The sequence below is a fragment of the Aptenodytes patagonicus genome, chromosome 5, assembly GCF_965638725.1.
Source record: "Aptenodytes patagonicus chromosome 5, bAptPat1.pri.cur, whole genome shotgun sequence".
NCBI lineage: Eukaryota > Metazoa > Chordata > Aves > Sphenisciformes > Spheniscidae > Aptenodytes > Aptenodytes patagonicus.
Window position 1 is genome coordinate 66864532 of NC_134953.1, and position 139939 is coordinate 67004470.

At 46.3% G+C, this 139939-nt stretch overlaps 5 protein-coding genes across 11 annotated transcripts; 4 read left to right on the plus strand and 1 right to left on the minus strand.

Moving 5' to 3' along the window:
* Positions 1-3818: 3818 nt before the first annotated feature.
* LOC143161338 (cytochrome P450 4B1-like) lies at positions 3819-16393 on the minus strand. Its single transcript, XM_076340259.1, has 12 exons — positions 15803-16393; positions 11817-11961; positions 11123-11167; positions 10491-10618; positions 8816-8940; positions 8547-8698; positions 7862-7968; positions 7350-7540; positions 6640-6773; positions 5946-6010; positions 5330-5412; positions 3819-4567 (listed from the first exon to the last, which is right to left on the minus strand). Exons 1-12 carry the CDS (start codon positions 15980-15982, stop codon positions 4399-4401), a joined length of 1524 nt encoding a protein of 507 aa, XP_076196374.1. The 5' UTR covers positions 15983-16393; the 3' UTR covers positions 3819-4398.
* Positions 16394-17527: 1134 nt separating this feature from the next.
* On the plus strand, positions 17528-35719 carry EFCAB14 (EF-hand calcium binding domain 14). The gene is made up of 11 exons (XM_076340260.1): positions 17528-17775; positions 18743-18891; positions 21022-21167; positions 23107-23205; positions 26631-26741; positions 27623-27703; positions 28568-28759; positions 29434-29514; positions 30707-30818; positions 31680-31811; positions 32658-35719. Exons 1-11 carry the CDS (start codon positions 17594-17596, stop codon positions 32831-32833), a joined length of 1461 nt encoding a protein of 486 aa, XP_076196375.1. The 5' UTR covers positions 17528-17593; the 3' UTR covers positions 32834-35719.
* A 100-nt stretch (positions 35720-35819) lies between these two features.
* Positions 35820-45520, plus strand: ATPAF1 (ATP synthase mitochondrial F1 complex assembly factor 1). The gene is made up of 9 exons (XM_076340261.1): positions 35820-36004; positions 36370-36478; positions 37038-37088; positions 37818-37880; positions 39048-39098; positions 40910-40957; positions 42986-43081; positions 43674-43781; positions 44743-45520. Exons 1-9 carry the CDS (start codon positions 35820-35822, stop codon positions 44935-44937), a joined length of 906 nt encoding a protein of 301 aa, XP_076196376.1. The 3' UTR covers positions 44938-45520.
* A 6777-nt stretch (positions 45521-52297) lies between these two features.
* Positions 52298-76314, plus strand: MOB3C (MOB kinase activator 3C). The gene is made up of 6 exons (XM_076338232.1): positions 52298-52321; positions 52621-52681; positions 53182-53352; positions 59793-60292; positions 70243-70445; positions 74734-76314. The coding sequence occupies exons 4-6, from the start codon at positions 59872-59874 to the stop codon at positions 74761-74763; spliced, it is 654 nt and encodes a 217-aa protein (XP_076194347.1). The 5' UTR covers positions 52298-52321; positions 52621-52681; positions 53182-53352; positions 59793-59871; the 3' UTR covers positions 74764-76314.
* Positions 76315-87630: 11316 nt separating this feature from the next.
* Positions 87631-114348, plus strand: MKNK1 (MAPK interacting serine/threonine kinase 1). 7 transcript variants are annotated; one of them, XM_076340262.1, is made up of 13 exons: positions 87631-87713; positions 91264-91370; positions 94634-94890; positions 96299-96396; positions 97867-97946; positions 100596-100669; positions 103999-104103; positions 108236-108291; positions 108876-108971; positions 109938-110132; positions 110775-110939; positions 111534-111577; positions 112515-114348. In XM_076340262.1, the coding sequence occupies exons 3-13, from the start codon at positions 94776-94778 to the stop codon at positions 112741-112743; spliced, it is 1257 nt and encodes a 418-aa protein (XP_076196377.1). In that variant the 5' UTR covers positions 87631-87713; positions 91264-91370; positions 94634-94775; the 3' UTR covers positions 112744-114348. The 7 variants fall into 7 exon arrangements, with proteins under 7 accessions (XP_076196377.1, XP_076196381.1, XP_076196382.1 ...); XM_076340266.1 differs by having other exon boundaries at positions 94792-94890; XM_076340267.1 differs by having other exon boundaries at positions 94792-94890; positions 111537-111577.
* The last annotated feature ends 25591 nt before the right edge of the window (positions 114349-139939 follow it).

A 139939-nucleotide genomic window follows, 5' to 3' on the forward strand; every position in this document is an offset into this window, starting at 1 on the left:
AATCCTAATACCGCCCTCCAAAGTGCTTCTTCATAGTTTTATAACATTTTACATTTTAATAAGCATTATCTGTCTTTCTCCATTGCCAGGATATCTCTGATTTCAACTCAAGAGCTGCACCTCATGTCCGAAGAGGGGGCAGGCAGCTGGAGAGTGCGGGCGTTCACCCGGGCTGCCCCGGAGCAGCGGCTGCAGCTGCAGTGAGCATCCCCTGCAAAGTGGGTGCCGTACCATCATGCCGATGTTCCCGCTTTTTTGAGAGGAGCTGGCTCAGGACAAAATAAATTGGATTAACTTGGAAGTGAAAATAAGTTTAACTGGGATTCAGTTTTCCTGGCATAGGTGGAAAGCCAACATTGCCAAAGGGCAGGAAATAGAGATGAAAAAGCACATGGAAAAGCACATTTACTGAGAAATCTTATTTTCATTTTACTCTCTAGAGTCCTGATCCTTATGTATATAAGTGAGAGCAACTGCTAAGACTGAATGCTGATTGAGCTGCCATTTGACAAGGACTGCCTTTATGCACAAGCTTAAACATAGTTTCAAAATATATCTTTCTCATTATAAGTTCAGATTTGTTCTTTTGGTGGAATTCATTACAAAGGAAGGGAGTAGCATCGTCATTCAGATTATAATGTTGGGTTCAACAAGTTTCTGATTTTTAATTTAGTAAATATTTTTCTTCCTGGGAGACTTTACCTCTGAAAAGTGCTGGTTTTCAAAGGAATGAGAAGTTTGAAATGGCATTTTGAATCTCTTCTGCTTTTGAGTCCAGAAAATAACAATTGGGTTAGACTGAAGTCTGGCCTGATGCTTGTTTCTTTCATGTGCTTTTTTGGCGTAAGTATGGCATATAAAATAATTTGCCATACTCTGAAATCCCTGCTAACCCACCTAGACCAGCTAAGGGAACTGGGGTAACCCCGATGGCTCAGGCTGGCCCCTGAGCTCCCCACTTTCCTAAGCTCCATTCATGGTCTTCCATGAGAAGTTGCTGTAAGCTTTATTTTTTTTTTTTTTTTTTTTAATTATCAATTCAAAATCACAGATTTTCAAGTCTTTTGCCTAAAAAATAGTAGGTCTTCCTGCAAACGCTTTCCAGGCACACGTAGTGCTCTCAATAAGCAGGACGGACTCGTGAAGGTGCTTGCAGGAGGGATGAGGCTGGGGGATGCTTCCAGCACTGCCGACGGGTCCTGGCACTGAGGATGCACGAACTGCCTGGTCCAGCAGATGCTCTCCCGGCTGCTTTCACAAGGTGATGATAACAGTGAAGGTTGTCCTTTCACCTAGTTGGCTTACGCTCTGCACGGTCCTGCACATCAAACTTAGGCGCTGAATCCAGATATCTGGTGCCACTAAGCCTTTCTTTAGCTTTAAATCTTTTGTCCTTTGCAAACTCTAACTGTGAATTTTAAATTGCATTTGTAATTTGTCCCTGTTCCCACTGGTGAGATGTCTGTGCATTTCCATGGCCCTGCAAAATAGCTCCCATGGGTACATTTTCCATGGGCATAAGGAGCAAAGGAGTTTCTGGTGGGTCACAGTCCAGGATCGGCTCCATTTGTGGCCAGTTTTGTTCATTCAGTCTCTGGCTGTGGTGGTCTGATCACAAACTGTTTCAGGTCTCAGCACAGGAGAAGACAGGAAAGGGGCTTGACTGGCATCTTGTCTTTCCTGGAGGGTCTGTACTGTCTCAGCTCACCAGGTGGCAATCTCTGGCTCAGTTCTCACTTGAAATGGTAAATTAAGGGGTTACAATCCCTTAAAGTCCAGGAGAGGAATAGCAGGTAGAAGGTGGTGCAACCTTGCTCCATCCTCCTACCATCAGAGCACAGGTCTTCTGCTGGTGAGTCATCTGCACGGTGGCCTTCTTGGCATGGGGGCCACCTGCCTTGATGTAAACAATGCTTTCCTCAGCATTCACCAGTTTTACTGCTGTCACTTGTGTCCTTGGTCATTGACACAGGCCATTTCTGCAATCTTTGCTTTATATTATTCCTTCTAGTGCTTTCATGCACAGCCATTTCCATTCGTGCTTCATGCACAGCACTCCTGCTGTCGCTGTGACGGGTCTCTGCATGCCTCTGCTGTGCTGAGCTCCACCACACTGGGTCTGTTCAACGTACAACGGCGACTGTGGGTTTGCATGGGAATATTGGCATCACCCCAGATACGTAGCTCCTCAGCTGCTGTAGCTGGAACAGCCCTAGTTTAGTAACTGAGGTGAGGTGAGGTGAGTTTGCAGCTTTTACCCAATGAGCTTTTACCCAGTGACCTTGAAATATGATTGAACATAACTGAAGAAACTGGCTTTTATCAGCTTATTACTTGCCGTATCACTAGAGGCTGTGACTGAGCAGCTTTGAGCCAGGTGCATTTAATGCTTTCCTCCTGGACCAGAGCCTCATCAGGAGGAGATAAATCATTGCTTTCATTTAACTTATTCCAGGATATGGAGTGACCGAAGATTTTCTCCTCGCAAGCTATGGATGCAAATCCACGGCAGGGTGGGAATCTTTTGGTATTTTTTTGTGTACTCAGGCTTAACAAAGTTGTAACTGAATTCAGGGTGAAGCTGGATGATGCAGTTGTGTCCTTAATGTTACCCATGCACGCAGGTGATTTCTTTATTTTACTATTTCTTCTGAAATGGGATATTATTGAATCATAGCGGTGGCTTCAGGGCAACCTGGAGGTTTTGCTCACAGGAGGGATTCATTTGTGGCTTGGGTGCCTGGAGCACCATGAGGTATGGAGATCGGAGGTGAAGCTGGCTGATGAATGTGTCTTCTCGAGGCTGCTTGGCTAAGCAAGTACCCCACGGCAGGCAGGTTTTATCGATGGTGGCTGGATGTGCTGGCACAGAGGTAAGTGGAGAGGACACAGGAGGAGTTTGTGGGGGGCTTGGCGGTAGCTGTGGATAGAGCTGTGGTTAGAGGAGATACGGGTGATGTGGCAGAGGAGGTGCATGGGCAACCCTATTTGCACAATATACTGGCCTGGTTTTTGCAGCTTCTCAATTACAGCTGTTCTGAGGTGTGACATTTGCAGTGGGTTGATAATATGCTTAGAGTGAGAGATGACACAAGTTATTTGTATTATCTCTATTATTTATTATGGGCACCCTTCATGTATTTAAAATTAAAATTGGACAAAACCTTATGTTTGATATAGCCTTCTGTTAATGGGGCTCACCAGTGATTGGGCTCATGGTGTTGGTAGTGTAGCACAGCGTATCCCACAAAAAGGTCCTCCTGTTTCCCCTGCTGCTTTCCATCTGCCTTATCCCTGCAGATAAGAGCTGTATGAAGTCAGACGCTGTCCTACTGCACAGTAGCCTGCTCACAATGCTGGAACTGCAGTTGACATCACCGTGACGCTAATTGCAACAGCAGCATTTGGGATTTCCCAATTTGACACTTTCTACCCTGATAATGATTCCTGCAGAGGCAGAGGAGAGCTCGCTAGTGTCCTCTGGTGTACCTCAAGCATACAACTCTCATAACTTTATCAGCTTAGGAAAATAAAAAAAAAAAAAAAGAGAAAAAAAACCCTTTCTAACTCTCAGAACTCCTCCCTTGCACCTTTAAATGAAGATTGCACATTGGACCCCTGTTAAGGGGTTGCGCATGGAAGGAGATGCTGCATTGGCTGCGGCAGAAGACCCGCGGGCAGGGGCCCGGCTGGACACCCCCAGGGCTGTCTCTTGCTGCTCATGGGTTTTCTCTCCATCTCCCATTTCTAAAGGGGTTTTACACCTTATTTGTGACGAAGTGGGCAAGAATCAGCAATAAAAACTGACGCAGCTGCTGTTACAGGAATAATTATTGGTTTATTAACACAAAAATTACAGAATATTTTGCAGTTCAGGCAGAATTTCAGAACCCAAACTGGAATCAGTGCTTTCAACAAAACAGAGACTTATTGAGTGTGAGAAGAAAGACAGAGGTCTGCCACGGGCTGTCCCTGCTGCAGGAGAGGAGGGCTGACCTCTAGGCACTGAGGAAGGTGTTGACGAAGGAGCAGGGCTGGGAACGGTCATGGATTTGGCCAGAACATGAGGGCGAAGGCAGGATTTGGTAAGGAGGAAGCTGGTGGGACCTACAGATGTTCTCAGGCCCCTTGCAGTGGGAAGACAGCCCTCACAGCAGCTTCGGTTGGACTCCACAGTGGGACGAGGGGAAAGCCAGCAAAGAGGCATGGCCATGCCTGGCTGCTCCGAGATCCAGGCTACCTGGGCCCAGGACAAAACAGGCTTTCAGTTGGTGGGAGAAGCACATAAATCAGGAATCCTCATCCCCAAATCCTGCCCTGCACCTTTTGCCCCAGGGAAACATTGTCCCCTCATCTGCTTGGTCCCTCCCTCCAGCGGAGGCAGGATGTTTTCCAGCATCAGCGGATTTTCTTTACATGCAGGTGAATCCCGTTCTTGGAGCGAAGGATGATCTGAGGTATTTTGCAGGGAGGCTTGGTGGGATCGGGCGAGAGCTCGAAGCGGAGCAAGGTCAGGGCCAGTGCCACCTTCATCTCATTCATGGCAAACTGCTGCCCGATGCAGTTCCTGGGGTAAAACAGAGCAGCTCAGCCACCCAGTCTCAGTGCTGGGCACAGATAATCCCCCGCGGATGGATCACAGCCCTCTCACATCAGCACACAACCCTTCCCCTCTGCAGCTCTGGGGGCCCCAGGCAGCATTTCGGGTGGCAAAAGCAGGGGCATGGGCTGAGCAGGGGAAATCCGGGGCAGCATCGGGGGAGAGGAGCTCCTGGATGTGTGTTCAATGAGCACAGAGAGGGAGGGGAAATGGGGAAGCCAAAGGGGAGGCCAGCAGAGCAGAGGTGGCAGGTCTCCAAGCATGAGGGTTTGCAACGTGTTTGCCTTGTTGGGGTGAGCACAGGGTGAAGGGAAGGATTGGGGGGAGTGGACAAGGGGGAAATCAAAGGATGAGGGGGTGGGATGGGGTCTCTGCATCAAGGAGAGGAGAGCAGGTGAGCCCAGGTTGCTGCAGGCTCCCCGCATGATGCCAGCAGGATACTCAGCAGCTTTGGGACCCCATTCCCTGTCCCCAAGAGGAGCCCGGTGATGTTTCCTTCATGTTTCGCCTGCTGGTATCAGAACCCCTCTGCGGCACAAATGCTTGTTATATGCTCGTGAACTATTTAACGCTGCAGGGCCAGGACTTCAGGTGACAGTCTCTGAAAGCATTCTGAGAGTGCTTCCCCGATAGCAATTATAACAGCAGCACACGCTTCTTGGGCTGAGCAGTTTCCAGGGATGGATGTTTTCTCTCCCCACTACTCCTTCAGCATTCAATACACTTTACCTTGTTCCAGCAGAAAAAGGCAGAAAGGCGTGAGAGTGTCTGCCAGAAATGTTCTCCGGGGAAAAACGCAAAGGGTCAAAGACCTGGAAATGAAGAATATGCAGCAAGAAAAAGCAATTATTTAAGGAACAGAGTACTGACCGGTATCTTCAGAAACGCGACACCCCATAATTTCTGAACACCCCATGGGAGAGAGAATTCATTTTGAGATGGACTGCAACTCATACACCAGACTCCCTTGCCTTCCACTGAGCCTTGCAATGGTGTTGCCAAGACAAACCAGACATAGATATGATGAAAACTGGGGAGCCGGGACTCAATTCTCCACCTGTAGGCTGAGCAAAAAATCATCTTTTTGCCTGTTAATACAACACATTCTTTGGAGCACTTTGTCTTACTGTTTGGGCAGCACCCAGCCCTAACACTGCTGTCTGACCGCCCTGTGCCACAGCTGGCTGAGACTAACACAAGGCGGTCATGTCTCACCGTGATTCCCATGGCCAAAGATGCTCAGCAGCAAGGGGGGGCTCTGCTCTCCTGCTAACAGGTGAAGAGGGCATTTGAAGAGGCACAGCATAAAGGGGAAAAATTATTAGAAGGGCAAAAGAAAACTTACCAAAGGGTCTTTCCATACCGCAGGGTTTCTGTGAATGAGATAAACGCTTATCGCAGCGATGCTGCCTGTAAAGCAATTAAGGAGGAGAAAAGGGCTCAGTGACAAAGAAACTAAAGGAGAAGTTGCAGCCCGCTCACACGAAGGTCTGTCTAAATCATCACGGTCTTATCTGTCAACTGGAAACCAATGAGGGTTTTGTCATTGGCTTCAGAGCAAACAAAACATTTTCCATTTGTTTAGTTGTAAGCAGCCAAACAGTGGAAATGAGGAAGGTGCAGGCACCACAGGCACATTGTCCCCCCACTGACACTGCCCGCTTGTGTGCTAAATCAGAGAAGGAAAGCAGGGGCAATTCCCGCTCTGCAAGTCAGGATGGGACCAGTCCCCATCCCCCTGCACCTGCAGTTTGCCAAAATGGGTGAACCATGGGCTCATGCTTGGCCAGGAAGAGAAGGGGCTTTGGGCACAGGCACATCTGCCCTATAGCAGTGGTGGCAGGAAAGATGTCACGGGGATGCCGCTGTACAGCCCAGGCCTCAGTCTATCAACGGGATGCCAACATCTGCACAGTCCTATCTGAACGTCTGTGCCGACGAGGACAAGGTCACAGAGGCAGGGCTGTTGCCTTTGCTCTGTGGCAGGCAGTGAGATGTCCAAGAGCACAATTTTGTGAAGGGGAATGGGATTTACAGACCTTCTGGCAAGGTGCGTCCATCAGGGAAGGTGATGGGTTTGTTGAGTTGCCGGGACACGCCGGGCACCGGTGGGTAAAGGCGAAGGCTCTCCCTGATGCACATGGTGCTGTAAGTCATCTTACCCAGGTCCTCCCTACCGGGACAAAGGCAGGCTGAGCCACACACTCCCTCCGTTGCCCTGTGCCAGGAGGCCCCTTGCCCCACAGCCATCAGCCCCCTGGGCAGACCCCCTTGCAACAGATGGGGTGTACGGAGGGACCTACAACATCCAACCACGGGCTGCTGCAAGCTGGGGACCCCAAGACACCTCTGAACAACCTTAACAACCTCTGAACAAGCTCAAGTGCAAAGTGACAGTGAAAGGCGAAAAGCCGCAACTACAATGTCCTGTGGCAAGAAAACAGGAGAGAGCAACAGGCAATGTTGGTGGCCCAGGTCTTGGCACGGCATCCAGCATGTCCTCCTGGTCTCGGATGTTTTTTTCTCATGTCCGCCCTGGCAATAGGAGCCCTGAAGCCCTGAAGGGCAGGGAGGCAGATTTAGTTGAAGGATGCAGTATCTGCTCCATCCTATGAAGTCCCCATGCACGCAGCAACCTTACAAATCAGTCCTTTAGCACTCCAGCTTTCGAGCCTTGAAAACATTGCTCTCTTAGAAATACCGGTGATGGGGAAAAAAAGTTACCAGCTGAGGAAACGTGCAACCTTACCACTGAAGCTTCTCCCGGTCCCCCAGGATCCCTCGGATCTCCTCCCGGCACCGTGCCTGGTGCTCGGGGTGAGATGCCAGGCAGTACAATAGCCAGGAGATCCCGCTGGCTGTCGTATCGTGGCCTTCAAACATGAACGTGTCCACCTCGGCACGCAGGTCCTCATCGGACAGTCCAGCTCCGTTCTCATCCTAACAGCCCAGAGACACTTTCGGTGGCCCATATATATATATATAAAAAATATATGTATTTATTACAGTGGCCCATATATATAAAAAATATAATAACCCAGGAGGGGACATTATATTCTTTCAGCTATTGCAAAGGGGGGTGGTGATGCCCCTGGAATACGTATAAACAAAATCAATCTCTGTTTAGACTGAATTCAGGGCCTCTTTTCCTTTGCTTATAAATCCCTTTATCCCCCCCATATTAAACCAGCAAGACTATGAAATCCTTCTGCGTGTTGTATTCCCCAACAGAGGCTACCAACGTCACTCCTTGCCACTCACTTTGGCACACAGCAGAATATCCAAGAAGTCCAAATGTCTCTTCTTCTGGATCTTTTCAAATTCCCGTTCATCTTTAAGGGATTCCTTTCGCTCGTGGATCACCTTGTCTGGGGAAGAAATAGTTAAAGGTTTAGCAGGTGCAGGAGATGCTGAGCTGCAGAATTGTCCTGCCAATGCAAAGCTCACCCAAGGGGGTGACCACCCCTCAGTTCATGATGCATTTGACGGGTGCTTCTGCATCCCAGGCAGTTTGGCTTCTTCAGCAGCAAATGCTGTGCACATTACCATCCTTTTCTGCAAACTTCTTTGTCCACCACAGACTCCTCAGCCTATTTTACCCACCCCTCCTGCATTAAAACCACGCCTGGCCTGGAAAGGACAGTCATTCCTTGCTTTGGTGTTGCCTGCAGTGCCCATTCCTTGTCTCACCAGTCTCTGGTCATTTAACAGGAGCGTTCCCAGAGGGGAATTCCTCCGTTAGTCCAGTTTAATAACCCAGGAGCTGTGAGACCCCCTTGCTTCATGCCTAGATCAGACCACTGCTGCAAGCCAATGCCCTGCTTGGATCCTGGCTCTGAGCCTCTGGACAGAATCACTGCATGGGCAAGGAGGTAACTCGACTGCCTCTGGTCAGCCATCACCCACCCTGCTTGAAAGCTTTGGAGAGGATGAAGGCAGGGAATACCTGTGTGGTCGTGAGCGAGCTGGCAGACCTTTCTGAACCGATATCCGTGGGGGCTGAGCCAGTAAATGATGTCGTTGTGGTAGGGGAAGATGCGGAGGCGCTGGTGCACCATGTGGCATAGGTCATAGACAGCCTGGATGTAGGTGTTTTTCCTGGGGAGAGGAGAATGGTGGAAGTTTGTAAATTTGGGACCATCACGACAAGCAATTTGCCCACTTCCTTTCAGAGTTGCAAACTTTCTGCCAGGGTTTGGGGCAGCCAGCACTGACCTGTTGGTCTGGCAGTTGCTGTGACAACTGAAGGCACATTTCATGATGCTATCGAGAGTCATCAAGCTGACGTGCTCAAAGAGCTCCACCGGTTTCCCGTCTGTGATCAGCTTTTCCCATTTATTCTAGGGTGCAAAGGAGACAGAAATGAGAAGGCAAGGGACAGTTCTGCATGATCTGCAGTCACCCTCTGGTTAAATGAGTGCTCAGCTAGGGATACATCCCAGAGAAACAGAAGAGGATCTCTTAGTTGCCATCAAAATCCCAGAAGCCAAAAGCAGGATGGTTAATAAAAGATTTGCCTCAGGCAGCTGCTACTCTCAGATCCTGGCAGCAGTGAGCCCTGGTACACCCTACCCTGGGGCAAAGGCACCCCAGAGAAGCCCAGGATGGGTGCATTGCTGGGTGAGGGGGCACGTTACCAAAGTCTTAGGGTACAGTGTGTTTCCCACACAAGAGCAGCAGCGTATGTTGGCATTGAGCTTCACTGAGTCTGTGTTTTCTGTCTCTCTCTTACAAGCACGTATGACTTTGGTGTCTTTAACGTCTAAGATGCAAGCTTCCATCTCACGATCTCTCTTCCACTGTGTTTTTCCAGCATATAATATAGGAGCTCTTGCTCAACTCTTCCCATAAGGGATCCCTAGAGAGACTATAAATAGTTTCTCTCTTGCCTGGCAGACATGAAATGATGTTGAATCCTCTGTCCCTTCGTGGCTGTAAGGAACCAGTGGACTCAAAAGCTGAGAAAGGGAGAAGATGGAGGAGCACAGTCACATCTGAGCTCCCACAGCATGAAACCAGGCTAGGGAACAGGGCTTATATGGACATAATTATGTCCTTAGCACATACAAAGATTGCCACCTGGTGGCACGGGCTCCCACAATAGGCACTTTGCAATGTCTGCAAGGAATTATAAACTGCCAGGCACTTGTCTGCATTGCAAAAGCTCTCCTGGCTCTCCAGCCGCCAGCTCCTGGCTGTTCTCTGGGCCAGTGGGATGGAGGACAGCCAGGATCCCTGTGGAGCTGCTGGGGAGGTTGGATGGAGGGAGGTAAAAGATAAGGAATAGATCTGGCACCCAGACTCCTGACGGTCCACGTGCACAAAGCCTGGTGCCCCTCACCTGTAATTCATACTGGTTTCCATCGTGCCCAGCACCGATGGATGGAAGAACAGTGCAATTTCACCATGTATTAGGCAAGGCAAGGATTGCAATCCAGTCATGGGTATGTTGACATCAAATGATACCCTTTAACCTTAGGTCACAGTGTAGCTCTGCTCCAACCTTTGTATTTTTGGGATTTATTATGAACCTTTATTTACTTCAGTTTTTCATTTACAAAAATGCCTTATAAGAAGTTGCGTTGGGATTGAGATTATGCACAGTTTGGGGACGGCAGTAACATTAATCCTCAAATCTTAGCCACAGAGCCCGAAGCAGTACCAGAGATATAGTCCCCGCAGGCAGGCTCAACCTGCTCGTTCCTTCCAGCCCACGGGCAGGGATTTGTGGTGGCTCAGAAACCTCAACCGCCACAGCCTGTCCTTACACTTACCAGGTTGTGAGTAAAGACACTGCAAGAAAACCCTGCTCCAGCATTTACGTCCTAACCAGTCAGGATCCAGGAAAAGAAAACAGGGCAGAGAGAGGCACATCAGATAAGAATCCTACCAGCATCACGTTAGTAGACTCTGCCATCAGGGCCACGTACGGTTTCAAGACGTCGTAATGAAACCCCGGTGTCAGGAGTTTTCGATGTTGGTGCCATTTTGGCCCATGTAGGATCAGCAACCCATTCCCTGGGGAAACACAGGCAAGGCATGTTTTGCTGGGCACAAGCAGGCTGCTTTCACCTGCCTGCGGACACAGCCTCCGTCTGCAAGGAGCATGATTAAATCTGCTGTCTGAGCTGCTACGAGAGCCTGCTCAATGAGCTCTGCTCACTGAAACCACACAGTGCTGCCTCCGAAAAGAAACACCAGCACTGCTGGAGCTGAGAAGTTCAGATCAGCAGATGCATTTTTCACTGGCCCTCCACTGAATCGGAGCTTCTCCCATCACCGCCCTTTGCTAACTATGAATGTGTAAGTGGTTCTCATTTGTACGTATGACTACATCCGAACTTCCTTTCCTCGAATCACAAAAAATAGCATTATTTAGTACCTTTTTCAATAAACGTAATAATTTCAGGAAGCTTTTAGCTATATCTGCATCAAGGAACAAGCACAATGCTGTTTATTTATAGCATGTTCTTGACTAACTTCAGAATCATTAATGGTAGGCAAAGCCCTGGGAATACATACCGATCCATGGGACAAGGTGTTTATAGCTGATGTTATCCTTGGGATCTGTAAAAAAAATCATCAAGAAAGAGAAAAGAAAATGGTAAATGTTTCACTAGCACCAATCTACTGGTTTGCACCTTAAAGCTCCCTCTGGGCTCTCACTTTTGGTTGGGTATGAAGCAGAATTGGTGGCATCCCTGCAGAATTCAACAGTATTTCACAACAAAACAACACTGTTTGGCCCAGCTGCGAGAAACAGGTATAAAAGCAGATGCCCAGACTGGAATAAACAAGAATATTGGTAGTCCAAAGTCTGTGCGATAAATGATTAACCCTCCCAGCACTGTTTAGCACCTTTCTCTCTTGATGCACTAAAGATACGACTCTGCAGTAAGAGCCAGGGGTCTAAGCTGAGAAAAAAGCTTCCAGCTGTCTTCTCCTTGCTGGGGTCAGGCACCGAGAAGATAACTTTTCAAGGAGCACTTGAGGAAGTTTGTTTTGCCAGATTTGGAGGGGCCCCTGTCACCCCCGCAGCCCTGTGCCTGAAGCACCGAGGGCATGGAATGAAGGAGGGGTAGCTCTCCATGCCTTTAGATGATTTCTGCAAGACAACCTCTCTGCGAAACCCTGCCTTGCTGTGAATTTTTAGGTTGGCATGGGAAATCTGCAGGCTATGGTTGTTGCTCCACAGCTGAAGGCATCATTTTCTCACCTCCCCTGGCCAACACAGCCTTGGCATAGTCGGGATCGGTGACAACCAGGAATGCTGAGAAGCTTCCGAACCAGATAGGGTGAGCGTATAGGTACTTCTGTGCCCAGATCTCCACCTTGTCCAGCACCTCTTCTTCCTTGAGAAACTGTAGTTGTGGGGAAGTAAAAAGACAAAGAATACTTAGATTCAGAGGAAAAAAAAAAATAATCTCCCAAACCACTGTCTTAAAAAGCTCAAGGTCTTTCTGTATCACAAAACCAGGTAATGGCAAACAAGGTGTTGTCCCTCTGGGTTTGCAGAGCATCAGAAGTAGAGATGCTTGTTACTTTTAAACCTCATATAAAATAATTCTTCCTTATCAATTGATCCTAATCATGGAGAACATCCTTAGGGACAGCGGTGGTGCCTATCAGTGCATGTATGTTATCTGCTCTTTTTCCACGGCCACCCCAAAGAAGACTCAGATTTGCTCCAGACAGCATCTGCATTTTATGGAGTGCAAATATGTTCTCATTTGCACATCGCTGAGCAATTAGCACCCTGCAGTCATGAGAAAATACAGCAGCACTTTTACAGCAGCCAACGGCATTGCTGCTGTGTCTGCCCTGGTGCAACGATGCCTCCTGACTGGGAAACCTGGGCCACAGCTTCCTCCAGCCATTTAGGTGGAGAAGGCCAGTGTCCAGGAAAAATTCAACAGAATGAGTCCACAGTCACCGACAGAGTGTACAGAGGAGGGGATGCTGGTTAATAACATCAGATTAAGATTTCATTGATTTCCAGGAATTGAATTTAATAGGTGATGAAGAGCTGGTGCTCCCAGAAAGGTGCACCTCTGGTCCTTGGAAGCTGCACGCTGAGGAGTAACGTGAGCACCGGCATTCGTATCAGCGACACTGGTGGGTTCACTCTTCAAAAGTGATCACCGTTTTATTGCTTTCATAGCCAGTGTTGTTGCATATTAAACAGGCAATAGCAAAAGAACAAGTGGAAAGATTGGTGGAAGGATCCAAAGTCACAGGCAGAGAAAAAAAGATCACAGAGACAAAACGTGTAAGAATTCCCTTTTCTTTGAACAGAAACTACTCTGCCACAATATGCAGGGGAAAGGGTTTTGGTGAGCTAGGGCTGACATAGCTTCAAGCTTGAAGTTCAATTACATCTGCATACCTGTGTAGAAATCAGCCACAAAGTCATCTTATTGACTGAGTCAAGTGAATATTTGCTCTCGCTTTGGTGCTGAGTTAGCTCAGCTCAGCTTTTAGTTTGGCTAGTGTTTCTCAACGTGGCAGATGGCTTGTACTCAAATAATCACCCATGTCAGGCCTGTCTTGGAGAGAATGCTCAGGAGCCACGGGGCGTCTGCCAGGGGACTGCACAGGCTGTGTAGGGGCACAGCCAGGCTCTCTGCACCAAGGCTGAGCCCCCTTCCCCGCCAGCTGGGGGGGTCCCTGCAGCACGTCCCGTGTGTCTCCCGCAGTTGGCAGAATGACAAACTACATCCAGTTATCATTTATGATAGAAAGTTATCATTCAACTTCTCTTGCTCAAGTTCAAGATTTTGGACTTATTAAAGAGAACCATCAATTTCTCTGGTTTCAGGGATCAAGTTTTGGGGTAAAAGGGGCAGCCTTCCCCAGTGCCCACCCCTTCGGCAATGCCAGCAGAAGCAGGGCTTGGAACGGTGCCTTTTGCCGAGTGATACTTGAACACGTGAAAGTCCCTTTGATATGTTTGTGCTATCCTCCCTCGGCTTGTGCTATCAAGAACCACCCCTGTGCTGGCAGGGGGTGGGATGGGTTTATTTGAGAAAAGAGATTACCCCCAAGGTGAGCAACCTCCACCAGCTGTGCTGAGCACTCCTGGGGGCAGAGGGTGTAAAGTCCTGCGGGCTGTGGAGGAACAGGAATGGAAAGCTCCTGCTTCTTAACCAGGGCTCCAGCTACCAGGCTCTGGATGAAAGACCGTCATTTCTACTTCTTCCTCTCTTGGGGGCTTGAAAAGAAAAGTATAATCCCCTCTCGGGTCTAAGGAAGAAAGGTAAAAGCCTAATCACGCAGAAATGCAAGTTTTGAAACAGATCCAACATTAAAAGCATCTGGGAAGAGGCGCTTTTAATGACTACACACAGATAGCAAATGAAAAGGAAAACACAGGAGCTGAAATCTGAGCACGAAGCTGCTTTGTGCTCAATCAAAACCAGGCTGGTTCCCCTCCACCAGCCACCCGCACTGGGCAGATGCAGGCAAAGGGCTGCCGAGGGACTGACAGCCCCCCTGCGCCCGTGGGGCAGCTCCCTGCTCTCCTCTGCTTCCCACCAACTGTGGCCTCAGGAAGTCGGTTTGGCCAGCTCGGGGCTGGCACTCCGGCTTTTAACTAAGTCGTGCTGCTGCAGTGAGACTGAACAGCTCTACACAACCTCTCCTGATATTTTAATGTAATTTCTACCGAGTGATTTGGATAAGCAGAGATTAATACCTAAAAATGCTTCAAAACAAAATGATGTATTCCCAGGAGACCCACCCAAAGCATGACAAATATATTTGAGATACTAAACTGACCTGAATCGAAACTGGCAGCTAATCACTTTAAATCAACAGAATAGGAAATGTCAGTGCTCTCCCTGAATACCGCTCTCAGGTCCTTCTCTGAGGTGCGTGTAAACTTTGCATTCAGCATGTGTAGAGAGCATTGCCAGTTTCCTCACTGGCTCAATGAACTGCTGGACTATGGGGAATTCAGCAGCATTTAATTAGCAAATGATTAAATTTGCAAAACAGGAATTCTTAAAAAAAATACTTTCTGAGGTGAAAGTCGAGCTGTGAACAACCTAGCCACGATGGGAGCGAGTGATTGGCACAAATGGTTAAATCCCATTCCAGGATAAATAGTCACAACTGACAAACAGGAGAACATACTTTATTTAATTGCGGTTTTAAAGTCTAACTGGCAGCGCAACAAAGCCCTGAACTGGCCCATCTTCATGCTTACATTGCCAAAAGACTGCCTGTCCCATCCAGTGCAGCAAACTGGGGCTGCCACGGCACAGAGACAAACCCTAGGAGGTCCCCTCCAGATTTCCCAGCTATTTTTCAGGGTGCCAGTTCTTTAATGTGCCACAGATTTGGCCACAGCAGGGCATCAGCAGAGCCCAGGAGAGGCCAGGGCGATTTGAAGCAGCCTTTAGCATGTACGGAAAAACCTTTCACATCACGCAGCTCAGTTACTCCTCACGAAGCTGCCGACGAGTGGTGCAAATCTGTTTGCCAAGGCAGCCACGCTGATCTGTGTAGGCAAGCCCATATCTCGGGGAATAGTCATCCACGCCACGATGTATTGCGGTTTAGTTAGTCATGGCTTTAATGCAACCTTAAAAAGGTCCGTGGACCCTGTGCTGGATGCTGTACCTGGGATGTGTTTTGTGGCTTAAACGTGACTCAACATGATCAATGCCCTGTCTGGCTCACCTGGCCGGGAAGCCGATGCAAGCTGGCGAGGGAGAGAAGGTGCCTCCGGACGCTGAGAGCAGCCTGCATCTGCTCAGCATCGCAGGGGCAGCTGCAGCGGCCGTGCCCTGACTTTCACAGGAGCAGAGAGGTGACAGCGGAGCCTGCCCCGGGACGGAGCAGCGCGGCTCTGCTGCCTCCAGCACCAATGCCGCGTTACACTCCGGGACGACCTTGCCCACGCCACGTTGTATTACCGCTTTCTTTACTTGCGAGCCAGCTACCACCTCTTTCCTCCGTGCATTTTGCAGCAGCCTGAGTTTGCTGTTCTCTAGGCATCACAAGCAGAGGAAGCAGTTTGTATGGCTGAGAAAAAGGATGCCCATCTTTCCCTTACCCTTGGGGCTGGGAGAAGCAATTCTCCTCGACCGCGGGTATGACTCCCACGAGCATCATTCCCCCCACGTGGGGAAACGGCTCCCCGCACTCCCTCCTCCCCCCCCCCCCCCCTCGGCAGCGCAGACCCGGCTCTCGCCCTACCTCGTGGACGTGGCCGAAGAGCCAGTGGGTCGGGTGGCCGGGGAAGTCGGCCAGCGCCCTGAGCAGCTCCCGCCGCCGGTGGTACAGCTGGATGGCCTTCAGCAGCACGCAGGTCAGGCAGAAGACGGCAGCCAAGTGCAGCACCCGGGAGACATCCACGACCGGCCAGGAGAGCTTCATCCCCCCTGGCGAAGGCAGCCACTGGCCGCCTGCCGCTGCCGCCTGGCTCAGGCAGAGGCCGGTGTCGCCGCCCGGGCGCCCCGGCGGGCACCAGCCGCGTTCAGCCAATGCAGGGCGGAGAGGCAGGTCCGGAGTCTGAGCGGCTGCCAAATCACGACGGCGCTTGTTGGGAGGGAAGCATCCCGCGGGGGCCTCGGGAAATGCACCGCTTGCCCGCAAAATGGGCTCAAAGCTGCTGCCTGCTCTGCTTCCCCGCTGCCGGCACCGGCTCGCACCCCGCCGGAGGCCGCGGGCGCCAGCAGGGATGTGGACCGAGAAGGGAGGAAGAGAGCTGTCAGCCTGTGCCGGCGGCAGAGCTGCAGCCTGCGGAGGGAGGGCAGCATGCCAGGCACCGCCGGCTGAGCGGGACCTGGCCGGCTACCTGCCCCGCGTTCCCCCGCCTGTACCCAGCCAGCCGGTGGGCTGCGCCGAACGGCCCCGGCACAGCTCGGGTGTGTTCACCGCCCCCCCCCCGCCCCCCCCAACCCCGGCTGCTGGCCTGTGCACTGCCACCCGGGAAAACTGCACAGACCGAGCGCGATCGGGGCTTTTAGGGAAGAAAAAAAGAAGAGCCTGGCTGAGCGAGAGTGTGTAACAACCATCCCACCGGGCGTGGGAAGCCGGCCTTTGGGAATATCGCTCCTTTACATGCAGTTCCTTAGGCTTTTAGTGCACACAAGCTTGAAGGAGAAAATAGGCATACCCCGGGCTTCCTCCCCGCGAGGTCTTCATCACATATTCCTGCCTCCCAAGGTTTCACCCTCATCTCCATCCATTCCCACCCCGGCACCCCGGTTGACAGCTCCCCCACCCCTTCCCTCCCTCCCTCCCCGCTGCCGGCACCCCGAGCGACCTATCATTTTAGGCCGCATCTTAAAAACGCCCGGGACAACATCTCCTCCACAGTGAGCGCGGTGAATCCTGCAGCGGGCTGGTTTTGCCGTGCTGTGTAAGCCGAGAGGCTGGGTAACGTGGCAGCTTTGGCACGGCTTTGCGGCAGGTAGAGGGCAGGCAGCCGCCAGGCAACGCTGCTTCCCTGCCACCGCTGCCTCTGGGAGCAAGGGCCCCCGCCGAGCCTGGTGGGCGAGGGGGCGGAAGGTAACCGCCGAGGGAGGCACCAGCCGGGCCGCGCTCCTCCGCTCGGCCGCTTCTAGCCCCTTCCAGCCGCCTCCTTCGCCACTCGTCCCACTCGCCGGGGGCGGGACTCGAACACGCGGGCCTCCGAGTGTTTCCCGGCCCCCGCGGAGGGCGCGCCTGGGCCTTTAAGCCCCGAGCGGGGCGGTCCAGCGCCGCCCAACGGGAGAGCGGCTTGCTGGCAGGTGGAGGGGGCGGGACGCGGCGGGGCCGGGAGCTGCCATGGCGCGGGCGGGGCGGGTGGCGGTAGCGGGGCCGGGCGTGCCGCCGCGGGGCCGGCGGGGGAGCAGCGGCCGCGGCCCCGCGGAGCGCCTGTAGCCGCGGCCGGGCCGCAGGCTGGCGAGCCGGGGCGCGCTGGCGGCGGCCGCCGCGGCGGCGGCGGAAGAGGGAGGCGGGAGCCAGCCGCCGGCCGCGCCGCCGCCGACGCCCCACAAGAGGATGAAGAAGCGGAAGGAGCTGAACGCCCTCATCGGCCTGGCCGCCGACGGCCGCAGGAAGAAGCCCGCCAAGAAGGGCTCGGGCCACCGGCTGCTGCGCACCGAGCCGCCCGCCTCCGACTCCGAGTCCAGCTCCGAGGAGGACGAGTTCGCGGCGGCGGGGGCGCGGGGCCGCTGCGGCAAGTGAGTCCCCGGGCCGCCGCTGAGTCCCCGGCCCGGTCCAGCCCGGCCCGCTTGGGGGTTCTGCCTCCGGGCCCCGGCCCCGCTCCGGGTCGCGGTAGGAGGGAGGCCACCCCGCCGCGGCGGGAGCCGCTCGCCTCAGCGCCGGTCTCCGGGACGGTGCTGGAGGCGGCTGCGTTGCTTTCCGCGGGTCAGCTTCGCAGTTGTCGGGGCTTCTGGGGCGCTGGGGACTGCCAGGAAAGACCTGGAGCTGCGCTGAGTGTGTCTGGCTCAACAGGTCGCTTGGCTGGGTGTAGAAGTAGATCTGAACCATCCTCTGGCTTTTTCCTTCTTGTTTTTTTCTGTTTTATGCTCACTGCAACTGAAGTCTTTAGAGCAGCTCGGGGTCAGTTGCATGAAATGTTGAGCACAGTTATCCCCGTGTGTTCAGCACGGCACAGTCCTGGATCTGCGAGCTGACGCAGTGCTGGTTTTGTCATGGACACGACGTGCTTTTGCCAGTAGATAATCTTTTCAGTTAAGTAACAGTGTTATTAATGAGCTTCTAAGAATAACTAGAAGTAGGCATGTCACAAAGAAACTTAGGCTTTTGCGGTTTAGGATAATCTAGAAGTACTTGTCATAACATTATGGTAATACCCTTTCTTGAAGCCTGCTTTCCAAGCTATCAAACAGATGTTCCTAACATAAGTTTACATGAGCAGAGTAGGAAATTTTAGTAAGAGAAACGTGACAGCTGCTCTTAAATATGCTAGATGTGCCTCCTGAGGATAAACTGAACAGAAAGCAATAGCCCTGATCTCACTGTGTAGCCTTATTTATTCTTGGGAAAAGCTCTTCGTTAGCTCTTGTCAGCCAAAACACGTGGGCTGTTCCAGCGCTGTCCCTTACTTTGATAGATCAGCATTTAAAATAAAGTTTTTCTAGGTGCTGTTGAATGTTCACAGTCTGTTCTTTTTGTTTTGCCCAGGGGAGACTATCTACGATGCTGCAAATTCTGTTACCCGTTATGTGCGTTTGTCATTCTCGCCGCTTGTGTGGTAGCGTGCGTGGGCTTAGTCTGGATGCAGGTGGCTCTCAAGGAGGATCTGGATGCAATAAAGGAGAAGTTTCGAACTAGTAAGTATAAATGTAACTACACTACTTCGCATTTGCTTTGGGCAGTATGAAGAGCTTTAGGTGCCTACCTGCTCATTCGAAGTCTGAAAGTACTGAGTAGACAAACTGCCCCTGAATTGAGGAGTCCTCTGAGCCAAAAACACTCGGAGGCTGGGCGAATGTAAGGCAAGTGTTGTATATTCTTGCCTGCTCTGTATCTCCTGAGAAGCAGGGATGCTGGACTAGGTGGGCCTGTAGTTGCTTGTACATAGATTTCTAAAATTCCTGACTTTGGGCTTGGGAGTGCTCTCTTCCAAAAGAAGCTACTCGTTAAATAAAGTTCTGATCAGCCCCATAAAAGCAGTCTAGGGGATTCTGATGCTTCTCTCCAAAAAATTAATGGAAAACAATGTTCTTGTCTTGAGCTCTTCTAAAAACCTCTAATACTTGCTATGGCATTACTGCAATTTAAATGTTGCTTCAGTATTATGTTTTTTCTTCATATCTTCTGAATGTTTATCTTGCATTGACCTGTTCTTGTTCAAATTTTGTCATTTGCATATGGGTGGGTGGATGGAGAGACAGAGGCACGGGATCAGTCTGTCCTGCAGCAGGTTTGGAAAAAGAATCTTCTTCCTTTGAATCTTCATCCAGACTTTTTCCCAATAAGAGCAGGTTCCTTTGGCAGTATTTGTTAATGTTCTGCCATCCTTTGAACAAACTGAGTATGGCATGGGAGCTTTTTAAAAATAAGACATCTTTGCATCTCTAGTACGTTTGGGGTAGGGGGAAGTCATTGTGGTGTTTCCCTTCAGTTGTTAGTAATGGTGCTAGGAATGCATATAGTACTTAACCTTCCCAGCACTGCAAAAAAACTCTTAAATGCAGCCTTACTGTACCTAGCGAGAGTGGCAAAACAGAAGATAATTTGTCTACAAGAGCCTCAGATTCAGCGTGAACTGCTTGTGTCAAATGCACAATTAGCTCTCAGTCTGTTCTGGCTAAAAGAAACCTTTCAAGGTCTTGCTTAACCGAAAGTGTTATTTGGATCTTGAGTGATCAGTGCCGATTACTCTGTACCTAAAATGACTTTTAGGACTTGCTTCAAGAAAAGTGAAGTGGGTTTCTGAAGATGCGTGGCTTTCCAGTTGTGTGTATTTGGGCATCCGCTCCACGGGCATGAAGCATTCCTGAAGGCTTCCCCTTTTGACTGGGTGGGTCACACATGGAAATTTGTTCTGGGAGCTGCCAGCTACGTGCCACATAGGTCCCACTGCTCTTGGCGGTCTGTGGTCTGAACAATGGCGGTTTGTTGTGGAGCATTTCAGCGCTGTGTTGCAGGGTGGAGGTGCAGGTTTTGGAGAACTGTCATCTCCATCTCGAAACCTTTGCTTATTTGTTTCTCAGACCTAGGGATTTAGGATTGCCTAATAGCTCTTGCAGCTAAACATCTTAGTCACTGCAGACCTGGAAGAGCTGCATTTCTGAGGCTCACTTGAATTGGTTTGAGCTGCATGTTTCTCCCTTCCTGTAGTATTAATTGCAGTAATAACTGACTTTATTCCCAAGGGCCTTGTTTACTGATTTGTTTACCAACAGACGTTAGTGTGTAAGCTTACACATTTTTTTTTTTTCCAGTTGTCTTTCTGTCACACAAAACAACTGTAATCACGTTAATCTCTCTGGAATTCACATCATTGTCAGCAGCCCCTTTGCAGGCTTGAAAAGGGCACTGAGGTTCATTTCACGTGCCTCCTTTGCCCTGGCACTGTTGGCAGTTCTTATTCACAGTCCCATTACTATTTCATGTCCCTCTGTGAAAGTAATGCAAAATAACTGCACTAAATAAAGACCTGCTGAGGCTTGCCTGAATGACAGTACTGTTGCAAAGTGTTAAATTTAGTAATGGTCTCTCTGGGTTCTCTCTGCAGACGTTAATACTCTTAAAACAAAAAAGAGCTGTCATTCTGAACAAACACTTAATTCTGAATTGGCAATAAACCCATATGTAGAAACTGTTATTGCTGCCTTTCGCTGCTGTAGATGTTGGTGCTTGTAATTTCTCTTTTGCCTTTAAATGTTGTTTACCTGGACTTTCTGGTTTGTTTTTTTTTAAACAAATTTAATTATTTTTTCTTTTTTTTTTTGTAGTGGAATCTAATCAAAAGACATCATTCCAAGAAATTCCTAAACTGAATGAAGATTTGGTGCAGAAGCAAAAGCAACTAGAACAAATTGAGACTGGAGAACTGGGGCTAAATAAAATTTGGATAAATATCACAGAGATCAATAAACAGGTGAGAGGGATCAGTGCTTGGTTTTGAAAAATAATAAAATATTCCATTGAAATTTATTTTTACAAAAATCAATTTCAGCTGCAGTGCTGAGCTTTTCTCTAAGGAATTCTGTGACCATATGCTTAAACTTTTGTTTTTAAAGTTAAAATGGAGTATAAGCCGCATTATTAAACAAGCAAAAAAAGGTTGAGCATCCAGGTGGACTGGAGACTGATTGCAAAAAGGAGAAATTATGCAACTGGTGGAAAGACTTCAGGCAGAATTTAGAAGGACCTGAGAACTGTGGAGTTCTTAATTTTCCTGCCAAATAATCGTGATGTTTATGATGAGAGATCTGACATTTCAAATTTTTGAGAGTGTCTGCAGACACATCATGAGCACGGAAAGAAGTTACCCGAATCAGTGCCAGTTCATGTTGCTACAAATGAAGTACTGGTGTCTTGTGAATATAAAATCTGCTAATACACACTTGGAATCTGAGCCGGTGTAAATCTTAGCTCTGTTTACGCAGCTAGAACTAAGCCACTTAACAGAAAGCTGTTTCCTCAGCTGATGTATTAACTCATGCTTCAAACAAAGCATCCAGCAAGGCTCTTATTGAAATTCTTGCCTTGGAGGCTAAAAGTTCAGAGCTGTTCACAGTTAGTGGTATCAAGAGGTGTGTGTGGGGAACCCTCCCTGAAACTGGTGCTTTACGTTTAATTTTTAAGAGTATTGAGGTGCCTGCTCATACTGTTTTTTCTTCAGTCCTGTGCAGTGGTTAAGTGCTTAATGGGGCACATAAATATATTTGAAAAATTCACTTGCTTTCTTCAGCGTCTGGCAGTATGCATTATCCACAGATACTTAGGTGCTTCATTGGACTTTTAAAACGCTCTTATCTGCACCTGGATGTTAAAGATACTTGCACATGGTTCTTGCAGGCTCTCAAGTTACTTCAGGGTCTGGTTACAGTCTGAGCCAGCTCTTCTGGGGATCAAAATTTAGTTACTGTCTTTGTTTGGGTTTTTTTTTCCCATAAATTGTTAGGATGCGCTGCTGGGAATTATTTCAGCCAATATTCACAGCTGTGGAACCAGAGACTGCACACCAACTGATCAACATTGGCCTAATGTTAAATTAGGATCTTGTCCATTTCCTCAGCTTGTGAAAGAACTCTTTTTTTTTTTAACCAGAAGAAAGTGTGTTTTATCTGCTCTACTTTTGTGTTGTCAAATGTGAGAAGAAATTATTTTTCTTTGTTTTGACTACTGATGGCTACCAATTGATCTTAAAGTGATAGTGTTAGAAATTAATGACCAGCATGTGGTTGTTTTTAATTTATTTGACAGCCTCTCAATTGGAATGAATAAACAATCCTGAAGACCCATTGAATAACTTGCCTTCTGGGTCCAACAGTTGACAGAAATTGAGCTAACCCACTGTACCTAGGTTGTCACTGTTCCACTTCTGTAGCAGAAGGTTTGGGTGATACGTGCAACTTTGCCTGTCACTCAGCTAGAGAAGTTGCATGGCTTCGCTGGGTTTTGCCAGGCAGGTTTGACTGTTAAATACAGAAGTAGATGACTGTGTTTCCTCCACGTAAAGGCTTCTTGCACAATTTTTAAAATCTTTCTTGGGCAACAGCCTCTCTCTAAGGGGAATTAATGTAAAATGGGCAGAGGGTACATTATTGAAAAGAAGGGGCTTCTATGGCTTTCATTCAGTTTAAAAAAAAAAAAAAAAAAAACCCAAAACAAAAACAACTTGCCTCTGTTGCAAGAGGCAGAATATTTTTAATGTAGCCTAGGCAGGACTTAGAACCTAGAGCCAGGGGTGTTTTGTGTGTGTATATTTTTGTCTTGCCTTGTGTTTTAATGTTACTAATTGTCATTAGTATTGGGGAAGGTCAGAATCAGGATTATGTTGACTAATTCTAAATATTCCTTTTTGGTTTTAGATATCACTGTTGACTGCAACAGTAAATCATCTCAAAAACAACATAAAGTCTGCTTCCGATCTGATTTCTCTTCCTGTCACAGTAGAGAAACTTCAGAAGGCAAGTACTGTAAATGTGGCTATTGCTAAACGCGTTCTGTGCTGCTAAGCTGCAGCTGGGCTCTTGGGGACAGCAGTGACAACAGGAGCTACCTGACTTGCATGTGAGGAATATTTGCTTCTCCATCTTGTTTTTAAATTGGACTTCATATACTTGATATTGTATGGTCCTACAATAATGTATGGCAGATAAAAAATTTGAAGGCCTTGGTTGTCCCTTTCTGGAGATGCATTTGTTTCTGGTTGTATTACGTTATCACTTCTTTACCTTGGAGCTGATCTTTCTGGTTGTGTCCCTTCAGGTTGCTAATCTTAATATCATTTAAGACACTTGCAAAAAGTCTGTCTGCAGTTTTACAACTCTGCTTGCAAATAGGTGGTTTGTTTAGCTTTTTTAATCGGAAGAGAAAATGGATTGCTTTCTGGAAAACTTCCTGATCTTGAGCAGTATATAGTTTTACATCTGGCTCTGCATTTACAGTCTTAAGGCAGGTAGGGGTCTAACTTGGGAGCGGTGGGCATGGAAGGTGGGAGCTTTCCTGGTGTTCAGTACATGCACAGCAAAACACGAATTGTGCTGGGATGGTTTTCTGACAACCTCTTGAAAGATGGGCCCTACTGGGTGACAGAGGCTTACTCCTAAAGTGACTTCTGTTAATACGGTGTCTTACCATGTGCCTTAGCTGAGCATTCTTTACCAAAGAACTGTCCTGTTTATTTTGGTAGAAAGAAGGGCTTGTTGAAACATCCCTGCCTCTTACATGGCAGTTCTGTTTATTTAGCAATAAACATTTATATTGAGCTAACACCTCATGTCAGTCCAGTTGTCTTTGTAGCTTTTATGGGCTTCCACTTCTCATTTCCTATCCCTACAAAATTAATGTATAATCAACAAGCTAGTCATATGCAAAGCAATTAGTGTGGTTTGGCTGATCAGGCTGCTAGGATTTCTTTTTCTGGGAGGAGTACAAAGCTATTTCCTAAGCTTCTAATTTGCTGTTATGAGCACGCTGGATTTTCACTGTGTCATATCAGAGGTAGGTCTTAAGGCAGTACCTAGAGTCTTGAACCTGCACCTACTTTATTTATATAATATAGAAAAACCTTGTTGTCATCTTGCTGCCTTCAGTAGCGTCAGGACAAAGTGTTAGGGCCAACAGGTTTCAGCTTGCAGCGATCTGTTGAACAGCAAGGGTTTTTCATGTTGAAATAAGTCCATCCTTGGTCACATTTCGTGAAAATCAAAGATCTTGGGAACTTCTGAATTCTTTCCAGTCTCTGCTGTTGAGTCTAAGTAAGGTGTTAGATGTGGCATCTGTTTCTACTGCTCTCTTGATGCCATCTTGCTTGCATTTATGTTTTGGAAGGTAGATATAATAAAAATAGAGCTGGAATCCTTCCAGGAGGCATATTGCGAGGTGTTGAGTGTAGAAAAACTATTTGGAGGTTTAAATACAATAGTTTTAATGGTTTGTAAGTGTCATGTTAATGAAAAGCGATAGGTTTCAAGACTTGGACTTCTTTTTGACCTCTGTGTGCATGCTGCACTACCTCCTGTCACACAGGAGGACTTCAGTGGGTGTAGATTGGTAGCCTGGCTTTTGATAACCCTGGTGAAAAACCTCCTGCTCAACTGTGCATTGCATCCATCTGTCTTTGGAATTACCTGCCTTTCTTGGAAGAAAAGGCTGCTATTCTTAGAATAGGATTTTGGTTTTCTTAAGCCTTTTTCCCTCTAGGTACTTGTTGTGGTTTAACTCTGCAGGCAGCTAAACACCACACAGCCGTTCGCTCACTCCCCCTCAGTGGGATGGGGGAGAGAATCGGGGGAAAAAATAGTAAAACTCGTGGGTTGAGATAATGACAGTTTAATAGGACAGAAAAGGAAGGGAAAATAATAATAATGATGATAAAAGAATATACAAAACAAGCAATGCACAATGCAGTTGCTCACCACCCGCCAACCGATGCCCACCCAGTTCCCAAGCAGCGGTTGCCACCCCTCCCCGGGTAACTCCCCCCAGTTTATGTGCTGAGCATGACGTCACACGGTATGGAATGTCCCTTTGGCCAGTTTGGGTCAGCTGTCCTGGCTGTGCCCCCTCCCAGCTTCTCGCTGGCAGGGCATGAGAAGCTGAAAAGTCCTTGACCAGTGTAAGCACTACTTAGCAACAACTAAAACATCGGTGCATTATCAATGTTATTCTGGTACTAAATCCAAAACACAGCACTGTACCAGCTACTAGGAAGAACATTAACTCTATCCCAGCCGAAACCAGGATAGTACTGTTCCTGAAAATGGGGAGCTGCCTGCTGGTGGTAGCGTCCTGAAGGATTACTGAGGGAATTCCTCTTTGACGGGCTTTTGTTCAGACTGATGAAAGGTGCTAAAGGTGTCCTGAGGTCCTCCAGGGCAGAGAGGTTGCTTACTGAACGTATGTTCAGACTTGCAAAATGAAGAGCTGGAGGAAGATTTGTGTGGATATCGTTTGAATATAGTCTGGGTAGCTAGAGGGTCACTTCAGTGCCTTAAGAGCTTATGAGCATAACAGGTTCATAGGAAAAGGAGATTTTTAGATGGGTTCCGTTTGTTTTAATGATTGAAGAAAGTATTAAAAATGGAGTGAGAAGCATGGGGGCATGCTCTGTCCCATTACTGTAACTTCCACTAGTGTTTGTGGATGTCCTAGCTGACAGTCTGACTCTGATAGGTGCTATGCTGTCAGCTGCTAAAACACCAGTGCAGCTTTACAGAATAGTTGCTCTTTAAAGTTAGAGCTGGGGGTAGGGGGAGTTCACATAGGTGAAGGCAAGAGAAGGATGGGACGGGAGTAGTCAGAAGCGAAAGTAGCTGTCACAGCACATTGACTGTACCTGCAGAATTCATGGGGGCTTTCCTGAGGCTTCAGAGCTATTCTTTCATTTAAAAAAAAAAAGTAATACTTGCTTGAAAATCTATCGGTGACCTTTGGCAGACTAGTTTTGCAGTGTATGATGTGTCTGATGGGTAGCCCTGAAAGACAATTAAGGCAGGGTAACGGGTGATGCCAGCATCCTTGTATTCAATACAACTACTCCATGCAGAGAGGAGGTAAGATGTCTTCATCTCAAGATTATTTTTTTTGTAAAGTAATGGTGGAACATTTGTGTTGTTTTGGGAGTGAGAGTAGCAAACCCGTAATTTTGGTTATCTAGCTTAAGCTCTCATGGTGTAAAGCGTGTGTTCATTTATTGGCCTGGAGATGCGATGGGTATAACTTGCAGTTTTGTCTGCAAAGGAAGTTCTGAATACTCCCAAACTCACTTGCATATTTTTGTGGCGATCTGCCTGCAGTTTCACTAGCAAAACATCGTGTTTAGCAGATCGAAACTTTGGAACAGTACAGTTGAGGAAGGCTGAGATTTTTGTCTACTTCTTTCTTGCAGACTGTAGCGAACATAGGTAGCACTCTTACCAGTGTTTCTCATGATGTTGAAAATATACAGACAGCTATTGAAGAATACAAGAAATCCATAGAAATACTCCAGAATGACGTGGTAAGAAAATGTACTGGTTTAACACTGTGTATTAATGGTTACCTGCCTAATATGAAGCAAGTTTAAGAACTGTGTGGAGTTTTGCCTTACGCCTTCAAAATACTTTTGATGTTTTAGTAGGTGCTGGTTGGTACATTAATACACTGCTAATCTCATAATCCCTGTGTGGCATCTCCTATATGGTATCAAGTATGTATTTTTCTGTAGCCAGAATTGTTGGTTGCTTCTATACTTCCTATCCTGCAGATTTTTGCTTCCTACCACACAGATGTGGAGCCTTGGGACTCTGCTTTTGTGTGATGCAGGGTGCTGCTTATGGTAACTGTCTGCACTGTCTTAGGAATTGGGGATGGTGGAAGCATTGAGATACAGTTTGTTGGTTGAATTAAGGATGCATATAAGGATGAAATTACTGACCATCTTTACTAGAAACTACTCACTGTATTTATACTGACCTCTCACTTGGGGTTAACAAACTGAGCCAATAATCAAAGTTTTTCAGCTAAACTGCAATACAGCATTACTTTAATGAGAGTATTTGCAGATAAAAATCTGAATTAGACACATTATAAAACTTGATTCAGTCAGTGGGAGCTACGAAAACATTGCGGATATGGCAGTGTGTATGGTAGCAGTGAAATGTGTATCAAAATACTTCATTAAAGGGAGAAGAGCTAATTAGGAGGGTTTAATTAAAATAAATTTGGACCTTATGTGTCTGAAAGAGAAAACTGTATTAGCCTAGTTAAAATACTGCACGCACAGCAGACATGAGTGACTATAATTGTAGCAAAACATCCTTAGCTACAGCCTGCCAGTTATTAAAAGCTAAGTATTTTTTACAGGCATTTGGTAACATAGTTTTCTACTTCTTTCCTTAGAAGGAATTAAAACAGAAACCTTCACTTCCCTCCACTGTTGTGCCAAGGACTGAGAGAAATCAGACAGAAAGTTGCAAACAGGTATTTTTCTCCCTTACATAAGGAATATTGGTGCAAGTATCACTGATACTTAACTTTTTGTGTGTGTTTTGCGGTACTGTAGTGTACAAAAAAAGTATGTTTTTATCAAGACAATACAGATAGCATCCTTCAAAACGAAATATAAGATAATTTTGCTGTAGTTTGTTCCTGTGAATGTGCAAACAGGAAAGTATCCTAGTCTGAGAGTATTTTTTTGTGTTCTAACTGGGTGAAGAGTAAAAAGACTGAAACGAATATCAAACAAATTATAGGTGTACTTTGCTCATGTAAATGGAAATGAGTTAAAGGCTTTTTATCGAATGGATTTTATGGCAGGTACTTGCCAATCTAAGCAAATTTGGGAGTGGCATGTATTGAGTCACCCTCAATGTAATGAGGTATGGAAAGCAGGGATTCCGCAACAAAAAAAAAAAAAGGATAATGTGTGGGTGTTTAGCTGAATGGCTTGGAATGGAATGACTGCATTTATTTACATTTAATACAGTCGATATCTTCCTCAAAAATGAATCTTGTGTATAAATATGCCTATGCTTTCTTGGGAAAAATAGTTGGTGTGGTTACTAAGCTTGCCCTGGAAAACTAGATGAATAGGCTTTGTGTGTTTGCTGGCACAGCTGAAGTGGTTACATTAGCAACAAAGAAGTTAGCTCTGAGGAAGATCTCAATTTCAAACTTTGAAAGCTGGAATAACTTTCTGGAAGCTTCCAGTTGGATGTTTTCAGCGGTGTCGGTGGAGAGCCAGTCTGAAGTCTGCCTGGTTAAACTGGGTCAGTCAGCATGTTGTTAATAGCAAGAGTGCTGCAGAAGTTGAGTAAACTGACATGAGCTGGTTTTATATTTCAGGAAAGCCAGTCGCTGCATGCAGCTTTGGAGGAGCTAAATAATACTGTAGTGGCGTACCAAAAGTTGAATGACATCAAGCTTCTAAATGTGGATTCAGCCATTGGTAACCTTAGCCGGAGGCTTATGCTGTTAGAAAACTCTCCCCTTGCTGTGAATAATCTGGACAAAAGAGAGAACTTGTCTACCAGTGTGGTAAGTATTTGATGACTAAGGGTGTCTACTCAGGCTAGTAGTTTCAATACTTCGTGTACACTACAGATATAGCCTTTCAAACTTAACTAAAGAAAATGTCAGAATGAAACCTGAGACACTTAGGATTTTATTTTAAAAGACTGGAATTTGTTCCATATTTCTGAACAGATAACCAAAGTTAAGAGTATCTCTGAAGTAGTGATTTCTTCCCTGCAGAATCTACAGAAAAATGTCCAAAACACTGTGACATTTAAGACTTCGGCGACTGTTTAATGGGTCAGGATTCACAAACCTCTTTAACTGTGAAGGCACTCTGGCATGTAAGGGGTCTGTTAGGACCACTGAGGAGCTAGGTGGGCCTCTGGATTGTTCATCAGTGCTTAAATGCTAGGAAAAAAAAATAATGCTAAATATGTTTGTAAATCCTTCCAGTGCTTTCTGTATGCCATACTGGGGCCAGTCTCTGAGAACGTGTTCTCTGTGTTTAGCAATAAGGCACATGCTGACGTTGCTGTGGTAAATTACATAACCCACTGTCTTCATGTTTATTCTAGCATGTATTTGTCCTGTTTTTTTCCTGCTTCATGCCTGCCAAATTTGAAAGAAAGAAACTCTATTGTAGAAAATAATAAGCACGTGAATAAACTCGGCTGTCCTCCATTTTTCCTGTATAGGGGAATGATGCAACTACCTCTCTAAAAGTGGAAAATGAAGATCAACTAGATAATGAAACTCATTCAAATAAAGAACTGAAGGTAAAGTAAGGAAACACAAATTACACTGGATTAGTAGAGCATGTCATTGTCTTTATAATCACATTTTAAATGAGACTTAATTAGGACAGATCTGCAAGCAGGCTAATCTGATCCAGTTTCTTTTAAAAGTCCAGAGTAGAAGGACAGTTTATCCACCCCATTTTGGGGACAGGAAGTCAATTAGGATGGGAGAAACGTTCTAATAGTTTAAAGTCTTGCCATTCTGACTACATCTGGGATAACAGAGCAGAGCTGCTGTAATACCCTTCCGTGCAGCTGAAAGAATCTTGGGAGGTTCAAACCGTGGTCCAGTGGAACAGGGGACTCTGGCAGCCAGCTCATTTGAGTACCCATTGCCATGCTCTCAGCAAAGCTAGCCCAACTATTGTGGGTTCACACTGCAAAGGGGGTTACGGCATTTATCCAGGTTTAAGAACTTTCTTGGGTTGACTTAGAGAAACTTTGCACTAGTGGAGTCTAGGAATTGATGAAAGCTGCCTCTCAGTGATGGTCTGATGACCGGCTGTGAGCAAGTCTAACAGGCTAACTGAATGGCCAAATTGTGGGCTGGGGATAAGGGGCGGCGCTGCTGAGTCTAGTTTCCATCTTCTGGAAAGAAGGCAGGTGATGAACTGGCTACACTGTCAGTTCTAGGCTTGGATTGATGTGAACTCAAACCTGTCATCTGGAACCTACTCAGAAAAAGAGCAAAGGAGCTCCAGGTTAAAAAATGTGGTTTTATTTTGATAGGGATATAGTGACTCAGCACTAAGGTGGTCAGTACTGCAGACAAACATTAAAACAATTATGCAATTCAATTGATGTATAAATGTTCGCTCCAAGTATGTTTGGTTTATATTACGATTTTTCAGAATCTTGCTCATTTACATAAGAAATACGGAAATTAAATGTCAGATTCTTTTGAAATCAGTGTCTGCAAAATAGTTGCCTACGTTTCAGGTTGAGGTACTGATTCTATTGTTTTCTTACAGACCATGTGAATTTATTCCTTACATCTTTCCATAGATTTTTTTCTTTATTTTTAAATCTTGTTTATCATTTTAAACTTGATCAGCCTGGAGACCTCCAAGTCACTCAAAAGTACCTACGTATTTTAAACTACTTCTTTTCCTGATCTTCTCCATCTACTGAAGGGGTGTGTTTTAGGACTTTTTTTTTTCTACATACGCAGGAAACAGGAACTAGAGATTCTCAGGTATCAAAACTAAGAAAGAAGCTTCAGCTGATCAATGCTCTCACAGGCAAGCCAGAAAATGACAGACCCATTGAGGCATTAAAGAATGGTAAGAATGTCATATAATTGTAATCCTTAAACCTGAAGGTTCCCTGTGTAATTCAAAAAATAATTAACAAAAGTGGATAATTTAGACTGTTCCTTAAGATTTTTGGTGAAGATTATTTCAGTTAAAGCGGTAGGAAACTGATGGCTCTAAAACAGAAAACCATATATAACTACAAATGTTTGAAGGTGACTTTCCATGTATATAGCAGGATTCACATGCATCAATAGCTTGTATTTGAAGGCATACAGTGATTAACTTGTAGAAACTTATACCCAGTAACATCTATTTTTGCTTTTTCAAAATCTAAGTGTAACATACAGGAAAGGTCTGCATCTCTGCTGACTTGTCTCAGTTCTGCACTTTTGCTGTATATATTCAGGCAGTGCTGAAGATAAGATTTGAAATACTTCATTACAATAGAACTGTACTTGTTGTTAATTTGCTAATGAGTAACTTGGAAGTTTAGACCTTGCTGCATTGACAAGGTGAAAACAACCCAGGTTGGCAGATGTAATTTGCTTAATAAAGCTTGTTCAGCACTTTCAGACTGGGAATTGGAAAGCACTTCCAAGTCATTCTTTGTATGGGGTTTACAAATACACATCTCCTAGTACAGCATGAAAGACTAAAGCTGTATAACTGTCCAAAAAAAGTTTCCTTCCTTCTGTTCTTCCAGTTATTGGTCAAAGGGGACAACACTGCTGTATTCTGAAACAATTTTGCAGCATTCTTATCCCATACAGCATCTGTGATGCAAAAAAAAAAAAAAAAAAATTAATTCATTGTATAGGATTTTCTTTTGTTTCTGCTAACTGTAATTCTGTGGAATTAGTAAGACTAAAAGAAATTGTTTTGTAACAGTTGAAAGTAGTCTGAGTACTACAGCAAAGCCCACAGACCTTTCAAGGCTGGCTTCAAGGTCAGCTGATGACAACACAGAGGGTAACAGACAGCTGCGACACCTGTCCTTACCAGGAATTTCCAGCATCGAAGGTATGTCCTTTCTAGGCTGACCTTTTCTTTTTCTGAATATTTCATATAAATGTTTAGGAGACAGTAAGTGTAACTGGAATTATGGTAGTGTGTCTGGGCATCTTGGGAGAAGTGAGGTCTATTTTAAAAGCTTGAGAACTATGGACTTTAAAAAAACAAAAGTAATTAAAAAAACCAAACTAAAAAGACTAGCATGTAGAAGAAAAGAAACTGGGATTTAAACAGGAGTGTGCATTGTAAGCAAATTGTAATTACTTTGAGTGCCAAAGTATTAAGTGCCTCAGAGATTGAGAGAGAAGTCAAGGGCAGAATTAGGGTGCTGAAGGAAAATGAAGTAGGTGTGAATGTGTATGTTTTGGGGTTTTTTTCTTTTCTTCATTTTTTTTAAGAGAACGCTGCCTGGTCAAATGAATGGTTTCTGGATCTTGCTGTTCAGTCTCTTCAGCTACTGAAAGGGCAGTGCTTTGCATCAGGAAATGAATAGACACTTTTCCCTTTATATCATCTGTGCTGTTGGTATAGCAACAGTCATTCAGAGCTTGCTTTTGTGGAGGATAACTTCATCTGTATGCAGTTAGTGGTTGTAGAATGGGCTATTAGTCATGGCCAGAAATAGGGATTATTTTTTTTTCAGTTTTAAAGTAATTTAATCCAGAAGTGTTCGTGCTTTTTTCTCCTAAGCTGTTACTGACAGCTTGCAACAATGCAGAAGGCAAGCTATGTACTTGGGTCTGCTTTATTTAATTACTAGGTAGTAAGACATAGTGCAGTAAAATGGGAAGAGCAGCTTATAGGATATTCCTGTGTACTTAAAGGAGCTACTTTTAAATCCTTTTCTCTTTGCAGATCTTCAGAATTTGTTTGAAAAAGCAACTGAAGATGCTGATGGAAAACTATCATATGAGGATCTTCAGAAGCTGCTTGGCTCTACAGCCCAAGAGTCACAGAGCTTTAAGAAATTTGACACAGATGGAGATGAGAAATACTCATTGCAAGAACTGAGATTAGCTTTAGGCGTATAGGATATATATTTAGAAATGTGATATTGATGGATGCTACTGTAGCTAAAGGAAACTACGGGACATGAAAAACTATGTCTGCACTTTCCCAGTGTTTTACTGATCTTTGGAGCTAAATTACTGTACACGTTGCCATCTCTTTTTTGTTTGCATTTATTGAAAAGAAATTTACAAATTTATATGTCAATAGGACATAATACTGGGACTGTGTTAAAATCCAGAAAATTCCCAAACTTGGAAACATTTTCCTCTCATTCTTTCCTTTTCAAGGGAGTTCTTGTTTTTAATTTAAAATGTGTACATACTAAAATAAAACTATGGTTTTATATTTCACTAAAATTTGCCTTAAATTAGAGATCTGCACTTTATGTAGAGCAGAAAGAAATCTGTCTAGTAAAGATGGGCTTCTTCTGCTTGTAAATATTTGAGATAGAGTAAATTACGCATATTTAAGGGGAAGTTTGTGTCAGGGGCTGTGGTGGTAGTAAGCTGTTTATGATGAGAGACGACCTAAAAGGGGTGGTTAAGAGCTTCAGCTCAATTTCTAATTTTGACTAAGTATATCCATGAATGAGTTTGGACTCAGTCAGAGGGAAGCAGCAGTGGTAAATCATGCCCATCTATAGCAGGATTTATTTTTAGAGGGAAGAGTTGAAAGTATTTTTATATCATGAGCCTACAGGAGCAATTACCTACCAAGTGCTTGGGTTTTCACTTCAGCATTCTTTTAGCTTTTCTGTATTGTGTCCAGATTATTTTGTGAGATAAGCCTATCTATTTTTAAAAAGAAAAAAAGAAAGCTATTGAAGAACTTTAACAGATGCTTAAGAGGTAAAAGTCTACAGTGCAGCCTGCTGAGTAGCACCTGAATAGTTCATGCCTCAGGTATGATCAGCAGTGTGCTGACGGTCTTGCTAACTGGTCACCAGAGATCTTTTGAACGGGGTTGCTGGTGCTGCCCGTTTCTTCCATCTGCTGTTTTTGGGGTCACTCTGATGAAGTGCCCTGAGTAAAGCTCCTGGTCACTAGGAGCATGAGCAGGTGGGGAAGGCCCAGAGTAGACTTGTGGGCTGTTTCCTGACTAATGTGAACATGATCACTTCTTGGTACCTTTACCTTTTGTGTTCTCACCAACAGAAGGATGTAGAAAGCAGGACAGGAGTGTGCAATTGCATCGGCGTTCTCTACTGACACATGCTTTGTAAGTGATGTTTCCGTACTATAGAGGAACTTAAGGCTTTGTTTATGCTAGTGGATCTAAACACAGAGCGTTTCTGGAACATCGAAAATTACTTTTGCAGAAGGGATTCTCTTGCAGGCTAGATCAGGGCCAAGCCGGATGATTTTGCTCACAAATACCACTGATCTTGTTGGGAGGTTTTTTGCATGATTAGTGAATTGAAGTTGCCCACCTCGCTGAAACATCAGTTTATGTGGAAGTCGGTTCATAATTGTTGACTTTTTATATAACTTTAGACTGGATGTTTTATGAATAATTGTACTCTGGAGTATGAATCAGTGAAGGAATGTACAAAATGGAACCCTGTTACCCATGGCCTAGGCTTCTTTCACTGTTGCTCTTCTATCCTGTTTGGGTAATGCAGACGTGACCCAATATGGAGATGCTGTTGATGTGACATTTGAAAATACAGTATTTAAAAACAAAACAAAACTAACCAACCTTGGCTTTTGAGAGGACAAGAAGCCAACACTTGCTTCTTGCCACTTCCCACACTCTTTATACATTACTGTATAATTCCTTAACCAAATAAAAAAACCCTAGCAATAAAATGTAACCATTCTGGTATTTTATTTGTACATACTGTATCATAGCCATATGCCAGAGTTTGCAAAATATTTTTGGAAGTTTGATTTGTACGGAATTTAACTTACCTTAAAATTTAAGGGATTATTGTATTGCCATGTGAATCTATTAATGTTTTGTTTTGTTGCAGTCTGCTTTACTTTTAGAAGGCTCTTCAACAGCAATAGTGAAACTGTCAGCTAGAGACAGTGTGTGCCGCTCCAGCCGCCCGTGTCCTCTGCCTGCGGCCAAGGAGCCGAGCTGGTCGGTAATTGGCGCTAGGGCACAGCTGTCCAGTGGTGCTGCTTAATTTGCATGTCAAGAGCATAGTGGATTGCTAATTGCTGTAGTCACTGCTGTTGTTGGATGAACTTGTGCTATCAATTTAACAAAATCCCATCATCCTGAGCACAGCGGTGGCTTTTGTTTGGCCTAGGGTAGCCGGTCGCGGTGCGCTGCAGGCTGAGAGCACCGGTCCCCAGCCAGCCGCTCCCGTCCGTGCAAGTTTTCTGCTACGCTGCTGGTCTCCATCTTGCATGCTTTCCAAAGCCCCGATGCTGGGTGTTGGCAGGCTCCCTCCCCTGTATTTTATTCATGCTGCAGATGGTAGAGGGCATAAAAGCCACAGGCGTGGTAAATACACTTGTCCAGATCCGCTCTCTGCTGTAGCGCAGGCCTACAGACCGCGGGTTCCCGGCGGGGCGGCGGGCAGCCAGCCTGAGGAGGTTGCGTGCTTCTGCAGGTGGCGAGTCCTAGGGAGAAAAAGTGATGTCTGGAATCAAATTAAAGAGTGAGAGTTGACGGGCCTGTGAGCGGCAGCTGGGGCTGTAGCTGAGACTTGCTGTTATACTGTGATTCTGGGGTTCGTTTTCACTTTCAGGCTGTATTTGTGGGGTTTTTTGGGTGACTCCTGTGTAGGGACCACTGTGTATCTTTCAGTTCAGTTACTGTACAAGGAGCGGAGCCGCACCGTTCTGGGCGTGCATGGCGCTTCCCTCTGCACCGCTGGGTTTGAGCTGCGGCACTCCACGCCTTTTATCATGTAACGCGACTTTTAATTTATCTAAATAAAAGTTCATTTTCGGTGTGCGTCTCCGGCCCTTTCATTCCGGGGACGGAACGGCGGGGCGGGGCGGCGCGGCGGGCGGAGCGCTGCGGCGGACGGACCGGGAGGGACCGGGCGCCATGGCGGGGCCGCTGCTGCAGGCCTGGGGGCTGGGGGCGGCCCTGCGGAGCCGCGCCGCTCTCCGCCCGCTGGGGCTGCTGGCCCCGCCGTGCCGGGAGGTGGCGGGGCCGGGGTCCGGCGAGGCGGCGCTGGAGGAGAACCCCTTCTACGGGAAGTACCGACACAAGATCCAGGAGCTGCGGAGGTGCGGGGGGGCCGGGCCCTGAGGAGAAAGAAGGGGGTAGCAGGGTGGGCGGGGGGGTGTTTGGGGAGAGGGGGTGCTTGGGGCGCTGGATTTTTGTGGGAGGAGGGAGTCATTTTTAGCTTTGTGCCCTCATGAGAAAATGAATTCGTTTAGGCCAAATGCTGCCTTGAAATTCACTTACGTTGTTGCCGCCAGGTCAGTGAGAGACTCGTCTCCCAACATGATCAGCTCGATAAGAGATTGTTTTACTAACAAGAAGTTAAAATTTTAAGTTAAGAACGTGAGTCGGTACCGCAGTAAACCATTTTAAAAGGGCAAATGGTGTTAATCACCCAGTACTGTTAATAGTCCCTTTTCCGATTCAGATCCAGTCCAGATGTGTTTGAGTCCCGTATGGAAAAAAGAAATGAAGTGAAAAAGCAGCCTGTGGGATATTCCAATCAAGGAGAATTTATCAGATGCATGGAGGAAAAGGCAAGGCCAATTTTCTTTGTAGTTCACGTATATTAAAGCTATAATGTCACTTATATAGGATCAGCAGAATGCTACAAACATACAACGTTCCTGTTAGTAAGGAGCCCCAGAATTTCACGCTCTGGTGCTAAAAATATTGTTCTGTATTCCAGCATGTTATTTTGCTATTTTTTAGGCTGTAAATTCTGTGCTTGAGGCCTTATTTAAGTGTTCAGTTAGTTCCAGATTAATTTGGCCAGATGGAGTGACATGATCTTGCATTTATAATTTTGTAGTGAATGAAGGAAAGCTGTTCAAGAATATTGGATCCAAAATGCATAATAGTTTGTTCTAATCCTTTCTGATCTTGAAATTCGTAATTCACATGAAGTTACTTACCTTCTTATTCTCCTAATCAATATTTTATTTTAATAAAATGCACTGCAGCAATCTCTAAGTATCTTAAATTAGAGCTCATACTCAGGAGATCTTGTCAGCAGGCATGTTATGCGTAGCAGGGAAGGCAAATACAGTATTAAAGCATCAGCTATAAAAACTAAAGAATAATGTTTTCTTCTAGGCAGAAGGCTTGGGCACAAAGACATCAAAGGAAGGTTTCACAAAAGATAAGGTAAGGGAAATGAACCTAAGTGTTAGGAGAGGACTTGCTGGCAAATCAAGGATGTAGATTAACTTATATTGCTACCATCAGTGCTTCAGCCAGGAGCTTCTTGAGATAAAACTGGTGTTCCTTATGCCGCACTTGAGTGCGAGATACTCATTTACTATTGGGATCACGTTCAAGTCTTAAAACTCCCAGCAGTCTGGTTTTTTATTATCCAGTCCTTTCTCTCTTGACATTCTGGAAGTTCCTACTAGTTAGGGGATCTGTACTGAATGCTGACAGTATAATTGAAAGGGTTAAGCTGCTTTTACAGCGTGTAAATATATTTCCAAAGATCAGCCAGCAGAGGGACAAGAGAATGGTTTTATTCTTTCACATTCTTGTATTTTGGCAAACTTTCTGTGTAAATCTGCCAACAGAGTATGTGTCTGAGATGGCTGAAGGGGAAAGGCTGCAGCTCCTCTTGCAGCTTCAGTAGAGAACTGGAGCAAAGTGTGTTCTGTGTCCTGACAGAATCTCTTCTATTCTGCCTCGGTGTGTGAATCCACTTCTCAGTGTGTTACTGCTTATGGTTTACTAGTTTCTTTGGCAATTCAGAGGACTAAGTCACGTTGTAAATTGAATTAAGTTCCTCCAGCTTGATTTTGTTCTCTGTAATCGCATCCGTTCATTCTGGATTCTCACTTGAGTCAGAGAACTGTCATCATGCCAAATTCCTTATGCTTTCTCTTGCAGACACTTGATTCGATTCTTAATGTTGAGATGGTGAAAGAAAAATCAGCGGAGGAGATAAAACAGGTGATGGATTTAAATGGATTAAAGTTTGCTCCACATCTGTGCTTAATAGTATTCTACATGTGAGGATGGACTCTTTACTTATACTGAAAAATAAAACATGGCTATGGATGTTATATTTATAAAAAGCACATTCACATGCATATCAATAGTAGAAGATAAAGTTTTCTCCGTGTAGGTAAGCCCACCTAGGATGTACCCACTTGATAAATAATACATCTGGACTTGATCGCTCAAAAACTGTCTCTATTGTAGTTCTTATTTTTGTCATTTAATGTGTAGCAGTTGAATTGGCATCAGCAAGCTCCTGACAGGTTTGAAGCCAGGTAAAGGGAAACCGTAGCAGTAGGTCATGTGGATTATGCTACCTCTGTTCTGCAGGAATAAAAACAAAGCTTTTGCCATCTTCTATCTTTGCTTGTATTATCTGTCACTCAGGAGTCTCTGTACCCATACTAAAGATGGTTAGGGTAAGAAGGAGGTGGGTGGGTCTGTTTGTTTGAAAAACAGCGTGAATCAAGTTATTCTCCCTAATACCTGCTTGGCTTTGCACTGTGTTCCCTTTTATCTAGTTACAAGTCACATCTGTTCCACATTTCTGATGTAGCTTGAGTTGGATCTGGTTTTTTTTTTTCCTAATCAGACTGTATGCCAAGAAACTTCATGTAGGTGCGATCATTTAAGGGGAGCGGCACATATGAAGGAGCCTTCCGGCACGACTTAGAGAGCAGAAATCTAGCTGCTTTCCTGATAGCTCGAGAACATTATAGAAGTGGTTATGTGCTCTGCAGGGGATGGTGTGCGACCACTTATACCAGGGAGTGAATTTGATAACTCATGAGTCTCCTTCGAGTTCCTCTATTTCTGTTTCATTGATTAAACATTTTACTGACAATTCTCATTAGTTATGTAGGACTGGGGAAGAGCAGCCACCTCTGAGCCCACTGCTTATTTCTGTTATCTAGTTGAAATCTGTCATTTGGTACAAGTACTCTGGAACCTTAGGAGAAGTGTATTGCTTTAGCAGGAAAGGCAGTCAGGCTTGATTGAAAAATGACTTTTCAAAGTGCTTACAAAGGTTAGTTGACAAATGGAATTCCTTTTAAAGCATTTAATATTACTGCTAGATGCTTGATTTTAACTGTAGCTCATCTCCTTTGTTTCCTACAGATTTGGAATCAGTATTTTTCTGCAAAAGATACAGTTTATGCTGTTATTCCTGTAAGTAGTTCTCCTGTAGTTATGCACTTGAAAGGCCAATGTGCAAAGCTTTCCTTTCTAACTGTGATTCTGTTGCTTTTAAAAGCAATCATTGAAGGAAAATGAGGTTTCAAGAACAAACTTTCTTTCCTGATTGAGTAATTTTTATTGTCCCAAATAAAGGCTTTTGTTTCCAAAAATGTCTATCCCTGTCTTTCTCACTTACATCAGTCTCAATATAGCTAGTACTTTTTTTTTCTGCACACCTGGCTTGAATTTCCAGGCATTTTTTTTATTATGAGTATCCAATACTCTTTGCAGGGCCCTAGTATCTGTGAAGGTACCATTTGTATTTTCACATCATTTTTTCCGAGTTGCTCGTTTCTTTCCCCTCTTCCCTGCAGCACGGACTGCTAACTCAAGTTTAATATGGCAGTGTTAGAGCACTTGGCTAATAACTTGCACATGGCTAATCACTTATGACTTACTTTCATACATTTAAAATTATTGGCAGCACTGTCTTTCATTGAGATTGCGTGGTGCTTCCTGTGATAAGATCGTATTTCTTATTCCTGATAACTTCACCAGATGTTAATTGTTGTTAATCTGCGTTAGGCTGAAGGAGTTTTTTTCGCTTTTGGGATTTCTTTTTATTCTTTGCTTCAGAGCCTCTATGTGATCATGATCTCTTAAATCTGTCTTTTCACAGCTGGACACGAACTGTGTGTTCTTGAGTTCTTGAAACCTCATTTAGATCTGGGGTCTGATTTGCAGTTGTACTTGGCCCTTTGACCTGCAACTGAAGTGATGGGTGGCTGCGTTCTAAATGTATGAAGTGCTGTATGCTCTGAAAATGGCAATGTGGGATTTGAAGTCAAGCAACTTCGTGTTTCAGTTTTCCCAACACGTGGGTGTTGTGAAAATAGTTTGAATTGCACATTTACTGTAGCAGAGGGCCAAAGCCAGGGACTCCAGTTAAGATGGTGTAGGTCTTTCATTAGTGGGGCTGGCACTGTTCTTTGGTGCACTGTTCTAGAGGAGCTTTGGACGCTTTTAAGGCTTTAATGCAAACCAGATCCTAGGCACATTAGGAAGTAGTTCATGGTGTCATCGGTGGAAGAAACTACGTCTTTTGCCAGAAGCTTTTTGTTGGCTGGAAGAAAGGCCTCGCATAATTCTGGAGTGCTCAAAAGCACACACGAAGGAATTTCACGTTGATGAATGGCATATGTTTTCTTTCATGAACACCTTAGAGTGGGTATTAATACATGGTGCTGGGAAGAGAAGAGCAGGCAGAACATTTGGGGGAACGCAGAGGACGTGAATGAGATTGCCAGGTTTCATCAGGGATGGCCAAATATGTTTGTGGTTTTAATATAAGCCTAAGCAATAAGTATGTTATTTGAGTAAATAGCTAGGCTGCATTTTAATACTGAAGAACAGATGACTGTGACGTAAAATCTACAATTTGGGGCCAGGGGTATGTTGTCTTGCTCAACTGTTGACACCACATGATGCAGTGGAGCTATTACTGAAAGAGGACATAATGTAAGCCTAAAATGTGGGCCCCCCACCTCCAAGGAATAAAGCTTTGGATCCAAGGAGCTTGCTGCTGCATCTTAGAGACAGCATTGTTAAAATGGGATACCAGTGACATTTAGGTAACTAAGAACTAAGTACAGTTTTCCGCGTGCTCATTGTTAGTCATTCCTGCAGTGAGACCTTCTGTAGATGGAAGTTGTACCCTGTAAAGGTTAATGAGATGATTCTGAATAACTGTACATCCACGTTTGTGTTATGAAAATTGAATTTCTCTTTCTCCTTCCCCAAAGGCAGACAAGTTTGATTTAATATGGAAGAGAGCCCAGAAGTGTCCATCGGTACGTATGGCAGAGGCTCGCAATGTGTGGATGTATAGCTGCAATGCATTTCTCCTCTCTAAAGCCTAATTCATAAACTTCTGACCCTCCGGTATTCGGACTAGTTGTATCAGTTCAATTAGTAAAATCCAGGTGTTCAAATACTTGCCTTAGTGTTCAGATGAAAGCAATGGCTATTCATACATATTAAATAGTTTGATCTAGGTATCGGATACCTAGATTTAAGAGATGTAGGGTTTAGTAATGAGAGCACAGAATCTCCCAGGGAATGGATTTAGCTACACGCCTCCAGTTTCCATTAATTGATGTCTTGTGGTTAAATCTTTTCCATGCAGTGTTGTGAAGAGCCAAGCCTCGCAGGCCAGCTTCATTGATGTTCCTGCATATCTTTCCTTATTGCTTAAAGCATCTTTGCTTTAACCTGGAGGAACTGTTGTTAGCTATAGCTACGTGTCACCATGGCAGTACGTTGCACGTACATGGAGAAAGTGAATTCTGTTGCCTTGTGCTTGGTGTGAGTTGCTGCTCTTTTTATGTTTGTTTACTGGCAGTGAAGATAGGCAGGAGTATCTGAAAGGGAAAAGGCAAGAAATCAATATGTTGGGGTTCTGTCCACAGAACGAGCTGAAGCTTGTCATCTATTAGCTTGTGTTTCCTGATCATAAATGTGCATAGCCGTTTCTTCACCACACTGGTGATCTGTGATAGGTAAATATTGGTGAGCGAGTATGAGGTGTTTGCATGGAAGCCAAACTGGGCAGGCAGTATGCTGTGTAAATAATGCATCTCTGTCTCTATGGGAGTGTAAGTTGTCAAGAAAGATTATATGGCACTGCAAAATTGAGTAGTGTAAGTTCTGTTGCAGAGCATCGTAATTCAACAGCTGTGGTAGGGAAAGGAAGGGGGGAATTGGGTGTAGTTGAACCCTTTATTACAGAGTAAATACTCTGTTGGTTGTGTCTTAGGTGCATGCCAGTACGGCAAAGCATAAAACACCGAGAATCCTTAATATGGTTATTTCAGAAATGAGTGGATTCCCAAGATTTGGGTTCACTGTTTCTCATGTGGGTTGGTGGGTATCTTCTAAGCTTCAATTAGAAGATTCCTGTGTGAATGGTTGTTAAACTGCAAAAGAGCAGAACGGCTAACAAGATGAAGAATATATTCTGCAGTTTTGTAGCACATGCTGTTGGATTAGTATTGTTTTCTGTTGAAAGTAATGTGTTTTTACAGTAATTTGTGCACCAAAGCATGGACTCTGTGCAAATTTCACTGTGCTGAGACAGAAATGAAATGCTTCACTCCTTTATGAAAACAAAGTAGGTAGACTTCGCTGCGTTGAGTGCTTTTGTAGGTCCGAATGGGAGACTTTACTGGATTGATGGAGTAGTCCTGTATATTTCACTTGCCAAGAGCAAGATCAAATATATCTGACTTCTCAAGCTACTCAGAGCTTGGAAAGTTATTTATAGCTTGGAGTGCATTTCTGTACAGTGCATTGGCATTTCGTCAGGTATCCTGCTTGTTTTTCTGCTCCCATCTTGTCCTTTCCCTTGGTGTGGGAAAATGAGCAAGTCCCTGGCCTATGGAGCCGAATAGACCATAAATCTCTAGAGAGAAAATACTTGCTGCCTGTTCTGGAACAGTTGGTGAAATTACAGCATTAAAAACTCTGAATGCTCCTTATCTTACATTTAACCATTTCTGCTGTTAATTTTCTAGAAGCGAACAAAAAGGTCAGCGTGTGAATGTTCTCCCCTGTCCTTTCCTTTTGTCTGTCTCGTTTAATACTGACAAAAATATGTGCCAACATATTTGCTAATGAAATAATACTGATAAGGTAATGCTGGTTTATTGTCTGCTTTGAAGTCTGGTTCCTGCTGTCCTGTCACTCCTGGTGGGGCAAAGAAACCCTTTTTCCTGTTGTGGTTCTCTCGCTAAAGCATTTATGCTGGAGGCCAGTGTGACACGGGCATCATTTTGCTCTATGAAAGGGAGAGTTGTTGTTTTTTCCTCATTTCTCTGCAGTTTCTATATGCTTTGCCAAGAAAAGAAGGCTATGAGTTCTTTGTGGGGCAGTGGTCAGGAACAGAATTGCACTTCACTTCCCTAATAAACATTCAGGTGAGCGGTCAAAATAAAAAGTCAAAAAATAGCTTAGGATCCAGAAATATATAATATCAGCATATTACAATATATAATACTTGCTAAATAGTTTAACAAACAGGTTGTCTAGCTTAACTTGAAAAGAATTATCAGGGAAAAAGTGCTGTTAATTATGGGTAAATTAGTAAATTAATTACGGGTAAACTAGTAAATTTATGGGTATTAAGTGTCTCTTTAATCTAAAGGAGAATGAGGTAGAAGTCAAGTAGTCTCAAAAGAGAAGCAAGAGCCAAACTTTTTAGAACTGTTTGTGCAAACTACTTAAAATACCAGTAGATGCTATGAGATTAAATGTCTTTCTGGAAATGCGGGTTGTTTTAAATGCAAAATAGTCTTTAGTCAAGAAAAAAACCCAACCTAACTCTGCAAATCCCTTGTTTTCTCTAAATACCAGGAATAATGAACTTTTAATTAGAACTGACCCTTAAGCCTTGAAAAATGGCTGTTTCCATAGCAGTTAATACTCCAAAATTTTGTAATCAAGCCTCAAAATCTGCAATAGAGCTGAAGTTCTTTATGGGAGACTGACAGGTTTCTTTATCTCCTTCAGACCCAAGGTGAAACTGCTCCTAGCCAGTTGGTCTTGTACCATTATCCTGAGCTGCAGAAGGAAAAAGGGATAGTACTAATGACAGCAGAAATGGACTCAAAGTTCTTGGTAAGAGAAATCAAGAGAAATCTGTTCATTGGCTTCCTTCATTTTATGCTGCAACTGCTGCTATAGTTTTGAATTAAAACCAAATTAAAGTCAAGTCTTTAAAAGACCCTTTCCCAAAGAGTGGTCTTACTAGATTTCTTTAACCTAATCTACTTACTGCTGGGGAAAGCTAGAAGGAAATCATCAGTCTTTGGCTATCTGGTGATTTCAGCTCATACATTCTTTTTTTTTTTTCCTTACTCTGGGTATTGTACTTTATTGTTGTAAAAAAAAAAAAAAGTGCTTCTGTTTTTCTTACTAATGGAAGCAAATATAAATGAAAGCTGTTGCTACCTGCCAACCAGTTAAAACAGTGAAGCTTAATACCGCTCACGAAATCAGGAAACTTTGAGAGCTTTGTGTTAGGTTTCTGCGTGCCTTTTGCTCTTTTCCCTCTGTGTGGGTGTGCTGTTACTGGCATATCCGTAATAGTATGGTGCTGGGACTAACAGCACTAGGGATTATACTGGTGGAATGAGATCACTAAAGCATCCCACCTCTAACTGACCTACTTATACCAGTTCTGAAACTGCACAGAGGAGTCATTGCGAATGCATTCGCCCTGTTGTATCTCAGAGTAGACAATCAATTTTTGCAAATAGGTCAACCATAAGAAGGGAAAGATGAGACTTTGGTGCACCTCTGGTGCCTTAGAGTGGGCAGAGATCATGAAAGACATCTTTGACCTCTGAGGTGTATGCTCAGCAGGAGAGTATTTTGTAGGCACAGTGCTAAAGTGTTTAAGTAGGTCAGGAACAAGAGGGAGGTGGTTTGTTAAGAGATTTGCAAAACTAAGGTGACTTGGAGTTGAGTCATTTGATGAGTAGGACTGCAGCCTTTCAGCTGCTGAAGAGTCTTTTTCAACGGGATACTCAAATACAACAAAACCAGATGGTAACAAATTCTTTGTTTTAACTTGCAGGTGGTCCGTGAAGCACAGTGCTTGGCAAATCAGGTGCAGCTTTTCTATGCGACGGATCATTCCGAGACCTACGAATTAGTGGAGACCTTCAACCACAGATCTAGTGAATTTAAATATATGTCAGTTATAGCAGAGCTTGAGCAAAGTGGACTTGGACGAGAACTGAGACCTGGTCAGGTTTCTGACAAGTCGTAGATCCTCACCTGTGGGTGAAGCAAGCCAGCAGCAGGCAGGGGGTTTCCTGGATGGGGCGGTCCTGTCTCTTTTTGTTTCAACAATTTGATTTGTCTACAGAAAGGATCTGGAGACATCCTGGGAGTGTGATAGTCAAGCCTGTCTGGCACTGATGCGAGATGAGGACTTGGGCCATTTGAACGACAATAACTAATTGCCAAAATGGAGCCCCGTACTTCAGTGTAACTTCGTCAGAACGAGCCGTTTTCCCATTCTGTAACTTACTGCAGCATGCTGTACTTTTGAAGTCTGAAATAAAATGACAGAAGGGGGGCTATGTAATGGACTATATTGACATCAGGAGACAGATGACAATCAATGTTTCTTCTCAGTAAATGCATTTTAAATGCCTTCCACCATTGTAATTGCACGGTCCAGTGCTTTCTAGTCTGTGTGGAATTTACACAGGCTTGTCCATCAAGAAAAGAGAATAGGACCGATGGTCTAAAACAAACTTCTCTTTGTTAGTTTTGTGTGTGAGGTTCCTTACACAGATGTATACTGGGGCCTGTGTTTTTCTCAGGATTAAAAAATAGTGACTAGATTTGTTCTGGGAATTTTGTGCTTCTTAACTGATATATTAATTTTATCCTGTTGCTGTGTTTCTGTCTTAGAGATGTTTTTCTTGAGGAGTAAGATATTATAAACATGGTTTTATTTTTTGAGTAGTGTAGAGGAATTATTGCATGCTTTATAGAATTAATTTTTCTCAGGCTGGCAGCTAGTCGGGTAACTACAAATGGTATTTGAAGGGACAAAAAATAGCTCTTGTTCCCATTTCAGGAAAGCCGCTCTCCAATAAAAGCAAGATGGAATTGCACAGTAACAGAGCTAGAGCCACCAACTGGTTTCTCAATTGCTAAGTGACAACGCATGAAAACATGCATTGGTGTAAATACGCACAGCAGCTTTAACACGGCAGTGTTGGTAAGAATCTGGCTTTTAAGGACTACAGCTGGTTTCGTTTTTTAAACCTGCCTTCAACAAAAGAATCCCAAAGCAATCGTGCTTTGAGCTTCTCTTGTTTTCATTCCCAGCAGAGGCAGCCAGTGCATCTGTGGGCAAGGGCATACTGCAGCAGGGCTAAGTCACGTGCAGCCTGTGCACGGATTACCAGCATACCACCACTGCACAGGTAGGCAAGTAAACAGAAGACAGCCAGGAGCTTCCCAGGAGCAACGCTGAAATATGTCCCATATTCACACCAAATCCCTGGCACTAACTTGCCCTTAGCGCTAATTATCCATTGTGCCACCTTGCGTCTTCCCATCAGCCTGCTGAAGCCGGAAAGCATTCCCTCCTTTGCCAAAGAGATGGAGGCAAGAAGAGTATGCAACTTGTCTCTCTGTTTGAGGAAGACCAATTTTTTGGGCAGGGCCGGTAATGATTTTCTGTGCTACCCTTAACCGTGACCTGATACGGAGGTTTGGTTAGTTATAAAGGGCTCTTGCACAATCTGTTTGCTAGTGTAATTGCAGGACCCTGTTGCTGTAATATTCACTGTCACTCCATACTTTCTCAGCCCATTCTTTGGACATGAACAGTGTTCAGCTAAGCACTAAAGGCAGATAGTAAGGTTTTATTGTTGGGGTCTATTTTAGCAGTGACTCATATGCGTTGGGTGTGAACTCCTGTCCATTCAGGGAATTTATAAGATGTTTCTAGAAGAGGCACCTTCTCCTGGGGCTCTGCTGCAAGAAGATGGTCTTGCTCCTTGGTAATGTCTTCTTTTTGTTTCCGATTGCATTGGGTTTGTGAGTGTGTGCATAGCAGGGGAGTAATCGGAGGAGGTGTGGACAGGGCTGTTATAATCTGAACAGCAAATCACCTTTATTAAAAGAGCCGCCCTTCTATTTATAGCATTCCTGTTCCATTTATTATTTTCCCTTAGCTGAAATAAGGGCAGTTTTGATTCATTATTCACTTCCTGCTTTGAAGAAGTTAAAGTTGCTGTATTAATTTTTAATATAGCTATAATATAAGATCCTTGGGTGAGTAATGGCCAACAGGCGTGAAATTCAAGGCTTCCGAAGCTTCCAAATCTACACCTGAGCCTCTTTCCGAGCTTAAAAGACCAAAGTCTCTAGTAAAGGCTGTAGAGTGGTTTTTTTTCAATCCATCATGCGATTAATCCCAAGCTAAGAACTCCAAGGGTTTAAGGCAGACAGAAATGGCAAAGTCAAGAAAAGAAAGCATTTCTTGCATTGCACGCATTGGAAAGGTTTTTAAATAAGACCCAAACTGAAAAGGCAAAGTTGACCGCGTGCAGCCATTTTGCAAGAGACTGCATTTTCTGGCCCTGGCAGAGGTGGAATGGACTGATGGAGGGAGCAAGGGCTTTTTTCTGCAGGTGTATTCATGTGCCTTGAAGTGCACGCCGTAACACCTTAACCCTTGTGTCAGGCTGAGACCACCTGGCACAGAAATTACTGACTTGGTGTCAGTGATCTAGTGCTGTATTGCGTCTGCGTGAGGAGCAGAGGAGCAAAGGGCTGGCTAGACTTGTACGTGTGTGCGTGTGCAATGGCAGGGAGATAGCAGAGGGCGTACAAAGCTGAAAGTTGCACACCCTCCTGGGAGGTAGTCCCAGGTCTGCTGCTGAGGATGGGGTTTGCTGCAGCCCTGGAAAATGTTACCGCTGTGTTTTCTCCAGGAAGCGAGTCTGATGGACTGTGCCAGTGAAATGCTGTTGTGAGCGGGGAAACTTCAGTTATTTCCTACTGTATTCCTGTATGATCTGTATACAGATTATAATCTGTATTACTACAGATTATAACAGCAGATGGCCCTGTAGTCTGAGATGCTGCACCATCAGAGCATCTTGGTCATGGACAACAGAGTTGGTTCAATATTCGGTGGCCCAGTTGTAGGGTGCAGGTTTGCCCAGGGTGTGAATAAGCTTCCTAATTTGTAAATGGAAAAGCGGAAACTCTTAGTCCTTTTGGAAATGTATGTTCTAATGTGTGTGCTTGTGCTACGGTTAAGATTTGAGCAGCACAGTCTAGGATCTGCGCTGACTGCTGCTGTGGTGGTGATGAGGCTGAAACGGGGACAAAGACCTGTAATAAAAAGGTTTTTTCTGCAGCAGCCGTCCTTGCTGCAGAAATAGACCAGTGGTGTTTCACGGCTGCGTGGCTTCTCTGGTGCCTGGGATGCACTTGTGCATGAACCGCGCTGCCAGCTGCCTGGCATAGCCTCGGCATGTTTGTAAGACATTTGACACACTTAAGATCCGTGTTGAGCCTAAGAGCTGGTGAAAACAGCGCTGCTAGTCTTGGCGTGGGGAGAGAAGGTAACTGTGAGACTTATGTGCCTTACAGACGCTAGAGGGAGGTTTTGTCTCCTTATTCTGAGCTACCAGCACACACACAGCTTGCATGAGCCTGTCTGCTCAGCTTTGTGAACTCGGGGTGAGTTTTGTGCTAAAAAAGCATCTAGATGCTCAGGCTGCTCCTATATGGCCGATAACGTGGTGGGATGCACTGAGTTCGACCAACGGTTCCCCTAGCCTGGTGTCCTAGATTCCAGATGAGCTGCCTTGGGGAGGGCAAACATCCTGCAATAGTTTTCCAGGTCGCTTTGCTGATTTCTAGCCATTTGTGGGCCAGGGTCTTCACAGCTGAACCAGGTGCTGCAGGAGCCACCTCCTTCCCTCCATGCTGCCTGCCGTCTGCCTCCAGCTGGAGGAGAGCCCAGGGCCAGGGATGCGGCAGCAGCTCCTGCTAGGAGCTGTGGAGCAAGTTTTGCAGCCAGAGGCTCTTGTTAGCAGCGTCTCAAAACCTGCTTTGCCCACCCACCCCTGTCGCCCCAGGGAGATGTACCCCCATGTCAGCAGGAAACCCAGGAGCCCGTCATGCTCCCTGGGGAGACACCCTGGCTTGTGAAAAGCAGCTGTTGCAGCAATCAAGGAAGTGCAGATCGAAGGATGATGTTCTCACCTTCGCTTAAAATACTGACTCCAGTCCTTTTTCATCTGCGCCTGTTTTTTTTCCCTGTGCCTTAGAAAACGGCAGGACTCCAGTCCGCCCTGATCCATGGCTGAGGAAGTTCCCACTCCCTGTCTCTGAGTTTGCGCAGGACTCATTGGAGCAGGGAGGGGGAGCTGGCTGTTCCTGATGCTGCACAGCTGAGGTAAACTTTTCTGGGTATGTCCTTTGCCTCTTTGGAAATAACCAGAGCAAACCCACTGCTCTCTTTTGCTGTGTCTTGCGGTCTGCACAGGCATGCAGAGCCTTCAAACCCTGCCGGGGAACAAGCATCTCCCTGTCTGATGGGGTGCTGTGCTGATGAGGGTGCTGTACTACTGCCAGGGTGCTGTGCTGCTGGGGTGTATGCCTGTGCAGGGCACCGTGTGGCTGGGGAGAGCCCGGCCTGGCATCGCAGCTGTTGGGGGGCTCACTGCACCCCCACCCCCGGTGCAGCTGTGTCCTGCTGAGCTGTGCAAAGCCACATTGCTGTAGGGCCTCTTTTCATGACTGCCCATGAGGTCCGATGGAGCCGTCCAGCACTCCGGGCTCGCTTCCTTCCCTGCTTCCTTCCCCCCCGGATAAATTCAGCCATGCACCTGCCTTCAGGAGCGGGGCCAAGCCCCCTCTTCCTTCCTCCGGGGCAGACAAATGCCCTCTTCACAATAACACATCCCTCCTGCCCCAAACCTGCCCCTTGGACCTTTTCCTCTCTCCCAAGCGACTCCTGCCTTCCCTCCCCACAGCTGGGACCCCGGGCGGCTCCAGGACCATAGGCTCTCTGCTCTGCAAGGTTTCCAAAACCTAAAGCCTCGTGCGAGGGGGTAACTCCCTGACCAGGAGATGCTCACCCCCATGGACTTGCAGGGCTGCAGCTGATGCAACTTCAGCCCTTGTGCTGTTTTCCTGGCCCCTCTTCTTTGGCTCCAGACAGCTGAGGATGGGAGGACCCCATCTCTCCTCTAAGTATTTTGGCTCCGTCTCGCCTGGATGTAAATCCTGGCTGTGAGTTCCCTCCGGGACCTTTGCTATATGGCCAAGCCCCCTCAGTTTTGGATTTGTGCCCATTTTTTGCTGGTGTTTCAGTTGAAAGTTTCCTCCTGGCTTGGCATTAGCTGTCAGGAGTTATATCTGCTCTGCAAACCTCTGCCTCCTGCTCACGAGGTCTGAGGCCATTTTGTGGTTTCCTCCATCCCTCGGGGATGAGTGTGGACGCTGGTGCCCGCCGAGTCCCCGGGGTGGAGGACAGCAGGGTTGCTCAGCCCTCACCGGGACTCGGGCTGGCTGCAATGTGCGAGCAGGGAGCATCCAGCATCGGGGATGCTCCCCCAGGTGCTGAAAAAAGACTTCGCAGAGCTGCTGCTGCCTGAACCTTGCAGTGATGTCCAACTCCTTCAGTATTTGTGCGTGGTCCTTGATGGTCCTCCATGGATCATCAGGTGCAAGGACATCCGTATGTCCAATTTATTTAATTGTTCCCTTTGCTGGCAGCCAGGAGGAGCCTGCAGTTCTCCTTGGGCCGGATCCTGGTTTTAGGGGTGTTACTTTGGTCTGAGACCATCTGCAGAGATTCACTCAGGAGTGGGGCCAGGCTGGTTTGGAAAAGGCTCCGCCTCCATAAACCAGCCCGCAGGTCCTGGGGAGGATATACACACAGACCCAAGCTTTTGGGGTTGCGGCTGTTGGACCGGATTAGCTGGTGAATTGTGGTGGGACGCAGCTGGACAGATGAATTAATCAGCTCGTGTTTCCCTCCTGCTCCAGGAGCCGAGCATGCAGGGCGCTTCGCCTCCAGATTTTACCTTTTCTGCAGAAACGTGCTGCAGGTGTGAGGCATCACAGCCATCTCATGTTGCGATGGGCACCAAGCACGGGTGAATCCTGTGTGTCTTCGGTGCATCCATTTCCCATCACCTGGCCCATGACCTGCCCTTCAGCCGTGTCCTAAATGGGGACAGGTAGGAAAGTAAGGGGCTGCTGGGGTGTGCAAGACCTCATCAGCAGATGTTCAGCCCTGCCAGAGCCCTGATTCCCTCTGGCTCCATCCAAAGCAACCTCCTAGCGGCTGCTGCCAGATGCTGCGGGCCCTCCAATGTCTTCTTTGCTCCTAATAAGATGCTGCTTCAGGTGACAAATAGTTTCTATTGCACCTGCACAAAACCAGCGCTGTGCTGGGCCCTGCACCAGCACAGGGAGAGGGAGGAAAGGAGAGCAGATGCCTTGTAGGGCCCAGGCTGTCTGCTCCGTGAGGCTGCTGGATAATTGAGGATGTTTGCCATCGCTGGGCAGGTAACTTTATTTTTAAAGACTGTTTCTGAACATTGTGCCTCCAGAGCAAACCCTGGCATCACCTGTAGCTGAGAAGCCCTGTTAGGAGGAAGGAGTCCAGATCCTGCAGAGATGCGTCCTACTGGGTGCACAGTCTGCATGGGGCTGGAAGGTAAATCCACGGCTGCAGCAGCAGGGGAAGCCAGGTGGGGTTCAGGGAGGCAAACCCTCATTCTAAACCCTCCTGCTTCATACAAACGTACCCAGCGGCTGGATCCTCCCACTGTGTCAGGCTGCTGGGTTTGTGGTTTCCTTTCTCACACTCCTGCTGCTCCTTACCCCTGCCTCGCCCTGCGCCCCGGTCCCCAGCTTGCCCCATCACCTGCAAATGCTTGGCTGAACCTGAGTTTAACACACATTTAAGCAAAGCCTAGAAACATTTCCCTCACTAGAACTGTCCCGGTGCCAAACAATTTGCAGGCATTTCCAGTAATGCTAGTATCTCATCTTGCCGCGGCTGAGCCAGGGTGCTCCCCTGCGAAAGACATGCCGCCGTGCCACCGTGAGCACCAGGGCTGTGCTGCTGCCTCCCACCCCACTGCAACACCCGTAAGAATCACACGTGGGGTACTCCATGAGTTTTAAGTCCCCACCCAGGAGTCTGACCCTGAAGCAGAGTCCCGGCCCATGCCGAGCCATCCCACGCTGGCTGGCTGCTCCTCTCGGCGCTGAGCGTGCTGGCGCAGGCTTGCTTTCGCTGAGCGGTATTTAAATACTGCAACGCGCTTCAGAACTCATCCCACCTCCGAGACGAACAGAAAGTAAGTCTGCTCTGTGCAGCGAAAGTTTTTCTGGTTTCTTCTTTCACCTCTCTCTGGCTTTTCTGTTTTGGGCAGTGTCCAGCTTGGCCTGGCACTGAAACCTCCAGCTGATTTTTGTGTGCGTGCAGAGGGGGGAAGGATGAAGGGAGAGGGACTGTGCAAAAGATGGGGGGAGGAAAATACTGCAGGATTTCATCTCCTTTCCCCCAGCACGCTGCTGTCCTGTGAAAGTTCGGAGCCAGCCAGCGGCGCGGGACTGCGCGCCAAAAAGGATCTCAGCATCCAGGAATGGTGCGTGGGTGTGGGTGCCCGCCCGTGAGCGTGTGTGCCCACTGCTGCGGCTGGCGGGGGGCCGGCAGGCTGGCTTCCCAGCGGGTTTTCCAGGGACAGCTGGAGCTGCCGGCGGGGTCAGGATGTGACATCACCGGCCGGAGAAAAACCCTCGGCCCCGGGTTTCTGTAACGAAACCCTGGCGGGCGCTCGAGTGTGGCAGCTCTCCCTGCCGCTGCAATCCCCAAACCACTGACAGTCCCGACGGGGAGCCTGGCTTGGACTTTTTTCTTCTTAATTTTTTTTTTCTTTTTCCTCAGTAAGAGCAGAAAGTGCAGCAGAGGGATTTGGGGCTGGAAGCCGGGCGTGCCGGGGGATGAGGTGAGTGCTGGGAGTGGAAAAAGCTGGTGCTGTACCCCCGAGGATGCTCCTCGGGTGCTTTTAAGCATGGGTTGGACAAGACCTGGTTGGGGTTAGCCTGGGAAGGAGCAGTCCTTCACCCGGCCGGGGCATGGACGCCTGCAGAAGGCTCTTCCCCTTCCTCCGGCATGTCTCTGCTCAGCTGCCAGTGTGTAAATACCAAGGGAGCCTGTTTCGGGGACGCAGGAGGATCTGGGAGCCACTGCCGGCAGGGCGGGGCATTAGTGCAGAGGGCTGGCAGTGCGCAGGGGAAGGGGGGACGGGCAGGGGAATGGGGGGCAGGCAGCCCTGCCGGCAGCACGGGGTGTGGGCAGACACTGGTTTCCCGGGTGGGACAATCCTGGCAGCGGCTTTGCTGGTGTCAGAGGGAGGACGGAAAGTTGTGAGCAGGGGGAGCTGGGTGAGAGCGAGCGGTGGAAGTGGGTTTTCAGCAGCTGGCTGGTCTCATCTTCTTCCCCAAGCTTGCAGGCCTGGAGCTCCCAGCGTTTGGGATTACGTCTCTGACAGCGGAGTAATCACCCTTGGGACTGAACCAGAGCAGTCGGGCGCTGTGGAGGCCGTTGGACACCTCTTTGCAGGGCTCCTAGCAAGTCACTGGCAGCAGCAGCAAGATCCCAGAGCCCAGGAATGAGGTACCCCTAAAGAGCCCTCAGCCCCACAAGGGCATCACCCCCAAAATGAACTGGATATGCTGCCTCCAGCCTGGAGAGATGGGGCTTTGCTTTTCTGCTTGGAGGCATCTTGGGTGACTGGGAAAAACCGTCCCCAGGGAGCTGCTGCTTTGCTGATGGCATGGCAGGGAGGCAGGGCAAGGAGCGGGGCAGAACAGGACAGCGGGGCTGGCCGAGGGGCAAGCCAAGGTGCATGCAGTCCCATTCCTGGAAGCCGTGCTGGGTCCGTCTTGCATGAACTGGGGATTTCCGAGCCCCAGGCAAGGCGGGGGAAGCACCAGGGTGGCCTCCTGCTGGCAGCTGGCAGCTGCCCCCAGCTGGGGCGCGGGGACTGAGTCCTGCTGCTGCTTCGGAGGTGGCTGCTCTGCAGATGGGTGCTCGGGGGCTGCCTTGGAGGATGCTCGCACCTCTCGTGGGTCTCCATGGCACCGAGGGGGTTTGCACAAGGAGGGTTTGGCAGCAGGGAGATGCTACTGAGAGCTCAGGGCTTCTCTGCAGCTCCCCCAGCCCACGTGCTGGGCCTTGATCCCTCTTCCAGCATCTTGTCTTGGCTCGTTTCCTGGAATTTTCTATCGTTTGGGTTATATTTGGGATTGGCAGCCAATAACCCCGTTTCTCACGGACAGCCCAGCTGGGGCTTGGCTCCAGCAGGAAGCACAGAGGAAGCAGGGCCAGCGCCCCGAGACCGTGCTCCCCAGCATCCTCCTTCTGCAACCCACCTTCCTTGGACCATTAAAACTAGGCGTGGCTATTGCGAAGGCTGGAAAAGAGGGCTACATTCCCTCTCTAGGAGCCCTATATGCCCCCAGCCCGTGGCTAGATTTGGGCTGGGGTGGCTGCAGTGCAAGGGGTGCTTGGGAGAGGCAGCTTTGGCCTTTGGGGCGCTTCTGATGTACTTTCGAGTCCACCAAGAAGAAGCCCTGGTTGCAAAGATGCTCTAGGACAGATTGAAAACCAGACTTTGCAACAGCATTTCTCTGGGGCTTGAAGGGAAGCTCAGAGACAGGGCTGTCAAGTCAGCAGCCAGACAGTAACGCTTCCTAGAGCAGCGAAAAGCCAGCCGAGCCCCGGGGCCAGCTGGTTTCTGGTCAGACTGTCCATCTGTGGCTGCCTGGCTGTTTCGGGGCTCTGGCAGACGGTGGCTGAGCTGATGCCTGCCCTGCTCCTCTGCCGGGGACAGGGCAGGATGGGACTTTTACCGCTGCCTGTGGTGGGCAGAAGGGAATCCCATAAAGCAGGTAAGCAGAAGTAGGCATCTGGGCAGCCAAAGGCAAGATCCCCCTGGGGAAGCCTGAGGGGGCTGTGCAGAGCTGCTAGTATTTAACCTACACTTTGGTCTATGGTGCCTGGAGTGGCACGGATCTGCGCTCTCCCTCCATGGCCTCTTCCCAAAGCAGCGGGAACCAGAGTCTCCCTGCGGATTTGCCTGCGGCATTGGACCCCTCGTGCTCCCCGGCGTTGCACTGCCGGCGACGGTTGGAGCGTGCTGCTAAAGCGGCCGCCTGCTGTTTCGAGTCAGATGCTTGTGTGAGTGTGTAACCGTCTCAGGCCGGATCCAGAGAGGATGCGCTCGGCACCAGAGCCGCAGGAGGTGCTGGCGTCGAAGCCTTCCTCTCCCCTTACCCTCCACGATCATTAATGCTTCCCACGGGGACTTGCAAAGCACTTTTCCCCTGAAGCCTTTGCTTTTGCAGCCCTTAATATAAAGGCAGTCTAGGGAGGGAGAGGAGTTTTGAAATTGGGGAAACTGAGGCAGGGAGCACAGGACCGTCCCCGGTGCCCATCACCCTGGCGACTGGCAGTGTGTCTACCTGATCCTTCCTGCTGGGTTTCTGACTAAAGCTTATTTGGGGTCAAAACTGGAGGTTTTTGTTGGTGACCTTGCCTTGCGCCTGCAAGGACTGTGAGGGAGGAAGCCCCCCTCCCACCGCTCTGCCTCCTTTCCCCTTTTGTTTTGCCAGTTTCTAACCGGACCTTTCAGAGTTGTTTTTAATTTACAACAAAGCGTTCGCCTTGCCATGTTCCTCTATGGTTTTCAAATGATAAAAAAAGAAGAAAAAAAAAGCTTAAGTAAAAAACCAAAACAGCCCTCAAATCTGAAATTAGTGGCTTAGTTTGACCCTGAACTTACATCCCCCCATCCAGTTCATTTCCTTTCGTCTCTGGACCTGCCAGCAGTCTAGGAAATCAGTTTTTCACGTGTCTCTGCCTGCTACGTCCCTGGCAGCGGCTCTGCCTTGCCCTTGCAGAGCTTAACCCTGCGTTTATCTGGTTCTTGCTAAACCCAACCGAGTTTCGCTTCTGCTGCCGCTGGTAAAAACAGGGGCAGGACTGAAGCCAGCAGCTTTTGCAGCCATGGACGGGGTTTTGCGTCTGCTCAGTGGGTTTGAAGCCAGCCCTCTGCAAAGCCGAGGCTATTTTGGGCGTGCGGATGGGGGTGAGCACTGAGCACACCACGGCGTGGATGTCCCATGGGAAGCAGTGGCCTCTTTCCGCCCGGCAGCTTCGTTCATCCTCCTCCAATCGTCCTCAGTGGGGACATGGGGTGACAGCGGGGAAAGTCTCTGGCTCCATGGCCACCTGCTTCACTCCCCATCCGCTCCCGGGAGCAAGACGAGGTTTGATTTGGGGGTTTGCAGATGCTTCAGAAAGGGATGTGTGAACCCCCGGGGTGCTGGCACCACCCTGTGATGGGAACTGCGGCACGGTGAAGTGGGGTTGCAGCCCTTGCCAAAGGCCCCTCTCGGGGAAGCTTTGATTTTGCACGTGGGAACCAAAGGCAGAAACCTGCAGGTTGTCGCTGCGGCGCCAGTCCAGGCCCCACCGGCACGGGCCGGCAGCGGGATGTGTACGGTCATGTCGTAGGAAGCTGCTGTCTAAGCTTGTTGAATGGCAGCTCGCCTTCGGATTTCCCAAAACGGGCAGTGCGAGTGGCGATTTGGACTTGGACGGGTCTCCTGTCCCACCCCAAGCCCCAGCGGACCACAGCCTGATTTCTAGGAACACGACAGCCCTGAATGTCAGGCCTAGCTGAACTCCGCACCGCAGCTAAACCTTGGAAGATCTCCCATTTTCTGTCTCTTTATGTGGACCTGTCCCAAGTACTCAGGCAGTGATGGAAGAGCACCGGCTGAATTGGATGCACAAAGGTGGACACCGGGAAAATCTGGTCTTGCGTTCGCTGCTGATGCCCTTTTCCACCAGTTAGACTCAGGATGTGTCTGGGTCCATTCCCAAAGGACTTTGCCTTTCTCCCCAGAAAGTGGGGCCAGGTGCTGGGTCCCTGCCCGAGGGGAAACTGAGGCATTGGTGACTTTGCAGAGCCTGTTGGCTCCGAGCTGGTATGTCCCATCTCAGTGCCCCAGCTGCAAGAGCCATAGGTGGTATTTCAAGCCCCAGTCCTGGCCTCCATGCAGCTCCCTCCCTACGCTGCTCACATCCTTCCCTGCACATTAATTTCTCTGGGCAGAAAGCTTTGGAGCGAGGTAGAGAAGAAATCTGGTTTTTGGCCTGGCGCCTCTCCCTGCTTCTTTGGGTCGTAAATCCCAGGATGTGTTTTTGGCTTTGTGTTAAATTTAATTTCTGGAGAACATTTTTCTCCAGTAAGGATTCGCAAGGCCTTTTAGTGACTTGGTAATTTGGTAGTGATGCTGGCGAGGATCCTGAAAGCAAACCCACTCCTGTTATTCCAGCGTGCGCTGCTGCCCAGGGAGCAGAGAGGCTGCGGTGCCGTGCCAGCATCCCCCGGGCTCAGGGGACAGGTCTGCTCCGAGCACTTGGGCAGCAATGGGTTTTGCTCCCCCCTTCCTGGGAATCTCTAACAGATGCATGGTAGGAAAACACCTGGCAGATGTTTAGCAGGTTTGTTGCTCTTTTTTTTTTTTTTTTTTTTTTTTTTTTTTTAAAAACGGTGTTTTATTAGAATGGTACTGAAGCATTCCCACCTGCCTGATGAGTGAGAGCAGCTTGCAGGGTAACACAGAGATCCAGTTGTGGATGATGCAGAGATGCAGTTGTGGGATGAGTTATAGGGCAGTAGGATGGCTTCGGGAGATGAGATGCAGAGTTTACTTCCCAGTAAGTGATTCAATATTTGTAGCGGACTTCCAATGTGAGGCACAGGAACACGGGAACCCCACCATGTTCATGGAGAACAGATTTCACTGCTGATGGCGCCTGCAAGCGATGTGTTTGATGTGATATCATCTGCCAGGGTGGCTTCTCATCACCCCGGAACAAACATGGCCTCTGCCTGGAAGAGCCTGCAAACAGCAGTAGCTCCTGGAGCTGAGCGAATGGAGCCAAGGCCAGCAGAAACGGCAACATGGAGAAATGTCTGTTGGCACAACCTGCATTGCTGAAATTCCAGGGAAACCTCCTGGGTTAGATCCCAGTCCCTGCTTGTATTGACATTAACCCAGAGGGACTGTGTGACCTGGTGGCTTCAGTCCAGTCTAACACGGGGATAACAAATCTGTTCATCCTCCATCTACCCGGCAAAGGGATCGAGGACACGGGCTTGGTGTGGTGCCGTGTGATGCCCATCCAGCCCTGCGGATCACATCCAGTCACATGGGTTTTATTTGGGTGCTGGGCAAAGGGGCTGCTCAGCTTTGTTAGGGGTTGTGGTCTGGCTGAGGACGGGGATGAGGGAGCTGCAGGACGGATTAGTGGGTGCTGCATCATCCCCATCCTGGGAAGCTGCCAAGTGTCAGATGGGGAAATCCTGACTTCTCATTAGGTGCACGATTGTTTATTTTTGCTCATTTGAATGGTCTTTATGTTTCAGCCAGAGCCCTCTGCCGCTGGCTGGTGACAGGAGAGAGAGAGGAAAAATAATCCACGTATGAAGGCAGGGACAGTGGCAGGGCAGGGACAGCCCCATGTCCTGGCTTGCTGGCAGAGCCAGTTAGTGTCAAGTGCTTTGGGGGGGCAAAAGCACCAGAGGCGCTGCTGGCCCCCTCCCTCCCATGCTGGCTGCAGGGCCGGGCACTGCTCAGCCCCATCACGTCTACCTCCATACAGGCAGACCCTGCTGGATGCCTCATCCCAAAGGGAAGCCCAGCACTTCCTACGTTACTAGATTAGGATCCCTATTGCAGTAGTTATATATAAATATATATGTATGTATATGGATGTATTTTAGGAACTGTTATGCATTAGCAAACTCCCCAAGAAGCTTTTTTTAGAGGTGTTATCAACAGAATGAAAGCTTTCGGCTGAAAGCTGTCTTTTTAATGATGAACGTGCATCCAGGTTTGGCTTGGGCACCATTCCCTCCTGCTCGTGACTTTGGGTAAGTCACTTCCCTTTTCCGTGACTCTTTTTCTTCCTTTTTTTTTTTTTAACTCTTTCTCCATCTCCTCCCATCAGGGGGAGGCTGTTGGATGACCTTCTCTTCCCTAAGCCTCAGCAAAGCATTTAGCACAAGGGGGCCTTGATCTCACTGGTAATGAGCACAGGTAACTAAATGCACAAGCGTATTTCAGCCTGTCTGGGACAGCCTGGGATGGATGGGATTTCCACGGGAGCTTCAGGGAGGAAAAGAAAAAAAGGGAAATACTGCAGCCCTCGTCTGTGCTGCCATCCTCGGGCAGGAAGGGGTGAGCTCAGCGCTTTGCCAAGCTGTGACTTCCAGACCGAGTCACCCGGAGCATCGGCTCGCCACCCCAACTGCTCCTGTGTGCGTTGTGTGCATGCCTGGAGGGCTGGCCGCATCCTGGCACGTCGCATTGCTCTGCTGGGCTGCTGTTTCCCTTCTTCGGATGCAGGTTTTGTTCTTTTGAACAAACACACGGGCAGAACAACAAAAATAATCCCCCCTTTTCCCATTGATCTCGGCGCTGAGGCTGTGTGAACCAGCAGCCAGCTGCGGTCGCAGCGAAGTCCCCAGGGCATCACTCGCCAGCCGCCGCGGCAGGGTCAGGGGTTATTTGTACTGAGAAATCCCTGGGAAAGAGACGCTTCCCCTTTGCTAGAAGAGGAAAGGGCCACCAGGTTGGGACTGTCCGGGCTGGTGAGCTCCACTGATATCATGGCTCTCGCTTTATTGCAGCAGTTATTCATAAAAGTCCTGGAGGTAAGAGGCTGGGTGGAGCCCAATGAGCTCCCGGCGTGCTCAGGAGGGAGGAGAGGCTCTGTCTGCCATCGAGCTTTGCATGGGGCACACGCAGCAGTGCTGGCCCTCTCCAGTGCCGGGAGCTGCTGTGTGAGGTGGCAGCAGCTGCTCCAGGTCACCTTAGTGAGCGTAGAAGGGCCAGGAGCTCACCCCAAATCTCTCTCCTCATGTGCTGACACAGCAGTGGGGCCAGCCAGCATCCTGGTGTGAATTCATCCTTGCAAGCGTGCCCACGCATGCAGCTGCCTTCATAGGTGACCAAAATTTCTCTTTCTCCTCCCAGAAACCTCCACACCTGAAGACCCCAGCCTTGGGTTTCACATTGTGCCGAGCCTCTGCCCTCACCCTGGCTGGCCCTGCCCATGATGGCGTTGTGTCTCAAGCAAGTCTTCAACAAAGACAAAACGTTTCGTCCCCGAAAGAAGTTTGAGCCGGGCACCCAGCGCTTCGAGCTGTACAAGAAAGCCCAGGCCTCCCTCAAGTCTGGGCTGGACCTCAAAGCGGTGGTGCAGCTGCCTCCTGGTGAGAGCATCAATGACTGGATCGCTGTGCATGTGGTGGACTTCTTCAACCGCATCAACCTCATCTACGGCACCATGTCGGAGTACTGCACGGAGAAGAGTTGCCCCATCATGTCGGGTGGGCTCAAGTATGAGTACAGGTGGCAGGATGATAGCAAGTACAAGAAGCCGACCAAGCTGTCGGCCCCGCAGTACATGTGTATGCTGATGGACTGGATCGAGATGCTCATTAACAACGAGGACGTCTTCCCCACCAGGATAGGTGAGTGTGCTCTGGTTCTTTGCGGGAAGGCTGGGGTTGTAACTGGTGCAAGTTCCCAGCCATTCGTTGCACCTGAGGGTTGGCATGGCTGAACTTTGCGATCCCAAGGATCGCAGCCTTTCCTGTTACAGGTGTTCCGCAGTGTCCATCGCACACCCCCTTGCTGCAAATTGAGCTTGGGATTCCTTGTCCGGCTCCTAGGGGATGTGGAAAACAATGTTGTTTGTTTCTGTGCTTGAACTTTTTCCACATGTTCTGTGACTGTGAGAAATGAGGACTGGTAGGTCATCAGCTCCCTTGCCCTTCCTCAAGGAGCTGAGCCTCAGGGCTAGTTAGAGGTGGTCATCACATCCCTACAGCATACTCCTCTCTTGACTAACCAACTCCATTTCTTTCTGGTTTTCCAGGTAGGTTCATGCTCCCAAGGTCTAACCCTCGTCCCACCTTGCTGCTCCACTTCTCAGCTCCTTTCCTTCTCTGCTAATTCATCTCAGCCCTGATTATACATCACATCTTGCTATTTAGCTGAGGCATCGCCCAAGCAGAGATGCCTGCTGCAGGATCTGGCCTTTCCATCTGCCAACCCCCAGCGTGTACGATGCATCCCTTCAAAAAGTTTGGCCTCAGGAGCTTGCAGCAGCTGCCAAAGGGAAGACAGCTTGCAAAATAACCCCTCTGCTGCTGACCTGCAGCGCTTGGCAGCTGCTGGGGCTGATAGTAGCCCTGCTACTTAGCTGCTTTCTTGTAGTTTGGGGAGATGAGTTCATGGGTTGGAGCTGATGCGTTGAGTGGTGGGGCTGCCAGAGCCTCAGGTTGCACCATGGAGTGGTTGCTTTTCAGATGAAATGCAAAGCTGCTTGAATGTAAAAGAAGATTTAAGGAGCTTCGGGGGGAAGCACCTGGCTTTGCAAGACTTCTTGACCTTCTTTGTTTTCCCAAGTAGCACAGCTGACAGAGTCATATGAAATCAGTGCAGTTTAGGCTCAGGATTTTCATTAATACACTGGGAAACATTGAAGAAAATAGCCTGTGTGGGATTACTGGCTGTCACTAACTGTTGTAGCCCTGTTTGGCTGTGCTGTAGCATCTAGTTGTGTGTCTTTTTTTGGGAAAGTCTCCGGCCCTTGGAGGCTCAGAGGGGTCGCGGCTTTCTGCAAGCAAGAGGGAGGCAGCGCCTGCAGGCTGGTTGTACCAAACCCTTAATTTCAGCCTTCTGGGATGGGGTGACTCCCCAGACCCCTGGTCTGACGTGGCTGCACTGGCTATGCCTGGGGTGAGGGTGGCACAACCTGCTTTCTGGGGCTCCCTTTTTCTCTCCCTCCATCACCTGAAGCCAAGACCTGCCTTCTTCCCCTTGCTAGTGGTCTGAGTAGCGCAGTGTCGGATCCTCATGCTGGAGGACAGGCAGACAGGCTGCCTTCAGGGCATGTGGGGGAGTCAGCCCTTGGGATTCACCAGGGGCATTGGCTGCACCATGGAGGCATCCCTCCCTCATGGACTCAGTGGGCTCCACACATCCTGGTGGACAGAGGAGGCTGGAAGTGTGTGGCTGGCTGACAGTGCCGGTGCAGGATGCTCCGTGCTGGCAGCCCCAGCTCTGCTGAGGACAACAAAGTCCCTGTTGATTCTGGCTGCAGCTGGGCACAGGCTCGCTGCTGCCAAGGGGTGAAACGGCAGCCACAGGGTACAGGCTGGATCTTCCATTTTCCAAGGTGGCTTGTTCCCAAGGAGAAGCTCTGCGTGCTGTTAAAAGCAGGGGCGCAGACATGGATTTACTCCATTTTCCCTCTGGCCAGAAAGGAGAGTGTCCTGGTCCAACTTCATGCCTTTTCAGGTAGGATTTGGGATGTGATGCTGCTTGAAAGCTGCTCTGGGGAGTCAGGGCTACAGGGCCTCTTAACACTGCAGAAAGCAGGCAGCCACGGAGGGATGGCGGCATCGCAGCACCCTCCACTCTCCCACATCTCTCTCATAGGTGCAAAAACCAAGTACAGTCATGTCCCTGCTAGTTTTCACCCTGTCCCTGGCACTTCTCCCTCTGAGGTGTAACAGATCCCAATGTGAGGAGGGACGGCTGGTGCCTCTGGTTTCCACTTCTCCTTTCGTTTTGGCCCAGGGGTGGTTCTGGGTGGGATCCAGGCTGGCTGCAGGCGGTTGTGGGACAAACCCATTTTTTTCTCTTCCAAAGCCATTCCCAGTGTCTCTCTTCCAAGCCCCTTTCTTGGGGGGGGACGCCCTCATGCCCTTGAGTGACCAGTCCCCTTGCTGGTGTGTCTTGGTGCTTCTGGCCTCACACATGTAAAAGGGAACTTAGCCTGAGATCTCACTTTAAAACGTATGAAAGGTTGTTGTTGTCGGCAGGAGGAGGAGGGAGCCAGTGGCAGTTTGTCATCAGCATGTCCCCAATTAACTGCCTTTCACTGGCCTGCCTTGTGCGCCGGGTAATTGCTCGGCAGCTCTGGCATTTCAGAAGATGGAGGTGTTTGGCCGAAGGGAAATGTCACATCCGCCCGTTCCTGACGGGCTGCTCCTCATCGGCGTGCCGGATGATGGGGGAGGCTGGGGGGACGCACAGCGGGGAGGGACACAGGGCTTGGGGACAGCAGCCAGGGCGAGCAAACAGGATGCTCGGCCTCCCTCCTAAAGAGCCAGCCCCTTGGGAAAAGACCCAGGACAAGGCGAATAAGGCACTGAGAGGACACAAGGGAGATGTGAGCTGTTTTAAGGAGGGGGAGAAGTCTGACAAGGTGATGGAGGGAAAAATAAATTTCAAGCTTTGGGTTTGAGGTGAGGCTTTTTAATATTAGTAGTAGAGGTGGGATTTAGCATGAAGGTTTGTTCCACTCCTGCTCGCACTGGAGAAGTCCACTGGCACAGCCGACCACCATCTCAGCAGGCGTTTCATGAGCTGTGTGCATCTCAGCTTTCCCTCCTGGCCCCTCTTTGCCATGTGCAATAAAACTGTCCCAGCACAAAGATTTCCCTGGCTAAGGCCACCTGACCGCAGACAAAAGACTTTTTTTTTTTTCTTTTTTTAGAAACAGCCAGTGTTCCCCAAACTTGCTAACGTTGCCTGAGGCTAACCTCAGCATCCCTCTCCATCCAAAAGCTACAAAGCCTGAAGCAGCACATGATTTAGCAGGGCTCACTCAGTCATGGCTGTCCTGACAATTAAGGGGGAGGTATTTCATGGGTCAGAGTGGGGAAATCCTTCACCCTGGGGTGAGAGGCTCAGCTGCAAATGAGCAGAGATGGTTCACTGGCTTGTGGGCTCACAGGGTCCTTTGGCATCACGGGGGAGACCTTGGCTGGGGTAAATGGGCACAACTCCAGTGACCGGAGCAGAGCTGGGCTGATTTGCACCACTAAAGCATCTGGTCCTTCGGCATGTGTCAGAGCTGTAGAATTGGGAGGGGAGCAGAGCGACCTGGCTGACAAACACCTTTGGTTTAGCCAAACTGTGTGATGCAGAGCTTGTGCTGGCTCTGCAGCAAGACCCAAGGGGCAGCTGACATCGGAAACGGCAGCAAGGGAGCCCGACGCCAGCAGGCAGCTTGTGACCTGGCAGAGTTAACCAGCAGGACTGCAGCCCTCGGATGGCATGCTTGCACCAGTAGAAAATCCCTATGGTGGTTTAATGGGGCCGGGGGGGCTGCCAAGCCCTCTGTGTACCACAGCAAGGGTTGGGGGGAGGGGATGATACTGCATCTTCCCCATCCTCAGGGAAATCCACCTACAGGCTTTGCTGTATAATCCTTCCTCTGGCGTGGAAACCTGTTTGTCTGCCTGTCAAGATGAGACAAATCCCTGCATGGGGTGAGCTATGCCAACCTGATCGCTATAAATCTACAGCAGCAGCAGCAGCTTTCCCAGATGATCCGTATCAGTTTGCATGTGCTAGTGCTCTGTTTCCACTCTTCCAACCAGTGTAGCTGTCTTGAAAAATACATTTAAATGGAGAATAAGCATTCTTCCCATGCAGGGAGAAGAATAAATGATTCTACAGGTGTATTTTTACCAGCTGGTAAAACTATATAGATTTCTTCAATGAGTGGCCACATGAACAAATTACCACCTGGAAAATATTGTCTCCTCCCAGTAATTGTTCTGCCCCGTGGTGCCTGGTTTTAGGGAGCTGCTGCTGGGCGGTAGTGTGCTGGGGAGGAGGGTTGGGTGGATGGGGTTTGCAGGGCCCGTGGCAGTCGGCTGCGCCGGCACCCGTCAGCCCAGCACCAGGCTGCAGGTTGCACAAGGCCAGGCGTCCTACATCAGCACCATCGCGGCTGCTGAAACCTCTCCATTATTAAATCAGTGCAGACGCAGGGTTTGGACCGGACCCAGCGCCGGAAACACCCTGCGCTCTCTGCCAAATGTGCCTGTGGCTCTGAAGAGCATCAGTCACAGGAGATTTTGGAACAGTTCTTGGAAAGCTTTTCAAAACTCAAGCTCTGCCATTCAACTGTGGTCCCAAAACAATTATAAAAAACAGAGAAAACTTGGTGTGAAATTATCCGATACTTTCTCCCCATAACAACAGGAGAAAAATGTTCAGAATTCAGCTAATTATTGTCATTCTCTCAGCTGGCTATTTTTTACATGATTTGTCTTTTTTCTGCCTATTTTCTTCCAAAATTAACATCACGCCAGCTTGCAGCTGCCATCATGCCATTAGTTTTAAATGGGGCTTTCACGACTTATTTTTAGGAAAAAATGAATCACCGAACACCACGGTGGCCAAAATGGAATTGAGAAATAATAACAACAACAATAATTCATCATGTAGTTCATTGAATTACTGTTTTTGTAGAGGAAAAAAATACAATTGCCAAGAAGCAAAATAGCTTCCCAGTACTGATTCATCATGAAAAAATTGAATCGGCTGGACCACGAGGGTTAGGGATGGGAGAGATGGCAGGAAAGATCCAAGAGCCATTCGCAGTCCCTTACTGTAAACGCAGGCACTTTGTTACCTCTCATTTTCATTTCCTTTTACACGTGGTCCCACATGGTTTCCTTATGTTTTGAAGCAATCAGCACAGAGTGGGGAAAACAGATTTCTTCAAGCATTAAATCACATCTTGGGGTTTTCAAGCAAAACATCCAAGATAAAATGAAGGTGCTAATTCATTTCAGGGCTGTGAGTCACGCCACTCGCCAGAGCCCTGGCTGCGTTGCAGTGGGTGAAATTGTACCTGCTGTACTTACATCTTTTGCCCTGGCTTGGAGCATGAGTAAGATTCTCCCTTTTCTGCCGCTGTGGATGGCTGCTCTGCTCCACTCCTCCTGGGATCGGGCTGTCTTTCCGCCCTGAGACAGGCGATGCTCCCAGCCGCCGGCTGTCTAGTCTGTGTGCAGCGTCTGGGTAGCGCATGCCTTTGATCATGGGTAGAGAAAAAAAGCTGACCTTGTGTATAAATGTTTTTCCCAGCATCTGAGCGAGCTCACATTGCATCCCGTGGTCCCCGCCTCGTTGCTCATCATGTAAGAGTCAGAGGGGGGCTAGATTGTGGATTTGTGGCTGCTTCCTCCAAGGTTGCTGGATGGTGAGCACCAGTGATTTAAATGTAAAGGTAATTTCAACGCCTTTAAATCAGCCCAGATGAGTTTTGTGGTGTTTTGCTGTCCCCTTAGGGCAGCTGGGACCAGCATCAGTGGGACATGCTGGGATGGCGCTGCTGGGTTGCCATGTGTAGGGCTGGGGAGGGTGAAGCAAACCCAAGAAATATCACAGTGCCAGGGTGGTTTGTCAAAACTTGGGGCTCCATCCTGACTTTCCCCTGGCCCGCCACGCTCCTGCTAATGGGTCATCTCAGCCATGCAGAGTCAGTCCCACCAGCCTCTTCCCTTCGTCTCACCAAGCTGCTACTCCTGCTGGTTCATGCCACCATGCACCACCTCAGAGATGGAGAGAGTCCCCCACGCAAGGGCCACCACTGCCCCATTCCCAAGTGCTGCTTATTGGCGCACTGGCCACTAATGGGGTCTCTCTGCCGCTGGCTGTAATGCTGATCTGCCTGGCCCAGCCTGGCAGGGAGGTGGGACCCACAGCGGGAGCAGGGTGCTGCCCCGCATGCTTGGGGAATGGGCCCTGTTGCTCTCTGCTTGCTGTCACAGTGACCCCTCCTAGCAGCCAGGATGGCTTCAACATGAACGTATGGGGGCCTGGCTGCTCGGTTTAAAGCTAAACATCTGCAAAGGCAGGATAGATGCGTGGCCAGTGCCAAGATCCCTATTCCAGGGCTTTCCCCTTGCTGGGATGTGCTGGCTGCAACGCGTGCCTGGCTGCAGGGAGGAGGCACAACCTGCTCTCGCTGTGTCCCCCCGTGTGCTCGAGAGGATGTCACATGCGTTATCTGCTGGACAGCTGCTGCGCCGGCAGCCCTGACCCAGGGCAAGCTGTATTTATGCCAGATCTTTCTGCTGCTTTCCCCGGATTGGTCAGATGCAGCTTTTACTGGAGAGCCCTTTGCTTTCAGCTCTTGGCAAGGGGATGGGGAATTTCTCCAGCTCCTCGCCAGTGTGGCCAGTGCCTGCTGGGGCTGCTGTGGGTTGCTTTCCAAGTCACTGGAGATCAGCAGCAAGGCACAACTGCTGCTGGTGGAGGCAACCTGCTTATCAGATATCTGCTCTGCTTCCTTCCCAGGGGGAAGCGCTTTGATCAACTGGCGCAGGCCCCCATGCCAGACGCAGGGTCCAGTCAAGCATCCATAGCCTGTATTGAGGGTCCTGGCACAGAAGGTGCAGATGTGGCTGCAGCACAGGCAGAGGAAGCAGGACCTGATGGCCCAGGGTTGTGCCCTGTGCTGCTGGGGCTGCCCGTGCCTCCCTGGGCATGTGTGCGAGTGAGAGGGGTGATGCGGGGAGAAAGAGCCAGAGCCGGACCCCAGTGATCCCTGGACCCAAAGGACCATAGTGGGTGGTGGTGTCATGACATGGTAGGGTGATGTGTGGCCTGTAGAAGTTCATTAGTGACAGCCAGCCACCACTACAGCCTGGCCGTGTCTGGAGGGTATGGCCACACACTGACACCTTGTGATGGACACAGAGAAGAGCAGCCCAGCTTCACCTCCCGGGAGCTGATGCTGCTGCTGGATTCATGTGAAAGCACAGTGGTGGGGTAGCCCAGAAGGGTACTTGTAGGTCCTGGCAGCTTGATTATATCTTTCCAGGCATCATTAGGTATAGGTTAGTTCAACAGCTCCCATAATTGCTGACGGCTACGAGATTTGGACTAGATGACCTTTAAAGGTCCCTTCCAACCCAAACTATTCTATGATTCTGATTCTATGATTTATGCTAAATGTCTGTTCCCTGATGCAAGAGCTGCTTTTGGAGAACCCAGGATGTAGCTGGAGGTGTCTCCCCTCTAAGTCTCTCAGCTGCCAGGATGTCCATGAAGACTTGCTGGTAACTGATTTATAGGACAAGATGGTTCCTGGCTAACCTCAGGACAAAAGTGGTGGAAAGCCACTTGTCACTCTCTGCGAGCTCTGGAGGTGGCTCATCTAACAACAGCAGTATCTGGATCATAGATGCTATCAGCCCTGGGAGTCTGAGATCCTTTTGATCTGCTGTTCACTGCCTGACCTTATTTCTTTCTCAGCTCAGGACTGGGTTGAGGTTTGCTGCTTTCCTTCACTATCACTCTTCACAGTTTGGCGATAAACTCCCGGTGGCTGGTCGGGTCTGATTTCTTCCTCACTGCCTGCTTTGACCAAGGGAGGCACTAGGCAAGTGGGATGGGTGACAAACTGGAGGTAACAAATGCGTTGCTGTCTGCCTGCTGGCACCTTGCTGAGTTCCTGGCAGCGACTGCTCGCCTCTGGTCCCAGGGAGACAGGCTGTTCAGAACAGTGTGTATTCCCCTGCCGGGGCCCGGCAATGTGCGCTTATCAGAAATTACTTACTGTGATGAATTTTTCTTTATTAAAAAAAAATGTCCCTTGACTGGTTCTTCAAAGCTTCTCTGCAGGGGCCACCCTAATGGCATGTCTGAGTCCTCAGCTGGGTGATTAAGGCTTTTATTTGCTCAGCAAATTCTCACTCAGTGCAAAAAGCTCAAATGAAACCGTTGATAAAGCACCGTGTCCCTCCTGACTGCAGGGAAACCCGGAGATCTCTCTCTGATTCCTGCCCTTATCAGACTAGCAGGCAAGGAGAGCTACGCAGTCAAGGGTGCAGGGCAGAAGCAGATCTCCAGTACCTTCTCTAAGCTGCTGGCATGGGGAGAGCCTGGTTATACTTTGCCACATGTGAACAACTTTCCCAGAAAGTCCTAACAGGGTCTGTTAGAGATGGCAGTGCAATGGGTCATGCCAAGGTCCCTGCTGTGGGAGCAGCCCTGGGGCTGCAGCGTGCTTGTGGTTATGCAGAGCAGTGGCCGTGAATCAGTCTCAAAACCATCTCTCTGTGTTTGTGTGATGCTGAGCCGAGATACGTGTCCTCCTCCAAGCCGTGGCTGGGACATCCACGTGTGGCACAAGCACACGCGCTTCTGCCCTGCCCGTCGCACCCACACTGTGCACGAAGCGAAGTGAGACTGGGCTGGGCTGAGGGTGACTGTTTTAGACCAAATATCATTTTCTGTTACGAGTGCTGCGATACTGAACCCAGCACCCGCTGAACCCTGGCCATTGAAAACACAGGCTCCACGCATGATGTTGGAGGGTCAGATCCTTTGTGTTTGCCACCCACGGAGGAGAGGGGCATGACACTGCTGCTGGGAAACAAAACTGCCAGGAGCCTTTAGGAAAAATAGTTTAATTGCCTAGCGAGGCTGATGAGAAAGATTCAAAGATAAAATTACCATTTTTAATTTTTTTAGCTAAGAGATTTGCTGCTTTCCACAGCGCAAAATATGTGAGCTGGCCATGGTTGAGTGAAGATTATTTGGAAAGATTTTTAAGAGGTTATGTGCTGCATCAATAAGAAGCTAAGGGAGGAGGCTGGTACAACCGTGGGAAGGGAGGTTTTTATTTTGTTCTTTGCAAATTTGCAAATTTGCATTGAATTGCTCAGGGGAGAGAAAGAAGCTTCAGGAAAACAAATTCCAGTTGTTTCATTTTCCTCCTCCCAAAAAATATGTTCGGGGTTTCAAAGTCAAGTTTCCTTTAGAGATATACCCCAAGCTTGCTGACACTGACTGTATCACACCTCTGAGATTTTCACTGTGATAGCAGTGCATTTAGACAAGGATGGAATTGTAGAGTATGAAATTATGTCCTTGTGTGGGACAAGGCTAAAAGTATAGAGCAATATGTGGTGGGTCCTGTTCTTTAACAACCTGGGAGGACATCTCAGGAGGGAGCATCATACAGGTGCAATGAAATTACAACCTAAGCATCATTAAGATGGGCAGTTTTCTTCCTGTTTTAATGAGACATTTGTTTGAAACAAGGATCAGGAAAAAAGGTAGAAACCCCACCTGTTTCTGTTGATGCATCAGAAGTGATGTTTGAGGGTGTGTGGAGGAAGGAAAACAGTATGAACCATGCTTTTGATTCAGAGGACCAGGGAAGGTACTTTGCTGGGAGGAGGTTTAGTTTTGTTCATGGACCTGGGTAAATACAATTTGACTTATGCTGTGCCTGCACAGGCTTGCAGGGGAACGGCAGGGAGAGAGGGCAGAAGGATCCTCTGCCAGATTGCTCTGGATAGAGCCAGATGTGGAGAGACGTGGCCTCCTCTACTGGATGAGAAATTTTCTCTCCTAGGGCTACTCCCCAAATCCTCAGACCATGCCTGTGTGAAATTGCTAGCTGGGCAATGAGGAAGTATGTGGGGAGAGCTAGATGGCACATTGCCCCGGTGTAGCTGTCACTCTTGACATTAGCCAAGGGAGTCCTTCCTCATCATCCACAACTGCCTGTTAAGCATGACAGTGACATTTAAACACTAGCTGGTTTTTTTGGAAACAGTCAAATGGCTTCCAACTTGCTTCTGCTTTGCAGGTGTTCCCTTCCCCAGGCAGTTCCAGCAAGTATGCACTAAGATCCTCACCCGCCTCTTCCGTGTCTTTGTCCATGTCTACATCCACCACTTTGACAGCATCATCAACATGGGTGCTGAGGCTCACGTCAACACCTGCTACAAGCACTTTTACTACTTCATCAGGGAGTTCAGCCTCGTTGACCATCGGGAGCTGGAGCCTTTGGTAAGGATGCCCCAGGGATGGGGAGGTGGAAGGGGTGAGAGTGGCGTGGGCTGAACACAGCACTGGTAGATTCAGGTGGGGCCTGGACTCTGAGCAGTGCAGTCACCCTCTCTGGACTCTTTCAGCCACCCTACCTCAGAAGCACACCCATGTTTTCTGTCCTGTAACCATCAGCCTTAGTGCTCTGAGAGAGAACTTCCCAGCAACACTGAGGGAAGCCCTTTACCCTTTGAAAACCCTCCTTAAACTTAGCTTCTGCTGCTATGTCTATGAATCGCTCTTCAGTATCCTCAGGACCACCGTAACATAGTGTCCCTCTGTACTGTCTTAGTAGCTCTAATGCAATTTGCACATCAAAGTGTTTCCAGCCAGTTGTGTCCACATGGCCTTCAGAGGTCAGATTTGAGCCCAACTCTTCTCTCCACAGTCTTGAGTTTTCCTATTAGCAGACTAAGGTCCCTGCTTGAGATCCTGGCGTGAATTACAATGAGGCTGCAAGAAGGCAAGCCCCAATAGGACATGCAGCTCCAGACAACAGCTATAGAGGCCAAGCTGGAGAGGCCTCGCTGGAGCTCCAAGTTTCTCTGCAGCCTCCCTTGGGAAGCAATTAGCCTGGCAGAGAGCGAGAGTCCTTGAAAACAGCAGGACTGGTGGGAAGCAGAGGCCAGACAGCCCGGGCACATAAACTAGAAAATGCACATAGTTAGTTTTGTAAGAGAAGCAAGTGTGTCACAGGCAAGGTTGAGTGTGGTCTGACCTAGGGAGGACACGTTGCAATGGGGAGAAGAATTAACAGGGAACCCAGTAGTTAGCACGCTGTGATAAGGGCTGGGCTGCAGAAAAGGCCGTATCCAGCAGCAGAGAGCCAGGAAAGTCCAAGAGGATCTAATCCCAGAGAGACAAAGAGCTGAGAAAAGTCCCAGCATGAGCTGCCTGTTAGGAGTATCGGGGGGGGGGGGGGGGGGGGGGGGGGGGGGGGGGGGGGGGGAATGCCCCTGCCCCTAAGTGCTAAGCGCTTTACTCCTTCTCTGCTTTCATTTGTCTCAGTCAGTTTGCTGCCTGTCTGCTCTGATCGTGATTTGGGGGGATGGACAGATGATGATCTAATCAGGGGAGACTTGAATGACAACAGCATCTACATTAATTATTTTGTAGAGTTTGATTGTGACCTATATTATCACAATGGCCCTCAGCTCCAGAAAATGGCAGCTCAGCATCACTCTGTCCTGTTAGTCTTCCTCACCACCACTCCTCATGACAAACTTCTTTAGCATTGATATACAGCCCATAATGGTGTCATTTCCTTTGACTGATGCTTGCTAATGTAAATAATTAGCACCTAATAGCCAAAGCAGAGGCTGACATTGCTAAATAGGCTTTCAATGCCAGTGACTCATAGAACATGAGATGATTTATGGGTCTGGATGAAGCCAAGATGAACAGATTTTCCCGTGTGGTGCAACCAAGGTTAAACTACAAGGAAATGAGACACATTTACCATCTGTGTCTCATTTCTTGGTGTGCCCATTGCCTGGCATCCAAGCCCCAAGCAGACCCAACCACATGGGAGACCTCCTTCCCTCAGGCAATGACTTGCTGTAGGTGTGTATGAGAGTGTCCTGCAACCAGAGGATGGCTGTGTCCAGGATGCAATGCTGAGTTGAGGAGGGAGGGACAAGTTGCTGCAGCTTATGAACAACTTTCAAAAACTGAAAGTGGTCCTTCTGGCCATGCTGTTACCCCAGAGAGGCTGCAGCTTGACACTGCCATCAGTCCCAAAGTCTGCATGGGTTAGGATTGATCCAGTAGCTTCCAACAACATTCCTCTCTGCTGCAGGCAGGGAAAGCAATAATGGGAAGTTTCTTCATGCGCATCCCAGGGGCTTTCCAGTGAGCCCCCGGGAGCCTGGTGTGGCTCCAGTTCATTGTGCTGTGGATCGTGTGGGGAGCCCAGTGTTCATGCTGTTTTGGCTTTGCTTCAGCAGCAGTTGTGAAGATGCACAAATGGTAACATCCAGCCTCTGCAGCACTTAACACTTGACCTCAGTCCACTTTCCTGTAGCTAATTACTCTCCCCAGCCCAGGGCAGAGCGTCAGTGACTTGCTTTGCTCATTCTCCTTCTCACTGGGCTGCACCATAGCTGATGCCCTGCTTCTATGTGTTTTTAAGTCCTGAAGGATTCATCAGCTGGTTTGACACTTAAGCAAGGACAGACAGTGCGTTGCATCTGCCTTCATTTTAGGCTAAGACTGCAGGGTTTCGTTTTTGCAAGTTCTCAAGTTCAGGTTCAGCTGCAGGTTCAGTCTCTCTTGACTGTCTCATGAGCCCAGACAACTGTCCTAACCTTGCATTTAGATGGACAGAGTTAGTCCATGTGAATCCCATGACAGAGGAGACTCCTGCCTGCAGAGGTGCCTGTTCCCTGCACATGGCTATGGAAGGCCACCAAGCCTGTGGAGGGAGCACATCTGGAACAGGACAGCAGGTCTGAGTGCTGTATTATGGTTGGAGCTTTCCAGACATGGGCTTTCTACTGAGGAACCCCAGTTTTCAGATTTAGGAGTAAGAAGAAAGAAAAAAACAGCACCTCCCCAGCCAGAAAATGTCCTGTTAGGCCCAAATAGCTTAGAAAAATTACAAGGACTGTGGGATGAAGGAGTTCTTGGTTTTTAAGCCTGCCTCTGGCTGAATTTCCCTTTGCTGCCTCAGTTTCCCTTTTGTCAAGCTTCTTTGGGACATGATTTCTTAGCAGCAAATCTTGGGAGCCGAGAATGAGATAGATCCTTTGTACAGGCAGAACTAGCAAAAGGCAGTGATTCACTCTCTTAACAAATCAAGAAATACGGGGGCAGAGAGAAGCCGTGCACTTGCTTCCTTGACAAGGGCAGGTCATGGTGCTGGGCAGCAGCACTGGCAGAGGTCCAGCTGGTTACGTACTAAGGCAGAGCTGTGGGGATTTCCAGAGTGTGATGAATGCCTTGGGCATTTGGGGCCAGCCTGAGGAGCTCGCAAGTGGCTTGGCAGTCCACTGGCTGCCCCAACCCATCCCGTTCAAGGCTGCTTTTGTGCGTGGTGCTGTGCTAGTGGGGTGGGCTGGATGCTGTTGCAAGAGGATGTTCACAGTCTTCTCACCCCCCCTCTTCTTTCTCCTTATGAGATGTTTGCAAACACTTCCCGTTTGCAACATGATTTTGTGGCAGAGCATCAGCTTTTCATTTGATGGCAGGGTTCTGCACTCGAGTGATTTTGCATGTTACTCCTACAGAGAAGCCCTCTCTTTGCCACTTTCCCCCAACGGATTTTAAAAACAAAGCACTCAGCACTGAAGAGCTGAGATTGCAGCTTCTGTCTCCCTTGGTTATATCATTAAATGGCCTTTTATAGGGTTACTCAAGGGTCATCCTACTTTCCTAGTTCTCCTTTTTTCAGAGTTGCATCCTTCCTTCTCCGCAGACCAGTCCTACTTCAGATCTATTTTGGGAGTACATTTTAATGTGCAAACCTTTCTCTGGGGTGTGTGATGGGGGTCGGCATGCACATACAGATTCACAAGCCATGAACCTGATGTGCCAGAGAGAGTCACAGACTTTCCTCGCTGCAGCAATGTACATGATTTGCAAGCTATTAGTTGAGCTCCTTAAGGCAAGGACAAATACCATCTTTCACCAGCTGAAAGTTGGGCACCTTCCTAATGCAGCTGGCATGATGCCATCCTGGCTAAAGAAAACAGTCTGTTAGCCTAAACAGAGCTCGCTCTCGCAGGAGGTTTCCTGTGGCCCTCTGTTATTAGCACTCATTTGCATTGCAGTGTGACCGTGGGATCCCTTGCCAAAACCACAGGTCCTTTGGGTGAGCTGTTGTCACCTCCCAGAGCAAGAGCCAGCGGCTCCCAGGAGCAGCTCCATGTCCCGTCTCCCTAGGCAGCTGCAAACGGAGGCTTTGAGAGTGGCACCGCCTTCTCTGGCTGCTCCGTGGCTGAGTCAGGAGCAGGACCTGCATCTTTCAACATCTCAGCCAATGCTCTTTCCTTAAACTGCTCACAAAGCTAGGGCATGGCCAAAATAACCGTGTGCCACAGAGACTGAGGAGGATGCCAGGAAGGAGCTGCTGAGGCAGAGCAGTTCCCAGGAGGGCTGGCATGGGAAATAGAGAAACGCTCCCCGAGACTCCCACGGTCACTTCCTTGGGTTGTTTTTGAACACCTACCAAACTGCCTGACATGTCACTCTACTAAAACCTGTCTTTTGCACTTACTGTTTCTTTTTTTTCTCTCCCCCTTCAATGCAGAAAGAAATGACAGAACGAATTTGCCACTGAAGCATTTTAGCAGGCGAACTGGGATGGCTCATTCGGAGTCCGATGGGACAAGACACCCTGTGGTGGGAGACCTCTTCCCAAGGACTCGCTCTGGGCATTTCAACTCAATGAATTATGAACACTGCAGAAGAGCCTCTTCAGGCCAAGGCCAAATCCTAAGCTTGCCAAGCATCTCTGGACAGATTTTTTTTTTTTAATAGATGCCAGTCTCTGTTGTATGGCTTCTGTCTTAGAAAGCCACTGACTTTCTGGAGAACGAGGCAAGTTTGGTTGACTTTTGCACACTCTGGTTTCTAAGACTCAATCCCATGTCTGATAACACCCCTTCAGCTACCTTTCCTCTTGTTTTGTCCTCAGCTACACTGATCTCCAAATGTTTTATTAGTGATTCCTGCCCTGTGAGCAGGTGTGACCTTGGCTACCGAGTAATGCCCGTTACCTTTCCCACATGCAGTGGGTTTGTGATAACATCTGAGATCAGCTCTGCAAAGTTGGTGACATTTGATCCCAACTGCCTTCATGTGGTTAGTTGCTGATGTACCGTTTTTAACCATGAGCTATGAATGTCTCTCCTTCTGCCCTAATTCATGCTTTACCAACGGGACCCTTTTTCCCCCCAGGGGATTTTTCACACTTGGCAGAGGGGACTTCATGATGTTCTAAGATGCATCCAACACTGCTTGGACTAATGGCAAGATGGCCCCATGACAGAGGAGGTGAACTTGGACACTTTTCAGTGTGATCAGCACAGTCTAGCTGAGAAAGACTCAGAAAGTGGTGGAAAGGAACCGTTGCCAGAAAGCAACATTTTCAACATGTCAGCATTTCCTGACATGTTGTCTTGGCTCAAGATCAGCAGATGCTGGCTGTGGAAATTGTTGTTTTTTCATTATCCAACCCTACAGCATAGTAAATCAGGTGGAGAAGGACTTTAAGAGACATCTAATCTACCCTGTTCTTCCAAAAATGCAAGATCAGTCCTTCTTAAACTTTTTTGACCTTTTGAAAGCATACTATTGCTACCTGGTCTGTGCCATTATTCCCCTGAAAGGTATCACATCTCAAAACTTCTTTCCCTTCTGCTTGCAATGCCTGATAACTAGTGTTGTGTTCCCTGTGCCATTTTACTTTTGACAAGAGTTGAAGTCTTTTTTTTTTACTGTTTTGGGGGAGTTAAAATCAGATTGTCTGAGCCACAGCATTGTTTGTGTTTCCTGCCCTTTTTCTGGGAAGGTTTTGTATACCAGACACAGCTGATATTTATAATCTGAGGTTTGCCCATTTTTGGGGTGGGAGGGGATGTGGCTAGAAAATGTAAATATTTAGGCCAACATTAAAGTGCACAAATGAATTTTTAGTGCTCAAAGCACTTATTTTGTTGCGAAAATCTATTTTTTTTAATCTTGTGTACCAGATATATATTTTTACATGGAAATAAAACAGAGCAAAATGGACACAAAACCACCCGATACATCATTCCAGTATTTTCTGTGTAAAATAATCAGTAAAAGTCCAAGCATTTTTGTTCTGTTACTAATTAAAGAAACGTTAATAAGCCTGGTGTACTTCATTCTTCCCTGATTCACCTGTACTAAGACAGGCATCATGAAAAAGCACCCAGGATAACATAAAGAGTGGATTTCCCCTGTGAGTTGCAGCACTGATGGATCTCAATGCCATGTTGAGACCTCAGCTTGCGTCTCAGAAAGCGGCTTGACATAGGCTAATGTTGCTGGTCTGCATCCTCCCCTTGCAGACCTTTCACCAGCATCGCACCTGAAGGCATTTTTCCAGCGGTGGTGAGTTTTGCTCACTACTTTTTCCAAAGGTGTGTGGTTCCTGAGTCCTGGGATCAATCTTGCAGGCTCTTCTTGCGGTTAGGAACCGCAGGCACAAATCACTGTGTGGTGCAGAGGCAGGAGATGACAACAGCTCTACCGGGAACCTTCTGCCTCCTTGAGGAGTGAGGCCTGGTTGGACTCAATGCACAGGACACTCTGGAAGCTGGTAAGGTTGGGACTTACGGAGAAGCTGTCTCAACAGTGGGGTCTAAGGGATGAACTGATAGTAGTCTACAGCTACTTCAAGGTGAGGTACAAAGATGACAGAGTCAACCTCTTCTCAACAGTGGAAGACAGTGAGACAGTGACCAACAACCACAATTTGTGGCTTGGGACATTCAAATTAGACAACAGAAAAAAAAGTCCAAGAGGGTGGCGCAGCCAGTGGACAGATACGCAGAGAGGAAGCGTTAACCATCTTTAGTTTAACAAGACTTGGTATAAATAATGCAGGCACAGAAGCCTGCTTATATTTTTGTCCTTCACATTGTCCTGCGGCAATGAGTTCCACCAGGTAATTATGCACTATGCATTACAAAAGGGGAGTGTACTTTGTTTATTTTTAAACACATGCCTGAGGATTTCAGCCCTCCTGCTTTGGGAGTGTTTCACGTTTACCTCCTCTGTACCACAGAGCTCCCACAGATTCCTGCAGAACAGAAAGTGTTGATTATTTCTGAAAGACCAACCCACAGGCTCATCTCAAGCAGCAATTTAAAAAACACTTTAGAAGGTCTTCTTGTTTTGTTTTGGTGGGTTTTTTTCTTTTCTTTTTAACCTAGTTTGCCCAAGGAAACACAGCTCATGATTGTGCTGTGACAACTGCATCTTCAGTAACTCTGGAAGCAGTATAGGAAGGGGAGAGAGGGAGACCTGAGTGAAGGTCTGCACTGTGTTCTGCTGGATGAGCTCAGCCAGCTTATTACACACCAGAGAGTCCACATGGGAGACTTTCACAGCCAAGCAGGATCACAAGCTCCTTGCTGGCTGGATTCCCTGTTAGCCGTTAAATGCTGGGTGTCAAATTCTTCCGGTTAAATTAGTGCATGCCTTATCTCGTAGCATGGAAGTCACCCATGTTGCTCGGGGTTTGAGCCCACGTAAAAGAAAAATCATGTCTGCAAGCACCCTCCATCCCAGCAGGCAGCAGCATGTATGAGCTGAGCATCTTGCCCCCTTCAGCTTCAAATTCTGCCACTGCAATGCTTGTGCAATGGAGAAGACAAATCTCAGACTACCGCCATGTCCACGTTCCCCCTTTGCACCGGCATCAGCTGCTCTGTCCATGGAGTTGCCTCCCTCAAGGGTATTCCCCACATTAAACCACTTGCTCCAGGGCTTTCATCCCCACTGAGGGTCCCAGCCTCGCGGGTGGGGGGCAGAGGGAGCTGTTGTCCCTTACCAGGGTATCTGAAGCCTCTTGGCTGAATTGCTACCACATTTATAGGGCTAGTAATATAGCAGCAGTGGACCTCTGTAGGACCATCCACTGCCAGAAAGATCTTTGTCTCTCTTCAAGACACTGAGCCTGAGTGCCTCCCAGCCTGGAGTTTTTAATGCCTGAGCATAGCAGAGATGTTTATGAAGCAGAAGCACTGAGAAAAGTATCTAAGTCAAACTTCTCCTCCTTTCAGGAGGCTGAAATGTGCCTATGAGGCTCCAACATCCCCAGAGCTTCAACAAACATCCCTGCACAATTTGAAAGCAGGCAGGAACCCTGGGATGCATTAAATATGCCCGTAGCTCTTGTCAGCCCCAGCTCCCCAAATGACTCATCTGCTCAGCTGGCTGCCAGGTACCTGGGACTCATTTGTCTCTGCAAAATCCCTGGGTTCTCCTGATGAAGGGGAGATGTGCTACTGCCAGGATTTTATGTTCCTTCTCTGCAGCCACCATGTCCTTCAGGACCAAACAAAAGGCTGTGGTGGCGGTCATCACATCAGACAGAGGCTGGCACAGGAGAAACGCTGTGCTATGCAATGTCTGCAGACATTGGAGAATTTAGGAATAGCCTGGCATGGTGGAAAAAAGGGCTTTGTGGAGCATAATGGCTCCTGTCCCAGTGCCACAGGGATGGGACATGGAGAGGGCTTGGGCTTGGCCAGTGAAGCATTCTGCCTTCGGCCGGGCATAGGCAGGGGTCAAGGCTGACCTACCCTGGCAGCAGGCCCACTGGCAGCCCAGTGGGGTTGGGCCATGGGGTGGTGGTTTGCTGGTCTGAGTGGCGGCTCCTGGGTTTAAGCCTGCCCATGCTAAGGCTGAACAGTCCTGGGTGAATGGTCACAATTACCATGACATGATCTAGTCTGAGATATTCCTCCTCTCTTGATGAAAGCTTGTAAAATGTCAGAGAAGACTTGGGAAGAGAGAAAAGGGAGCCAAGGAGAAGCTGTTGTTTCCAAGGGTTAAAAATCTGTCCATGCTGAGAAATGACCATGAATCCACTCGGGATCAGAAAGGGAGGAGATGGGTTAATAACACTAGATCCATTCCTTGATCGCTTTCTTGAAGGTGGGGGAAGATGCTGATTCTAGCAGAGAATTTCACAACTAGAGGCAATAGTGTTTCTCTTGAGTGTGTGCAGCTTTTACTTTCTGCAGGCTGATGGCTTTGCTAGCGCAGCCCAGTCAGCCAGATTCCCTCATGCAGGTCAGGGAAGGACAAATGACTCATAAGTGTCAAGAGGACCTTGAAGCAAGAGTGTGGCATTCATCTCCCTGCTGAAGAGAGACCCTGAGTCAGAGCTGAAATGCCAGCGGTGCGTGGGGGACTACCGCATGTCTGCACGGATGCAGAACATAGCAACAGCAAGTGAGGTCTCTTACACGAGAGAGTCTCTTTCTGCAAAGGTGGCTGGGGGGGGGGGGGGGGGGGAAAGCATGGTCTGCCTCCAAATTTCTTGAAGTTTAAGGTCTCAGTGGAACACAATCCATTCAGCTCCAACGAGGCACCTTACTTTGATGCTTTGAGATACCAGGTGATGGTATCTGCTGCTGACATCCATAGGGCAGGACTCAGTACCTGTGTAGTCACTCAGTGCTGGCCATATTTTGACTGCCCCAGGGTCTCTGGTCTCTTCCAGTGTCTGAGCTCACCCAACCCTTCCCCCATCCAAGCTGGCTCACCGCTGGGGTCAGCCACAGGTTCCTTGGCAGCAACAAGGATAACTGGGATAGATCAGATGATACCCATTGGATCCTAAGTGAGTCCAGCAGCTCCACGACTACTGCTTCTTAAAAGTATCTGGCACTTGTTCTCCCAAATCATGTGTTTTGGTGGAAAACTTGAAGGAAGTTTGGGACTTTGCAGGAACCCTGGATTGTAGGGCTTCTCTTGCAGAACAGTTGGGTCCGGGTGCTGGCTGCTGGGGTACAGGGTTGCTTCATACTCAGCAAGTGGTGGTATGCATTTAACATCCTCCTGCCGGGAACAATAATCATGAGGGGGAGGAAGAGGATCCATATTTTCAGGATTCTTCAACTTGTATGACTCTTCAGCCTGTGTTAAAAGGAGAAGCTTCACCGCCATTTGGGTAATCCTCCAGCAGCTATTTCGTTATTGACTTTAATGAAGCTGTACTACCTGGGAGTTGCCATACTGGAACAGACCTCTCCTTTGTCATTTAATATTTTATATCCACTGGGCCAGTTACCAATTGCTTTGGGCTATGCCCTAATGACGGACTGAGGTAAGCATTTTGCCATCCATTCATGTGGCTGTCAGCTCAGCATATGTAAGAGCTGGCACTCTTGGGGCAACTTGCTGTAGGCATCCTGGGCTGGAGGCCAGGACCAGCACTGCACTCATGGTCTCCCTCCCTTGAGTCTTACTCATCTTGCAGTTTTCCAGTAGTGCCAGGATTCTCCACGCTTGTGTGCACTGGGGGGAATAAGAGCTGAGGTGTACACAAGGTCTCAGTCCCAGCCTAAACTAGCAGGGTGGATGTGCTGGTTTTGGTAGCTACATATAGGTGGAGATAATGTTATGGAAGGCCTTGATTTCTAATGCTGTGGCAAAATGTTCTGCTGTTTTGGTGACTGTGTTCATTTCTGAGGACTCGTTTTCTTTCAGTCCTTGGATTGCTTCTGTAACCCATAACTGGCCTTGTTAGGAACTCAGCTAACGTCTTCTCTATGCTGGAAGCAGCAGGCCCAGCATCTTGTCTCAGTCCTTCGTGCTTGACTTTGCAATCTGCTCAGTATTACTGTTCTCTGATGCAAAAATAAATACCTAAGGAGAACAGGAATGCAGTGAAATGAAACTGGGATGCTGCATTTGAAAATGTCGCCACTCAGAAGGAAAATCATCTTCCCACTTCTGTTCCTACCAGTTACAACAATTTCCTCCCAAGACACCCTTTTTGTGCTGTGACTTCCAAATTCATTAAAACTCACAGATATTCTTATATTACACTATCTTGTAACTAGCCCATAGCAATAGAATTAAAAAAGCCCCTTCTCCTGCACAAGCACCTAACAGAAGACTCTGAGAGTCTCCCTCTTTGGTGCTGATCACTCGTACAGCAGCATCTCTCATGTCCAAGGAACCCAGTTGGGTAGGATGAGGATATCAACCCTTGCTTGTCAAATGGACTTTCTCAGAGTTTTGCTCATCCCCGGCCCCAAGACTTTTGTTTTATCCATGTACAAATACTGCCTAAACCTCTAGACAGCGCAGATAGATAGATATAGCATGCACAGTGTCATGGGATGAACTGTGGCGTCCAGAACTTTGGCCAAAGAGGCTGTTACTCATCTGGGTAATATCCTAAGGAACCCAAGGGCATGAGACAGCTTAGCCCTGTTCATTTTAATAAGAATATATCATCAAAACACCATGTGTAACATCACCAGATCTTACCCTTCTTGTCCATGTTGCATTGACAATGATGGCATAGGCACCACCTGAATAATCAATACCACGTTGTAACACTTAAGTCAGACTACTTGGACCCAGCCCCATGTGTCTCCAGAGGCTGTCCAGGGGCCTAGCATTTGGGATAGCACACAGTCTGCATTTCCCCTTGCTCTTCTAAGCAGGACATCATAGGAAATGGACTGGAAGGATTTGTAATGGGTCCTGTAAAGGCTGGCAGAAAAGTTAGGAGCTGCTGAGGATGAAAAGCAATCTGGACTGGTAGAAGTCACTTTGGTGCTGCTGAACAGCTGTTTGGGGTAGATGGGGGTGTTCAGGGGTATGCACTAACAGCCTCTAATGATCAGCTTGTACAGTGGACACAAGCATTTTTCTGCTTTCTTCCAGCAGGTTTGGTTTGTGGTCTTCCAGCAGACCACATGTTTTCCAGGTCCCATGTTACTCGGGCTTTCCATTAAATAGAGTCAGTTCAGGATCTCCATCCCAGTGGGCAGTGGGGTGGCACTGTGTGAAGGTGTGAGTACTCCTCATGGGTCTGGCTACAGGAAAAACAGGTTTCAGCCTGGCATTCACATCCATACGGGCACTTTTAATGTCCATTTTGAGAACTTTTCCTTGTCCCCTGCTGTGAACAGCTTTGCCAGATGGGACACTGAAACATGGTCTCTAGGTGTAAGAGATATCTCACACTACCCATAACGCTACCAATGAATCATAAGGTTTCCTGAAAGAAACAGCACTTTCCTTTTTTTTTTTTTTTTTTTGGGGGGGGGGAGGAGTGGAGAAAGGACATTCACAACAAAAGAATGACACAGAAGCTTGATCCTGGCAAATGTGATTGCATAAGCCTGTCTCTGGGTTTAATCGCCTAAATGAGAAGTATAATTTTCAGAGAAACGGAGCCTGTACAAATTCCTTGAACAGCAGAGGGAACGGTACGTGCTCTGTGTCCTGAAAATCAGACTAGACTACATTGCAGGTGCTTAAATAAAGATTTAGGTGCTTGGCTGGGGCAGATAAGAGAGGAATAATTCTAGTCAAGGCTTGAAATCATTTTAGTAGTAAAACATAGGCCAAAGTACTGTGATCCAATTGTAACACTGCTAAATCAAAACTAGCTTTAGTAATTACTTCTTATTTGCCTAACAGCCAGCATAGATGGCTCCTTATCTTCTCCGCTGTGTGCTGCATGGGTAAAAAGCAGACATGTACTTGAAAAGCTATTAAAAAATAAAAGGAAAAGTCATGTGAAGAACTACTTATTTTACTGTGGTTAATAAACCAATTATGCTGTTTGAGGAGGTGCTTTCTTCTTCACTTTTCATGGGACTTAGCCTTGCAATATTAGCATAAGCCATTTCCTGGAAATACCATGCCTGTTCTATTAAAAACAACAAAATGAAAATCAAAATACTTTTTTTCTTTTTTTTTTTCCTCCTGCTTTATAACAGGCTAGATTGAAACTTAAGATTTGCCCTCTAGTTAAGTGCGTTGTGCAGCTGGGTTATCTTGCAAGTAACAAAAGGGACAGAAAAACAAGGATTCAAGTATATACATCTTGCTTTGAGAATGGACACCTACTTTCACAGGCAGAAGACGCTATGCTGTGTAAGAGCCCTGTAACCCAGCGGAGAAAGGTGTAACAAGAAGCAATGGATGGGAATTAAAAACCATGACGAATTCAATTTGAAAACATGCTACAAAAGTTTGAGATGATCTGCCCTGAACTGATACAGTCCTAGATGTTGAGAGTCTGAACGTGCTTGCATGGATTTGAGCTACTCTTGCAGACTACCCTTTACTTCTGTTCAAGTGGAGGTATACATGGGAAGATATTCAGACATAAGTCCTGAATCCTTCGTTTCGATGTGTTGTGGAAATAGGTGGGCAGCTAGTGCAGAGTGAAGACTACTAATGCCCTCCCTGAGGGGAGCGGGAAACAGGAGCGTCCTCAACCTGGATGGGCCACCAGAGATTCATGTGGGGAAGAGCTGCCGGGAGTGGCTTCGCTGTGGAGAAATCTTCACCTGGGCTTGCACCTTGTTAGACATCAGAGCACTGCACCAACGTGCACACGAGTGCATCCCTAGGAAACCAGGCTTCAATGCTTCTGCTGTTTATAGGCTGTTTACAGGCTCTTCCACGCCAGTTTGGTGGAAAGAACAAAGCATGCTTTCATGCTGGGAGAGGATACCGCAAAGATACCATTGATGTTCAGTAACCCCATCCTGTCCTGGATCCTGCAGGCTTCAGCTGTCTCAGGCACTGCTCTGCTTCTGGGCCGTTTCCTTTGAACCCAGGTGAGGAAGTGGCAGCTCTCTCAAACTGTGGTGCATCTTCTTGGCCCTTGGCAGAGAAGGCAGCAAGAGCAGGTAGAGTATGTCTTAACTTGCCTTAGATTTGCTGAGCTTGTGGCTTTGAGAGTTGTGGGTACCAAGCTGCATGTCCAGACTGAAACCATATAGTGCTGGGATGCTCATGGGTTAAAGCTGTAATTCACTAAGCTGAATTTGGTGTTTCTCTTGAGCCATTTTAACACTAGCCAACACTAGCGGAATTGAACAGCTTTGGGTGAAAAATACTGTTATCAACAACAAGTTATTGACTCTGTATGTGGCAGCAGAGTTGAAAGTTTTGGGCCAGTATAACTAAAAGAGGTTGCTCTCCCTCCATGGCAATTTGGAGATGGTTTCTGGTGCTCTGGGGGTGGGAAGGGCTATATGTCTTTGCCATCCACAGTCCTACTCTTTTCCATGTGGCAGTTACCATCTCCCAGCTGAAATGTGGCAATACTGTGTGCAAATTCCCAGATCTTCACAAATGAGTTAGAACATCTATATGGTGACTGTTAAAGTCCTGCTAACTTGATAACTTGCAATTTGCTTTGATTTTTCCAGGCATATTCAGGTTCCACTTCAAAGTTTCCCATTATGTATCTGGTATCTGTAGCCACACAATGCAGCAAAGCTGCACACACAGTGCAGCAAAGCTTGCAGTCTCTAGGCATGAACATCTCCCACTTCCCAGCAAAGCTAGTATCTCCACTGATGTTTGAAATCCTTATGGAGAAGATACTATATCACAAATGAGGTAGGGACTAGTATCTCAAAGGAGTTCTTGTTGGACTTCATTTCAATCTGCTCTTTTTTTTTTTGACTACAAACTCTAAATTTACCAAGTTTACATCTTTTCATTTAGTCTACTACAGTGAGCGGAGAACTGAAATGTCACCCAAACTAAGAATAACCTTATAAAATGTCAGTCTGAGTTGATATGGAAAAGAGCTATTTCTTGCCAGGGATACTTCTCTGCAAATGAATCCACCTCCCTGCTCAGGGGAAATAACTGTCTCTTCCTGAGCCTTTTTAACACCTGAGAAGTAGATCAGAGCTTCTCTTTGTAAAACTAAAAGAAGGGACTCATCTGCAAACACCAAAGCAAGATTTCTGCCATTAATGAGCCTTTTTTCCCTTGGAGCTCTTGTGCAGAGCTGGTGCCTTGTGCCTCTGCTGAGAAGAAAACCTGACTGTTTTTCCAGTCAAATATATTTGCAGGCAATATAACCAATCTAAAAAGGGATAAAGCTGGCAAAATTAAAAGCCTCATTCAATAGTAATTATTTAAAAATATTTTTAAAAAAATTTGAGTAGCACGTTTGTGTCTGCCCCACTGCTCTTACACTGCTGCCCCTCTTCTGTAGCTGGCCACAAAGAAGGAGACTTACCTTTTACTGCCAGATAAAAAGGGGCTGCAGTTCTGGGGAGGTAAGGAAATAGCTGCAGGAAATAAGGCTGCTGTTCAAATTATTCAAGAGAGTGTGGAAAAAATGAGAAAATGCATCCTGACGTAGAAGGACTGTGATTTATCCCAAAGGGGGTAGGAGCAAGTGAGGCTGGGATACAGAGCCACCGCTGAGAAGCAGCAAGTCAGGTGTACAGCACTGCCTTCTCGGAGTCCTTTGGACATTTTGTCCCACAGTAGGGTTTTCGTGCTGTGCCTCCCTAGGTTTATCCCTAGCTCTTGGTTGTTGTTACTTTACTTTTTCTTTCCGTTCTTGGTCTGGTCTGCTTGACGGTGCACCTGGCTTACTGAATGTCCCCAAACCCCTCTGCTGTATCCACACTGCTCTGAAGACAAAGGCGAGGGACACTTTCCCCTTGTCACCTGAGCAACTGCCCAGGTACATCAGCACCAAGTTGGTCCTGAGGCCAAACGGGAAACCTGTGAAAAATCACCAGCTCATGCAAAAAGCTTGTGGGAGCACAGGAAGCACAGAGAGCAGGCAAGGAAATGAACTTCCAAAATATCTATTATGCTGCTGGCATTACATAGACAGTACAGTATCAAAAGTAAAGCTGAGACAAAAAGAAATTTTCCTGAATAAAGAGGCTTTTAGAAAGTTATCCTTATCACCCCTCCTGTACCCTAACAGTTTTGTGGAGACGGTACTTGGTGCAGGCAGATGTGAAAGTCTTACTGGCTTTTTTAATACACTGAAGAGCATGTGCTGAATTTTGTTAATTACCGTGTTTTTTCCACAAGCGCTTCTTGGCAACCCTGCAGAGGGATGGGGGGCAGCAATACAAGACGGCAGCCACCTGGCTCTCGGCCTCAGGCTATGACAGAGGGTCCCTGCACGGCCCACCTGCCCTCAGGGCCCCTGCACCCTCCTGCCACGAGTGGGGACGTGCTCAGGTGCACAGCCCTCTTCCGGGAAGGAGAAGATTGCAAGCTGCCAGCCTAGCTTGGGGAGCAGTGCCTGGCCCAGGTGCCCCCATAACGTCCCCTTCCCTGGCGCCTTAGAGGAGAGGAGAACCGCGACAACGACGCCCGCCGCAGCCCCGCCGCAGCGCTGCGCCTGCGCGCCCGCCCGCACTGCGCCTGCGCGCCCGGTGGGCCGCGACCGGGGGGGGGGGGGGGAGGGAATTTTCCTCGCGCGCATGCGCACAGTCGTGGGCGCCCGCTGCCGGGCCTGCTCACACGGGGCGGTGCCGCGCGCATGCGTGCTTCCCCCTCTTCACACACGGAGAAGCAGGGGGCGGGCGGGTGGGCGGTGCAGCCCCGCCCCGCCCCGCCCCGCCCCGCCCCGCCCCGCCCCGCTCAGCCGAGGGACGCTGGCGGCCGCCATGGAGGTGAGGGCGGGGGGCGCGCGGGGTTGCGGCGCTCCGTCAGGGTTGTGCGGTGGCGAGGGGGAGACGCGGCTCGCCGCCCTCCCCGCCTCGGTCAGCTGGAGGGTCAGGGGAGCCCTGAGGGGGAGCGGTCCGTGCCTGCAAGAGCCCCTGGGCTTCTCCGGCTGCGAGCGCGGGTCTTTTCACCGGGGCTTGTCCGGGCTCCTCCAAGGCACGGGGCGTGTGGAGGAATAAGTACTTGAACGCCGGGAGCGGTGGCAGCCCTGGTTTCTGGGGTGGTGCCGGTGGCTAGGGACAGCTGGAAGGCGGTAAAATGCTTCCAGCCCGTCGGCCGGCAGCTTCGGGTCTCGGGGCCCTCTCCGAAGGATGTGGGAGTTTCCTATTGCTTGGAGCTGGTTGTTCCCTGAAGGCTTAAACTGCTGTATTTCATACACAGTGCGTGTTTTAATAAAGGGTGGTAAGTCTACAAACTCCTACGACGGCTGCTTTCTATTAAGAATATTGCTGGCGTGGAAGAAGAGCGGGCAAAAGTGAATGAACCTGTTCCTAGATTTGATCACAAGTAATCTTTTAGTTCTTGTATTTTTCATCTGTTGTAAAACGATGAGAACTATGAACCCCTGGGAACACTGAAAATCTATCTAGATTTAATCTATACTTTACCTCTGCAGTACCTGTTAGCCTGACCAGGGTGGCCGCCTGAGGCAGTTCAGAGGGAAGAGAAGCAAACACAAGGCAGCGGTACAGCCCTGGTGACAGCTTGGCTGCTGGCTTCAGCAGTACATGTGATAGCCAAAAATTAGCCCGTTCCCCTGACACCATTGGCGCTTGTTTGTGAAGTGTCAGATTTGTTTAGAAATAAACCGCTCTTTAGATTATTTTTCTTTTCTTTTTATGAGCTTACTGTTATTAAAAGGCTCTTTATCATACAAATTTATGCCCCACAATTAGCTTGGGAAGATTGGCATATATTCTGGTAACTTTGGAGAATTACAGTTTGGCATTTTTTTCAAAACAGAGCTCCTCTTCATGCCTTCCAGGTGTTGGGTGGAAGCAAGGCAAAATACACTTGCGGAGCTGAACCTCTTCCACTGCAGTTCTAAAGGTAATTGGTTTTGGTATTGGCAGCCTTCCAGGTTAAGTGGATTTGGGTGCCTTGGACACTTGAAAGTTTCTTGACATTGAGTATTGTCCATCATGACATTATTTCGCAGTAGGAATGCTGTATCAGTACTCCTTAATGCTTTCAAAAAAGGTATTTACTTCTATAAGGAATTTCCTCTCACCTTCCAGTACCTTCCTGGTAACAAATATTAAAACACTGGTACACGTTTTATGTGCCATCAAATGTGAAAATGTGATGGGAGTTTAACGACTATTAATTTTAGAGTTGAAAGTACAGAGTATTTCTGTACTTTAAACTTTAACTTTAAAAACACATTTAGTTAGATGAACCTCTCCAAACAAGGCTGCTTGCTAACATGGGAGTATGTTGTGTAGCTTTTTTTCCAGTGACAAATGTCATTATCTGATCATTTGTGGGGAGTGGAGTAAGAGCAGGAAATGGTTATCTTGTATCTGTATGAAATTAAACGTTGTCTTCTAATAATTTTTTCTCTTTGGTTTAGACTTGAAAACTAGCAAGGGAGCTGAGTGGGGTTAGAGGAGCTAATTGGCAATGCAGAGACAATCTTCTCAGAGTTGTCGATGCCATCAGACGTAGAAGAGAGTAAGCAGCTTACTGTTTAGTAAGTGGCCCTCAGAACTTACATGCCTTGTATATCTCCGTAATTTAAAAGTGCTCTAGGGGTTAGAGAAGCTTTGAGTAGTCGAGTCAAAGTACTGTTGCAAGGACTTTTCTCATTTAGAATATGTGTTATCTGGAGTTTAAAATAATTTTGCAGCGAAGTTCCTACTGCACTGTCATGAAAACTCTTAAATACAGATTGTCTGCCAGTGGTCAGTAGCATTAAATGTTTTGTTTGGCTGTAGTGCTGTATGTGGAAGGAGGGAAGATGGTCTTTAGTGCAATAACCACTGTGTATGCCATGTTGTTCCCGACAAGACTTACCATTCGCATTTATTTGTTAGCCCCATGAAATACACCCTATTATATCCTCTCATCCATGTAGCTGCCTCAGAGGCTTGTTGTCCTAGAACAAGAAATTAAAAAGATTGCTGTGTGTTTTTAAGCCACCTTCAGTCTCATTTGTTATCCTTACTTGTTAACTCATAGTCGGGGCAGTACACTTGTCTTGTTTGCCTTCGTCTTTCCAGTGGGGATGATATCAGTTCTTTTGCTGTCATTCTGAATGATAACTAATGCTTTTAAAGAAATGCACGTGTGTCTGTATAAACATAGGCAGACCTCAGCAGATCTCATGTCTACGGCATGTGTGCTAAAATATGCTATTTTCTCCCAACAGGAGAGGGAAAGGAATGCTGTGTGCTCCCTTCTCCATTAAGGTTCTCTCTGCTTCCCCAGTAGTAATCACGGTGAAGTAATAAATTGGGGTGGGAGGAATCTATTTGAAATAACTTTATGTGCTATCCTGCAAAGTGAGATCCACCCATTGCTGGAGGGTTTGACTCAGAACCTCAGAAACCCCATGCTTAGTTTGCAAGGGAAGTGGCTAGCTGAGAGTACAAAAAGTTAGACTCTGCAACTTGCGTACACAGAAGATAAGGTGACACTGGTCTTCTAAAAGTGTGACAGAAGGGAATCACAGAGAGAAGTATAGAGATAAAGAAAAAGGTTGTTGTAACCTTTTCTACAGAGTGAAGGATTTTAGAAGAATGATGTTAGCTGCTGTACTGTGTAGGTGTTACAGTAATGCCTGTGATAAGGCAGAATTGATAATTTTTCTCAGACTTGCTCTTTAATGAAATCAGATTGCTTGGACTTCCTGTGGACTTTGAGGTGTTCATTTTAAGATGTTAATGCTTCTATATCTTATTGGGAAGATGTTGGAATGTTTTTAAGTTCCTCTTCCTTCATGGATAATTCAGATTAATGAATTAAATGATACTAAAAGTTTTCTTATAGGTGGGATGAGAAGGTAACTCTGAAGGCTAAGAATGAATTATGGCAAACTACTGTAAAGATTAATGACCTATAAGAATACTCACTTCTTACAATTTGAAATTAATATTCTTACTTAATGCAATGCAGAATGAGTATTAAAATAATCTGCCTCTGGATTTGACACAGGGCTGTCCTAAAGAATTAAGCGTCCTTCCTCTTCAAATTGTGTTTCTATTGATCTGTAATGTTACAAGCACAATTAATCACTATGTAGTTGCTTTATAAAGGTAGCTTTGATTATTCTGAGCTTCCTGCAACTAACAGGTTTTGGCAGAATCAGCACCTGCTGGGTGAGTCCTGTTTCGTTACGAGCCACATCTACAGGAATCAGTGTTGCTGGAGAAGGGAGGGTCCAAGAATGATGTGAGCAACTGAGTTGGGAGGAAAATGAGACTGAAGTCTGGTTCCATTTGTTTCTTTGTCCAAAACTCTGGATGTCTGAAGCTTTAAAGTGGCTTAACTTTTTTTTTTGAGTTTTGAGCACATGTTTTTACATTTGAAGTCTGAGAGTCACAGGTACGTCATGTTTGTGGAATCAAGGGACTTCCTCATGACTAACTATTTTATTGAATCTGTCGGTAGCTGTTGGAACAAGTAAACAATGGCTTTGAAAATAAATGTAAATCAACAGAGAAGTTTGATGCTGTTCAGAAGGTGCAGACTGGTCTGTCTGTTGTTCAGTTAGTCAAAATAGTATTTTTAAATCTCAATTAGAGAAGCCTCATCAGAGATCTCAGTGGTCTTTTATTCAGTCTGAATAAAAAGCCTTTGCTTTTGCAGTGTCTGTGGGACAGTAATATTTTTGTCATTGCAGCTGTTTAGGTACCACCTCAGTGGTCTGAAAACATCCTGTGCCAGCACATCAACTTTGAGTCTGTTTCATCTACTGAATTCTGGGTTGTGGCTATCCTCTGCGAATCCACGGAAAGCTTTATTTGACGCTCCTGCTTCTTTTCTTCAGATGGTGTTACCTGAACATCACTGCCTCGTTTGCCGCTTGCTAGGAGTGAATTCAGTACTAGTGGTACCTGTTCTCAGGAGAATATTTTCAGCTGTGGAAAATGCTTTCTCATGCTCCTGGTCCGTTGGAGCCTGTTTGGCTGCCTTCAACACCAATTTCAAGACATGCTTTAACTTGGTGCTGTTATGGTTGTAGTCGTGGTGCTCTATCTTGGCAGAGTCTTGATCTAGGTTAGGAATATGATAATTCTTGTCCATTAAGAGTAATTCTGTATTTTATATCTAAACTTGTTATGGTTCTCCAATGGTATAACAACAAGAACTAATGAACACCATAAATCCCTCTATTTTTTTTTTTTTTTTTGCTAGACTGTAATGAGGGGGTCTCCTCTTCAGCTGAAATGACTGGAGCGCTGGAAATAATGCTGTGTTTTGCATTCTGTACTTAAGAGTTATAAAGTCTTCAATGCAGGGGTGTGCTCTTGCTGTGTGCTCACACAAAGTCCGGCACAACAGGTTCTTGCAATCTTGAGACTCTGGGCACTACCAGAATGTATGTAACAGTGTTTATGTGATTTCTGAATGTAAATACGATTGTGTTCCTTTTCAGCTGCAGAACAACCCAGCTCAAGCAAGACCCAGTTTTGAAGCAGGTGCTAGTACCCAGACTCTCTGCTTAAACTGCTTTCTTCCACTGAATTCAAACGCACAAACAAGGTATCTTCTTCTTAATAGAAAAAGGCATCTGTACTGTGTTCTCTAAGTGCTTCCTGTACATGTGTATGCTTGTTTTCTAAATACACCCGTCCTTCCTTTGGGAAGCAGATTAGAATGAGAGGGGAGTTGTGTCTGGATATTGGATTTTGGCATGTTTTTGTATATGGAGTGTTAGGAAGCAAGATGAAGGGTGTTTTAAGATCTGGATGAAGTGAAACTTGTGGTAATTGTTCCTTCTTCACTTGGCATTGTTTGCAAGTCTTCTTTATAAGTGCTTTTGTTCATCCTTTTGAAGATAGTTGTAGAGGCCACAATAGCAAAAGGGAAAGGCTGTAACTATACCTTCCCACACAGGCTCTGAATAATGCATATGTTACATATTGCCTCAACACTGAATTATGATGATAATAAAATACAGGACTTCAACAAGACTGCAGCTGAGACGGAAACTTGCTTTCTTTTTGTTTGCAGTATGGATTTTGCTAGGTTACATTATCTGTAAGCAATAATCCTAACCTGACTGGAAGAGAAGGACAGATCAGAATTTGAACTGTTCCCTATTTCTTCAGCTTTTGTCAGACTGCTAGTCAGACAGTAGTCTCTCAGAGAACAGTCTGACTCTGTTATGATCGGGAGGGATGCAAGAAGCGCTCTTTATCAAAGGTTTGGCTAGTCTGCTCTGAACACCAAGTAGTGTTCTACTCCCACCTCCCTGCACTCAGCCAGAATAGATCATGAAGTGGATGGACAAGTTGGTTTGGAAGCAGGGGTTCAATGCTTCGGGCCACATTGCAAAATGACCTTAAAATGACAACAGTTAAACATTCATCTGGGACCTGATGTGTCTATGGGCCATTTCCCTCCAGAGCAGTTCATCCAGTCTCTGAGCTTTCTGCCTGGCAGGGTGAGCTTCCTTGGAACCCACAGTGTCCTTGTCACCAGAGGTGGTCCTGCAGTATGCAGAATGTTGCAGCACTGCTTGATGGTTGAGGCACACTGTCTTTCAGTGTCATCAGAAACTCTTTGGTATACAGTCATAGAAACAGAAGCATTTCTTTGAAAGCTTGAAAAGCCTCTAAAGCATTTGGCTGGGCTAAAGGCATTTTCTTGTCACACCAGCTGTTACTGAAGTACTGGTTAATTATAACAAAGTGAATAATGAGAATGAAGCTGTGATACTTTTAAAGGAAAAGCTGTGTTGACAGAAGTGAACTACACAATGATGTGAAATAGCAGACTAGAAGGGTAGTAAGAATCTAATACAGCAAACGTTTCATGCCTGTCTGATAGCAAATTTGGTCGAGACTATAGGTTGAAAACATCAGCTTTTCAGTAATTTGGTTTCTGTATACATGACTAGTGAACTTCCTGGTTTCAAGGAAGCAGTTCTCTGTAATTTAGGAATTGAGTCAGACTAAAGGGAATTGAAATAATGTAGTGAGTTATTAAACACCAGACTGTAAATATCATAGCCAACTGGTAGAGTGCAGGAGAGGGTTGTGGAGAAATGTCAGCTGTGCTAAGGCACAGGATTCATCTCCTGTCTTTTTGCATAATTTTTACTCTCTGTTACAAGCTCTGAAACTGTGTAGTATTTGAAATGGAATAGAACCTGCCTAGGTATGACTTGTTGACTTGCAGAAGGTCAGGTCATTAAAATGACTTGTTTGACACCTTCTGGAAATGAAGCACCTCCTTCAAGCAGCCCAGCTCTATCTCTGAGCAGCTTCATATGTGTCATTTTGACCCCAGTTCTGAATAACTTCTAATGCAGGCTGCATGGAAATCAGGGAGAGCTGGAACTTGCTGTCAAAGGCTAGCCTTCTCTTTATGTTAAAATTTGAAACTGTATGGGTGTCAGTTTGAGTTAAAAAGCTGTTGCTTCAGAAGTTGGTAAAATGTATGCTTTTATATTATTGTATTTAATAACTCGCATATGTCATCCATTGTGATGATTTCTTAGCACATTCTGCTTAAGACTTGGAAATGAGGATTTACTGTTGTCTTGAGGCTTTGAGTGATACATTTTTAAGTGTTTCAGTAAGTTAAAGGGCTTTCAGAATAGCACTTGTCTTAAATTTTCAGATGTGCGAGTTCTAAGTGACACTCATAATGGCTATTACTGACAGATACTGACAGGAAAAATACAACGAAGCAAAGAAAAAGTATTTCATGTATTGGTAGATTGTTGTGTAATATTTTCTGCCTTGGAGCTTCTCCTGTGTTTTCAGAGTACTGTAGAAACAGTGAAGGGCGGAAAAACTGCTATTCACAAAGGCTTTCTGTTAAAGGAGAATTGCCAGAAAACTTTGTCATTGTTTTTAGGGCTTGCTCTTCTTTCATTACCAATGTTCTCATAATTATACTATTTCTAGGGATTTAGTCTTTTCTGTAGTACAAGGTCTTTAATTGTGAATTTACTTAGAAATCCTCCTGACTGTAAAATGTCTTAGCAGTGCTTTGCTACTGCCTTAAAGACCTTGAGCCGTGATTTTTAACTGTTAGGGCCAACTTGGCAGGATGTGACTGGTGTCATGGGAAGTGCTCATGCGAGTATAGTGTGGAATCATTTAACCTTTCTGGAGATAGGTTAGCTGTATGAAGCAGCCTCTGGCAGAGAAAGTGTATGGCAATGTTTTTATTTAGGCCTTCCATAAGAATATGCGGGTGTGTGTTCTTTTTCTGCTATATTATCTTGCATCAGTGAATTGTTCTCTCTGACTAAGCTCTTGTAATATCTGCAGCTAGTAATGCAGGAAGAAAATATCTAAATGCCATAAACACTGCTTGTTTTGGAGCATAAGTTATCCACTGATCTGTGGTTTAGAAAGGCACATCGTGGTTCTGTGAGAAATGTTTTTTTTCTGGCCTTTTGGCAGCATAAACTGACATAGATTGCTCCTTTGACCTCTTAACTCCTGTGGTTGCTTTGTTTCACCGGGCTGTTTGAAACTTCCCCACATCTTCCTCCTGTTTTGGAAGCTCATTTTCTTAAGCTGACTTGAAAAAAATCTACTTGTAAAACAGTGGAATAGCTCAAAGAATAGCGCCCTTGTCAGGGCTGTAAATCTTGTCTTGCATCAGGGCATGCGTTATGTTGTGGGTAGCTCATGGTGGTTGTTGACAAGGTTATTCCCATGCTTTGCCTTACTGTGCTGTGAGAAGAGGATTCAGTATAGATGCATAGTTATTTTCTTCTGGTTTTACATTTGTTTATCAAACCTCCCCAGAGCTGTTAATCAGCACCCAAATTGTCTTTTTAGGTTTCCTCTGATATTTGGGGGAGAGATGGCAGCTTGTGATGAAGACAAGCAGAGAAACTTTTGGATAGCTTAAGAACAGAAACACACAAGAGCATGTTCATTTTCTCCTATAGTAAAGTAACTGTGTGTTAAAGGCACCTTTATGTTCTGCCACACAGAGATGGTCAGCAGTCAGCCTCTCCCCATAGCAGACAGTGGGAAAAGGAAAAAGAAAAAAAGAACCAGAGCCACAGATCATGTCCCTGGGAAGTTTGAAGGTTGGTGGCAACTTTTAAGTTTTTAATTGTAATGGTCTGTTTTCCCTCCGCTGTTCTCAGTTTTCTTAGCTAAACATTGCTTTTTGGCAAACATTATAAGTTAACATTTCTGGTTTTCTTCATACCCCATGTTTTGGTCTTCAGTCTCTTTTTTCTCTTAGTGGTGAAATCTGAGTCCTATTAATAATCTGGTTTGGTGTGTTTTGTGGTTTTTTTTTTTTTAGTAGGAACAGTGCTGATGTCAAAATGTTTTGATCTAATAGATGTGAGCACAAATACCATGAAACATTGTAGGTAAAATACAGTTCAGTGCGACAAAGTTGACCAGTATAAAACTTCTTAGTGGGCAAGTAGCATTGTAAGGTACATTGCAAATCACAATGGTAGCAGTCTTCTAGGTTTAAACCTTCAAATTTCAATTATACTTAAAACACTATCTCTGCAAGTAGACTTCTGTTGTGGTTTAACCTCAGCCAGCAACTAAGCACCACACAGCCGCTCACTCATTCCCCCGCCCCTTGGGATGGGGGAGAGAATTGGAAGAGTAAAAGTGAGAAAACTCGTGGATTGAGATAAAAACAGTTTAATAATGGAAACAAAATGAAGCAAAATAGTAATAATAATAGAATATACAAAGCAAGTGACGCGTGATGCAGTTGCTCGCCACCCGCCGACCGATGCCCAGCCAGTCCCCGAGCAGCGGCCCCCCCGGCCAGCTTTCCCCCAGTTTATGTACTGAGCATGACGTCACACGGTATGGAATGTCCCTTTGGCCAGTTTGGGTCAGCTGTCCTGGCTGTGCCCCCTCCCAGCTTCCTGTGCACCCCCAGCCTTCTCAGTCAGTAGAGCATGGGAAGCTGAAAAGTCCTTGACGAGTGTAAGCACTGCTTAGCAACAACTGAAACATCGGTGTGTTATCAACTTTGTTCTTGTCCTAAATCCAAAACACAGCACTGTACCAGCTACTAGGAAGAAAATTAACTGTATCCCAGCTGAAACCAGGACAACTTTGTATGGTAGGCATTTTCTGATCAAGGAGTGAAATGTTTTCCACCTAAAAAAAATTTGCTCCAAGTTTTACATGAAGACAGGGAAGGTGGGTGAGGTCCTAGCAATTGCTGAAATATAAAACGTTTCTTGTAGGAACAAACTTGTAATTTTGATGCTGGAATGAAGTCTGCTTTAAATTTTCCTGGAACTTGAAGGGGGGGAAAGTGAAAAATGAGACATAATTAAGTCTGGCACATCTACTATAGTACTGCATAAATCTATTTTCTGTCTTCATCACCAAGGGAATTTTTTCAGTTGCTGTCATATGAGGGATGCTCATCAGATAAATAGCTTGTCTTGATGTTATTCACTGAAGTGCTTTGGCTAACGTGTCCTTTCTGCTGGATTTCTTTGTCAGATTTGTACAAGCTGACTGCTGAGCTTCTTGGTGAGGGAGCATATGCCAAAGTTCAGGGTGCTGTCAGCCTCCAAACTGGGAAAGAATATGCAGTAAAAGTAAGTATAGAATAAAAGCAGCAGCACTTCTGTCTGTAACACGTCTTCTCCCTCCTATAGTATCTCAGTGAAAACCTGTAATAGAGTGGGTAACAGCAAAAGCTTTTCGAAAATTTTTGATGCTTGAAATGAGCCTGCTTTATAACCGTTGAGATATGTGTCATCTTAAGTATTGTGCCTCCGGAGTGAACTGGTATATCAGCCACAGATCAAATTCACAAACAGTAAATGATTGTGTGATGGTTAGATCTCAGGGCAAGCTTTCCCCTCATGTCCTGATTTGATTGTAGTCCTACCAGTTTTTATCTCTTCTTATGAAAGAAGATGCCGAGTCATTATCTATCATGGCCTACCAAATAATGCAAGCTTTTGAGAATGCTGCTCCGAGTTCAGAGAGCGTCAGTTACTGCCATTAGTTCATGTAAAGCTGTCTCTTATTTTTTGATAGAAGTGAATCTTCTGTAATACCATTAGATTGAGTGTTAGGGCCCACTTACTGATTTGTGGTTATCCTGAGTCCCCCATTTAATTACAAACACAAATAATAGTAATAGGAAAGCTTTATGCTTGATTCTTTTGCAAAAACCATAGGCACAAAAATTTTAAGTCCCTTTAAAAATCTAGTCCTATAAATGCTATAATTTTGTGTGTACTTTGTAGAATTGTTGAAGTTGAAAGTCTGGAATAAACAAACTGCTACATTATGAATGAGATGTCACCAGATACCAAGTCCCATGTACTACTGGTAAATGGTTGCCCGTTCTGTACTGGAGAACTCTGGCTGTAAAAATGAGAAACCAATACTGGATACAGATGGTGGTAGTATTTGTGGTAATGTCATGAGCTTTCAGTTCACATAGCAATCATTCAGTCTTAGTCTCTGTGGAAAGCCCTTGTCCTCTTTCAGTCTGAGGAGTGAGTGAAAGAAGGAGACTTCTGATGGCAGTACAGAAGGGCTCTGAGATTGAATGTGTTTTCTTTAATACATTGGGTCCTATTATTGGGTCTCCATGAAGTTTGCACTATGAACCAAACTCATTTTGTGGTGAATTTAGTACTTTTTACTTAAATGCCTATAATGACAGAGCTCTTCTTTTTGACTGTTCAATGTCTGATGTGACTCAAATCTATTTTTGTTAGAAGTCAAAAGGATATCCTTTTCCGCACATTGCAGAGTTAAAATGATGCAAGAAAAACCTTGTGGTAACTGGTCAGTGACTGTGTAACATGTAGATTTAGTTCCTTTCTTCTCTTCCTGTCCTCATTTCTCGTCTTTTGAATGCCTTCCAGAGCTCTGCTGACACTGTAAATAAATGACAGATGAGAAATTAAACAAACAGACAAAGGTAGAGTGTTTCTCTCTGGTGGCCATGCCTGAGATTCAAGCTTTAGATCAGTTATCTAATTCCAGAGCCACATGCACAGTTCCTGCAGTAACTTTTCAAATATGAACTCTAACTCTTTCCACAGATCATTGAAAAAAATGCTGGGCATAGTCGGAGTCGGGTTTTTCGTGAAATAGAAACGCTGTACCAGTGTCAGGGTAACAAGTAAGTATAGAGTCTTTGTTTATTTAAAGTATCTTGAATATTTTTTTCAAATTTTTAAGCCTCTTATGTGTGACTAGGTTAGGAGCTTTGCAGTGGTCTCCTTAAAACCAGTTGAAATTTGGACTTGACCTATTCAAAATAAGAATTTCCCCTTCTCTTACCTGTGAAATTTAGGGTAATATTTACATATTAAAAGTCACATAACTCAATTAGCAACCAGGTCAGTGTAGCCTGAATGTGCTTCAGTGATGCATGGCTTTTGTCCGAATGAGGAATTAACATTTTGACACTCTCCCCTGTGATTTCACCATCAGCAAAAGCTGACATGATACCAGCTGTTGTTGAAAGGAACAGTCTTGCCGTTCCTTTCCTTAATGCGTGGTTTGTCCTCCTCTTTGTGTCAGCCTTCCTGCTTTTGCACTGGAACTCGTAGATCAGCAAAAAGCTAATTTAGTTTTCATTTGGATGTGTGCTGACTTCACATAGCGACAGAATGAAGCAACTTTTAAAGCTGCTACTCCTGTCTGAAAAGGAGGGAACGCCTATGCAGCCAGTGGCACCATGCTCTATGATGAGTTGGAGCCAATTCTGAAACTACTCCTTTAGATGTCTCTCTTAATCTAGAATCATAGAATCATTGAGGTTGGAAAAGACCTCTAAGATCATCGAGTCCAACCGTCAACCCAACACCACCATGCCCACTAAACCATGTCCCTAAGTGCCTCATCTACACGTCTCTTAAATACCTCCAGGGATGGGGACTCAACCACTTCCCTGGGCAGCCTGTTCCAATGTTTAACCACTCTTTCAGTAAAGAAATTTTTCCTCACGTCCAATCTAAACCTCCCCTGGCGCAACTTGAGGCCGTTTCCTCTCCTCCTATCGCTTGTTACTTGGGAGAAGAGACCGACACCCACCTCGCTACAACCTCCTTTCAGGTAGTTGTAGAGAGCGATGAGGTCTCCCCTCAGCCTCCTTTTCTCCAGGCTAAACAACCCCAGTTCCCTCAGCCGCTCCTCATAAGACTTGTTCTCCAGACCCCTCACCAGCCTCGTCGCCCTTCTCTGGACACGCTCCAGCACCTCAACGTCCTTCTTGTAGTGAGGGGCCCAAAACTGAACACAGTATTCGAGGTGCGGCCTCACCAGGGCCGAGTACAGGGGCACGATCACTTCCCTACTCCTGCTGGCCACACTATTTCTGATACAGGCCAGGATGCCATTGGCCTTCTTGGCCGCCTGGGCACACTGCCGGCTCATGTTCAGCCGGCTGTCAAACAGAACCCCCAGGTCCTTTTCCGCCAGGCAGCTTTCCAGCCACTCTTCCCCAAGCCTGTAGCGCTGCATGGGATTGTTGTGGCCGAAGTGCAGGACCCGGCACTTGTCCTTGTTGAACCTCATACAGTTGGCCTCGGCCCATCAATCCAGCCTGTCCAGGTGCCTCTGCAGAGCCTTCCTACCCTCGAGCAGATCAACACTCCCGCCCAACTTGGTGTCATCTGCAAACTTACTGAGGGTGCACTCAATCCCCTCGTCCAGATCATTGATAAAGATATCAAACAGAACCGGCCCCAAGACCGAGCCCTGGGGAACACCACTTGTGACCGGCCGCCAACTGGATTTAACTCCATTCACTACAACTCTCTGGGCCCGGCCGTCCAGCCAGTTTTTGACCCAGCGAAGAGTGCGCCTGTCTAAGCCGTGAGCCGCCAGCTTCTCTAGAATGCTGTGGGAGACGGTGTCAAAGGCCTTACTGAAGTCCAGGTAGACCACATCCACAGCCTTTCCCTCATCCACTAAGCAGGTCACCTGGTCATACATTCATCTAGAATGTATACAACAGCTGTTATCTATACTACAGTTGTGCAGCTCATATCGAGCCTTTTTTTTTTTTTTTAATTTTAGTACAATGCTTAAACAAGTTTGTTTTTAAATTATCTTTACCAAACTCATGGGCTTAAGTTGTGCTATAGAGAAGTAGATTATATCTTTGTTCTGTGTGTGGTTAAGAGCATACAGTCATCTAGTACATAACTGATGAAAAACTCAAGCTCTCATGACCATATGCAGAATTTGGATTTTCTGTGTACTGTAAGTATAGAAAAGTCTCACTTACACATTTGACATTCTCAAGGCATCGTGGGGTGTTTGTGTTGTGCTGCAAAGACTATACACTAGCTAAACAGGAGTTAGTTAGTCTAAAAACGGCAAGTAATGCATTGCATTTAATGTCATGTTGACAGATGCCTGTCTCCTCCGAGCCCTCTGTGTTCTGCCTTGTGATTTCCAGAGAGAAAGAACACCAATTTAATGATTTTTTTTTTTGTTCTTGCCTTCAGCACAAGTACAATGTTCTAAATTATTAAATACAACCTATTACCAGTTATCTTCCTGTCAATTGAACAGTAGCAGAACTCTTTCACAATCCTGTCTGATTTTGGTGTTTGGCCTACTTCCCCTGCTTAAATTTCAGTGTGAGTTGGAATTGTGGTTTTAATGCCATAGGCAAGCAAAGCAACTTGTTTAATTAACATTTTTATTTTTGATTACTTCTGGCACTTCCTAATTATCCATGCTGAAACTGTTCATTGTTCTGTTTATACTTTGTGCTTGTTTCTTCTATTTCCCCTCTTTTTTCTTTTTTTTAAAGGAACATTTTGGAGTTAATAGAATTTTTTGAAGATGACACAAGATACTACCTTGTCTTTGAGAAGCTGCGAGGAGGTACCATGCAGTAACTGTGCCTTTGTTCATTGAATCATCTTGGTCCTGTTTTTTCTCAGTGTTTTAAAGTAGAAAATGAAGAGCTTACTTTAAATGCTTGAGAATTTTAAGACAAAGAAATAGTAGAGGAAATAATATACAAAGTTTGAAGTATGGTTATTCTTGAATATTGATGGATCTGGTCATACATTTGCAATCCTTTTCTGTAGTTAAGCGATGGAAATGTCAGCTCTGTTAAAGTGGAAGCTTTGGAATATAGTTAGTAGGTCACAGTACCTTCAGGCAAGGGCAGACACACAGTATGTCAGGTATTATGCATGATCTTAGTACAGCATCCATACACTCTGGTAGCATTTTCCCTTGATGTAGGATTGACTTCATTTCCTGAAACTCAAGGAGCACTGTTGTGAAAAACATCTTGCTTCTCCCTTGGGTTGCTGTAATTGTGAAGCAGCCAGTTTGTGGCTGTTTGAGGACCCATCAAGTGAGCATGTGTTGTCACTGATCTCCAGCATTTAACACTCACCTGGGGAATGAGAAGGCTACATCAAGCACTTTGTGGGCTTTATCACATTTGTCTGCATTGAGCATAATTACAGTATCCATTAATTGCATGGCTTTGCAAAACCATGAGTTAAGTGTGGCCCACCCTTCAAAGAAAAACTGAGTTTCTGAAGGAGTATACTTCTGCCCATAGAACATCTCTGTTGTCACTGATCAAGAAGGTTTTCAGTAGCAAACCATATGTGCAAGAAATGCAAATTCTTTCAGTATAGATGCAGAACTTTTTAGAAAGAGAAGGACTCTTTTTTTTTCTTGAGTAAAAGCTTTTGTTCACCTTCCCTTAAAATTACTGCATCATTTCATTGCGGTTTTCTCTAACACTGTTCTTAATGCACAGACTTCTCTGACAAATTAGCTATAATAGGGCTGGATTGGGATGAATCTGCATTTGTTTCTTTTCCCATCTCCACATCCTTCCAGTAGTTAACCCTCTTCTTTGACTGTGAGACTATGGTTGTTACTGTACCTGCACGGCTGCTGAGAGGATAATAATGCTACACTTTGTTCCCTCTCTTAGCTACTGTTTTTACAGTGGTCAGCTAGGGCTGGCTGAGGCTAGTTTTCTCTCTGAAAAATTTCAGCATTTGAAGTGTTAGGTATGTGGGTTTGAATGATTTTCAAAGAAATAATAGGAATTAGGAGTCAGACCAGCTTCTGATGTGCTACAGCATTGTGGCTGGCAAGAATGAGAACATTAATCTTCAATGCAAGCCTTACTTTAGTAACTCCAGTCTCAGAGTCTGATGTTATCTCCAATGTTGGGGCATAACTTGGGCTTTCCATCTTCAGCATTGCCTTCCTGTAGCTGTGGTAACTGAAGGAGCTCTGCTCCCATTTTAGCTGTGTTCAGTTCACCATGATACGCAGAAGCCGTTTAATATCCTTGCCTGACAGCATTTTATAATTGGAAGTGTTAAAATCTAGCTTATTATACTGAACTTGCATGATTTAAGAGTACTTTCCTTCCCCCCCCTCTAAAATGCATTTTGGGAGGTGCTATATGATGCTTTCTCTCTGATGAATACTGGAGGTGGTACCAACTGTGGCAGGAATGCCCTGCTGTTCTTTCTGTTTGTGGGATTTCTCTGCGTGGGCTGAACATAAAGTCTGTAGAGTATGTTTTCATTGATATAATACTTTTCTGAGAGAGTTTGGAACATCAGCTCTATTTAGAAGGGTAATCTGAAATAAACCTGCTGAGTGAAATGAGCACTTCAGGTAGCTCAGTATTGTTTCCTGCAAGGTCTGGGGTTTTTTCCACAGGGATGGAAACATTCAAGAACTGTTACTATTTTCTAAAGGTGTAAAGAACAACTATACCAGGAAAACCCTTTGAACTCTGCCCTTAAATCTGTAGCAAGCTAGAAAGCGGTGTTTTTGGCGAGGGAAACCTGTATTTGAAATCTGATTACCTGGTCCAAAGTGGCTTTCCTCCACCCATCTGACACAGCATATCTGAAGAGTCTTTTGTCCATCCTTCTTCTTTTTGAGTGTTTTCCTGTTTCCTTTCTGAATCCTCGCTGTGGAGGAGTGGCAGCAGCATTGGTGGTATAAGAATAGGAATTACCACAATAGAGAATGGGAGGTTTCCTTCCACATCTAGAACTGAAGAATAAAAATGAAATCACCTGAGATATAAAATGTTTACTGTATTGGTGGCTAATAACAAATGGCAGTTACTTCTTGAATTTCTCTGCCTGATTGCTTTTATAATTATACCTCTCTGGGTAAGAAAATGGAAGACAGTAGTAAGGCTATTTAGTGGGCTTGGATCTCTGTGGACTACATTTAATTGTTTTTTTAAAGACATTTTTAATCTTTTGAGAAGATTGATGGAATTCACTTAAGATAAGGAATCAAACCTCCCTTTATCCTTTGTTAAAGGGATACCAGTGGAGCTCTGCCTGCAAGCTCCCAGTCCTTCAGTATGTTCATATTTGAGGTCGTCTGTCAGATTTCATGTCCCTGGGCAAATTTTGCCTTAAGTCAGTGTATGAGCCTTACTTTGATGTCAGTGGGAATTTTAATGTGTATTTAAAGGTAGAATGTCTTTTTATTTTGATGGTGTTGAGACAAAAATCGTGTATACTTGACTTTCAGTGCGGGGTTTCAATTTTCACATTATACAAAATGAGGAGAGTTAGTTTAAGCATGGCCACCTGTGACCTGGGGGAGGGTGGGTTTTGCTGAAGTGCTATGTACATCCTTAGCTGATGTTTGAGTTTTACTAGTACTATTAGCAAGTCTCTACTGTTCACAGTGTGTAGAAAACAGGCCAGTCGTGCTGGGGCAGTAAAAAGTGATTGCCTCTCACGCTGTGCTTAAACTAGAGGGCTGCAGTGTTTGAAAATTATGTTGCATGCTTAAGTATTGAAGTTGCTCAGTTGTACCTTTTTCTTCTTAGTCATTCCCCTGTTCGGTCCACGGAAGTTGCCTGCTGTGAAAGGCTGTTATAAAATAAGAGAAATGAGGTTATGGATTTATGATACTTGGTACTAGTTCATCATTATTTTCTGAGGCTATTTTCATATAAAAACATGGGATTGTAATACTTCCATTTCTGCCATGTAAACATACTGGGACGGAGTGTTAGTTGCAAATAACTTTTCTAAATTACTTCTGGCCCTGTTCACACTGAGATCAGTTCTCCCTTTACGGCAGACTGGTAGTGGCTACTGTACTTTTATCCTTGTATTAACAAAGCCTTTTCTTGGCCCAGGCAGCATTCATACTAAGGTTTTGCCTTTTACCTGTTAATCTTACAGGTTCAATCCTGGCCCATATACAAAAGCGGAAGCACTTCAATGAACGAGAAGCTAGCAAAGTGGTGAGAGATATTGCCTCTGCTCTGGATTTTCTTCATACAAAAGGTAGGAGAAGGCTGTCCACATCTTTACTAGTTGATATGGTACGCTTAAGTTATGGAGCACATTTTATCTGTAGGTAGTCAGCCTTTGCTAGCATGTCTATTTACAGCAATGCCAGATGACTTATGCTGTTTTCCTCTGTAATAATTATTTTCATAATATGATAGTTTAATCAGCTGTGTTAAGATGGTATAGCTTTTTGAAGAAGAAAAGTTAAATCTGCATCCAGGGAGAATTAACATTAGGGTTGAATCTGTTTGCTTGTTGGCTTAGGCAGGTGTACTCTGCTGGGTAAAAAACTGGCTGGATGGCCGGGCCCAGAGAGTTGTAGTGAATGGAGTTAAATCCAGTTGGCGGCCGGTCACAAGTGGTGTTCCCCAGGGCTCGGTCTTGGGGCCGGTTCTGTTTGATATCTTTATCAATGATCTGGACGAGGGGATTGAGTGCACCCTCAGTAAGTTTGCAGATGACACCAAGTTGGGCGGGAGTGTTGATCTGCTCGAGGGTAGGAAGGCTCTGCAGAGGCACCTGGACAGGCTGGATTGATGGGCCGAGGCCAACTGTATGAGGTTCAACAAGGACAAGTGCCGGGTCCTGCACTTCGGCCACAACAATCCCATGCAGCGCTACAGGCTTGGGGAAGAGTGGCTGGAAAGCTGCCTGGCGGAAAAGGACCTGGGGGTTCTGTTTGACAGCCGGCTGAACATGAGCCGGCAGTGTGCCCAGGCGGCCAAGAAGGCCAATGGCATCCTGGCCTGTATCAGAAATAGTGTGGCCAGCAGGAGTAGGGAAGTGATCGTGCCCCTGTACTCGGCCCTGGTGAGGCCGCACCTCGAATACTGTGTTCAGTTTTGGGCCCCTCACTACAAGAAGGACGTTGAGGTGCTGGAGCGTGTCCAGAGAAGGGCGACGAGGCTGGTGAGGGGTCTGGAGAACAAGTCTTATGAGGAGCGGCTGAGGGAACTGGGGTTGTTTAGCCTGGAGAAAAGGAGGCTGAGGGGAGACCTCATCGCTCTCTACAACTACCTGAAAGGAGGTTGTAGTGAGGTGGGTGTCGGTTTCTTCTCCCAAGTAACTAGCGATAGGAGGAGAGGAAACGGCCTCAAGTTGCGCCAGGGGAGGTTTAGATTGGACGTGAGGAAAAATTTCTTTACTGAAAGAGTGGTTAAACATTGGAACAGGCTGCCCAGGGAAGTGGTTGAGTCCCCATCCCTGGAGGTATTTAAGAGACGTGTAGATGAGGCACTTAGGGACATGGTTTAGTGGGCATGGTGGTGTTGGGTTGACGGTTGGACTCGATGATCTTAGAGGTCTTTTCCAACCTCAGTGATTCTATGATTCTTGTTACCTAAGCCACCATGTAAAGGGTACTCAAAAGGGAGCTAATATTCTTTTTAATTTCCTCCTCTTTCAGGTCTACAGAGATGCTTTTCTGTATTTACCCAGAATTTCTACTGGTTACAAGACATCTTTGTTTGTAGTAGCTTTTGGTCTCCACATTTAGACTCCCACTGTTGTGTTGAGAGACCTACAAGTAAACCATAGTCCTTGTTTAAAGGTGTCCTCATTTCATTAGGGATTTGCTCAGATTTAAAAGCCGTTCTGTTTGTAGAGAGTTCTTTTACGTAAAAATGTTTTCCTGCTGCTTTTTCTATTTGGGAGTACTTTTGTTTTATTTCAAAATATCTGTGTGCATTATGGTCATCCCAGAGTGTATGTTCGTGTTGAATGTGATAGACACCTTTAAAATCTTTCCTGTGTCATGATTACCTGGTCTTGCATAGATTAAGCAGCTTCAATTAATGTTACAGTGACTACCTCTGAATAGAATGGCATGTAATTGGAGTCTATGTTTATTGGTTGGTTATTTTGATAAATTTTTTTCTCCATTTACTTTGCTATTCTGATGAGCCAGGTAGATCTCAACAGATCTACCTTTGCTGTCTGAAGTTGCTTAGTACTGGTCCCAGTTCAATAAATGTTTAATTGTAGACTTTAACTTGTAAGTCACAGGACTGCTTATATGCTTGAGTTGGAATCACAGCATTGGTACCTCTATAGGTTGAACCCATTAAAAAGAAAAGTGTAGCAATGCATAGGGAATAAAGTAAGTGGTAAACCTGAGGAATATGGATCTTGTCACATGTTATGACTATGTTATGAGAAGTTAATTTGACTGTGGAAACAAATTTATTTTGGATTAAGATTTTTAGTAATCTTCATAGCCTGTCTATGTGATAACTCAGCTTTAAACCTGCAGAGAATGTACTCTTTGAATACCTTTGGAAGATTTTGACTTTGAGATATGGGGCAAATAAGGAACAGGAAACTTGGGCTGAACATGTGGAGAAATGCTTATTTGATGTGTTAGGGCTATAGTAGGTTGTTTAACAGCTGAAAGTCCAGGATCACTGTTCAAGGAAGTTTAACATCGACTTAGCTAATATCTTTCTGTAGTTCTCTCTCAGCTTTTAGTTTTAATTCCCCTTTCCCCGAACAAGAGGGGAGTGATTCATTAAAATGGCTTTAGAGCAGCAATCCACTCTCTTGTCATTTGCTGGGAATTGGTACAGTGGGGACATGGCTTGTGGAATCGGCTACAACATCCCCTTTCATTTTATTGTTCTCTTTATGGTTCTTCTGTGTGACATTAAAATAATTAGTAAGTAGCATACAGAACACTAAAGTAAACAGGAAATTAAAGCAGTTTTATTGCACAGCTTAATGGTGAAGTGCTATAGCTAGATGCTTTAAAAAAAAAAAAATTTGAATGAGGACAACTAATTCTTTTGCCAGGAGTAGTTTAAAACTCAGCTGGATGATAATACTGTCTTACACCCACTTGGGATATGTGTGCTTTATTGCTAATAATCCACTGGAGGAGTGTTTAAAGGCAGTTGTTTTCTTTTCTCAGCGCTGTGTGCAACTGCAGAATAAAATGTTATATAATCAGACATTTGAATTCAAACTATAATACAAAAAAGTGCTGTTGGGTTTCACATTGCAAGTCAAGCCAACTATTGGGAGTTTTGTCAGCCTTGCTGTAAATGTCGGCACGGGCCATCTTCGTTTGTCATCTTTCCCATCTTTCATGCATAAGCAATGTGAACTGCATCACTATGAAAGTTCTGATTCCTTTAGGTCAGTGCTATGCTATTAATGTTATATTTTAAGTCATGTCTTGTGGAGTGTGCTGAAGAAAAGACACTAGAAACTCACCTAGAATTTGGTGGGATATTTTTTTTCCCTCATACTCTGAAGGAGTATCAAGTGTGCTTGGAGTGTAATTTTTTTAAGCAAAGCTAAAGTGCAGTTAAATTACAGCCAAGCTGCTCATTTGATTTGACTTTTGGTTCTCATTTTCTGCCTTCCCATTAAGTTTGATCATATTAAATGGAGAACTTCCAGAAATTGTGTGTTTAGGCGTTTGAAGAACTGCTTTGACAACATAGAACCGCCTTTGCGTGTGAATTCAATAGGTAGATAACTTTGCATTTCCCTGTTGGATTTGCCTATTCTGATAGCAGCTGAATGAATGTAGAAGCCCTTAGTTGTTCTCCTTTAGCCTTTTCTTCTGCATCTCCAACCAAATCCTTTAATTTTTAATTTACTTCAGGAATGAGTACGTACCTCGCTGTTAAAGGGATGATATTTTCACCTAGGAACTCAGGATTTTTTTGGGGGGAGAGTGTCTCAGGTATTGTCTGTGCTGGTAGGAGTTCAGCAAACCACCCATTGATCCCTCTGGAAAGAAGGACCTTACTGTAGAAGGCACAAAAATCTTTTGACTAAACTATGTACATAAGTAACTTTCCTACAGGTCAGTCATCTTAATAAGCTGGTTTTAATTAACATAATTAATTTGGGCTAAGCCAAAAAGTTTCAGTGTTAGCAGGTTCTTATTTGCTTGACTGACTCTCATGTACGTTTAAGGATGATAAAGGCATAGCAGAATGCAACAGTGACTTTTAACAAACAAACACTTCGAAATTCAATTATTTGCAGTATCATTGAGGGGGTGTTGTGTAGCAAACTCAGGCCTAGAATATTTCCCAGGCCACCTTCTAATAAAGAGAGGTAATGAGAAATAAACAGGAGAGTGTCTTCTGTAATGAACATTTGTACTCTTGTTTAGGTATTGCTCACAGGGACCTGAAGCCTGAAAACATCCTGTGCGAATCTCCAGAAAAGGTGCTACTCTGGTCTCTTAACCTTCTGAAGTGTATTTTTTTAACTTGGTTTCCAAAGACAGCCCTCACGTTCTGTCTTTCTCTTCTTGAAGACTTTTGAACCCATTAGTGATCTTCAACTAAATTTAATAGAACTGAAGCCCAAAAGAGACTAAATTATTCTGTGAGCTGTAAATACGTGAGCATCTGGCTAGGAGATGAAAAGCCAACTGTTCTTAGAGAGGGCATGGCAATTACAGCTTAGCATCTCATCTGTTCTGAGGCAGTACCCAGATGGACAAGCAACATTTACAGGCCAGCTGGTCATGTTTACATATAGTTCCCAAACTGTCCCAGTGTGTACTGGCACTTGCCTAGCCAAATAAAAAATTAATGTAATAGGGTCAGATGCTGGGGATGTGGGAGCAACTGGGACAGAGGAGGCAAATTCAAGGAGTGGAATATACCTGTAAGACTGGGTTTCACTAGTCCTCCTGCTAGAACAACTTGCTTTTTGTCATGGGGTTTTCCACGTGGTGCTGTATTCATATATATTGCATTAGTCCCAGTCTTCTGGACCTCTTACTGTTTTGTCCTTGTTTTTAGGTATCACCAGTAAAAATATGTGACTTTGATCTTGGTAGTGGGGTGAAGCTGAACAGTGCGTGTACTCCAATAACTACTCCCGAATTAACAACTCCAGTAAGAGACCTACTGTGGCTTCATGCTTTTTCTCTTCTACCATAAAACAATTTTTCTTATCTCCAGAGGAGAGCTTCCAAAGGTCTTAATGCAACTACACCCAGCGGTGGATAGTTCATTTAAAGTGTGTCTATGTGTGGTAAATAGTGTCTTGGTTTCCCAGTCATAGAACAAATATACAAAAGCCCAGGAGCTCATCGTGTTAATTCTATTGGCCAGAAAGTAACACATTGATCCTGTTTGTCTTTCACCCCATCAAATGAGGAAGCTTTTCGTGGAGGTTTTTTGTGGGTTTATGGACTGAGTTTGAACCTTAGTTTTGTGTTCATTTCCCCATATTTGGATTCTGTAGCTAAGACCCATGAGCTAAGGGCAATGCAAGCTCTGTAATCAGTGTGTGGCTTTATGATACACATTAGTTTGAAAAACTACAGTGCTATGCTTTTGGCATTACTTTGAAAGAAAAATCTGACAGTTTTGCAGGAGTCTGTTATAGAAGTCACCTCACATGATATACTTGTTTACTTTCTGAAAAGCCTGATAACTAATGGATAAGATTTAAAAACCTGAAATAGGTAAATTAATATTTTGACCCTGTATAAAGGATCATAGATTCATATGGAACAGCTTATGATTCTGCTAAAGAACAGTAGGAACTCTTTTGCATTCTATTACATCTCTGTAGTCCTTACACCTGAAATGTGTTAATTTTTTCCTGTGCAGTACGCTCACAACAGGTTTCAAAGCTCTTGGCAATTCCATTTAACCTTTGAGGGATGCAGCATTTGTGATTTGGCTTAACAAAATGAGACCTGCAGTGAAAGCAGTAAACTTCAGTAGTCCCTCATGCCCGATTCTGCTTTTAGGCCAAGCTGCCTACTGTAAAGACAGAGAAATGGTAAAAAACTTGAGTTATGTTTTGATTTGATCCTCCCTTTGAAAACTGGCTTGAATTCGGTTTCCTAGTGTGGGTCTGCAGAATACATGGCACCTGAAGTGGTTGAAGTCTTCACGGAGGAGGCCACGTTCTATGATAAGCGGTGTGATCTTTGGAGCCTGGGAGTGATTCTGTACATCATGCTCAGTGGTTACCCCCCATTTGTGGGCAACTGTGGCACAGACTGTGGCTGGGACAGAGGAGAAGTCTGCAGAGTTTGCCAGGTGAATGCGCATATCCTGGGCATATGTGGGAGAGTGTAGTTTGCCCTGTGAACTTAGGGCGTAAGACTTGCCATAATGCCAGCGGTGAAGAGCTGTGTCTGTAACCCAGCCAGTTATCTGGGAGGATAAGCTGTCACTGAGAAGCGAGAGTGGTAATGTAAAAGTTGAGTGATGATAGCCCTTTCTAAAGTAAGGTTTGGCAACTGCCTCTTTCTCCTCGTGATGCGAAATCTCAGAGCTTCTCCTTGTCCTCTCCCCCACCCCCCAATCCTCCTGTATTCTTTATTCTTGATCTGGTTTATGGTAGTCGCCACAATTTCTCAGATAAAAGTTGAGCCTCAGGAGAGTCTCCATGCAGGGCCTGAATTTACTCTTTCTAAAAGTTGAGTACATGGGCTTCACTGTTACTGGGGGGAGAGAGAGAGGTGGTGTGAGCAGCCAATGTAACATGTCCATTGTAGGATGCACTGATTCACTCTGGAGCTGCCTGTCACTCTCCATTGACTCCGTAAGGAGACTGGATGGTTTCAGTTGTCACCCACCACATTAGGTGGATAAAATGGAGTGAGAAGAATCCCACCTGAGAAGTCTTCTGGTTGCACTCTAGTTGCTATTTCAATGAAAGAAATTTTCCTTTACTAGAACAAGCTTTTTGAGAGCATTCAGGAAGGCAAGTATGAATTCCCTGACAAGGACTGGTCACATATATCCTCTGAGGCCAAAGATCTCATCTCAAAGTTGCTGGTTCGTGATGCCAAAGAACGACTAAGTGCTGCTCAAGTTTTGCAACATTCATGGGTTCAAGGAGTATGTATCCCCCTTTATATTTTTTTAAGGGTTATTCTTCTTTCAAAGTGATAAACAAGCTGTTCCCTGTCTCTAAACTTTTAATAGAGACATTGCATGTTTTAGTGTTCTTATCTTGATTAATTAAACGATATACAGTGGCTTTATTTGTTCTGGAGCTCTGTGTGGTAAATATTTGGATGAATCTGTCAAGCTTTAAGTGTTTTTTTTAATTATTGCTTTATGCATTTTAAATGGCTTTCTTGTGAATACCAAGCGCTGCAGTACATGAATTATTATGTTACTCTTAGTAATGCAGAATGCTGGTGGATATTGTCCTCTTTTGCTTTAGTTCCCAATTCAGGAGAGAAGGGATAGACCCTCTAGAGAGCTTCCAAAGCTTTAGTCTTACACCTGCAAACTGTGGTATCTTCTTGTGAGAGGAGATGGATTATGAAATGTGATTTGTAAACCCACAGTGAATTAGTTTATATGCAATACCTGTTAGTTGTGAAGATTTGGGGGAATCACCTGTTTTTTTTATCACCCTCTCTTGGGAAAGCTTGGTTCCCAGCTGCTAATACATAACTAACTTTTCTTAACTGCTTCTTCTAGCAGGCTCCTGAAAGGGGATTACCTACCCCTCAAGTTCTTCAAAGGTAATATTTGGGTTCGTTTTTTTTTTTTAATGTCTGTAAACTTGGCCAAGAATCATTACTGAAAGAATGGGGAGAGATAGGAGGTGACAAATCGAGGGGTAGGATCCCTGGTTGAGAGTGGAACTTAATAACTGTGTAGCACTAATTTTGTTAAGAACATCAGAAATATTAAAGCTGTCATTTTTCTTTATGATCTAATCTTGCTTGTTTGTGGGAAAGGCATTGGAGAGGATTCTTGCAGTGCAGTGCTAGTCTTAAACAGGAAATAATGATGGTTTTGGCAGTTTGCTGCCCAGGAGGGGAAAAAAGGCATAAAGGTGTGCGTTATCCAAAGAGACTACATTCTGATGGGTGAATAATCATCATATACACAGACCCGCATCTGACTTCCACTGTAGTTGGTGGTAATCACAGTATCAATTTAACTGTGAGCAGAGCAAGCCTCACTTACAGAATCTGCCATCAAATCACTTTATGCCACAGAGCCTGAGTCACACATCTGTTTCTATTTCCATGTCTGCCACTGGCGATTCCAGGTGGTTGTTCCCATCAGAAATGCATTTTCTTGAGCCAGATATGCAATTACAGTGGGATTGCAGTTCTGTGAAGACAGACAACAGTATTGCCCCATATGCCCATCCTTTTTTAACATGTAGAAATTAAGCATGGCATCTCAGGTGGCTTCCTGGGTTTACATCGGAAGGCCTTGGCAGAACGAGGACTAGAACTGTGGCTGTTTCCAAAATCCCAGAGTGTTTTTGTTATGCATTGCCGGTCCTCGCAATGAGGAGAGATGCAAATATTAACTGGTCATTTTGCCTGCTGTGTCGATGTTTTGATAGGAGAAATAAAACTGTCTGGAAATAGATATTCTGCTGTGAGGGTAACCAGGTGAAGTGACTCTGTGTGTAACTGCTTTCTCCTTTTCCCTTGAAAGGAACAGTAGCACAAAAGACCTGACACTTTTTGCTGCTGAGGCTATAGCCCTTAACCGCCAGTTGTCTCAGCACGAGAACGAACTCAGCGCAGAGCAGGAGAACGTTGCCCATGCTGTGTGCTCCATGAAGCTTTCTCCTCCGTCCAAGTCCCGCCTCGCCAAGCGCAGAGCAATGATGCACGCCACCAGAACCAGTGACTTTCAGCCAGTTCCCCATAAAGCCTTTTAAACTACTTTCCTGCTATGGATTGGCAAGATCAGCCTGTGTTCTTATTTGGATTTTCAGCATTGATAAAAGCTTCTCTGCTTCTGACATTTTGATTAGAAGCTTGCTCTTGTGATGTGACTTGTAACTTTAAGGGGACAGCTTTTTATGGGAATGTTTTTTGCCTGTCAGATTTGGTGCATTAAGATAATTTAACTGATCTTTTTAAACTGGAGAAGATGGGTTTGCTGCTGTATTATCTGAGGTGATAAATCATTGAGCTTTCCTTATTTTCCCCTTAGAAGAACATGCTTTAAAATGCAAACTTGAAAACATCAGAAAAAAAACCACTTTCTTGCTTTGCCCAGCAGAGCATCAAGTCTCTCCCTGCCTATGGCTGATCTCCTCGATGGCGCATCTTGCAAGGTGCTGCTGCTAGTGTCAGCAGCAGGGACTGTTTTCAACCATTAGTGCCCTTCTCTCTTTCTGTAGACTCAGGAAACGAAGATGATGACTGGGTGGATCTCTGTCTCCATTACCTTCATTGGGCTTAAATTGTGTGAGGATGATACTGTAAAGGTGCAAGGATCGCTCAGGCTTGTGGAGATGAAGAGGACAGGGTTGCTTTTTTATCCTGTTGATAGTTTGTGTGTCAGCATGTGGGATGAAAGCTGGGGGTGTGTTACTTCTTTATCTGACGTCTTTTTGTTCTTAACTAAAATGTACTCCATATCATCTTTTTTTTTTGTCCAGTGTGTCCCCTTCTCTGGCAGTTACATTCTAAAGTCTGATAACCACAGTATTACAGACTGTTTATATAACAGTTTATATTTAGTATCTGGGTTTTTTTCATATTAATGCTATCCTCAGTTATACCTTCCTTTCTGTAAACTCATATTTCTCCAAGTCCTTTTGTCTGTGTTACCTGGAGTTCTAATGTGAATGGACAGGCTTCAGTGAATTTTTGTGTGTGAATAATTTAGGATTATCGAGTGCAGAGGTACATCTGTGCAAAAATGGTGCTGCAGCTGTTGCATTCTGCCTCCTGCAGTGATCTCAGGCTGGGTGTCTAGATTTTCACTTCCAGTTTTAGTACTGTGGTGCACCAGGGGTCAGGAGTAATTTGAAAGGGTACTGGCTGAAGATCTGAAGATTTTGCATGACCAAGGTGAGGGGTCCATGGAGGAGGACATGTTATATTGAGCACTTTCTGAAACGTAAGCTGTGAAAATTGGGCCACTAAGATGCCCGACATGATGCACCTTAAACTTGCCAGGCATTTCTGAAAACCTTTGCCAGGGCATTGTGTGCAGGGTGGAGAGGGGGAGGAGGAGGCCCCCAAGTGCCAGCACAAAGTCCTCCCAAGCAGAATGAGAAGGAATAAAGTAGCAGATCCAACAGGCACTTGGAAATGGAAAGGTCAAAGCTGAATGTCTTTGCATGGCCTATTGAGAGCGGTTTTACATTATCTTTTAGCAGTGTGCATACAGCTATTTTTATACAACATGCTGTATTTTGTGACTAATATTAAAGTTGTTATTTAAAAGATTTTATACATTGTGCCAGTGGACAGATTATGAAATGTATTTTGCTTTGTTTTTATTAAAATGCTTTAAGTTATGAATTTAACACTGGCAGTTCTGTGTGGTTTTTTCCTCTTGCTTTTTGGTGACATAGCAAAATAGAGAATTACTTCCTTACTTCTCTGTGTGACATTGGATTTAAGACAATTTAAATCTCTGAAGACTAAGTATACCTCCCTCTTCTATGGCTGTACTGCTTTATCAGTCTCTGGAGGCTCCTGTGATCTCAGTTTCTTGAGGTAAGATGAGGATATGACTGCACAGAGGGGGCTGGAAGGGATCCTGTGATCCTTTTGACCTTCATAAGAGATCAGATAACTGAGGGCCAGTGAGTTCAGGAGCTTATCTGTACTGTTACATTTCATGTTCTTCCCTTTGATTCATGTGGAAGTTTGGCCAGGAGTGGTGGTGTGGTGCAAAATACTCGTCTTGGATGGAGCCCTGCAGCCTTTCAGACTCCAGAGGTCTAAGCAGCAGCATTAGCATGGCAGTGTGAAAAGGGGACGCTAACGGTGCTGCTTGCCCAGAGATGATGGGGTCTGGTAGATTTGTTCAAGCATTGCTAAGTGGTCCTTTGCAGACTTCACTCTGCACCTGCTGCTTTTCACTGGTGGTAGAGGTGGACCCAGCCAGCGAGTTAGTGGAGCAAAGACCAAAGCTACTGTTCTGTGTTCTTGGGTGAACTGTTGGTCTGGACAGTCAGTCCTTGCCTCTCTCTCCAAAACCCAGCATGGAAAGTGAATCCAATGCATGTGTCTTCCACACAGCGAGGAAGAAGCTTACTAGCTTCTGGCTTACTAGCCAGATTTGCTTTCCCTTTACAAAACAGAGCTTGGGAGGAGAGAGTGAAATGTCCAAAGAAAACCTTAGTTCAGGGATATTCATGCCATTGCCTTCAGCTAGTGGAATTGCCATCTAGGTGAGCAAGTACTCCTCTGGGCTTGAAGCCTTCTCCTGCGTGAGGAGAACGCTTCAGCTGTTGGATGTGTGCAGTGCAAAGGATTTTAAGCACTGGTGTGTAAAACATTGGAAGTGCTCAGCAGGACTTGCACTAAATGGTTAAACTTTGCCTGCTGGTTATGACAAGCCCTTCAGCTGATGGCTCGGGGCCCATCTGGCTCTTGTGGTGCTCTCAGCTGCCTTCTAGATCCTGCCAGCAGCTGCTTCCACATGTGACCTGTATTATAGCATCCTTCCTCCCCACTGGTACATACTTGCAAACTTACCTGTTCAGGACTTGAAGCTACGATGTTGGACTTTTCACTGAAGAGCTAAAATCTGGACATGCTTTTCCTTCTTCTGCAAGGCGGTAACCTCTGGCAGAGAAGGCGGCAAGTAGGAGTAGATGCCAGAGCTGCGTAATGCTAGGAACTGAGAAAACCTCCCCAAACAGGGAAGAGGTGTTGATTTAAGCCAATTGTTCTGCTCTCAGGTGTAGTCCAGTTTTGACTGCCTCTTGCAGAGTAATTTTTTAAGTTTCTTTGGAGGACTATGGCTAAGAGTTTATAATGGAGTTTGGGTGGGAAAGGTGGTTTTTGCCAGAGAGGTGGGATGCAGCACTCCTCAGTGCCCTGTGAGGCTTGTGCCTGGCATAATCAGATCAGCCCATCTGTGACAAACGCGGTGGGTTTCAGTTCCTTTTCCAGTGAAGTCTGAAGAGAGCAGGGATCCCAAACCAGGTGGCAGGCCCTTTATTTGTACTCGCCTTCCTTTCAAAGGAAACCCTCCTGCCATATTCAGATCAAGTGTTTTTGTTTGAGCTGTGCTTTAAAACCATCTGCTTCTCCTTCCCTCTTCCTTTTTGGGGAAGAGAGGTAGTAGAGAGCACAGGAGACCTTGTAGTGGTGGTAGAAGGTGATGTTTCAGTGCTACAGGTCTTAGATCTCTCTTTGCCTCAAATGAGAAGTCAGATTCAGCTGATGGTCCGACAGTCTTTCATCACAGGTGTCTCTTTTCCCTCTGATCTTTATCTTTCAGTGAGAGTTCAGCTTTCTTTTAGGTGTTTTATCCCCAGAGGGCCTAATCTGATGGGCCTTCATAATGCTTTTTTCATGTCAGTGGGGAAGAGGCACTTGTTTCTAGGTGGGAAGTCACTAAGCCAGAGACTGTGATCTGTCCTTTTGAAGTAGTGCTGGGTTTGCTTTTGTCACCTGAATGTCTTCTGTTCAGGCAGCCTGTAGAACACGACTCCCCTTTATCGCTGAATCCCACCATCTCCCCTTTGGAAAGGGCTGAATCTCTGTGCCACGCTTTTTCGGTTACTGGTGATAAAATAGACCAGCCAGCTTACGTGAGCTCCCTGGCTTCTGAAAAATGAAAAATGTCTTTTTTTGGTGGGGAAATGGGGTGGGTAAGGCAAAAGGTGACTTTCAAGAATTCAAAAATATGTTCTGACCAGCAAGGAGAGCAGCAAAGCAGCTAAGCTGATCTTTACTGTTGACTAAGGTGGCCCCCAGGAAAATTCTCCTTCCCCTCCCCAAGCTTTTTCTGGGAGGTGGGTGAGCAAACCAAGGGAGAGTCATCAGCATGATTAAGGCGGGGTAATTTCAGACAAATGGTAATCAAACAGCACTAGTCTCAAAGTACCCCCCTTCCGTCTCCTCAGGAGCTGGTGGCACAGAATGCTCTCTAGGGTTTTGCTGATCTTCATGCGCAATATTTCATAAAGTGCATTCAGCCTTGTGCTTACCAGTGCGGTTTCTGCATTGTTGGTTGCATAAAAGGAAGCTCCTGTTTTTTCATTGTGTGGTATTTTCTTCTGCTCTCTTTTCCTTCCCCACGTGCTTATTGAATCCTTTATCAGGGATGGAAAGATGCCATTATTTTTTTGAGGGCTGTGGGTGGGCTGGCTTTCATGGTAGAGAGCAGCTTTGTTAATTTTCAAAACTAATAATTTTCTTTGGGCCACTCCTGTGGCAGCAACAGGCTTCAAATTTGGCTTCCATGGAAACATACTGCCATGGTAACTGAAAGGCCTGACAATCCTGAAGAAATATTTGCTTGTACCCTTCCTTCACTCCTTCGTTCTGTTTCCCATGTGATGTGTGTGTTTGGTTACCCCTGCCAGATTTGAGCAGTGCGTTTAAAAAGCTCCAAGCACAGAAACGCACTTCTCTGGGAAGAAAACAAAAAAAGTTGTAAAAGCGATGGTGGCATTTCACTGGCGTTGTTTGCAAAAAATCTTACAAGTCTGGAGGGATGTGTCACTGAGCCACAAATTCCCTTCCAATGGGAAAAGAACCCTAAAAGAAGTGCTTCATCCTTAGATTATTTTGTGGGAACTGGCTGGCGTGAGCTGGTTCAGAGAATCAGACCCCGCACCCAGTCCAACATCAATTGGATATTGGATATTGAGTAATATTGAGGATGGTCAGAATTGACTCATCCAGCGGTGACGAGACAGGGTACCAGTGTTTTGCTGGGTCCCTCCCAGCTGATTAATTTGATGCTAGGTTTTCTGTCACTGCCTGTCACAGCTGCTTTCACACCGAGGTTGGTTAGCAAAGTTTGGCAGGGTGACAAGCAGCCCCAGTTCAGCAACTTTGCTGATTCAGTCTGGAGTGAGAGGGAAGGGGGAATGGTGCCTCCTGAAATGTTTTGCTAAGCGAGAAGCAGGGTGAGGGCAAGGACTCTGTGTGGCAGAGGGTGCAGAGGAGCTTGGAGTCCAATGCTTTCTGTTTGCTCCCGAGCAAAGCTCGTGACCTAACCTGGTGCTACATCAGGTCAACATCCTAAGGCCAGTTATTAGACAATGTGTGTGTGGAGAGGGTGGTGAATCTTGTCTCCCCCACTGTTCCCTTACCCTAAATCATCATTCTCTGGACTTCAAAGACTTTTTCTGGTTAGCTGTCTTGAGAACCATGCCTGCACCCAGCTCCAGGCTGCTCATGGGGAAAGCAGAGTTGCCTCATTTATTTCCTGCTCCTTTTTTTATTCCCCAGTTTCACCCTATTCTTCATCCAGGTGTTCCCCTTGCAGCAGCTTTGGATCTGCTTGCTTAGCCAGGGGATGATCCCGCAGACTGCCACGGCCTCTACAGACTGCTGTGAAATGAAACAGAGAAACAACTCATGGAGCTAGGTGTAGGAGGAGAGCAGACACAGACTGTGACACAGGTCGGTGAATTGGGAACGTGGGAGGGGTCAAGTCCTGTCCTCTTCAGTCAGAGAGCTGGGTTATAGGAACAATCCCAATATAAACTGTTCCAGCTTTGAAAGAATTACTGGGGGCAATTAAAATGTATATCTGTGTCTCTCTGTAGTAATGTTTTGCATGGCTTAATTGCAGCCGGCTTGACCAGTAGGTTGTTTTGTGGTTGCTGCACCTGCTGTTTTGTATTAGAAATTAGAATTGCTTTTGGGGGTGCTGCCTGCTAGCTTTGGCAATGCAAGAGCTGCAACGTCCTTTTGTTATGAGCAGAAATAGCTGTTTGCTGGAGACCTATGTGGGTGGTCCTGCTTGTCACCAAGCTTTGCCGGGAGCTTTTGTTGGTGACACCAACAATCCAGTTGCTTCTGGTGATGGTGGATGAAGCAGGTTGGCTTTTCTTCTCTAACAGAGGGAAGCTGAATGAAAGCGAGAGGTTGCATTGGGCTGAGACAAGTGATGCTGGAGAGGGTTGGGTAGAAACGGCTGCACTCAGCACTGTTGGGATGATCCAGAAGTGGATTCCTTTTGATAAGTCGCAAGTGAGTATTGTTTCTGTGTGACATTATCCATGGGGACGTGCTGTTTTCAGAGAAAAATATATATCCCTGCCATGAAAACCTTTTGTGGACCAAATGCCCTCCATGCTCATCTTAAGCACTGAGCTCTGGTACAAAGCTTCCAACTGACTTCAGCAAGCGTTGGTCCCACACTGGCTGGTTTCCCCTTATATTGAGCTGTGTCATATCCTTGTTGCTCTATAGAGTAATCTTAACCTAGTTTGGGTACTTTCAGGCTGTGTTTACAGCAGACTGCCAATGCTCTCCAAGTTAAGTGGGGGATGCCATCCAGAACATGCTCTTTGATGTGTTTTGTGAAAGGATCGTGTCACCCTTGGCTAGGGAAAATCCCCTTTATCCCCCATGTGTACTCCCAGCAGCAGCTGGATGCAGCTTTCCTCATGTCCTGCCTTAAACTGTCTCACAGTGCTATCATGCCCTGCAAAGCCATTTTCGTGGCGTTTCATCAGAGCAGAGTGCTTTCCCTCTCATCTCTACACCTGCTCTCATCTTCATTGCAATGCAGGAAGGGGCATCTGTAAAACTTCCCCGTTTTAAGCAGTTTACTTCAAACTTTACTTGAAACTTTACTTTCCATCTCCTTTGGGAAAATACCATGAGGGCCCTCTGAGGTTTGGCCATTCTGTTTCTTTTCGTTTTAGGTCTAAACCGCTTGGGCAGCTCTGCAAGCCTTCATCCCGCTATTCATGCCAAATGCACTGCTGGAGCATCTGATTTCCCCATGCAGTTGCATCACAGAAAGCCAGCAGTGATATCTGTACTAGCGGCTTGAACACAGCCCTAGGGCTTGGGATGGAAATGCAGAACGGTCTGTCTAATCCTAAACCCACCACACAGTCCCAGCTCTCCCCACAGCCCCTGCTGCAAGCAGAGAGCGGTCCACATTACCTCTCCCTCACCCTAGAAACTCAGGCATATTCCTGTGACTGTCTGTCTCTGAATTTCAGGGCCAGCAATTGCTATAGCATTGTAAAATTAATTATTCATTAATATAACAGCCTGCAATTTTGGGGAAAAATGAATGGCATAACAAAGGAACCCTTCAGAATGGGGAAAAAGAGAGGAAAAGGGTATGAAGTAATTTGCAAACATCCCATATCCAGAATGGAGAGAGATCTCACTGAAATTCCTTTTTCTTCCCCCCCCCGCCCTTTTTAATCACTGCCATTTTCCTCTTGCTATCTTTGGCAGGTTTAATTTCTTAGCGTTTCCTTCCTCTCCTGCACTGTTTCTCTTCCGCTCCTCCTGCCTCTTGTGGAACTGAGTGTTTGGCGGAGGGAAGGAGGCAGCTTTGCTGAGTGCTTTGTTTCATAACCAGCTTCGCTTCTGTCCTGCTCTGTCCCAGACACCTGTGAGTCTTTCAGAACTGGAAACCTCTCTGGCATATAAATAAGGTCTGCTGCAGTCACAGGCTGCGATTATGAATTTATAAGGGAAGCGATCGGATTAATTGAGCAGCAGTGGGAGTGTTCAATTACACTGGCTTCTGATTAAGTACCCTTTGTTGGACCATGTCAGCACACTTCCTAATGGCAAAAGCATTGCCTGAGGTCTGTGGAGCAGCAAGGCCTTTGCTTTAAGCAATGGCAAAGCCAAACATGCCTCAAGACTCATAGATAGTGTCTCCCCTGCCTTCTTGATATGGTGGAAAAACTTACCAAAGTGTCGTCCAAGTATTTGAAGCCATTTTGGACGATTTGCTTTTGGTTATAAAAAATTGGGGTGGTGGTGGGGATTTTTAGGAAATCAGATGGTAATTTGTTACTGGTCCTCTCTATACGGATAGATCAGATATCCTCAGTGTAGAATTGCAGATGTGCACCAAACACTGTCATCTGAAAGGGATCCTGTTAGTGCTTTCCCTCCACACACATTATCCCAAAGGATGATGAATCTAGGGGGTCTCTGGGGAAGACACTAAGCTGGCACTAGTGCTGCTCCAAGAAGAGTTGCTCCATCTGTTCAGCCTGTGTCTCATGGCTTCCCTGGAGCTCTTCGCGGGGCTGGAAGTGATATAAGCCCTCTAGCTCAATTTGCCCGCTGGAAGTCAGGGCTACTTGCCTTTTCCACCTTCAAAGCCATGTACAGATGCCATGAGAGGTCTGGGCTGTTGTGAAGGCTGGAGGAGAGCCTGAAGGGAACATCTGAACATACCTGTAGCCACTCTCTATGCCTTAGTTCATGCAATGACCTCATCTTCCAATGTAAATATCTCTACTTTTCTAAACATTATTTGTTGTATTCACATTCCTTCTCAGCCTTTGCATGTCCAGGTAAATACACTGAGCCCTTTGCATGGGAAAAGCCTCCCGTTCTGACTCCAGCTGTGTGCGCTAAGGCACGTCACTGTCTTACACACTGGCACTGATGCCTCCCTGCTCCCCAGAAATCTCTCACCCTATTAGGTTAAGATTTCTCTGGTGTTGTCCTGGTTTCGGCAGGGATAGAGTTAATTTCCTTCCTAGTAGCTGGTACAGTGCTGTGTTTTGGATTTAGGACAAGAACAAAGTTGATAACACACCGATGTTTCAGTTGTTGCTAAGTAGTGCTTACACTAGTCAAGGACTTTTCAGCTTCCCATGCTCTACTGACTGAGAAGGCTGGGGGTGCACAAGAAGCTGGGAGGGGGCACAGCCAGGACAGCTGACCCAAACTGGCCAAAGGGACATTCCATACCGTGTGACGTCATGCTCAGTACATAAACTGGGGGAAAGCTGGCCGGGGGGGCCGCTGCTCGGGGACTGGCTGGGCATCGGTCGGCGGGTGGTGAGCAATTGCATTGTGCATCACTTGCTTTGTATATTATTATTATTATTACATTATCATTATTATTGCTATTATTATTTTATTTCAATTATTAAACTGTTTTTATCTCAACCCGTGAGTTTTTCTCACTTTTACTCTTCCAATTCTCTTCGCCATCCCACTGGGGGGGAGGAGTGAGCGAGCGGCTGTGTGGTGCTCAGTTGCCGACTGAGGTTAAACCACAACAGGTGTCTTGGTATTTGTGGCCACTAACTTGCTTCTGCATACCCAGTCCTTTCCTCTCCTCTGGGAACAACAGACCAGAGGTCGAGTCTTCACTCTTACAGCAAAAATTCTAATTGCTCCCTAATGGCATTACTGTCTGCTATTGAATTTCAGCCCTGTTACATTACTGAGGTGCTCAGCATCATGCTTGTGATATTCTGGTCCTCTTCTAAGCGATGGCTCAGTGTCATCAGCAGATCTCACTGCCTGACTTCTCTCTCTGTCTGGGTCATCAGGTAAAAATTATTTAATTGCTTGGTGAATTCCATTGTTGGTGCTTTCTCCTCATTTGTTAGATCCTCTCCTGTCAGCACAACCGTGGCATAAAAATTCTGGCTTCTATACAGATCCCTCTCAGGGGCTAACATCACTGAAGTTGCTTTTACACGAGATGTATGTATAACCAGTCTCTTCCTGTCCTTCACAAAAATGTACAAAATCTACTTGTACAGTGTTTCTGGGTGAAGGAAAGAACCTGCCTGGGAATGAACGAGTGGGTGGTAGCCTGCTGTTTAAGCAGCACTGCTCTTTCAGGCCCTGCAGTAGCTAAAGGACATGCTTCCCAGATCTCCAGATTCAGGTTTTATCTTCCTAACAACACATGACACTTAAAATAAGCAGATCCCTATAGCTTACGAAGTTTCATAAAACTCATTGCCTTTTGCTTTAGCACAGGAAATATACAGCTGTAAGAAAAAGTAGTGATCTCCTGTACTTTTTTTTTCTGTTTTCTTCCCCATTTCTGAGTCCAAGTCTGACAAGTCCAAATTTCATCTACTTTTGATTACCAGTTGCTATCTAAATTACACAGTCCCTGTTTCTGAACCCTTCAAATAACACCCACCTCCTTCCCTGCCCACACTGTTTCTGGAGTATGGACAGTTGTCCGTGCTCTCCACTGCAGTCCAGTCTGCATACTGACTTCTCCAGTGGAGGACTTTGTTCCATAATCTTGAGGTGTCTCCCAGATACCAACTCTGGTTTACCTCTCAGGTGGATGAAATCTCTCACCAGAGGCTGTGTGTCCTTAGTCACCTCCCTCAGGAGTTAAGACTGAGATCCTGGTTTTGCCCACTCGCATGCAGTTCCCCAGCAATATGATGATTGTTTTTGACCACCCTGCCTAATTTTGTGCCTGAATCAAGCACTTTCCCTTTTCAGGTTACATGAGAACAGAAGCGAGACAACCCTGACTTTCCCATCAGAGTTTTTGGTGCAGTTCATAGTTGTAAGGGCACAGGCTGCCACATGTCAACTCCTCTTGCCATTGGCACATGCGAGGCAATGCACTCCTCTCTCATGGGTGGTTAAACTCTTCTGAATTACACGGTATTTATTACGCAATAAGAACACACACACACTATTACTGCGGATTCTCAGGGTGAGTTGTTTCAATGCTTAAAGCCTGTGGCTGGATATGGAAGATCTCCAACACCACCGGTTACTCACAAACTGCACATAAACAGATCCCTTGCATTATGGTTTTGGAAATATTCCCCCCTTGGGCTTCTTCATTATCAGTTCAAGACAGCAACAATACAGTCTAATATCTGAATTATGAATGCCAGCTTCTGTCTGCTTTTGTGCAGCCATTCAGCCTTGCCTGAGTTCCTTAGATGGGTTTAATCCCACAACTGAGCATCAAGGAATGCTGCCAAACTTTTCCAACAGCACCAAAGTCAATAAGCTTCCCTTCCCTCCCCACTCTCATTGTAGCTTTTTTTTTTATTTTTCATGTATTTTTTCTTCTGTTGAATAATTCAGCTAATAGGCTGGCACTTGAGCGCTTGAGAGCTATGTTCCCTAATGAGGGAAGCAGCTTGCCAACTTTTTATCTTTCCAGTTGTTTGACTGCAAACCCAACATCGTTAACAAATCACCACGGAATAGCCATGGAAATACAGAACAAAATGTTGTTGTCTTAACTTAAGTGGGCAAGGAAGAAAAAACAGAATGAAAGAAACCCAAGCCCTGCACGGTAAAACAAAGTATGAAAGTGAAGTGTGCATGGAAGGAAATGATAATAATAGAAATCTCTTTGCAACCTCATTTTGTCTCAGTATCTGCAAGCAGGAAAGCTCTATGGGAGAAAGGACATTAACTCACCAAAGAGACATAGTTGCACTAATTCAGAGGATGGGTGTAGGTGTATCTGTTGGCAGCTCTGCTTCTTTCCATTTACGTGAATAAAGGTTTGTGTAGAGAGCGGGTTTTTTCTTTGCCAACTTTATTTTTTTTTAAATCTGAATGGTTTACGGTCCATGTGACACAGATGGGATTAAAAAAAAATAAATATATGTATGTGATGCCTTTTTGCACATTGCTTAATCCCCTTTAAAATAGCATTAAGATCATATTGGCTTGAGTTTGTTCAGATCGAGATTCACACTGACATGTTTCAGACGAATGTTTAGTTCTTGGCCCTCCTTGCCTTTGTTCTTTCCTGGATCCCCACCTCTGCTTACCAGAGCAGGACTCGGCAACTCTGGGTGCCTGAAGAGTCCCACTTGTCCTCCAAGCAAGCGAGGACATTTGCAAGGTCCCTCATCTCCTTTGCAGGACAATAATTGCCGTAACTTGTGAATCAGACAGAAATGCAAGCTGGATGAGCAGGAACCTGGATAAAGTAACGTGTCCCCACATGCACAAGGTAAGGATGGTCAGATCATGTCCTGGGCCCACTTCATATTAGCCTAAATGATGCTCTGGGAGCAGGTCCCTAAACTTGGTATGAATCTCATTTTGGTGGTAGGCGCTAAATATGTAGCTGAAGTACTGTCAAAGTATAGTACCTGAACATCATGTCAGTAGCAAATGCTCTTTGGTTTTGTGTTAGATTGGTGCTGAAAGCTTTTATCACCCTAGGCAGAAGTGGAAGCATTAGCATTGTGTCCTGTTGCAGTAGAACATGGGAGCTGGCAAAGCACGAACAGGAACAAGGCTTGGGAATAGACCATTATCTCCCACCAAAGACACACACCTACCGGGATGTCCAACAGGCTTCTATCCCTTAAGGATTTGACAGCGAATCCCTTTGAGAACTAGCTGGATATCTAATAATGGCCTAGTTCTTAACATATGTGCTTAAGGAATAGCTATTTTCTTGTTAAGCAGCAGTTTAATGGTAGGGAAAGGGCAAACAATGTCAACACTTTAGTTTTTGAAGCAAGATTTGTGTTCATGAAGGCAGCAGCCAAGAGATGAGAAAATGTAATAAATAGAGCTTTTCATCCAGAGATATCAATGTCATTCACGTTTCAGGGATGAGGAAACAGAGACTTGAGAAGCTGATGTGGCTCAGACGAGTCCTCCTGCGAGCCAGCAGCTTGCCCGAGACCAGAACTCTCATCTTGAATCCCTGCCCAGTGAAATTCTGCAGCTGAACTAAAATTACACCAAGTGCTGCATCCGAGTTCAACATCGTTATCTTAACAGTGTCATGTTTTCTGCGACGCAGGGAAGATACTCATCTTAGGTCTTGGGGCCAAATTCTCAGCAGTGGATGTGGGATGGGATGCTTGATGAGATACAGACTCTTATCTCAAATATTGACTTTAAAAATGTACATGTAAAAACCTCACATATGGCAAAGGTCGCTATTATGCTAGGTGCTGTACAAACATGGCTCCAAGAGATTGTTCTGATCCTGGGCAGTGTGTTTTCTAATTTCTTTCCTGTTGTGTTGCCAGCATTTACACAAAATGCAGAACACTGAGCTGAATGGCAGAGCTGGCCAAATTTTGACACTCCTGAATTGAGCTAAGCTGGTTTAATTGGAAATTAAAATCCCACTCATCTGGCCTGTAATTGCTATTAAAGGATCCTTTGAAGACACAAGGCTGAATTAAATCAACCTTGCTATATGGACATCCAGGGAACTGCACCAAATTAGAGCAGTTAAAGATCTGACTTATGTTTGTTTGCACTGAAAGCCTGGAGAAGGGAAATTGAGATGAACAAAAATGACAGTAGAAAAACAAAGGAAAACAGAAGAAATGAATGACTGAGGTCTCATGGGGCATTGCTCAAAATAGGTCCTTAGGAAATGCAAACTCGCAATTGTTGCTTCTGAAAGGCGGCTCCCCTTTCATTTGCACGGATGTATTGCTGAGCACCCTCCTCTGCCTCTTGCTTGTTTATAATCTATCTTCTGTTTCATATCAGTCTTGCTTGTTTCTTAGTCCATCCTTCAGCTATTGGTGGCAGGAGATAAAATACCCTTTTGTTTTGCATAGCAGGGCTATATTTGATATGAAGCCAGATGGCTGCCAAGATGAGCAATTGAGAGTGTCTGCACGTTATTAATCGCAGCTGCTGTTTTTGCAGTTGGAGGTGATGGGAGGGTTCCCGGCAGCAGCTAGGAGCAGATGGACGAAGACGGATCTGTCTTGGTGGCATGTGATTAAAATCCACTGGGATGGGGTGTGCTCAGCCCCACTCTGGGCTTAGGCCTTCTGTTGGACAGCTGCATCATGGGAATGGATTTATTTTAGCCTGCCCATAAAGGTGATGGCCAGAAGCCCTCTTCGATGCACCAGTGTGATCCCATTGTATTTGGCTGAAGCTGAACTGATTTTCTTTGTTTCTTTCTCTCTCTTCCCTCTTTGTTTTCCTCTTACTGCTGCATTACATTACTAAAAATACCTAAAAACATATCATTTACTGAGCTGCTTCCTCTGCTTGTTCTTGTTCCAGGCACAAACATCCATCTCTCTCTAAAAACCTATCTTATCTGCCCAAATTAAGTCACTACTTCAAAGCAGAACTTCACCTTTAGGGAACCTGTTATTCTGTAATCCTGGCTTGTCTCCTCCTGTGCTAACAAGAGATCCGGCACTCCAGATAGGGGTCTAATTTGGTAATAGCTGAAGGGAAGGGTTGATAATCCCATCATCCTCTAAACTGGAGGTTGGAACATCTTGGCTTCTTGCTAAGAATTAGAAGGGTCAAGCTAAATCTTGTCTAACTCTGCATCCTATTTCTGTCAGAGGCCAGGAGGAGATGCTGAAGGAAAACATGTAATTAAAATACTTTCCCTGTCCATAACCCCCAGCCTTTGGCAATCAGCAGCTTAAGGACTTCGTGAACTGGAGGCGTGCTGTGCAGTCAGCAAAAGGCAGAGATGTTTGTTGTCTTTATAAAGCTTAAAGAAGATTTGCTATTCCATGTTTCCTTCCTGTCTGATTCACCCATGACACAACACCCCTACAGCCTCATGGCTCAGAAGACAGGCTGAATTTTAGCTGAAGTTGTTCCTCTTGATTCAGGATGTTTCAGGTTGGGTCCTGTAGGTGATGAGTTTTGCTGCATGCTGTCTCCTCGAGCTGTAAGTTTGCAAGCTCTCTTCTGGATTTGCATTGATAGCAGCAGTGTCAGAGTTTGGTGGTCTGGCTGTGACCTGTTCACAGAAAATCCTGCTCTCCAGGTAAAAGAAAACAAGAAAAAACCCAACCCAAAAAGAGTCCTTGGTGGTAGGACCCTTTGAAGAAATGAAGCTGACGTAATATAGTTTAGCTTTGTTGATGATGTCATGAGGAACTATCCCAGTTCAGAGCAGGAGAAGATCTGGCTTGTCATATTTGGAAGACTGTGGTGATGACTGGTGATCACACAGGTACCTGAATCCCTGGGAACGTGCTTAAGGTTTTTCTTCTGTCCATGTCTGCCATCTGGCATTAAGGAATGTCTGGCATGCCAGCTCTATCTGTGAGGGATTTTGTGCCTCAGGCACTGCACACTTCCCTGCTCAGAGCTTCAAGCATTTTGACACCTGGAATTTGAGTGTTTTCAAACTTGGGGTTCCTGATTTTGGCCTATTTGCACCTTCTGTTTGGCTCCCTGCCCTGAGGATAGGCAGCAATGGTTGCCAGCCATGTGGTGAGTCAAGAAAGCAAGATCTCAAGCATTTCCCTTCCTGAGATGTATGCCTTTGGGATGGTGATGTTACTGTGTTGAGGGCATATTGTTGCCTGGACTATGGTTTTTGGGATGATATCAGGGCTTTTGTATTAGGACATGGCCGATAGGTCCCTGTGTTTCTTCTCCAGAAGAAGCCTTCATGGGAGGGAGAATGAGCTGACAGGCAGTTTGGGATGGGAAGGTATTTCTCCAAATGCAAGGTATAGAAGTTGTACACTCTCCTTTCCCCTAGGATGGTGATAGGCTCAGTTACACTCAACACGATGGCTGTGCACAGAGCGCTCTCTGTTCTGTGTGTCTCTGAGATCGAGTCCAATTTGGCTCTACTTCCTTAAAAAGTGTATTCCCCATAGAAAAACACTTTTTTTTTTTTTACATTTAGGTACAGCCACATATGCAATTACATATGTTTTCTGTGCATATGTTCGCACATACAATTGCTCCAATTCTGAGCATGGCTATTTCCTATCTGTTGTGATCTGACTACAGCAAAAATTAAAATAAAGATTAGATTAGTTGCTGTGGTAACAGCTACCCCTGCCTCATATGATGCACAGATTCTGTGAAGCGAAGGAGCACATATCAATTTACACTCTTAATTTTTGGACACTCAGGGTTCAGCTCTTCCCAGGAGGTCCTCTGATGACAGCAAGTGATATCTCCCTGTTTCCACTCAGCAGGCTTATCCTCTTTGACTTTTTGTAATTCACAAGAGCTTCAGAGCTGCTGCCACCATCTCTTGGTAGAAACACGCTCATCTTCATTTCCGTTTCTTTCTTAAAACAAAAAAAAAAGAGCGGGAGGATGATGAAAAAAGTCTGGTCTGGGGAATAGTGAGGCTGTGAGAGGTGTATTTGCCGCCTTGGGAAAGGAAACAGCCGGGGCCTCACAGGGCATCAGTGCAGAGGCTGCGCGTGGACTGGAGTTATATGGCTAATAAGTAATTGCTAATGAGGGGGAGAATTGTCACATAACATGAGCAGTCATGAATTAGCAAAGAAGCACGCAAAAGAGGGTAACTGTCAGATTTGCTAGGCTCTTGGTTCATTTGTTCTCGTGACTGTACATCAAGGTTTTAAATGTTTCTGCTTTGTATTGGAGAAAAATAAACAGCCTTGAGTAGATGTAGTCAGATTAATGATGTCTTGTGGTGCAAGATCTCACTCGTTACATCTCCCAGCTATCGGATCTCTTAAGATGTAGGATGAGATGAAGTATTGGGTCTGCAGGAGAAGAGCACATGAAGAGATAATACACTTGACTGCAGTTAATGATTGCTGCTGTGTGTCTGTGTACTTGACAGGGATAACAGGTCTTTTTGATTCTTGCCCATCGGGCACATATCCATGTTGTCTTTCAACCTGCATCCTCCGTCCCTTCTCAGAATTTATTCCAGAGCTACCACCAGTCCCAAAGTTGCATCTTGCAGCGCAAAGGGCACAGTTGTGAGCCCACTGGTAATGAAGGGGTGAGAAGGGAAGGTCTGGGTGGATGCCTCTCCCTCCACTCTTCCCACATTTCTTATTCATTGTTCCCTGCCACTTTTTGCCTCCTTCTCCCAAACAAATGTATTTAAAGCCCCACCTCCAGAAAAACCTGCTTACCTCAGGTGCATTAGGTATCTAGTTCAGCCACAGACTGAAAAAAACACAGACCATAGCAAAGCATTTTAAAAAGGGGGAGTGGAAAATAGGATTAATACCACCCTTTCCCTCTGTGTCTAACTTGCTCGTAAAAATCACTCTCTCCTCCAGCCATGACAGACATCTCTCTCCGCTGTCTAGCAATTCGTGAACCTGCCTGATAGCACTTCTCAGTCTTCCCAGCTGGAAGCCCAGCTCAGGGTTTCTTGCCGCCTTCTTCAGGGACGCAGACGATGGCACCTGCTTGTCCACTTCAGGGAGCTGGAACCAGCTTGGGGCTTCTCAGCAGCACGGTCAGGACTGGATTCACTGGATCTAACCTAGGCTGTTTCTAAAGATGGGATAGGGAACCACAGGCTCTTGTGAAACACTGACTCATCCATAATCCTGAGTTTCCCATGGAAAACCCATAAGGAAGAACTTTCTTTGTGGCGGTGGCTTAACATGCTGAAAGAGGACAAAACGTCCCAGCTCACACTGGAAAGGCAGCAGTATAGTTTGAGGCATCTGTGTTGTCGCAGCTGTAAGAACAGAAATACATTATGAGTGCTAATTGTATTAATTAAAGTTGTGCTGCTGTTTGTGTGAACATTTCCAGCGAGGAATACAGATTTGTCCCATTGTTTTATTTCTGGACAGAAGCTGGAGGCCTGACGGGGGCCAAGTCTGCACAACGCAAGAACATACGTTCTGTGATTCCTGCAATATAATAAAATACTTACTGTATTGTAAAAATGCAGTCACTGAAAGCAATATTCCTCTTCTTCAGACTGATTCCTTACAGATTTTGATGCATGAAACACACGTTTCCTTTCTCTAGCATCCCTGACTTGAGCCATGCACACAGATGCCTATCCTGGGAACTGCTCTGTGCCTCAGTTTACCTCCAGTTTCAAGCAAGGAAATGGGATAATTAATTTTCCTCTGCCTCCTTGCTTTATGTGGGACATCCAGTCTTCAGGACCTTAGCCTGTGTCTTCACATAGCCTAACACTATGGGACTGTTGCTTTTTCACCCTGATTGTAACAAAGCAATGTCAGTACTAAAGATGTGCTCCTCTATATGGTCCAGGAGGAGTCTTGGACTGTGGAGAACCCCTCTGGCTTCAGGGATGAGCTGGACTGTTTATTGAGCTTGCTGTTTCTCCTTCTTCCAGCCCCTGCTGCTCGGCTCAAACCCCAAGTGCAATTCCTGGGGAGCAATGCTGTAAGTTTCCCGGTGCTTTGCTTTCTGGTACCTTCATAAAGCTCTCGCTGCTGTTTTCTCTTTTCCTCCTTTCCAGTCACCAGGGCTTCACTGCTAATAGCTAAAATAAGGCACCAGCTCTGAAGGGGCAAGGTCCTTTATTCCACAGTGTTCTTGCCGTGGCTAGGAGAGGGCAGCTGCTGGCGGCGTAAGTGGGAGGAATAGGCTGTCTCTTAACGCAAGTACTCTATTTATGGGCTATTAAGGACTCCCACAATAATGCAGAGTTCTGGATGTCTCCTTCTTATGGGGGCTGAAGAAAGCATTGTCTCTTCTGCTTATGGCTTATTACCAAAGCAAGCTATTGTGGGATGGAGACTGTAGGAAATGCGGGGGTACCTGTGCCAGCTTGCATCTTGTATTGATGCACTTGCCTTGGCTATCTTAGCACCGAGCATTTGCAGAGCAGCTTCAGTCTGCCCTGGCCTAGACCTTCTCATTTCTATCTAGATTCACTTCAGCCAACTGTTGCCCTTCCTTCAGCAAGAGCATTTCTCCCTCTCTGCTTAGCAGCCTGCTTTCTTAAAAACTTGTATAAACACAACCTGTCTCCCAAATTGGCTGGGAGGCTTATAAGCTATTACAGAACCACATCCTCTTCTGCTCTGAGCATCGTGATACTTAATGCAAAAGGTGGAACAAGTGGACGTGCCAGTTCGAGTAAAACCTGAAATAAAACCTCTCTTTAGTAAAATATCATTTGTAAAGTTAGCAAAAGCTGATGCAGGAAGGAAGATGTGTGTGCTGTGTGCAGGTCAGCAACACTCGTGTTTGCCTGCTGTTTTCAGTGCCTGACCTTGCTATTGGTGTGGCATTTTTGTCTCACTAGCTTAAGAAAACCTGTCCAGCTGCATCTCAGCTTGTGCCTTAAGGAAGAAGAGTGGAAATCATAGATTTTGGGACTGGAGCAGGCTTTGAGAAGACTTTCCTGCTGCCCTAAGGTGAGCTTGGTACATTACTAGGATCAGTACATGTATTTTTATACATTATTAAATGCAATAACTGTTATGTGTCTTTACAAGCTGCAGATTCAGATACATCTGTGCTCAGTTGGTATATGGTTTACTAGAGAGAGAGAAAAGGAGGACAAAGACACTATCAGCATGATATGGGTGAGGGAGAATGGTTGGAAAAAGAGCAGTTTTAGTCCTCAGCCCCACTAAAGCCTTGTGGTGTGATCCAACGCAAGCCACTTCATCTCAACATGTAAAAAAGGGCCAGAAGGATTTCCTTTGTAGCACATCTGAGCTGCCTGTCAGCATCTTCTGTATGGGCTCGATCCCGTCCCGAAGAGCAGATGCAGTTGCTCTGACCACAGTGGTCAGGCCCACCCCAGTGGGCTTGCAAGACCTGAATGTGGGACACAGATGCTGATGTGGGACATCAGAAGCAAGGGAGCAGGTAGCTAGGTATTTTTGTTGTCCTACATGTTATCCTACACTGCTGCAGCCCCTTGCTTTACCTCCTACAGCAGCACTGTTTCAGCAGTGTCTAAAAGACTATCTTAGTGCAGCCACACTCCCCATCTTTCTGCCTAATCTTCCCCATTTCGAATTACATTCAGCTTTCTCTTTGTTTTGCTGCTGTTTGGTGGCCCAAAGATTGGAGTCTTTCCGTCTTCCAGCCCGATACTTTTCCAAGCAAATGTAATTTAATGCTTACAGCGGGCTTTCTCAGGCACAATGTGTTGTGCTTCCCAGTACAAGCTGTCTCTGTTGGCTCTAAACTGCAATAACAACTATCTTTAATCATCTTTCTTGTTCAGCTTGTAGTAGGCAGCTTAACCACAGAAGATGAACTTGAGAATTTTCCTAGCCCACGTCTGGTATGATCCCAGGCTGGTTTCCATTTCCCACCCCTTTGTAATAATTAGTTGGTGGTGAAACCTGAGTGGAGGTTATCTGGCCTCAGAGAGCTGATGTTCGCTTCCTCTGACGGATGAAAACAGGAGGAGAGTGGGTGAAAAACACTGGGTCACTCTGCTCTCACAAGACTTAGAGAGAGAAACAGCAGCTCATCTTCATCCTGAAATAATCGCTTGCAAAGTCAGAGCTTTCCAGGTGGGATGTGTCAGCTGCAATCTTGAGAAGAGTTCCTGCCTCCTGAATCAGTGACCAAATGGTCCAGCACAGCAGGTGATGAATATCCATTTCCATCTTCTTCTGCTTTCTAGTGCCAGATCTTCACCAAAAACAGTCGCAAAGTCTTCCTTACCCTAACGGCACGTTTCCCCGGGCAGCCTCGCTCTGTTCTTGCAGCCTCAGAGGCCCAGGATGGTGGTGACTACACGCGAAGTGGAGGAAGGAGACCTGTGCTGGGTTAAAGGAGGCTGTAGGTGAGGAAGAAAGGAGGAAATCATGCTAGGACAAAACGGTGATGAGCCTCTGAGAGTGCTTGGGTCTGGCAGGATGGGGTGGGATGCTGTTCCGGGGTAAATGTTCTTGTTTAATGCCAGAACTGTCTGTGCCCTCCCCCATACCTACAATCAAAGGAGTTGCTCTGGCTGGAGCTGATGGAAACTGCTGGCTACAAAATTGTCTTGCTTCATTGAAAATCAGGGAGTGGGTGTAGACAAACAGCATATCTCACACATCTGCAGCGTGCCAGGCTCTGGGGATTGCACCTGGCAGTACGTGGGCTATGGGGGACGTTACAGGAGCCTGGTCTGGGTAAAGGGCTCGCAGACGGACCACATGTTGCCTTGACTCCGTTGTTTTCTGTGGGTTCACCTGTGGGCGAGCTGAACAGTGTGTTGTTTGACAGAAATTGCTTCTGACGTACTAGAATCAGTATTTGTCCTCAGCTGGACCTAGAAGACCTGTGTAAATGCCTCATGCAGCGGGACCGGGGACATTAACCCGGTGGGGGGTTGGAGCCTGCAGTGCTGGAGCCGCGGGGCTCCACTCCAAAAAGCATCAAAAATAGCTAGAGAGAACGTTTTGAGAAGGGTCTAAAATACAGCTTGCCTGGCAGTGGTGCTGCCTACCCAAGGGAATTTTGCAGAAAGCAAAAGACGACAGGGGAAAGAGGGAGATTGGGGTCATTTTGCAAACTGGCCTGAAGTCAGTCTGTGTCCTTCACACCTGAATGAATTGCCCTCAGGCACTGGGTGTCTAACCCATAACGTTTGCTGGGTCCACGGGCACTTCACAGGGCAAATAAGGCTTTAGCGGGTGTCAGAAGCCGGTATCTTATTGGGGATTCCTTTTCCAAATGAACTAACGGCTGTTCTGGTCTAAGTCATGCCACTTTCCTCCCGTCACAAAACATCTAAGCAGCCAAATAGCTGTTGTTATTTATGTTTGAAGATTGTAGCTGTCCTTGAGTGTCTAAAGCAGGCTGAAAAATCCAATTTTTCTGCAGGATATAAGACACTGGTTTAGAGTAATGTTTTTGTGTGAGCTAGATGCTCTCAGGCCTGGTAGCTGCTCGGGAATGTCAGTGGGTTTTGCGCTGACTCCAGTTTCTGCAGGAGGCTTTGGAGATCAGTGGCTCCGGCCCGGCATACTGCCATGGGCCCCAGGCTCTGTGGGATCTCTGTAGCCATCTCAAGGCTCCAAGGTCTCTGCTGCAAAGCTGGGAGCTCAGCCCTGCTTAATCCATATGTCAGCAGGCTGTGGGACCTGGTGCTAGTCCTCAGTCGGTCTAGCAGGAAAGCAAGCATCCAATCTTTGCAAGAAAATCAGCTGAGATTCATGGAACCTGAGATATTTTGGGTGAAACCTTGTGTGGTTTTCTTGGTGAAACAATGGTTTGAAAGACTTCTGATCAGCTCTGCCTAGTTCTGCTACTCACATCTCTACTCAAGGAACCGTGGTATCCAGTGCTGCACTGCAAACACAGGGCAGAGACACAACTCCTTGCCTTGAAAAATTGAGACTCTCTGATGTGGGTTAGGCCTTCTGGGTTCCTAAGTGGGTCCCTTGTGTGATCTGTGTCCCTTCATTAATCCTGTGGTGTTTCATCTTTGGTCTGTATAATGTTCTGATAGCATTGTGATTTTTAATGCTGCTGTTGCAAGGAGCTCAAAGTGTTACAGGATGGAAGCAGGACACAATTTATGTTTAGTACTTTCTCAGTGAAATCGGCAGCTTTCCTGGCTGTATCCCCAGTCTTGATGTTGATATGTTTCTCTCTGCTCCAGGCTAAAAGCAGCACCTGCATAATAGTTAGCTCTGAGATGATACCTACTGGGCAGCCTGTTTAACAAATTATAGGTTGAGCAAATTAAAAGCAAACGTAAAAGGAATGATAACAAGCAGAAGAGGTGGTTGCTGGCACTTTCTCTGAGAGATCAGGGTATTTAATTCTTGGCTGACTCCGTAAGAGGCTACTATTTTTCTCCATCCTTTACATTGACTTCCTTCCCTTCCCTCCACCTTGCTGCAGAGTGATCTCAGCTGGATGCCTCACGGGGCTGGATGCAGCCGTGGTGTGGGCAGGCATCTGTGTGGCCACTGCCCTCTGCGCAGTGAGAGGGAGGCTTGGAGCATCACCTCTCCCACACCCCAGCCCCAGCGCTGTAAATCTGACTGTGGCTGTTCATCGCTACAGACCCGTAGTGGTGGTGCCGCAGAAGCAGCGCTTCAAAATGCCTGGGCAGATGCATATGTCTATTGCTTGGTCCAACTGGCTAGAATCTAAATAGGGCTTAGTTATTTTTTGGCCAGGTTTCCTTCAAAAGTGAGGCTTACATGGTGCTGTTCATGTGTGTGTCTTTGTGTGTCTCCCCGCTCTGCTCTTGTTTCTCTATCTGCTCATCTCCGCTCTGTGCTGAGACGTGTCCTGCTCTTGCCCTTCCTCCGTCCTGCCTCCTGCTCTCACAAGGACTGGGGGTACATTTGGGAGGGCTAAAATCAAATGTCCGTTTGGCTTCTGCTCTGGCAAATGAAAAGGCCAGATCAAAACCTGAATCAATGGCCACGGAGTCTCTGCAGCAATGTGTGGGGCAATTCCCTCTGCCTTGGAGGGACCAGCAGCCAATTTGGATGCTCTGATGCCTTACTGGCATAATGCTAAGTCCCACAGAGATTCCTGCCACCCCAGAAGATGCTTCTCTCCCCCCAGTTTTCTCCTCCTGCCTGTTTTGGAGAGCAGGGAGAGCTTCCAGCCCACCCCAGAGTCTGTCTTCTGGAACTGAGCCTCAGTACTGAGAGCATAAAACTTTGCAGCAAACCCATAAATTCCTGTGTAATGTTTCCTATGAATCCTCCTGGATTATACTGCAGGTTTTATTAATGCTTTCTAACAAACATGCCACTTGTGATATAACTAGCCAGTCAAGCACTATCTGGGGAAATTTTAGTGCATTAAATTTTTTCATTTTTATTTCTCCTGCAGTCAAGTCTTCTGCTACTCCCTCCCCACACAGACACTTCTGCCACTCAAGAGTATTAGAGTCAACTTTATGTTGTCTATAAAACTGGGTCATTGTCAACGCAGTCCCTCTGCTGGTATTTCTATTTCTCTGGTCATTCAGATGGCTGGAGACTTGGAGCAAGGTGCAGAGAGTTTAGGGCTGAATAGATGAGCCAGGGAGACTGAGATGCTCAAAAAATAATTGACCATGTTTTGCAGAAGGGGTGAGCAAGGTGCAGAGAGACTGTATCGTACCGAAGGTGCCACATGAGAGTCAGAGCAGAGATAGGAAGGAAAGGGCACATGTCCTCATTTCCTAAGTCACAACAACCTTTTCTCAGTGCCTGTCTGGTGCAGGAATCCCAGTTCCCGTGTCATGGGTGGTGTGGTAATCACCAGGAGCTGAGCAAAATCTCCTGGTCAGGAGAAAACAACCAAAACTCTGTCGCATGATAAACACAGGGAGGGCTTGAGTTTGCAAACTGCCTGTTGTCCTCTGGACTGCTGTAGGAGCCTCTTGAGCGTTTGCCTGTGGGGAGCTGTGGACCTCGGGGGCACTGATCCTTGGTTCCCTGTTGAGAGTGGGCTAAGGCTGTACAGGAGCAGCTACAGAGGAACCACAGGAGTAAGTTAGATGAGAAAAGCATCTCTCTGTATACTGCACTTGTGCATTCCTAAACCTGCTGGATGATCCCCGGAGAGAGCAAACGAGTAAACGGGACCCGAAACGCCAGAAAATGGCACTCTGGCTGAGCCAAGGGGTGAACTGTTTCCTTAGCGGCGAGGATGTTGCTGTGCTACAGGGGATAAATAGTTACATCTGAAATAATACTCATAGATTTCCAGGCATTGATCCAGTGCGGCTTGCAGGTCTCAGGCCTGGGAAATATCCTTGAATGGTTAAAAGGTATAAATTACTTTAAATTAATCATTTATTTAATCCGTCTCTCCAGAAGCTGGGATCACCATGTTATTGAATCAGGAATAAGCTGCAGTTGCACACAGAACTGTATGAGAAACGCACATACTCAGTACTTTGGCTTCTTGCTCTTTCTGTGAAGCATATACCATTTCCCACTGAGATGAGTAGGTGTTATACGGGCCCCAGCAGCAAGCAGAAAATCTCACAGGGAAGTACAAGTGCACTTTCAATCCACCCAGCATCAAATTGCACCCATTCGAACACGCAGAGGAGCCAACAGAAGATTTCTCCTGGCTGAGATAGGGATGGGAGGAGCGTTTGCCTCCAATCTTTACAAAGTGGGGTTAAATGTGACAAACACCCAGCTGGGCCTGTGAACCTCCTGAGCCCAGGCATGCTGTGAGCAGAGGGATGATGCTGGCACTGCCGTTGGTTTCAGTGGCAGTCCTGTGGTGCAGCGATGCAGTCCCTCTTCGAGAGCAATTCAGTGCCATGGCATAGGTAAGGGATCAGCTTCCTCGTGGGCGAGCTGATGGTAAAAGCCTGGAGGTAGAGAAGATGTGGTGCCCTTGATGAAGTGAAGCTTGTAAGGAGGATGGAGGCCCTGGAGAAGATGCTGGAGACCAGCCGATGAGCTGCTTCCCTGCCAAAGCCATGCCAGCTTCCCTTGTAGGCAGCCTGACAGCTGGGGTAGCAGAGGGGGAAGGCTGGGGGCACTTACAAGAAGTACCCCCAATAATTTCATTGGAGAAGAGATGACAGCAGGTGATGGCAAGCAAACTTGCTAAGGGAGCAGCAAGGAGCGATAAGGGACACAATTATTTAGATACCATCAGATATGGCAAATCATTGAGTTACTGCACTTAATGAGTTAGCAGTTGTGAGCGGGCTCCTTTCAGCGATCGGTGTGAATGCTCCAGGCCCATCTCGAGTGCAAAAGAAAACACATTAGCTGAAAGCTATCCCCAAGGTACTTAATGAGGTACCCCTTGTTAGTTGAATCTCTAGAGCTGGCTCTGTGTATGCTCCCAGCCTGTTCTGATTGCCTGGTAAAATTACTGTGTGGTGCTGCTAACACAGTTCAGTTCATAATTGGAAGGGGATGGGAGTGTGCGTAGTCAGCGGCTGTAGCTGAGCTGGTGGCTGGTGAGAGGTTATGCCATGGGCTCATCACTTGTGAACATCTTTCCCAGATCCTGAGGAGAGCTGAGAAAACCAAATCCACAGGGAATACAGTGGCGGTCATTAAGAAGTGGGTTTCTTCAGTGGGGTTAAACTCTGCGCTGGCTGGGCAGGGACTGCATGGCCAGGAAGTGCAATTAGCAGCAGGTCAGAATTGCAAATGAACGCTAAGCAGACGCTCTGATCCCGATCCCTCTGTCTGAGGAAGTGGGGAAAGTTCAGTCATCATCTGACCAGAAAGCAGGGGGAATGCCTCCATACCCCCTGGTAACTGCCTGTGCTTTTTTAGAGAAATTAATGATCAATTAAAAAGCATATGTGAGAGATGAGGGGGAACCTTGTGTTCAGAGGAGACCATTTTACTCCTTTTAAACAGTCACAAACACTCATGCAAGGTCTTTCCAGTTGTTTGGTTTATTTATTTTTCTTTCTCTTCCTTAATCATGTTTGCAGCATCTCAGGTTTTTCAGAAAACAGCTGGTGAGTTCATCCTATATCCAAACACATTGCAGTATTTTTGGGGCAGTCTCTCACTTGCTGGGCATGAGAAAATGGTTGCAAATCAGCTCTGGCTTCATTAGGTCCTGCAGATCTTTCCCCAGCAGTTTGCGATAGCACTAACCACCTCCCCCAGTCAAATCAGCATTGGCCAGGCTTTATCTCCCAGCCTCTGTTTCTTACCTCCAGCCTGAGCTGCTGCTTTGCTTACTGCACAGTTTGATCTTCAGGACGTTGGATACACAGACTATTTTTTTCCTATTTGCTTAAAATAGTGGTGAATAATTCTAGGCACCACTTCTGTTGCCTAAGAAATAGGCAAACCATGACTCCTCACTCAGGCAGGTTAAGTGTCCTTACTCTCTTTTTACAAATGATTTAGTGAGAAAAACTGTGAAGCCCTTATCTTCTGCAGGCCTTAGAGAAACTGAGTGCTCAGCTGATTGCTGCCGGTCCCCTGGGCAGCGGGGTGGGATGCTCACAGCATCTTTGCAGTTGTGCTGTGTCTCTGGGTGACGCACAAACCCTGGAAAGCCTCTCTCCATTGCCTGCCCATTGCAGGTCTTGACCATGGTCTTGGGATGGGCCTCACCTTGACATAGTCTCTGTGCCTCAGTTTTCCACTCTGCCAAATGTGTGTATTACCATTCCCCGGTCGTCTTTGAGACAGAAATCCCTCACATCCATGTGTTTATGTAGCACCTGGCACCTTTGGTCCCTGATCTCTGTGGAAGGGGTGAAATGTAAGTGAGTTTTACAAAAAGCATATTGAAAGGTGATGAGGGAAGGGGTGTCTGGCTTTGACCACATCTGTGGTACTGGAAAAGTGCTCCTGTAAACCAACATCTGCTTCTAATGATCTAATGACACTTTATGATTTCTCAGATCTACAAGTCTTGCTAAAGAGGATGTGAGATTTAATCAGAATTTCACATTATCCTGGTAGTGATGATAGCTGAGAGTCCCGTGCTTAATTCTTACCTGGTCTTAACCAGTCTGCTGGGTGGAGGAGTTAGCAGGGTCTCGCCAATGGTCGAGGCAGCTTTTCCCTGTACCTGCACTGTCTGCATGTGGGATGGGGAAAGGGAAATAGTGCAATTTCAGTGACCTCT

What these genes read in the sequence shown, in the direction of transcription:
- LOC143161338 (XM_076340259.1), bottom strand. Translation starts at nt 15,982, where the DNA reads ATGAAGCTCTCCTGGCCGGTCGTGGATGTCTCCCGGGTGCTGCACTTG. An exon ending in AGTCTACTAACGTGATGCTG is followed by an intron (nt 8,941 to 10,490) that starts GTAGGATTCTTA and finishes TTTGCACCCTAG; the next exon opens with AATAAATGGGAAAAGCTGAT. An exon ending in TGGACGCACCTTGCCAGAAG is followed by an intron (nt 6,011 to 6,639) that starts GTCTGTAAATCC and finishes ATTGCTTTACAG; the next exon opens with GCAGCATCGCTGCGATAAGC.
- EFCAB14 (XM_076340260.1), top strand. Translation starts at nt 17,594, where the DNA reads ATGAAGAAGCGGAAGGAGCTGAACGCCCTCATCGGCCTGGCCGCCGAC. An exon ending in AGAACTTGTCTACCAGTGTG is followed by an intron (nt 28,760 to 29,433) that starts GTAAGTATTTGA and finishes TTTCCTGTATAG; the next exon opens with GGGAATGATGCAACTACCTC. An exon ending in CATTGAGGCATTAAAGAATG is followed by an intron (nt 30,819 to 31,679) that starts GTAAGAATGTCA and finishes GTTTTGTAACAG; the next exon opens with TTGAAAGTAGTCTGAGTACT.
- ATPAF1 (XM_076340261.1), top strand. Translation starts at nt 35,820, where the DNA reads ATGGCGGGGCCGCTGCTGCAGGCCTGGGGGCTGGGGGCGGCCCTGCGG. An exon ending in AAGATCCAGGAGCTGCGGAG is followed by an intron (nt 36,005 to 36,369) that starts GTGCGGGGGGGC and finishes TTTCCGATTCAG; the next exon opens with ATCCAGTCCAGATGTGTTTG. An exon ending in AAATGGACTCAAAGTTCTTG is followed by an intron (nt 43,782 to 44,742) that starts GTAAGAGAAATC and finishes TTTAACTTGCAG; the next exon opens with GTGGTCCGTGAAGCACAGTG.
- MOB3C (XM_076338232.1), top strand. Translation starts at nt 59,872, where the DNA reads ATGATGGCGTTGTGTCTCAAGCAAGTCTTCAACAAAGACAAAACGTTT. An exon ending in CGTCTTCCCCACCAGGATAG is followed by an intron (nt 60,293 to 70,242) that starts GTGAGTGTGCTC and finishes TCTGCTTTGCAG; the next exon opens with GTGTTCCCTTCCCCAGGCAG. An exon ending in ATCGGGAGCTGGAGCCTTTG is followed by an intron (nt 70,446 to 74,733) that starts GTAAGGATGCCC and finishes CCTTCAATGCAG; the next exon opens with AAAGAAATGACAGAACGAAT.
- MKNK1 (XM_076340262.1), top strand. Translation starts at nt 94,776, where the DNA reads ATGTTCTGCCACACAGAGATGGTCAGCAGTCAGCCTCTCCCCATAGCA. An exon ending in CTTTGAGAAGCTGCGAGGAG is followed by an intron (nt 100,670 to 103,998) that starts GTACCATGCAGT and finishes TTAATCTTACAG; the next exon opens with GTTCAATCCTGGCCCATATA. An exon ending in GGATTTTCTTCATACAAAAG is followed by an intron (nt 104,104 to 108,235) that starts GTAGGAGAAGGC and finishes ACTCTTGTTTAG; the next exon opens with GTATTGCTCACAGGGACCTG.